The sequence below is a fragment of the Hyperolius riggenbachi genome, chromosome 5 (assembly GCF_040937935.1).
Source record: "Hyperolius riggenbachi isolate aHypRig1 chromosome 5, aHypRig1.pri, whole genome shotgun sequence".
Taxonomy (NCBI): domain Eukaryota; kingdom Metazoa; phylum Chordata; class Amphibia; order Anura; family Hyperoliidae; genus Hyperolius; species Hyperolius riggenbachi.
In genome coordinates, this window is record NC_090650.1 from 129865028 (window position 1) to 130009206 (window position 144179).

Here is a 144179-nt window from a genome sequence, read left to right on the forward strand (position 1 = left end):
TGTGACAGATCTATATATTGAGATATCTGAATATCTGTTTTTTTGTTTTTGTTTTATATGTTTTGTCATTTGTTTTGGATAATTGTTTTGCAATATCATGCGGTATAGTTTATTTAGTATATTGTTATGTTTACAATCCAGCATGTAGTGTTTATTGTTTCAGTCACAACTCACAAGTGCTTTCCTTCATATAGATCATATTGATCTCCTTTAAGACAAAGAACTATCGGAGGGCGATTGAGGCCCATCTTTCCCCATAGTGTATCTCAGTGTTGCTCTCTTTGTTTAAATCAGCCTTAATGTAACGATCGGTGTAACACAGAGAGGATCTGATTACCGGTGATCTGCAGTATCACCGAGAATGCAGATATATACCAGATTATTGATGATCTGCAGTATCACCGATAATCAGATATATCTCTAACCTCTGGACACCTGAGTGATAAGAGTGTTTTTGGTACAACAGTAATACTTTGAGAATCGCACCTGGATAAGAGGTGCAAGAGCAGATAGGAATACTGCTCGGCAACTGGTTCCTTCCGTAGTCTGGACTCTCCACGGGGAGGAGTCAGACTGACAGTGGAAAGGACAGAACGTAAGTGACACCAATGGAGAAGTGTCACTGACAGATCTGCGAGCTACCTCCTAACAGGAGAGATAGTTCTCGAGGTCGGACAAGCCAGGTCGTAAACACATGGACAGATAAGGTACAGAGACAGGAGGCAGGTGCAGAATCCAGAGACTAGCCGAGGTTTGGCAACAGAGTATCAGAATGATAAAGGTACAAAATCAGAGATCAGAAGAATGGTCAGGAAAGCAGAAGGTCATAACAAATAATCAACAATGCCTAAGCTAAGGTTTGAGTTCCTTGGCTGTCAACACCTTGGAAACTGATCTAGAATATAATACAGATAATAACAGACTTCCTAGACTAAGGTGTGAGATCCTTGGCCATCAACACCTTGGAAACTGTCTAATAACACAGATACTGACAAGGTCTGAGTGCTACCACGTAGTGATCGCAACGCCAGACACCAGAGAAATGACCAGCACCCAGTATATATACACCAGCGCTCACTAGCGCCTCCGCTAAGTGCTGGACCAATGGAAGTTGCTGAAATTGTCAGCTGACCGGCTTGGTCAGCTGACTCCCTTCTGACTGTCATAAAGGCCCTGCCTCTCTGCGCGCGCGTCCTCCTGAGCCAGTGTGGACTATCAGTCCCAGCCACACCAGACATGTGTTGTAATGTGTCAGCCTGTTCGAGCGCGGGGGCAGCCGCACCGCCAACCGAGCATGCGGCGGTTTCCCCGCGCTCAGCCACTGTGTCAGTAGTAGGCCTATGCGTACCGACTGCCGCATCGGACGCGGACTCCGCCACCCTGACCGCTGGGCATGCAGCGGTTTCTCCGCGTTCCGTCCCGCTAGTGGATGCGTGCCTAAACACCCCAGATGCCATGCTAGATGCGGAATCAGCCGCCTCACTCTGAGTATTTGCGGCGGCTCTTCCGTGTTTTCTCACACTTTATTAAAGGAAAGACCGCAAGAGCCGATCTGTGATTGGGTTAATCGCTCTAAAACTCGGTCTTGCTGTCACTTTGCGCATAGATGCCCATATGTGGATTCGCAATCTATGAACCGACTAGCCGAGAGGAGCGTTCTGACTCCAAAGGATTCACCACACATATACAATTTCAAATGCCTGCCACCATGTGCGAATCGGCGCACGACTGTAACTATAATAACACACTGAGAACACTGTAGCGTAACCCTTAGCTGTATACAGGGATCGGCGCCAGATCTGTCTATCTGTGCCTGATTCAAGCATACAGGTTGTAGATGCAAAATACTATAAAACACAAGATAATGTTTTCGGAGAAGCAAGTACAATTGTGTATGTTCAGGAGCAGGTCATAACTGTTAAAACGATTTTTAAACGTTTTAGTAACAAAAATGCATTACACACATTTACATCAACTAATTAACATATACCACAAAGCATAAAATAAAAGGGAGTAAAGGAGAAGGTTTTTACTTAGCTGAGCAGTCCTTGTGAGATTTGAATAAAAGATAGTCCAGTTCCAAATGTAGGCATTGATATCAGAGTCCTTGAATCAAAGCATGCGTTCGGTCCTCCCAAGAATGCATGCCTGGAGAAAGTTCTTTGTCGATGGAATTTTGGAAGACAAAATGGTTGCTGAGGGGTCAGACTTTTATAGAATCTGACTTTTGGGGCTGGCCTCCCTTATGAGTAGGTGGGGTAGCTGCCATTTCCGTAGTGTTCATCACAGTCATCAGTACAAAAATGGACAAAACACAAAGTACAGCAGTGTAGCTTTGAGCTTTCTATTAAATTGTCATAGCAAGCCATGCGATGCAGTCACATACAATGCAACAACATGATGCATATATTGCCTATTACTCTTAGAAGGTCAAGTGTAAAATAGTACAGATTGAGTAGCCCAAAAACTTAGACTAATAGAATGTCAAGAAGACCATACATCATAACTCGACTAGATGCTTCTAAATATTCTATCCCTGATTAAGTCAAAGTCTGCCAGACCTGGGGTAGATTTGTGACCTACATTTTTTAAAATGTATGGGGTGCCACTCTATGAGCATGGATTATTTTTTTCTAATTTCAGGTATGTATTCAGCAACAGCCATTCACCTTCAGTAGGAGGTGTCGAATTTTTGCAGAACAGTAATATGAGTTTTCGGGTCTGACATAGTTCATGGTGGACCATAATGTGTGTGTTCTGCCATATCTAAACTAGTAACTAGCTCACAATTCTTGGGACAGATATACCTGTACCTTTGTCCACTGTACCTAGAACAGTGTTTCAGAACCTGTATAGCTTAGGGTAGTGCCACAAGATGAGCAAGACGTTTCTACTACATCTTGCACAAATAGGATCATCTCTGTGGCCCATTACATTGGGGGAAGGCAGTTTCTATACAGGTCAGATGTTATGCTGTAAATGTTTTTGTAAAGCATTTGTGGATATCAAGGGATCATACTGAGGAACATCAACCCACTCTTCTATGGTTAACTCAGCCAGGACCTGCACCCACTTATCATAATACTTTAAAAGAAGCTTGTTTAAAAGCAAACTTAATAATACAGCATAACAAGAGGAAATACAGTCCAATGGACTTCTGTGATGCAGCAGCATAGACATAAATTTATATCTAGAAGGTTTTCCAGCACACAGAAATAGACTGTAGGTCTAACAATTGTTTAAAGCTGAGTAGCCCCTACACACTCCAATGACTTCTGATTCACCAAGAGCTTGCTGGGTAGTCTGTAACTCTGGGTGTTTCAAGTCCTTATCCATAGAGCCACATTAATCCATGCCATGCACTTATGAGGATCTATTTTATTTTGTTACTAGAAAAAGACCTTTGGTAAATATCTTGATTGGTTATAATATCACATTATGTGTTATACAGTAACTGTGCTATAATCTTAGATTGTAAGCCTTTGGCAGGCTACTCCCTTCCCTAGTGTAGTCTATATGATCGTGTGCTCCTTTCCTATGAAAGGCGTGTGTGACGGACGAGCCGTGAGACCAGAAAACGCAATAGCAATCGGTTTCCTGCACCAATTGTCGTTGCGTTGCCAGACCTGGATTGTCTGTCTGTGGCTACCTGCAGTCAAACCTGGGGTCTCTCCTTCTCTCAGCAGAGAAATAGCATTAACTGAGATGCAGGATGCCTGTTGATTTGCTAATGAACTAGGAACAAACGCTTGTGTCCAAGAATTACTTTTAATTACCTGAGGACAAAGGGTCTGCCCTCTGGCAGAACCTCAGATAGGTGTCAATTGCTAACCCCATTTGGTTAGCAATTTTTGAGCCCAGCAAATGGAGCTTCCCTCACAGCGGGAGGCCAGACGGCCTGAATCTGCCAGCAGCAGAGAAAACGAATGCTGCATATGATTTTTTGCTTATTTACGGAATACTGTAAATAGGATAGTTATGAGAGTGGTATCATTGGGTTTGTAGAGTGTTGCTGAATCTTTTAATACCAGTCTAGAGGGGCAAGAGGTCCTCTACAACCAAGTAATTAAACTTCTCAGGAACTGGACCCTCTACCCTAATCAAGTCTGATGTCATAGGAATTGCCATCATCTGAAGAATATTAACTGTTATCAGTGCAAATGTGGCATTTATCGGTTTTGAATTACAGTGCTTCATAAGTTTAAAGCTAAATCTCTCTCAGAGGGAATGAACTGTGATTAATTTCTAATTCAGAGGGGGCAGGCATTACCACACCCCCAAACCAGCTTCATCAAAAGCACATTGCTACCAGGCGGGCCTCATTCCTCCAACTTCCATCTTCTTGGGAGCATGCTGCCGCTTTGAGGAACAGTGGCGGCCATCTTGTCTGAACTTTGCTCCTGAACTGAAACAAAGGAACTTTACGAGTTTTCCCAGAAAGGACATATTTCCACGAACCTAAGTATTTTCTTACATTTTTTATTTCATACTGTGCTATTATTTGTCTCTATAATTGTTGATTTTAACGATTTTCTGTATATATTAATTATTTATATTGCATATTTAATAAACAACGCTAACGTCCTTTATTTGTTCAGCTACCCTATTATTTAGCCGCACAAACTGAACCCTGGTTTCTGAAGAGTCGCTACTATTGTTGATAGCTAGATAAAATAGAGTGTGTTTAACCGTCTTCTATTTACAGGTCTAGAGTCAGTCAGTCAGTAGGATTCCTCTGTCCCATGATAGCAGAGGTGGTGGCAGTTATACCCTAAAATAGTGTGTAATTTGTATTACCGTAACTCACAGGCTCCCTTCTAGTCGGTCTGCTGCCAAAATCCCAGCGATTTCTGTGCACCGATTGCGACCACAGATTGCATGGTCTGTGTGCTGAAACTGATTGGGAGGCATTGTGCGGTCCAGCCACTAGGGGCCCTGTGACAGTGTTTGGCAGCGTTTGGGATCTGCGTTGTGCTGAAAGTCTCTAAGATAGCGCTCTCAAATTAACCCTATCGAGAAACGAACTAATTCGTTGGTTGTAGCTGAATGCAATATATTTTTTATATATACAGAGAGACTGTGTAGCCAGTACCCCTCCCCAAAAGTTTTATTTTATTTGGCATGGAAATGTCCGGGTACTACAAGCTCATGTGCCAAGCAGACCTGGAAAGTCTTTGTGAAGCAAGGGGCATTGACATCCTCCGCAAGAAAAAACAGGACATGGTAACAGACTTGTACAGATGGGATAGCTAGCAACTGAAAGGTGCTGGATGGGTCCACTGAGGAGGACACCGGCCCATCTAATTCAAGTCAGGGGGAACCAGAGACTTAAGATCCTGAGCGTACAGAGGTTGAGCACCCTGCGGGCAATGCTGCAACAGTTACGCAGGAGGCTGTCAGTATGGACCCCGATCTCAGAGCTTATCCAAGTACTCGCCTGGAACCGGCCAGTACTGGACTGTCCATTAATGCTGATTCGCTAATGCAGCAGGCATTACAAAAGCTGATGGACACTGACCTGGAAAAGTACCTGCAGTACATGGCGGAACGCCAGGCTGCTGCTGCTGCTGCAGAAGCGCGTGAGAAGTGCCAGTCTGCAGAAAGCCAAGTGCATGAGGAGCGCCAAGCTGCTGCTACAAAACGGAAGCGCCAATGACAGCATGAACTGAACATGGCCATGGTTCAACAAGCCAGCCGGAGTTCATCGCCCAGCCTCCCTGCTGCAGGAGCCGCATCATCTGTAAGTGCAAAATTTTAATTTGCTACTATTGAAAAAGACACTGACATTGACTTTTTTTTGCGGTCTTTTGAAAAAGCATGCCGTCAGTATCGTCTCTCCCAAGACCAGTGGGCCAGACATCTGACGCCTTTGCTGCACTACAAAGCGCTTGATGCTTTCGCAGAGTTACCTGTGGAAAAGGATAATGATTATGCAGCTATAAAAAACGCTATCATTACTAAATACCAGCTGACGCCAGAAGCCTATCGCAAAAAGTTCAGGTCCTGGCAGAAAAAATCTACTGACTCTTATTGAGATGTGGTCAGCAGTTTACTCACCACACTCCGCCAGTGGACTCTAGGCCTCACCAAAGGGTCTTATGATGTCCTGGAGGACTTGATAGTCCTAGAACAGTTTCTGAACATTTGCCCTGCTGATGTACGACAGTTTGTGCTGGAGCACAAGCCTGCGTCGGCAACTGTCGCTGCAGACCTCGCTAAAACCTTTGCGACTACCCGGGTGCCTGCCACACACAGGACTGCACCATCCAGCTGGAGAGGAGGTTAGCCCAATACCTTGGCAGACTCTCCTGCCCCTGTGAGCCGTCCACCACAGAGGCCACCCAGCGCAGCTGCTGCACCCAGGCCTGCAGCACCTGAGGGGGTCACCTGTCACCACTGCCGCCAGCCCGGGCACATGAAATTCGACTTTCCGGGGCGGAGGCAGACACCACCATCACCTGGATCACCTGTACCACCTGTACCTCGCCCACGGCAGGTGCAACCAGCCAGCGAACCACAGCCTGGATCATCAGATTTTGTTTTATGTGCCCGTGGAAAGGAAATCCGCAACCGAACCGACCAGCAGCAGCCTGTTAGAGTGAACAACGAGATTGTCACTGGATTCCAGTGCAGTAGAAATACACTACTGTGCTGGTAAAGTTTCCCAGCTCTATTATTATTATTATTGCTTTATAAAGCGCCAACATGATCCATGGCGCTGTACAAAGTAAGAAACAAACATGGGGTACAAAATAATACAGACAATGGTATACACCAATACACAAAATACAGAGTTGGTACAGAATACAGAATCGGTACAAAGTACAGAATTGGTAATAAAAGTGACATAATTAATATGAATACCGGTAAATGTGTAACAAAATCCAAAACACAAAAGGGTGAGGTAGCCCTGCCCCTGCAAGCTTACTATCTAAAGGAATAGGGGGGAAACAAGAGGTCAGGGGCGTAACAATAAGGGGATGCGAGCCATGCAGGCGTGGGGGGGGGGGGGGGGAGGGGGGGAGACAGCGTCAGACACTGAGAGAGCGGAACCTCTGGATTACGGTGTATGTTGCTGCCCGCACTGTAATTGATGCTGGAGGGAACTCGCTGAGAGGAGAGCCCAAGGCCAATGCTCTCCCCTCCTGCCGCGACCCCTCCGGCCCCCCAAAACAGCTCTGAGAGGGCACCGGGAGGGGGGTTCTAGCTCAGATTTTTTGTAGGGGGGCCCGAGGATTTCTAGTTACACCCCTGCAAGGGTAGTATATAATATTCACACCTGGAGGCAGTGTGTTAACTGGTTAACTGGTAGGAAGTACAACTTGGCCACAGGACAACAGATGAAGGTGGAGCGCATGCTTGACGGAAAAAGTGAGTTTTGAGGGCACGTTAAAAGATATCAAAGGTTGGGGAGTGACGGATGGCAGAGGATTCGAGAGGAGGGGTGAAGCACGTGCGAAATCTTGTATACCGGAATGTGAGGAGGATAATAGAAAGTCATATGCAGATCTGAGATTGCAGTTGGGTTGGTATCTGGAAACTAGTGAGGAGATGTACACCGGAGAGAGATTGTGGAGAGCTTAGGCCTCAATTCACGGAGCATTATCAAACACTTTATCAAACTTTTGATAATTTACCTCATGGGTAAAATTTCATTTTAAATTCACTAAGGTGTTATATATTTGTTGAACGTTTTATCTGTAAAACATTCGATAAATATATAACACCATAGGCCTCAATTCACGGAGAATTATCAAACGTTTATCAAACACTTTATCAAACGTTTGATAATTTACCTTATGGGTAAAATCTCATTTTGAATTCACTGAGGTGTTATATATTTCTTGAACGTTTTATCGGTAAAACATTCGATAAATATATAACACCTTAGTGAATTTAAAATGAGATTTTACCCATAAGGTAAATTATCAAACGTTTGATAAAGTGTTTGATAAACGTTTGATAATTCTCCGTGAATTGAGGCCTATGGGTAAAATCTCATTTTAAATTCACTAAGGTGTTATATATTTATCGAATGTTTTACCGATAAAACGTTCAAGAAATATATAACACCTCAGTGAATTCAAAATGAGATTTTACCCATAAGGTAAATTATCAAACGTTTGATAAAGTGTTAGATAAACGTTTGATAATGTTCGTGAATTGAGGCCTTAAGTGAGATTTTACCCATGAGGTAAATTATCAAACGTTTGATAAAGTGTTTGATAAACGTTTGATAATGCTCCGTGAATTGAGGCCTAAGTTAAAGAGTTTGAACTGAATCCTCTGGTTAATTGATAGCCAATGAAGAGCTTGACAGAGAGAAGCCGCAGAGGAAGAACGGGAAGAAAGATGAATGAGACGAGCAGTTGAGTTCAGTACAGATTGGAGTGGTGCCATTCTATTAGCTGGTATACCACAAAGTAGTATGTTATAATAGTCCAGATGAGTTATTATAAGAGCATGTATTCACATTTTAGTAGTGTGCTTAGAAAAGGTCGGATGTGAGATATGTTTCTGAGTTGGAGATAACAGGAGCTGGTTAGGGAGTGAATGTGAGGAATAGAGGAATAAAGGAGAGCGATGAGTAAAATATTACGCCTAAACGCCATGCTTTGGGAACTTAAGTTATAGGGGTGTTATTAACATTTATTGTTATATCAGGCAGAGAAGTGGACAGAGATGGTGGAAAAATAATTAAATCTGTGTTACTCATATAAAGTTTTAAGAAGCGAGATGTCATGAAAGAGGATATAGCAGACAAACAGTCAGGGACACGTGTGAGGAGGGAGTTAAGGTCTGGGGCCGGGTGGTACAGTTGTGTATTGTCTGCATATAAGTGATATTGAAACCCAAATGAGTTGATTAAGTTGCCAAGAACATGCATGTGGGTGGAAAAGAGGAGGGGGCCAATGACAGAGCCTTGAGGTACCCCCACAGATAAAGGATGGGAAGATGAAATCTGATCCGAGTAAGAGACTGTGAAAAGACCTTCCAGAGAGATAGGAAGATATCCAGGAGAGAGCGAGGTACTTTATACCTATAGATGTAAGGTGTAGTCAACAGTATCAAACGCTGATGACAGATCAAGAAGGATGAGTATGGAATAATGGCCTTCGATTTAGCAATAATATCATTGGTTACTTCCCCGGTCCCTGGAGAGCAGACATCACAAGGCCCAGAGAGTGTAAGTTGCAGGCAGACTCCACTGTGCTCTGTGCCACCTCTTCCCCCGTGCATCCCTTTGTCTCTGTCACTCTGTTTCCCTTTGCGCCTCCTTTTGTCCCCTTCTGCCTTCTTTAGTCCCTATGCCACTTCTGCCCCTGTGCATCCCTCTGTGTCTCCTTATGTTACATTTTGTGCCTGCTTGCCCTCCTTTGTGCCTCCTTTAGTTCCCTGTGACACATCTGCCCCGTTTTTGTCCCTCTGTGCCTAGTTCTGTCCCCCTGTGCTTCCTTCTGTCTCCATTTGTGACTCCTTCTGTCCCCAGTGCCTACTTCTGTCCCCTTGTGCCTCCATGTGTCCCCCTTGGTGCCTTACGCAGTCACCTTGTGCCAGTGGCGTAGCTACAAACCTCTGGGCCCCGATGCGGAATCTGGATGTGGCCCCCCCCCCCACGGCAACAACAGCCCCCCTCCCCCGGCAACACCCGACGCACACACATATCCGAATCCCTATAGCCAGCTATAGGTCCCCCCAGTATAGGTAGCCAGGCATAGGTACGCCAGTATAGTTGCCCCCGGTATAGGTTAGCCAGGTAGGTGCCTCCAGCATAGGTAGCCAGTATAGTTGCCCCCAGTATAGGTTAGATAGGCAGGCGCCGCCAGTACAGGTTAGCTAGGTGGGTGCCTCTAATATAGGTAGCCAGAATAGTTGCCCCCAGCATAGGTTAGATAGGTAGGTGCCCCCAGTATAGGTTAGTTAGGTAGGTGCCTCCAATATAGGTAGCCAGTATAGTTGCCACCTGTATAGGCTAGCTAGGTGCCCCGAATACAGGTTAGACAATTAAGTGCCCCCAGGTTAGATAGGTAGGTGCCCCCCAGTATAGGTTAGATTAGGTAGCTGCCCCCCAGTATAGGTTAGATGAGGTAGGTGCCCCCCAGGATAGGTTAGGTAGCTGCCCCCCAGGATAGATTAGGTAGCTTTCCCCCAGGATAGGTTAGGTAGGTAGCTGGCCCCCCAGGATAGGTTAGGTAGGTAGCTGGCCCCCCCAGGATAGGTTAGGTAGGTAGCTGGCCCCCCAGGATAGGTTAGGTAGGTAGCTGGCCCCCAGGATAGGTTAGAGTAGGTAGCTGCCCCCCCGGATAGGTTAGAGTAGGTAGCTGCCCCCCAGGATAGGTTAGGTAGGTAGCTGGCCCCCCAGGATAGGTTAGGTAGGTAGCTGGCCCCCCAGGATAGGTTAGGTAGGTAGCTGGCCCCCCAGGATAGGTTAGGTAGGTAGCTGGCCCCCCAGGATAGGTTAGAGTAGGTAGCTGCCCCCCCGGATAGGCACGGAAGCGCTGTAGGCGGAACTCACCTCCGTCCCTGCGCCGCTGGTCTCCTCCCGCTCTGTATAGATGTTGTTACACACTGCTTCCTGTTTAGCCGGAAGCAGTGTGTAACAGCAGATCTATGCAGAGCGGGAGGAGACCAGCGGCGCTTGGAACGCAGGCAGGTGAGTTCTGCCTACAGCGCTTCCGTGCGCTGCGCACTCTGCATCTGAGGGGGAGGGGGGGGCCCGGGGAGAGGTCGGACTGCCCTCCCCACGGCTGCAGCTCCCCCCTCCCAATAACGCACGCAGGGATCCCATCTCCGAGTCCAAACGGACATGGGCCCCCCGGGCCCCTCCCCCGCCTCTTCAGGAGCCGGGCCCGGTCGCCGAGGCGACCGTTGCGACCACAGGCCCTACGCCCCTGCCTTGTGCCTCCTATCTACGTGTGCCTCCTTCTGTCCTGCCTCCATCTGTCCCCTTTTGTGCCTTCTTTTGTCCCCCTGCACCTCCTTCTGTCCCTCTTTTGGCCTCCTTCTGTGCTTCCTCCTGTCCCTCTTTTTGCCTCCTTCTGTCCCCCTTTGTGCCACCTTCTGTCCCCATGTGCCTCCTTCAGTCCCCCTTTGTGCCTTCTTCTTTCCCCCATTGTGACTCCTTATGGTCCCTGTGTTCCCTTCTGTCCCATTGTGCTACCTCTGCCCCCCTATGCATCACTCTATCCCAATGTGCCAATATCTGTCCCTGTCCCCCTCCTATGCTCCTCCAGCCCAGTGTGTAAATAGGGCAGCAGAAGCTGTGCTCTTACCTCCCCACTGGACTCCAGCACTGTGCCTGTGTAGTCATCCTGTCTGTCTCCTGTTCCCTCTAGTACTGGCACTCACCTCATGTAGTGTGTAATCATGCTACCTGCAGTAGAAGATGCTTGGCACTAGGCCGAGCGGTGACGGGACAGGTGGAAGCAGAGCACTGGACTCTGGCTGAGAGGTGAGAGCACAGCTTCTGCTGCACTATACTCTGCATTCACACACTAGGCTGGAAGAGAGCAAGAAGAAAGTGTGCAACGAAATGCGACAGGATCAGTGGGTTGTTCTTATCTCAGGAACTCCCTGTATTATGCATTCACCTTATACGGCACATGGTTTATAAGTGTGTGTGTGTGTGTGTGTGTGTGTGTGTGAGAGCAGAGGTTTTTTCCTTTTCTTGGGGGGGGGGGGGGAGAGTTGACAGTGGACGTCTTGCCTGGAGTGACAGAAAAGGCTAGAAACGGCCCTGGGGAGACATGGACACTGGACTGATGTTATAACTTACAGCAAATGATTAAGTGTGAATGAACTCTTACTGCATGTGTGAAAATGTTAATAAACTCGGAAAAAAAGAGTCAAACACCAAATGTGTTATTTTACCGGCCCTTTATTGTTTGCTGAACATGTCTTAGAGAATTGAAGCCTGGATGGAAATTTATAAACCGCTATCTGAACACTTTTAAGATCTACAAGAAGCAGCTCTGAGAAGATGTATTAACAACAGGAGTTTGTGTAAATATAGTAGCAAGACCATGGGCACAATTCACTAAGATCATACTAGTGATAATACGGCAAGTGAAAAGTTATCGCTACACATCATTTGGCATTTTAAGTGATAATTCACTAAATAAGTTTGCCTTAACTTGTATCGATACATTTTTACAGTGAGAATGTCATCACTCCAGACCTTAAGTTATAACCCCTGTAGTTATTCTTACATGCAGGAGATAGGGAGGAGAGAAGGAAACGCAGGCAGGATGTACTGGTAGTTCTGCCCGTCATGCTGCCTCCTGATGATGATGATGATTATTTACAGCTAGTCCCCAGGGAGATCTTGAGTATGGCAGCCAGGGAATGAGAGAGAGCGTGAGGCTGTGTATGTGTGTATAAACATATGCTAAATGTTTCTTCCTCCGTGTTCCTGCTGTGTGTATTTCTCTCTATACAGAGGCACCTTTTACATAAAATACTATAATGCAGCAGAAAGCTCAGGATCTTCCATTTTACATTACAGTCTCTAATAACAATCTGCCCTGATGTCTGCTGTGGGTGTTTGTGGATACGTCCATCAATAAAAGTTTTGTCCTGTTGACAAGTGAGGACCATCCTTTCCTTTGTTGAACCGTGGACTTGCTATCCAGGTCGAGCACTGCCACAGGATTGTGGAGGTGAGGGGTGTTCACCACACTGCACTCTCTAATAACACTCCACTTAACGACAGCTGAGGTCAGGTGATAATGCCTCACAGTTGTTATCATTTGCATTCCTCTTTGTGAATTAACATCCTGTCTTTAAAGGGAACCAGAGATGAACGATTCACACAAAATAAACATATCAGTTGATAGCTTGTAAAGAATAAATGCTCTACCCGATAATTTTGCCACTCTGGTGTGCCTTTTTGAGTGCCTTTTATCCATTATTGCTCCAGGAAATATCCAATATGGCCGCCGGCTCATATACCTTCTGCTTCCAGGTTATGAGGTGTTCTGGATGTGCTGTCTAGCCTCTATGAGACTATAGACAAGCAGGGCTGTTGCTGCAGCATTTCATCTGTGTGCTTTCAACTTCATATTCTGGTATGCTGTGTGGCTGCCTGTAAGAAGTGTCTCTCATAGTAATGAAACTGCATACAGTAGATAATAATGATGACTGGCTGCACAGACAGAGCACACAGATCACACTTGTTTCAGAGATTTTTCCTGCAGCAGCAGCAGCCCCTCCCATGTCATCAGAGCTCTCAGTATGTAAAGCAGGAAATCTGATCCAGGAGGGGGAAGGCTTGGGCTTGAAAAGACTCCACAAAAGAGTAACTCAGCTATAATGATTCCAGGTCAAACCTCCACTGACTCAGTCAGGGATTCTTATCACAGCTGATTATAGACAGATTAAGCAGAGAAGCCTTAAACTAAAAGCAGGGTGTTAGGAACCTGTTCAGGACTTGATCTACCTGCTGGTGGCAGTGTGTGCGGGACTTATGTACTTTCTATATCCACCACTAGGGGGCTGTGCACTTCATGTCATCAAACTTGCAATCCTCAGTCTTACCTGCAGATGGCATCAGACTCTGGAGTTTCTTGGGACTTCCACCTCCTGCCAGCAGAGGTCAACCTGCTTGGGACTTTGCAGGCCGATCTGCTGACACACCCAATGCTCACCTTACTTAAGACCAGCTCTCATTACAGCAGGTGCCAGAACATCACATAGCTTCCCCTGTGCTTGCTGAACTCTGGTCTCCTGTGTTTCTGGTCCTCTGTATCCCTGGTTCTATTCTGATTATCCGGTATATGATTCATGGCTAGCCTCTGACCTTGCTTCTGTGTTGCGATCTTGTACTGCGATCTGATGTGTAAATATATTGTATGTATTTTGTATATATACCTGTATATTGTTTCTGTGTGTATTCCTCAATTAAGTGTATATATTGTATAGTTGTTTATGACTTCTTAGTTAGACTAGTTAGGGTTTTGGTTGCACTATTCATTGTTTGTATATACACTGTGTGGTTGTGCTTAATAAACACCATTCACTTATTTCCGTGTTCAGCCTCGTTATATCCTGCTGCAAACAGTGATCACCTGTGCTTGCTCTGTGGGGTTTGTAACAGTATGTTCTGGCCATTCTGATCACTGCAGCTTGATATATATCAAAGGGCTGATAAAACTTCCTGTCTGTGAAGTTTATCCACTCAGTCATTCATAATGAACTCCAGTGAGATGTACTATTATATGTTGCTGGCTGATGAGGAGGGAGATCACTGCAGACAGATTTTCTCTGAGTATCCCAAGAATGATCTCCTCCACCTGATCAATCAGCTGCAGGATAATGTGCAGCAAGGTGTGTTCTGCAGACAAGAGGTCCAGCCATTGCTAGAAATCTGGAGCAATCTGTCAGTTTCTGGTTATACTAGCAATGATCTGGATCCACCTTATGATCTGACAATGGTGGAGATGTTACTTGATTTATTGGAGGATGATGAGGATTACTTTTTTGAATATTATTCCAACAAATCTAAAGAGTTCCGTTTGGAATGTTCCAACTCTGTTTTGTGTCTGTCTAACAGGAGGGTTTGTAGTTTTGAAATGATTGCTCCTCTAGTTGGTGCATGGAATAAAATATCTTTCATATGTGACAACCCTGATTTTCACCCTGTCACTACCTCCTCTCCTCTGTTCTCTGACCAGAGTTCACAGCACTTAGTCATGAGTAAACAGCCTGTATACCAGTTACCCATAGCAACCACCTCCAAGGACTTTCATTCATTTGCACCTGTGACTCCAAATATCTCAGCCTTTGCATGTACTCAAATCAGATCCACTACCCAGGCCAAACAGCACTCACCTACAACCAAAGAACCTGCTAACCCGTTGCCCATAGCAACAACCTCCCAGAATACTTATTTACCTGCTCCTGTGATCCGGAAGAGTGCAGCCTCTCTTCAGACCGCAATTAGATCCATGCCTTGGTCTAAGGAGTACCCTGTCACTACGCAAAAGTCCATGTTGCCATCGCTCATAGCAACCACTCCTAAATTCTCTCAGTTGCCTGCATCTGTTACTCAGATTAGATCCTCACCCTGCTTCAAACCTAAAGTGGCATTTAAGAATAAACGCAAATTCTTTCCGACCTCATCAATTAACCACATACAGTCTTCACTGCAATCTGCATCTTCAAAATGCACCCTGCAACCTGAATTACCAGCAGCTTCTCTTCAAATCAATCCTGTAACAGCCCTGCCTCCAGCCACTCCAGTAGCAGAATTTTGCACCTTGTCAGCAGAGACTTTGTTTCAGCCTGCAGAAGGTAATTCTCCTGCAAGTCTTATGGACTATAATCAGCCTGCACAGCCTATAGACTGTATTCCTCCTGCAATGTCTGCAGGTGGTAATCCTCATGCAAATGTTATGGACTGTAATCAGCCTGCACAGCCTATAAACTCTATTCCTCCTGCAATGTCTGCAGGTGGTAATTCTCCTGCAAGTCTTATGGACTGTAATCAGCCTGCACAGCCTATAGACTGTATTCCTCCTGCAATGTCTGCAGGTGGTAATCCTCATGCAAATGTTATGGACTGTAATCAGCCTGCACAGCCTATAAACTCTATTCCTCCTGCAATGTCTGCAGGTGGTAATTCTCCTGCAAGTCTTATGGACTGTAATCAGCCTGCACAGCCTATAGACTGTATTCCTCCTACAATGTCTGCAGACTGCAATATCTCTACAAAGCTTATGACTTGTATTTTTCCTGCCATGCCTGCAGAATGCCATATTTCTACAAAACTTATGGACTGTAATCCACCTGCAAACTGTATTTCTCCTGTAAAAATTATGGACTGTTATCCTCCTGCAGACTGCAATATCTCTGCAACGCCTATGAACTGTAATCTCCCTGCAATGCCTGCAGCCCTCCAGCCGCTGTCAGACCCTGCAGCCCTCCAGCCGCTGTCAGACCCTGCAGCCCTCCAGCCGCTGTCAGACCCTGCAGCCCTCCAGCCGCTGTCAGACCCTGCAGCCCTCCAGCCGCTGTCAGACCCTGCAGCCCTCCAGCCGCTGTCAGACTCTGCAGCCCTCCAGCCGCTGTCAGAATCTGTAAACTTTCAACCACTTGCAGAGTGTGCTCATTCCCAGCCATTTGGTGAACATTCTGATTTCCAGCCTCCAGCACAGTTTGCAGTGTTCCAGCCTCCAGCACAGTTTTTACAGACTTCATCATCTGCCATTCCTACTCCTTCATCTACCATACCTGTACGGCCTCCACAGACTCCTGCTGCCTCTGCCCGGCCTCCACAGACTCCTGCTGCCTCTGCCCGGCCTCCACAGACTGCTGCTGCCTCTGTCCGGCCTCTACAGACTGCCGCTGCTGCTGCCGCCTCTGCCCGGCTTCTACAGACTCCTGCTGTTGCCTCTGCCCGGCCTCTACAGACTCATGTTGCCTCTGCCCGGCCTCTACAGACTCCTGCTGCTGCCTCTGCCCGGCCTCTACAGACTCCTGCTGCTGCTGCCTCTGCCCGGCCTCTACAGACTCCTGCTGCTGCTGCCTCTGCCCGGCCTCTACAGACTCCTGCTGCTGCTGCCTCTGCCCGGCCTCTACAGACTCCTGCTGCTGCTGCCTCTGCCCGGCCTCTACAGACTCCTGCTGCTGCTGCCTCTGCCCGGCCTCTACAGACTCCTGCTGCTGCTGCCTCTGCCCGGCCTCTACAGACTCCTGCTGCTGCCTCTGCCCGGCCTCTACAGACTCCTGCTGCTGCCTCTGCCCGGCCTCTACAGACTCCTGCTGCTGCCTCTGCCCGGCCTCTACAGACTCCTGCTGCTGCCTCTGCCCGGCCTCTACAGACTCCTGCTGCTGCCTCTGCCCGGCCTCTTCAGACTCCTGCTGCTGCCTCTGCCTGGCCTCTACAGACTCCTGCTGCTGCCTCTGCCTGGCCTCTACAGACTCCTGCTGCTGCCTCTGCCTGGCCTCTACAGACTCCTGCTGCTGCCTCTGCCCGGCCTCTACAGACTCCTGCTGCTGCCTCTGCCCGGCCTCTACAGACTCCTGCTGCTGCCTCTGCCCGGCCTCCACAGACTCCTGCTGAACAGCCTGTCGTTGTCCAGTCGGCTGCCCAGCTCATTTTTCCACCTGATGTTCTATGGTCTGTTGCCTGCCAGTCCGCTGCCCTGCCTGCCTTCCTGGTAGGTGATCTTCAGTTTACTGTCCTACCTGATGTTTGCCTGTCTGCTATTGCCTTTTGTTTGGAACTTATGACTACCACTCCCTCCCAGCCTCAACAAGTGCTTCTGAACCAGGTGCCTGCAGTTGCCTCTGTCATCCCAGGATCCTCAACCCCAGGGTTCTCTGTTCCCTTACCAGGGATAAGGCCATTCCTGTTGCTAGCCTTGCCAGCCTTGTTGACAGTTCTGTATAGGAAACCCCAGTTTTTTGTGGCTTGTCTCCAGGCTTCTCCTCACTGTGAGTTCCTACCCTTTGACCTCTGCTGCTCTCCTGAATCCGGTGACCCCTGGAGGAGAGGGAGAGTCCTTGGTTGGCTTCTCTTGCCTTCAGGATGGGTTGCCAGGCCCTTGGGCATTGGTAAGGACTCCATTGGGGTTGCCAGTGCCCTCTGGGAGTTTAAAAACTTTCTTACAGGCAGATGGTATCTGGGTCTAGGTAAAATGTGTTGGTTTCAGAGCCTGTGGATTATGCTTCGGAGTACAGCCATTATTCTGGGTATCCTGCAACCCTGGTTGACGGCATTGGCAGGGGATTATCAGGATGGCTCTGGGGACCCTGGTGGTGGTACTTCCTGTGTGATTCAGACCAACTCTGGCTCTGGAGATTACCGTGGTTGTTGGAGCGTCCTGAGGCCGCTCCTTAAAGGGGGGGTACTGTTAGGAACCTGTTCAGGACTTGATCTACCTGCTGGTGGCAGTGTGTGCGGGACTTATGTACTTTCTATATCCACCACTAGGGGGCTGTGCACTTCATGTCATCAAACTTGCAATCCTCAGTCTTACCTGCAGATGGCATCAGACTCTGGAGTTTCTTGGGACTTCCACCTCCTGCCAGCAGAGGTCAACCTGCTTGGGACTTTGCAGGCCGATCTGCTGACACACCCAATGCTCACCTTACTTAAGACCAGCTCTCATTACAGCAGGTGCCAGAACATCACATAGCTTCCCCTGTGCTTGCTGAACTCTGGTCTCCTGTGTTTCTGGTCCTCTGTATCCCTGGTTCTATTCTGATTATCCGGTATATGATTTATGGCTAGCCTCTGACCTTGCTTCTGTGTTGCGATCTTGTACTGCGATCTGATGTGTAAATATATTGTATGTATTTTGTATATATACCTGTATATTGTTTCTGTGTGTATTCCTCAATTAAGTGTATATATTGTATAGTTGTTTATGACTTCTTAGTTAGACTAGTTAGGGTTTTGGTTGCACTATTCATTGTTTGTATATACACTGTGTGGTTGTGCTTAATAAACACCATTCCCTTATTTCCGTGTTCAGCCTCGTTATATCCTGCTGCAAACAGTGATCACCTGTGCTTGCTCTGTGGGGTTTGTAACACAGGGTAGGTGTTTACTGTCATGTTCCCACTGATAAATGTAATTAAATACATGAGGGTGCTTCGTCTCTGGTTCTCTTTAAGTTTAAGATCCAGTTGTTAATTTAAGGATTCAATCGTTAACTTTAGAAATGTTTTCTTAACTTAACCTCCCTGCCGGTTATCCCGAGCTCAGCTCGGGGTAACCTGCCGCGGAGGATTCCTCAGGCCCTGCTGGGCCGATTTGCATAATTTTTTTTTTGTTACACGCAGCTAGCACTTTGCTAGCTGCGTGTAACTTACGATCGCCGCCGCTCCCCGCCGATTCGCCGCAACCCGCCGCGACAGAGGGTGTCCCCCCCCCCGAGACCCGTGCGCTGCCTGGCCAATCAGTGCCAGGCAGCGTCGAGGGGTGGTTCGGGACTCCCTCTGACGTCACGACGTCGATGACGTCGGTGACGTCATCGCGCCCGTCGCCATGGCGACGGGGGAAGCCCTCCTGGAAATCCCGTTCAGAACGGGATTTCCGGATGGGTATATGCGCCGGCGGCGATCGGCGCATTCGGGGGGACGCCGCAGGGAGGGGGGAAGCATGTAGCTAGCGCTAGGCTAGCTACATGCTAAAAAAAAAAAAATAATGCGAAAAAACACCCTCCCTGCCGTGCGCAGCATTTTTTTATAACGGCAGGGAGGTTAATGAGGAACTCTAAAGTGGAAATGAACTCACCACCAGTGTGAAGCTGGTGACAGGTTTGTCAGGGAAAACCCAGTTCTCAGAGGGGAAAAAGTCCTGCAGCCAATGAAAATCCAGCTGAAAAGGTAAAACCCCTCCCACACTTTAGGCCTGATTAAAATTTGACCTACTGATGCAAAGCCTTATGGGTAGTGACATCACATGCAGCTCATTCCTGATTTGCATATGCTGATATTAAAAGCTTGATATCTTAGCACTCATAGCTCCTACACACTACAAGTTCACAAGATAGCATTGATATACCCCATCTCCTCCCTCACAAGGTCCCTCTTTATCAAGGTTTATAATTCCTTTTGCCTGATTTACTCACTGGTTCCAGCACTAAGGTGTGCGATCTTTATGACCTATCTGACAATGTCATCAGGCTGGGACTCAGTACATGGGAAAGAGGAGGCTGGTTACAGTTCAAGTGTGGGAGCACCACAATCATTGTTGCAATGACGTGAGATACTATTTACCCAGCATGCTTCTTTACCTACAGTAGCACATTCTATTTAAAACTATGATAGATGAAAACTGCAAGCTAATGTGTTTCTATTTTTTCCTTCATTGTTCCTGTAAAATTCACACAAAATAAATTGATTCCTAAAAAACTAGCACCAAAGGAAGTCTAGTTTGTCACAAAAAAATCAATAAACATATTGTTATACATACAGTATATCACTTTGGTGTCATAAGAAGTGAGTTAATGGTAAAATCAATAGGATCATAGCTAAAATGTCACAAATTACATGCCTCGAAGAGTAACTGTAGGGAAAAAAAGTAATGAATAAGATTGCTATTTTTTTTTTTTTACAATATTCATTTATAAATAATTTAATCAGTATTTTCCCATTATAAAATCTTTTCTCACCAATTTACATTCTAAAATGTATCACAGATGCTGACATCTTTTCTTTACTGCTGGTAGGTGCACCATTGAGGAATAATTTGTTTACTCTATATTTCGAAGCTAGGAGAAATAACAACTAGTCTCCCAGAACTCTTGCGTACGAGAGGAATCGGCGCAGGAGACTTGGGCGCAGTATACAGCCGGTATGGCTTATCCTGCTCCTGCACAAATTCCCATTCACGTTAAATACTATTCCCCCTCCAGGCCGCCATGGATGGTGGGAAATGAAATAATTCGGCTTCCAGCAATTGCTAGAGGCCGAATTATAGTGTTTTATAAGTAACTTCAGCTCTGTCTTCTGACAGCGCTGAAGTTACTCACTGCTGCGCCCCAGTCTCCTGCGCTGGAATGAAAGTGTTCGGAACTCTTTGGGCGAAGAATTCCACATACCTTAACAGCCCAAGCATGTGACATCACTAGGAGGACAGGGCTTCATACCAGTATACAGCAATATATAGCTAAAGGAAGTGTTGCTGATGCTGAAACCAGGATATTTAACATAAATGTGGGAATCCTGAATAATTTACTACATGTCACTACGGTGCCTTTTTAAAGGCTATCCTATATAAAAGCTAGCTATACTTACCTGGGACTTCTTCCAGTCCCTAGAAGTCACGTGTGTCCCTGACTGCAGGTCTGGTCTTCTCCCAGGTCTCACTAGCAGACTCTGAAGTATTGCCGACCCGATGGGTCGGTGTCTACTGCACATGCTCAGGCGTGCGCCCACACCACGTACGAACATGCCTACACCATGGCTCCTGCACTTCGCTCTTCATGGCGTGGACAGACGCATGCACGCGCAGAAGACGCCGACCCATAGGTGATAACGGAGCTGCGGCAAGGGACACATGTGACTTCTAGGGGCTGGAAGAAATCCCAGATAAGTAAATCATGAATCTGATTGATTTCAAATGCCAAATTCACAGATTTCAGAAAGCTATTGTGTCTGTGAATATGGCATTTGAAGTCAGTTTCCAATTTTTCACTGGTGTTAATGCAAGATTTTCCCCATTTTCAATATAGAACTAAAAAAAATGAATAAAATATCGGGAACAAGGTGTGTTATCCAAACGAACCATTACGCAGGTTAACAGCTCAGTTGATTCACACCTTCTCATGGTTTAAAAAACACTGGAAATCTCCCTGTGTCTGACATACGAAAAGCAATGACAGATTTGGCTGGTGGCTTCCATTTGTGTTATCTTTTACATGGCTAAGGGCTGGTTCACACTTGTAGTAAAAACTTATCCGTGGCTCCGTTTTTTGGCCCGGATCAAAAACAGAGCCACAGATACCAGTGTTAAATATAGCAGCCATCTTCACTGGAAGATGAATCCGGCTGCGTTCAGGGGGACCCGTTCTCAAAACCTGAACGGACCTTCCGGATTTGCAGTATTTTTACGGACCCCGGATACACGAGGGGTAGTGAAAATGAATGGGAAAACGGACCCCCCGTTTCAGATATATAATAAAACATATTTATTTGTAAACTGAGATGAAACTGAAATTCCAGATGCTAAAATCCACAAAAAAGTTCAGAATCGTTGCGTAGTGCTTCTTTTAACTTATCCATAATGTCATTTGGGCCAGAGTAATTATTAGTTTCCAGTTCCCTTAACATCTTCTGGTACGGAAGTGGTAAATTATTCTGCTTTGCTCCCATGCATAAGACCTGCCAAAAAAAGAAATGTGTAATATCATGGATGCTTTATACAATGCACACACTTATTTTCTATATAGATTATGAGGATGGGCGATAAACTGTCTGCAGTAAAAAAAAAAGAGAAAAAAAGGCAGAGCTCCCACAAAGCCCTAATCAACACATCTTCTAGCTAATCTAGAATCACCCTATAAAATCACTAGTAAGTTCCTCATGTGCCCTCCCACCATGTACTGTACTGAACCCCTAGTCTCTCTATGTAAACTAGGTTCCAGAGCAAAGATGTCAAATGCAAATACAAAGTGAGGCGAAATTGAACACTGGGACCAAGTTGCAGGCCAACCCCAATGTCTAGTAGCCACTTCCCTACCCTATACAGTTTCCTGGTGTCTAGTGCTATTCCCCTCCCTCCACCATATGGCTTCTCTGGTGATCTATGGCTACCTCTCCAATATAGCTTCTCTGGTGGTCTAGAGTTGGCCAAACATAGTGCAGAAGAAATTTGGGGCCGAATTTGATGGCTCTGCAGGCCGGAGTTTGACATGTATGCTCTAGAAAGTCCAGCAGAATCATATGTACCTTGTCTGGGTGCAGTCATAGCTCTTCAGTCTCTGACCCAAAGAGCACAGTAGATATGAAGACTTATGCCAGCACCTGGAATAGGTAAACATGCTCTCCAATGCCTCTGCTGCCTGCAGGAGTTGGGAGGACCCAGGTGGCCATACACTTATAGATTTGCAGCAGATTCGACCATCAGATATATTTCTGTCAGATGCCTGTCAAGTCGCATCTGACAGGAATCTATCCGGTTTGGGCCACACTCTAGGAAAAGATTTTCAATAGATTTCAGAATGACACATGGGGGACACAGAAGGACACAAGGGGGACAAAGGGAGACACAAGAGGTACAAGGGGCATGAGGTACAAAGGGGGCATAATATGCATACACCATGGATGCACCAGGTTTAGTTTGGGTTTTTTTTCCTGGTTTTTGTCCTCTGAACCCAGGTGCGTCTTATGGTCAGGAGCGTCTTATAGTCCGAAAAATACGGTAATCGATCTGACAGTAAATCTTTCAGAAAATTGTATGATGTGTACCTGGCATAACAATTAACCTAATACAGTTTAATTTCGTTATTGTAAACTCAGATATAGTAAAACTTCAGGTATAGTAAACTTAATGTTCTGGTCAAGCCAAGCAACATTATAAGTATATGGATGTAACATCTGGTATAGTAAACCTCGATACAATAGAACTTCTGTTATAATAAACCTGTTTTTTGGCCCCTGCGGTATTCTGTATCGAACTATAGCGGAATGTGGGCAGACACGTGTCTTACGTCATTTGGCGACCCATTAACCATGGTCGCTGGTTGGGCTGGCAGACACTTGTAGCCAGCTCGTTGTCTGCACACTGTATTGTTAAAACATGACTTCCGGTCCGACGCAGAGCAACGCAAGTACGCACGGTAACGTAGTTTTGTGCAAGTGTCGGGGATGCGGTGGAAATGTCACTTCCATCTCATCACGCCGTACTGTGGCTGTATGAAAGTGTTCCTAGACTTTCATTGCCCAGCGGTGGGGTGCGGTAAAAATACTACTCCGCACCTCCCCGCTGAGAAAGGGCCCTTACATTTTCACAGATACTGTTATAATCTGGATCCATTATTCTCAGCTCCAATATATATTACCTGCTTGTACTGGGGAGATGTCAGCCCGTATATACACTGGTTCATCTGGTAACACCGGCACACAAGTTCTCCATTTGGCGTCTGAACGCTTATTTCAATTGGTTGATAGATGCCCCAGGAAACCCCTTCCTGGCTAAAAGGAACACAAAAGAGGACAAAGTATTACTGGTTAAACTCAGGAAAGGATAAGATTTTGAGTGAAACATTTAAAATATCTTCTGTAATACCGTAATTTTGCACTATAAATTTGCTATTATGTATTTCTGTAGTGCTGATGTGTTTTAAAAGTACCCAGTCGTGTCACTGTCCATAAGAAGAGCTCAAAATCTAGTCCATTCAGAATTAAAGACTGAAACTGTATAACAAATGTAAAACCAAAGCCTTGTATACACATAAGAGGTCCGTCGTCCGGTACAGATCGGAACGTGATCCCTCCAGTGAGGGAGGCTGTACAGATGCATTGTTAGCCTGTAGGCTAGCTACATGTTCCGTTGCTGTGGAGATCGGATGAGGACTGGCGGAGTGGTGCACGATGGACCAGAAGGAGTAAGTGATGGAACAATTCCCTCAGTATGCCCTTGGCCGAGTTAATCCACATGGCAGATCACTCGCCAAGGCACTGCTGTACATGCGCTAGATTCATGGCAGAAGTGTCACGGACGCCTTAGCCGAAAACCATGTAGCGTGTGTGGCAACCTAAACAATGTTAAATAAACTGAGTTTATTTAGTCTAGAGAAAAGACGCCTTAGAGGAGATCTAATTAACATGTATAAATACATCAGAGGGCAATATAATAGCTTGGCGGATGAGCTTTTTGTCCCTAGGCCTTCTCAAAGGACCATAGGACATGACCTGCGCATGGAGGAAAAACGTTTTAGCCATTTATTTAGGAAAGGGTTCTTTACAGTAAGAGTGATTAAGATGTGGAATGCATTGCCACAGGAAGTCGTTATGGCAAACTCTTTACCTGCATTTAAAGGGGGCTTAGATGCTTTCCTTGCGTTGAAAGACATCCATGGCTTCAATTACTAGGTAATGCCTAATGATGTTGATCCAGGGATTTTTATCTGATTGCCATCTGGAGTCGGGAAGGAAATTTTCCCTTTTGGGGCTAATTGGACCATGCCTTGTAAGGGTTTTTTCGCCTTCCTCTGGATCAACAGGGATATGTGAGGGAGCAGGCTGGAGTTGTACTTTGTACTGGTTGAACCCGATGGACGTATGTCTTTTTTCAACCATAATAACTAGGTAACTATGTAAATGAATTGCTAAAGATAAGAATTACAAAGTCTTGTGAAAGTATTCTATCCCCATTATGTTTTGTGGCATTAAAATTGATTTTTGGAGGGTCAGCTCCATTTGGTTTACAGAACTGAAATTGCTAAATATTCTTCTTTATTAAACAATAGATAAGATACAAAAACAGAAATTAAGACCTGTCCACTTCCCCCACAGTCAATACTTTGCAGTGCCACTTTTTGCTGCAATTACATCCACAAGTCTGCTGGGATATAACTTGATTAGCTTAGTACAGCTATGCCACACCTGCTGCAACCGCAGACATACAGGATCTAGTAGTCTAGTCTTCCCCAGAGTCCACCATAAAACTTTTGCCTCTACTCCTGCTACTTCCCTATGGAATGCCTTACTAAGGATGGTATATGAGATGCAAACAATTCTGAATTAGTGCAAGATTATGCAAATTTTGTGAGCAATTTCATGCAGCTTGTTAATAGCCAATTTGCATCTCATTGATATGCAAATCTCCTTACCTAACTCAACCAGGATAGTTCTAAACCTGGTGATGTTTACATCTAGATAAACCAACAATATCGATTAGTTAACTCCCCTTCTGACTAGCCAATGAACATGAAGGAAGAGGTTGTGACCATTTACCAATTAATAGGGCAGATACAAAGGGGGCTACATTACAATGATGTGGTGATGCCATGCTCATTCACTGGAGAAGTGTGCTCTGTTTGGGAGACCCCAGAGCATAAAGAGAGGAGGGGAGTCCCCCAGTGTATAGAGACAGGAGAAGGGGAGACCCTCAAAGCATAGGGAGAGGAGGGAGACCCCAGAGCCTAGGGAGAGGAGGGGAGACCCTCAGAGAATAGGAAGAGAAAGGGAAACTCTCAGAGTATAGAGAGAAGAGCGGAGACCCTCAGAGAATAGGGAGAGGAGGGGAGACTCCCAGAGAATAGGAAGAGAAGGGGAGACCCTCACAGTATAGAGAGAGGAGGGGAGACCCTCAGAGAATAGGAAGAGAAATGGAAACTCTCAGAGTATAGAGAGAGGAGGGGAGACCCTCAGAGAATAGGGAGAGAAGGGGAGACCCTCAGAGAATAGGAAGAGAAGGGGAGACACCAAGAGTATAGATCGATGAGGGGGGACCCCAGAGCATAGGGAGAGGGGGGGGGAGACCCCAGAGCATAAGGAGAGGAGGGGAGACCCCAGAGCATAAGGAGAGGAGGGGAGACCCCAGAGCATAGGGAGAGGAGGGGAGACCACCCAGAGCATAGGGAGAGGAGGGGAGACCCCACAGCATAGGTAAAGGAGGGGGAACCCTCAGAGTATACAGAGAGGAAGTGAGAACCCCAGTGTATAGAGCTAGGAGGGGAGACCCCCAGAGTATAGAGCAAGGAGGGGAGACCCCCAGAGTATAGAGCGAGGAGGGGAGACCCCGAGAATATATAGAGAGGAGGGGAGACCCTCAGACTATAGGGAGGGAATCTGTAAAGAGCTTTAAAATGGCAATGCATTTCCGAGACAATTTAGGCTTGTAAAACTGATTAACCAGGTGTGAAAGTGTTGTTGGGTTGTGGTTCCACGGAGTAAGTAAAATGTGTATGGTAGCGTTGGGGGGTGGGTGGGTTTAACCACTTGAGGACCTAGGGCTTTCTACCACTTAAGGACCGGCCACTTTTTTTCCATTCAGACCACTGCAGCTTTCACGGTTTATTGCTCGGTCATACAACCTACCACCTAAAGGAATTTTGGCTCCTTTTCTTGTCACTAATAAAGATTTCTTTTGGTGCTATTTGATTGCTCCTGCGATTTTTACTTTTTATTATATTCATCAAAAAAGACATGAATTTTGGCAAAAAAAATGATTTTTTTAACTTTCTGTGCTGACATTTTTCAAATAAAGTAAAATTTCTGTATACATGCAGCGCGAAAAATGTGGACAAACATGTTTTTGATTAAAAAAAAACCCATTCAGTGTATATTTATTGGTTTGGGTAAAAGTTATAGCGTTTACAAACTATGGTGCAAAAAGTGAATTTTCTCATTTTCAAGCATCTATGACTTTTCTGACCCCCTGTCATGTTTCATGAGGGGCTAGAATTCCAGGATAGTATAAATACCCCCCAAATGACCCCATTTTGGAAAGAAGACTTCCCAAAGTATTCACTGAGAGGCATAGTGAGTTCATAGAAGATATTATTTTTTGTCACAAGTAAGCGGAAAATGACACTTTGTGAGAAAAAAAAAAAAGTTTCCATTTCTTCTAACTTGCGACAAAAAAAAAAATGAAATCTGCCACGGACTCACCATGCCCCTCTCTGAATACCTTGAAGGGTCTACTTTCTAAAATGGGGTCATTTGTGGGGTGTGTTTACTGTCCCTACATTTTGGGGGGTGCTAAATTGTAAGCACCCCTGTAAAGCCTAAAGGTGCTCATTAGACTTTGGACCCCTTAGCGCAGTTAGGCTGCAAAAAAGTGCCACACATGTGGTATTGCCGTACTCAGGAGAAGTAGTATAATGTGTTTTGGGGTGTATTTTTACACATACCCATGCTGGGTGGGAGAAATATCTCTGTAAATGACAATTTGTTAATGTTTTTTACACACAATTGTCCATTTACAGAGATCTTTCTCCCACTCAGCATGGGTATGTGTAAAAATACACCCCAAAACACATTATACTACTTCTCCTGAGTACGGCGATACCACATGTGTGGCGTTTTTTTGCACCCTAACTGCGCTAAAGGGCCCAAAGTCCAATGAGTACCTTTAGGATTTCACAGGTCATTTTGAGAAATTTCGTTTCAAGACTACTCCTCACGGTTTAGGGCCCCTAAAATGCCAGGGCAGTATAGGAACCCCACAAATGACCCCATTTTAGAAAGAAGACACCCCAAGGTATTCCGTTAGGAGTATGGTGAGTTCATAGAAGATTTTATTTTTTGTCACAAGTTAGCGGAAAATGACACTTTGTGAAAAAACACAATTAAAATCAATTTCCGCTAACTTGTGACAAAAAATAAAATCTTCTATGAACTCGCCATACTCCTAACGGAATACCTTGGGGTGTCTTCTTTCTAAAATGGGGTCATTTGTGGGGTTCCTATACTGCCCTGGCATTTTAGGGGCCCTAAACCGTGAGGAGTAGTCTTGAAATGAAATTTCTCAAAAGGACCTGTGAAATCCTAAAGGTACTCATTGGACTTTGGGCCCTTTAGCGCAGTTAGGGTGCAAAAAAGTGCCACACATGTGGTATCGCCATACTCGGGAGAAGTAGTAAAACGTGTTTTGGGGTGTATTTTTACACATACCCATGCTGGGTGGGAGAAATACCTCTGTAAATGACAATCTTTTGATTTTTTTACACACAATTGTCCCATTTACAGCGGTATTTCTCCCACCCAGCATGGGTATGTGTAAAAATACACCCCAAAACACATTGTACTACTTCTCCCGAGTACGGCGATACCACATGTGTGGCACTTTTTTGCACCCTAACTGCGCTAAGGGGCCCAAAGTCCAATGAGTACCTTTAGGATTTCACAGGTCATTTTTGTTTCAAGACTACTCCTCACGGTTTAGGGCCCCTAAAATGCCAGGGCAGTATAGGAACCCCACTAATGACCCCATTTTAGAAAGAAGACACCCCAAGGTATTCCGTTAGGAGTATGGTGAGTTCATAGAAGTTTTTATTTTTTTGTCACAAGTTAGCGGAAATTGATATTAATTGTTTTTTTTCACAAAGTGTCATTTTCCGCTAACTTGGGACAAAAAATAAAATCTTCTATGAACTCACCATACTCCTAACGGAATACCTTTGGGTGTCTTCTTTCTAGAATGGGGTCATTTGTGGGGTTCCTATACTGCCCTGGCATTTTAGGGGCCCTAAACCGTGAGGAGTAGTCTTGAAACCAAATGTTGCAAAATGACCTGTGAAATCCTAAAGGTACTCATTGGACTTTGGGCCCCTTAGCGTACTTAGGGTGCAAAAAAGTGCCACACATGTGGTACCGCCGTACTCAGGAGAAGTAGTATAATGTGTTTTGGGGTGTATTTTTACACATACCCATGCTAAGTGGGAGAAATATCTCTGTAAATGACAATTGTTTGATGTTTTTTACACACAATTGTCCATTTACATAGAAATTTCTCCCATCCAGCATGGGTATGTGTAAAAATACACCCCAAAACACATTATACTACTTTTCCTGAGTACGGCGGTACCACATGTGTGACACTTTTTTGCAGCCTAGGTGCGCTAAGGGGCCCAACGTCCTATTCACAGGTCATTTTGAGGCATTTGTTTTCTAGACTACTCCTCGCGGTTTAGGGCCCCTAAAATGCCAGGGCAGTATAGGAACTCCACAAGTGACCCCATTTTAGAAAGAAGACACCCCAAGGTATTCCGTTAGGTGTATGGCGAGTTCATAAAAGATTTTATTTTTTGTCACAAGTTAGTGAAAAATGACACTTTGTGAAAAAAAACCAATAAAAATCAATTTCCGCTAACTTTTGACAAAAATTAAAATCTTCTATGAACTCGTCATACACCTAACAGAATACCTTGGGGTGTCTTTTTTTCTAAAATGGGGTCACTTGTGGGGTTCCTATACCGCCCTGGCATTTTACGGGCCCAAAACCGTGAGTAGTCTGGAAACCAAATGTCTCAAAATGACTGTTCAGGGGTATAAGCATCTGCAAATTTTGATGACAGGTGGTCTATGAGGGGGCGAATTTTGTGGAACCGGTCATAAGCAGGGTGGCCTTTTAGATGACAGGTTGTATTGGGCCTGATCTGATGGATAGGAGTGCTAGGGGGGTGACAGGAGGTGATTGATGGGTGTCTCAGGGGGTGGTTAGAGGGGAAAATAGATGCAATCAATGCACTGGGGAGGTGATCGGAAGGGGGTCTGAGGGGGATCTGAGGGTTTGGCCGAGTGATCAGGAGCCCACACGGGGCAAATTAGGGCCTGATCTGATGGGTAGGTGTGTTAGGGGGTGACAGGAGGTGATTGATGGGTGTCTCAAGGTGTGATTAGAGGGGGGAATAGATGCAAGCAATGCACTGGCGAGGTGATCAGGGCTGGGGTCTGAGAGCATTCTGAGGGTGTGGGCGGGTGATTGAGTGCCCTAGGGGCAGATAGGGGTCTAATCTGATAGGTAGCAGTGACAGGGGGTGATTGATGGGTAATTAGTGGGTGTTTAGGGTAGAGAACAGATGTAAACACTGCACTTGGGAGGTGATCGGACGTCGGATCTGCGGGCGATCTATTGGTGTGGGTGGGTGATCAGATTGCCCACAAGGGGCAGGTTAGGGGCTGATTGATGGGTGTCAGTGACAGCGGGTGATTGATGGGTGGCACTGACAGGGGGTGATTGATGGGTGGCAGTGACAGGGAGTGATTGATGGGTGGCAGTGACAGGGGGTGATTGATGGGTGATTGATAGGTGATTGACAGGTGATTGACAGGTAATCAGTGGGTTATTACAGGGGAGAACAGATGTAAATATTGCACTGGCGAATTGATAAGGGGGGGTCTGAGGGCAATCTGAGCGTGTAGGCGGGTGATTGGGTGCCCGCAAGGGGCAGATTAGGGTCTGATCTGATGGGTAACAGTGACAGGTGGTGATAGGGGGTGATTGATGGGTAATTAGTGGGTGTTTAGAGGAGAGAAGAGATGTAAACACTGCACTTGGGAGGTGATCTGATGTCGGATCTGCGGGCGATCTATTGGTGTGGGTAGGTGATCAGATTGCCCGCACGGGGCAGGTTAGGAGCTGATTGATGGGTGGCAGTGACAGGGGGTGATTGATGGGTGGCAGTGACAGGGGGTGATTGATGGGTGATTGACAGGTGATCAGTGGGTTATTACAGGGAAGGACAGATGTAAATAATGCCCTGGCGAATTGATAAGGGGGGGTCTGAGGGCAATCTGAGCGTGTAGACGGGTGATTGGGTGCCCGCAAGGGGCAGATTAGGGTCTGATCTGATGGGTAACAGTGACAGGTGGTGATAGGGGGTGATTGATGGGTAATTAGTGGGTGTTTAGAGGAGAGAATAGATGTAAACGCTGCGCTTGGGTGGTGATCTGATGTCGGATCTGCGGGCGATCTATTGGTGTGGGTGGGTGATCAGATTGCCCGCAAGGGGCAGGTTAGGGGCTGATTGATGGGTGGCAGTGACAGGGGGTGATTGATGGGTGATTGACAGGTGATTGACAGGTGATCAGGGGGGATAGATGCATACAGTACATGGGGTGGGGGGGGGTCTGGGGGGGGGGGTCTGGGGAGAATCTGAGGGGTGGGGGGGTGATCAGGAGGGAGCAGGGGGCAGGGGGGGGGATAAAAAAAAAATAGCGTTGACAGATAGTGACAGGGAGTGATTGATGGGTGATTAGGGGGGTGATTGGGTGCAAACAGGGGTCTGGGGAGTGGGAAGGGGGGGGTCTGATGGGTGCTGTGGGCGATCTGGGGCAGGAGGGGGGGGGGGGGAAATCAGTGTGCTTGGTGCAGACTAGGGTGGCTGCAGCCTGCCCTGGTGGTCCCTCGGACACTGGGACCACCAGGGCAGGAGGCAGCCTGTATAATACACTTTGTAAACATTACAAAGTGTATTATACACTTTGTATGCGGCGATCGTCGGGTTAACATCCCGCCGGCGCTTCCGTATGGCCGGCGGGATGTTGCGGCGGGTGTGCGGCGCCAGGCGGAGGATCGCGTCACTGATGACGCGATCGCTCCGCCCATGCCCCTACAAGGACCGCCGCCATTTGTCAATACGGCGGTCCTTGCGGGGTCCACTTCCCGGCGGCCAATTGTATATACGGCGGTCGGGAAGTGGTTAATAGAGTTAAAAAAAATTGTTTTTCTCTTCGAAGAACACAATAAAAAGCTTCATATTTGCCTATACTATTTGTTTATTTAGTCTGTTTAATGTTTTTCTATTGAACAGTGGTGTAATTTATGCTTTCCATTTGGTTGCTGTGTATATATCAACATATGTTGAACTACAACTGTATTTCATTGCTATGTTTGTCTTCCTGATGACAAATAAAAAACATTGAATTAAAAAATGGCAATGCATTTGAGAGAAATGTGAGACATACATACACATCATCTTGTAACGATTGGTGTCAGCACACAGAGAGAATCTGATTGTTGATGATCTGCAGAATCATCAACAATACAGATGTATACTTGATTATGGATGATCTGCAGAATCACCAATAATACAAGTATGACTAACCTCTGGACACCAAATGAGTCAGGTACTAGATGAACTGAAAGCTATCTCCCGAGGAGCGGGAGATATAAATGGCTCGGCCAAGAGCCACCTGAGGGGCAGGTGGCCCTGGGCAGTGCAGAAACTATCTCCTAGATAGCAAAGGCCTGGTAGCTGGGGATCAGATGGTAAACTGTACTGCAGCCAGAGGAAGAGACCACTGGCTGCTAACAGGCCGGGCTCTCCAAGGAGCGGGAGTCCTGTATGCAGCTGACACCTGGTGGAATGGTGTTACTGCTAGTACAGATAGACTGAGCACTCTGGGAGAGTGACAGCTTGAGTGGTCGGGCAGGCCAGGTCGGCAACACAAGAGCAGATTAGGTACAGAGAGAGAGACTGATTCGGTAACCAGGTACAGGCAGGGTCTGGCAACAGGTAGGCAGATATGCACAGGTACCGAATCAGAAGACAAGAGCAAGGTCGACAGAGCAAAGGGTCATAACATATCAGTATAAGAAAATCCTAGACTGAGGTGTGAGTTCCTTGGTCTCGACACCCTGGAACTAGTCTAGAGTATAACACAGTATAGGTACAGTGTTCCTAAACTTGAGTGTGTGGTCCTTGGTCACAACACTCTGGAACTGGTCTAAATGATAACACAGTAATGACACAGTATCCCTAAGCTTGGGTGTGAGGTCCTTGGTCACAACACCCTGGAACTGGTCTAAAGTATAACACAGCAATGACACAGTATCCCTAAGCTTGGGTGTGAGGTCCTTGGTCACAACACCCTGGAACTGGTCTAAAGTATAACACAGCAATGACACAGTATCCCTAAGCTTGGGTGTGAGGTCCTTGGTCACAACACCCTGGAACTAGTCTAAAGTATAACACATCAATGACACAAACGTAATCTGGCTAAGTGTGAATTCCCAGGTCCTCCTGGTTCTAACACATTGTGGGATCTGACTGGTCTGAGTGCTCACACGTTAGTATTCGCAACGGCAGACAACCAGCAACTGACAGGCAAGAAGTATATATAGAGCAGCGCTCCTCAGCGCCGCCCAGCCCCACTCAGCCAATCACCCACGGCGCTGGGATCAGCTGATTGTCCTGATCAGCTGATCCCTCTCCTATTGGCATAAAGGTCCTGCCTCCTAGCGCGCGCGCGCGCGTAGCTCTCCATCTGTGTGCACTACTAGGCTCAGACAAACCAGATGCATGCTGCTGCGCAGAAACCGCCGATCTGAACGCGGAGACAGCCGCCCCGCTGCCAGACCGCGCGGCGGTGTCTCCACAATCCATTACACATCTATTATTTTCACAGACTCATTCTGCAATGCACAAGATATTTTATTTTAATTTTACTTTGACAATTGAAACTATGTTGTTACATAAAAACAAAATGAAAATTTGTTTTAAAGGGATACTGTACGGGGTCGGGGGAAAATGAGCTGAACTTACCCGGGGCTTCTAATGGTCCCCCGCAGACATCCTGTGTTGGCGCAGCCACTCACCGATGCTCCGGCCCCGCCTCCAGTTCACTTCTGGAATTTCTGACTTTAAAGTCAGAAAACCACTGCGCCTGCACGCCCGTGTCCTCGCTCCCGCTGATGTCACCAGGAGTGTACTGCGCAGACACAGACCATACTGGGCCTGCGCTGTGCGCTCTTGATGACATCAGTGGGATCGAGGACACGGGCGTGCAGGCGCAGTGGTTTTCTGACTTTAAAGTCAGAAATTCCAGAAGTGAACTGGAGGCGAGGCCAGAGCATCGGTGAGTGGCTGCGCCAACACAGGATGTCTGCGGGGGACCATTAGAAGCCCCGGGTAAGTTCAACTCATTTTCCCCCGACCCCCCTACAGTATCCCTTTAATTAGAAGTTGTGCTGATGGATGTCAGACATGGGCATTAGGGGACCAGATAGGTCAAATATGCTATACGTGGTTTTTATATGCTTGTATGATTAGAGGACCAGCTAGGTGAAACATGCTATACGCGGTTTTGCTATGCTTGTATGAGTATACCGCTTAAATTAAAAAAAGGCTTAATTGCCTCAGATGTGAGCATGGGAGACAGCGGGTTCCTTACCTAGAAGTCCGTCGGCTTCTATGTGTCTCAATCCACCTCGCATGCGACCTATGGGACACATTCCAAGACTCGCTACCTCAATTCCTCCTTCAAGCCGGAAGGAGGAAGTGCAGTAGTGAGTCCTGCAAGGCGTCCCATAGGTCCCGTGTGAGGTGGATTAAGACGCATAGAAGATGACGGACTTCTGGGTAAGTGACCCCGTCTCCCGTTCTCACACCTGGGGCAAGTTAGCCGCATTTTAATTCCGAATTCAAATGGCTTCCTACTTGAAAGCCCATCTCTGATGTTGGCATTTATTCCATGGCTCCCAACTGTCCGTCTTTTGGAGGGACAGGGCCTATTTGGAAAACCAATCCCCCTGTCCCTCTTTCTTTCTCAATTGTCCCTCTTTCAGCACTCATGCACAGATCAATGTAGATATATGTAATTTATATACTGAAAAGTTTGTTTAATTGATACTAAACTTTATTCTCATCCCTTAAATTTATATATTTCTTCTTTTCAAATGTTAATATGAAGGATAATGGAACAGGATATAAAGGATTAGTGGGGTTTGAATTTTAAAACAACATATTTTTCATATAAAATCTTTATGGTTAGCGTGATTAGGGTTGTGATGGGGGTGTGGTTAGGGGTGTGGCTTAAGTGTCCCTCTTTCTTATCTCAAAGAGTTGGGAGGTATGTTTATTCTTTCACTTTAGTCACAGCACCATTTTTGGTTGATGATTATCACCATTTTCACTCTCCCACCTGCGCAACATCACTCAAACTTGGCCTTAGCATACAGACTATCCACCTCTGACAGGAACTATAAACAAAGAGATAGACTATAGACTGATCCCTGTGACTTTTTTTTTTTCTCTCTTTTTTTATTGACAATCATACCCCTGTAGCTACCTTGACAAGCCCCAGCCTGATCTTTTTCTATCATTGTGCGATCACTCCTTTTTGTATATTCTTTTTTTCTTAGCCTCTACTCCCTTGTTAGCCCTAGAAGGATCCTTTTTGCTCAATTTACATTATCTTGTTATTAGTAAATGCCACTAGATGGCAGCAAAACCTCAGGAACTTGCTTTGTTGAATTTAAGAAGGCGTTTGACTCGGTGTGGCACCCAGGCCTTTTCCTAAAACTCCTAGAGAGTGGAATAGGAGGAAAAACCTATGATGTCATCAAGAGTTCATATACTGGGAACCAATGCAGTGTGAAAGTGGATGGGAAGAGAAGTGCGTTTTTCAAGCAGGGTCGAGGAGTCAGGCAGGGCTGCAGTCTGAGCCCAACGCTCTTTAACATATACATTAACCAACTGGCTGTAGCCCTGGAATCCTCCCCAGCTCCAGGCCTCCTCCTGCATGACCATGAGGTGAAGTTCCTGCTGTATGCAGATGACCTTGTGCTGCTCTCCCTAACAGAGAAAGGGCTACATGATAGCCTGGCAGTATTGGAGAGTTTCTGTACCACATGGGCACTACCCATCAACCCAAAGAAGACAAAAGTGATGGTGTTCCAGAGGAAGAATGGAAATAAATCCCCCACCTCCTCATTTATATTAAATTGCTCCCCACTGGTGTCCACTATTAGCTACCCCTACCTGGGGCTGGAGATCAACCAATCAGGAAGCTTTAAACCAGCAGTACAGGCCCTGAAAGAAAAAGCCTGCAGGACATTCTATGCCATCAGAAGACAGCTTTACCACCTAAAACCACCAGTGAGATAGTGTGGGTAAAGATATTCGACAGCATCATCATCCCAATCCTGCTCTATAGCAGTGAGGTATGGGGCCCAGTCACCTACCCAGACCAATCAAAATGGGACTCCAGCCCAACAGAAATCTTCCATCTAGAGTTCTGCAAGTAGCTCCTCCAAGTCCATCGAAGCACTTCAAACTCAGCTTGCCGGGCAGTGCTAGGCAGGCTCCCACTATGGCTTACTATCCAGCAGAGGGCACTCTCATACTGGCCGCATATACAGAGCAGCAACCCCAGCACTTACCACCATAAAGCCTCACTGAGCCAGGGGGGCGAGGCCATACCACACGCTCTCAAGCAAAGCATCAGCAGCCAGCCCAGCCAAGGCCACCAACACAGGCTAACAAAAGCCCAAATAAAACGGACCATAGAAAGCTGCAAGGAACGATACATAGAGGAATGAAGAAGTGACATAAAGAACTCCAAGAAACTCGCTGTCTACCAATCACTACAGAGGGAGTACACAATGGCTCCATATCTGGAGAGGCTACACCACCACAAAGACAGACAGACCCTGAGTCTGTACCGTCTGAGTGCCCACAGCCTGGAGATAGAGACAGGGCGGCACAGACAGACATGGAAGCCCCGGGAGGAGAGACTGTGCAGACAATCAGCCTGATTCACAAAGCGGTGATAACTCAGTTATCACGCCTAAAAGACTTTAGGCATGATAACCTTTGCACCGCTGAGTTAGCACCGCTTTGTGCTGATTATCGCGCGCAAAGTCCCACGCGCAAAGTTTCGCGCAAAGTCCCATAGGGCTTAATGGGAGCTGCGCGCCTGCGCGCGGAAAATTCGCGCGAGTTTCTTCTTATCATGCCTAAACTGAGTTTAGGCGTGATAAAGGGCTTTTCACTGGCGTGCAAACACTTTGCACTGCTTTGTGAATCAGGCCCAATGTGACCAAGAGGTCTTGGAGGATGAGGCTCACTTCCTGCTACACTGCAGCAAATATGCACCTGTGAGGACCACCCACTTCCAGAGACTCTCCGCCCACATCCAGAATTTTACCTCCACAGATGAGGAGAGGAAACTCTACATCCTACTGGGGGAGGAGGAAACATCCGTGCAACTAGCTGCCCGATATGTCACAGCCTGCCACCAACTGAGAGGAACATGATACCACATGGACTGTATACCCCCAATACTCCCCTATGGAATGTATATCCCAGTCCACCCATGCTGTCCCTTAGATCCTCCACACACCTATGGACTATATACCCCAACCCCCTATATCCTTCCCTTATTCCCACAATCCCCCCTTCCCATGTTAATGTTTTGTTTTGCTTTGGCAATGCTAAATGTATTTGGTCCTGCCAATAAAGCTTTTTTGGATTTGGATTTGGAACTGAATTGTGCTGTGCATCTACTAGGCCTCCAGGGTTCTGCCAACATATGGAGCGTATGCCTATAGCAGAGACTGTGATTTCTAATTAGATTTAGCATGAGCAATTTTGCATTGCTATATAATTAATACTTTTTCATACTATAATTTTTGTTGTTGCTGCATTACTTTGTGTTCTTAAAAAAGAGCATATGCTTAGCAGCAGGATGTTTTCGAAGAAGCACATCAGAGCTATTTGCCATCATCAGTTATTCTTTTCTGCAGTTGGAAGGACTTCAATTCACTGTAAAATAGCCCATCCCTGGTGAGGATTACCCACCCCTGCCTCCTGCTGCACAAGTAGCTGGAGTCCAGCTATACAGTAGTCATATCCCCATAGCCACATTGTGGTCTACAGAGGCACCTAATAAGATGATCGTGATTGTGTGCCCAAATTGACTGTTGCACCTCCTCAGCCCACTCGTTTCATAGCTGCAGGCACATTAATCTATACTGAATGAAATGAAAAAGAACCTAGTTAAAACAAATGAAACAAAAATTACTGTATAAACGCGAATATAAATTGATCTGAGTATAAATCTGGGTACTTTTTTTTCCCTTTAGACGTCAGAAAAATTGTATGACTTGAGTATTAACCTAGGGTAGATACAAAGGCTGCTACTTTCCCCATATAGTGTTCCCTGATGTCTGGTGGTCCACCTCGTCATACAGCGTTCCCTGGTTTCTAGTGATTTATACTCCCCCCCCCCCCCCCCCATATACCATGTTTCCCTGAAAAGAAGACAGTGTCTTATATTATTATTTTCTCTAAAAGATGTGCTAGGGCTTATTTTCAGGGGATGTCTTATATTTCTATCAGGAAGTGTCTCTTAGCAGAACATTTTCTGTTCCTTTGTACTGTGCTGTTCCAGGATTTTAAGGTATGCTGCTGTACTGATCAGGCACTTTCTCTGGCATCCCTGCACACAGCTGATAACCTTGCTGTGTGCTGAGATGACAGGACCAATGCTTGATCAGCACTGCACCACTGTGTCCCTCCCCACTTGTTGGCCGCCTATTCCTCCTCTTTAACCTCTACAAGGGCTTATATTTGGGGTAGGGCTTATATTTCAAGCATGCCCAAAATTCCAGCTAGGGCTTATTTTCAGGGTAGGTCTTATTTTCAGGGAAAGAAGGAGCTTTCCCTACTGTCTTGTGGTCCCCTCCTCCCTCCCTCATAATTGCACACAAAAACAGGAATTAAAGAGCAATGATGGACATATGACTATGGTAGGAATTAGATTGTGAGCCCCTCTGAGGGACAGTTAGTGACATGATTACGCTATGTACTCTGTATTAATAATAATATATTCATACAGTGTGTATTTACTTTTGTGCATTATTGATATATATCTGACTATTATTAAATAGATGATGCTTTGTGACTTTTAACACAGTCACAACATAAAAAATTGAACTAGACATCAAGTTACTGTAACATTTCTGTAGTACCGCTATTACAGGAACTCTTCATGGTAGTTTTTCTTAGTTATCAATCAAGACACACACTGACACTCATTGACTTTCATTTATCTAAGTAAAGACACACAGCATGTCTTTGTGGATGTACGGATGCTAGATACTGTATTAGTTGGTTTGCAAGGGACATAATTAGCTCAGCAAATAAAAACTTGGCAGAGCCTATGTGTGTCGGAGCAAGCTTGGCTCTTTGGTCATAGCTTTGACTGAGGAGCCATGCTTGCTCCGACTCGCATAAGTTACTGTATGCTGGTTGTCCGCATTGTGTACAATAAAGATTGGGCCTTTTACTGCTACCCAGTAAAGCAGAGTTTCCCTTCCTTTGTACATCAAATGGCCTCTGCAGTCTCTGCTCCCATTGTCATGTTGATGGTGGGTCGCAGCAGATCTCTCTCCCTACTCATACTTTTATTTTTTCTTTACATCTAAGTTGTAAGCTTCCTTTTATGGAGGACGACTTTCTTGGTATAATATGTGCACTTTTCAAATGACAAAAATGACCAATCACAACATGACTTTGGTAATGCATTTATTTCAACAAGTTTTCAGATGTGTCTATATCAGGGGCGTAACTAGGAGATTCTGACGTCCGCCCCCCCCCCCTCCCCCCCCGGTGCCCGCTCAGGGCTGTATTGGGGGGCTGGAGGGGACTCGGCATGAGTGGAAAGCCATGGCCACACATCGGCGGGGAGGGGTGACTCCCTCGGGCTCTCCCTTCTGCTCTCCCCTCCAGCATCAATAAGTGTGTGTACAGGCAGTGGGCAGCGACAGATACACATACCTTCCTTGCATTCCACCGCGGATGTTTCTCTCTTTAGTGTCTGTTTATGCAGGAAGTAGCGTCAGACATTAGAGCAAGGAACATCTGCGGTGGAACGCAAGGAAGGTATGTGTATCTGCCGCTGCCCGCCACCTGCACACACACTTATTGATGCTGGAGGGGAGAGCACAAGGTGAGCAAGGGGGGACTGTCTCCCCCTCCCCGCCGGTGTGGCCATGGCTTTCCCCTCATGCTGCGACCCCTCCAGCCCTCCAAAACCGGCCCTGAGTGGGTGCAGGGGTTGCAGCCCCTATTGTTACGACACTAGTCTATATTATTTTTTATTTACCGTATATAGCATTTTGTCTTTTGTAGCGCTGTACATAGTATAAAACAAATATTGGGGAAAATAGATACATGAGAAGTTCAAGACACTGTAAAATTAGAACATCCAGCAATACAAGTACAAATACATACATAGTTGATGTGCGGTTTGAGACATCACCAATATTGGTACACTTTCATATGATTCATTACAGCAAAATAAGAAACAAATGGAGGTCAATTCCTCTGCTTAGCTTACAATCTTGAGGGTAGTGGGGTGGAGACAATAGGGAAGGAGACACAGGAGTTAGAGGATGAGGCAGTGAGCCTCCACTGCGACCTATAGCAAAGTATAGGCTTGTCTTATACAGTGTATGTCTATATCAGGGGGAAAATCGTTCCAGCTGCAACAGATCACATAGAATGCCCTGTTCATAGTCAAGTTCATAACATCTATTTAGGAAATGCCAATGAAGTTTTGATGGATTACATAACAGCATCTATAAGTTTTGCTATATTAACAACCACTTAAGGACCAGGGGTGTTTTGAATGATCTGTGCTGCGTGGGCTCTCCAGCCCGCAGCACAGATCAGGATTGAAGCAGGGCGGCGATCAGACTTCCCCCCTTTTTTCCCCACTAGGAGGATGACCTGCTGGGGGGGTCTGATCGCCGCCGCTCCGTGTGGCCGAGCGGGGGGCTCCTCAAAATCCCCCTCCGCAGCGCGATTCCTACCTCTCTCTCCTTCCCCTTCGCTCCATGGGCGGCACAGGACGGCGATGCGTCCTGCGCCACCTCTGATAGGCTTCAGAGGCCGGGGATCGCCGATCTCCTTTACGGCGCTGCTGCAGGGATTTCTTCCCCGCGTGTTTACAATTAGCCTGTGAGCCGTGATCGGAGGCTCGCAGGCTGTTCACGGAGACACCCTCCGTGAACTGACATGGAACGGCCGCTCAAACGAGCGGGCGTTTCCATGTAAAACCACAAAAGACCAGCCGCCGCCTATCGGCGTTAGCTGGTCGTTAAGTGGTTAAAAAGACATTATTAGCAGTTATTAGGTATATAATATTTCTCAAAGTGTCTTACTATCCAGTTGCCTGACAAACTGCCCAGCAAGTAGTCAGATCTTCACAAATGCCTGATTGACAGATTTAGACATAATCATGCCCAACCAGCAGCTTCAGAAAGCAGACAACTTGTGAAGTGATCTGAAAAAAGTGTTGCAATGAAAAATGGGTGTGAGATATTGCCAATATATCAGTAATTTTACAACAATCCAATTGTTTATCTCATTAGTTTATTTTCATCTCTGGTTCACTTTAAAGGGACTCCGAGCAGTGCAGAAACTATGGAAAGATGCATACCATTTTGAAGCTCTCTTTCTCCTCTTTCCAACGATATATAAACCGCCGCCCTATGCCTTTTAGTTTTCGCTATTTTCGCGATCAAAATTGCGGCCATCGCGATTTCGATTGCGAAAAATATCAAAAACTAAAAGGCATAGGGCGACGGTTTATGTGTCGTTGGAAAGAGGAGAAAGAGAGCTTCAAAATGGTATGCATCTTTCCATTGTTGCTTGTATTACACAGGACGACTTTTCCCCAAAGTCGGCAGCTGAATGGAGCAAACGACTTTGGGGAAAAGTCGTCCTGTGTAATTGCGATTTCGATCGCGAAAATAGCGAAAACTAAAAGGCGTAGGGCGGAGGTTTATTTATTGTTGGAAAGAGGAGAAAGAGAGCTTCAAAATGGTATGCATCTTTCCATAGTTACTGCAGTGCTCGGAGTCCCTTTAACACTAATCTCCCCCACCTCCACGTATCAAGCAAATCACCGCCGGGAGATTTGGGCGCAGGGTACAGCCGATATACAGCTTACCCTCCTTCTGCACAAGTCCCGGCGACGCTAATTACTATTCCCCCTCCAGGTCGACGTGGATGGTGGTGAATAATGTAATTCAGCTGCCAGCAATAGCTGGAAGCTGAATTACAGTGTTTAAAAAAAGTAACTTCAGCTCTGGCTTTCAGCTCTGGCTTCCAACGGCGCAGAAGTTACACTCTGTGCTTCGCTATAGCCGCAATTCCTATTACAGTCTATGGTGGCGCCAGCTGTGCCCAAATCTCCTGTGCTGGATTCCTCGTGTTCGCCACCTACACCTAACACTGACCTCCCTTCATCTATGCCTAACACTAACCTCCAACCTACCTACGCATAACACTATCCTCCATCCATGTATGCTTAAAGAGAACCTGAGCTGTGAAGTATATGGAGGCTGCCATATGTTTTACCTTTTAAACAAAACCAGTTGCCTGGCAGCCCTGCTGAACTACTTGGCTGCAGTAGTGTCTGAATCACACTAGAAACAAGCATGCAGCTAATCTTGTCATATTTGACAAACAATATCAGAAACAAGTGATCTGCTGCATGTTTGTTCAGGGTCTATATCTAAATGTATATAAGAGTCAGAGGATCAGCAGGATAGCCAAGCAACTGGTATTGCTTAAAAGGAAACAAATATGGCAGCCTCCACATCCCTCTCACTTCAGGTGTCCTTTAACACTAACCTTCCCCCATCTACACCTAACAGTAGCTCCCTCCATCTATGCCGAACACTAACCCCCCCCCCCTCACACCTACGTTTAACACTAACCTCCCTCCATGTATGTCTAACACTCTCGCCTCTACTTATGCCTTACACTAACCTCCCTACATCTATGCCAAACACTAACCTCCCCCCATATATGCCTAATGCTAGCCTCCCTCCATCTATGCCTAACACTAACCTCACCCTATCTATGCTTAACACTACCTCCTCCCCACAATCTATGCCTAACACTAACCTCCTCTAATCTATGCCTAACACTAACTTCCCTACTACCTACGCCTAATACTAAACTCCACCATCTATGCCAAACACTAACCTCCCCCCATATATGCCTAATGCTAGCCTCCCTCCATCTATGCCTAACACTAACCTCACCCTATATATGCTTAACACTACCTCCTTCCCACAATCTATGCCTAACACTAACCTCCTCTAATCTATGCCTAACACTAACTTCCCCACTACCTACGCCTAATACTAAACTCCACCATCTATGCCTAACACTATCTCCCCTACCTAAACCTAACATTGCCACCTTTTCTTATTACTTCTGCTACAAAGTAATACAGCTAATACAGCATTTTCCATACTCATCCTTCTTGACCTGGCATCAGCATTTAATACTGTCGACCACACCTTACTCCTACAAATACTTTCAAATGTAGGAATAAAGGGCCTCGCTCTCACATGGTTATCTTCCTACCTCTCTGGAACGTCCTTCACAGTCTCCTACACAGAATAGATCTCTTCTCCTCATGCTTTGTCTGTCGGGGTTCCTCAAGGCTCTGTCTTTGGTCCCTTCCTATTTTCCATCTACATGCACAGTCTTGTTGACTTAATCAACTCATTCGGGTTTCAATACCACCTGTATGCAGATGATACAAAACTGTACCTCTCGGCCCCAGACCTTAAAGAGACTCTGAAGTCTCTAAAAAAAGTATTTTTACTTCACTAATCTGTTTAATATATTAGCCCTAACTAAACCGCCACTATAAACTATCTAAATTCCCCCAAACTTCCCGGGGCACACTACGGGGAGCGCTTCTGTGTGAGGCAGGGCTATGAGCTGCAGCCCTGCCTCACACGCGTCTGTCAGCGGCGGATCGTCGCCTCTCTCCCGCCCCTCTCAGTCTTCCTTCGCTGAGAGGGGTGGGGAAGAGGCAGAGATACACGCTGACAGACGTGTGTCAGGCAGGGCTGCAGCTCATACCTCTGCCTCACACGGAAGCGCTTAGGGCAGCAAAATCCACGACCAAGAAAGTTGTGGATTTTGCAGGGGAGAGGGAGTGGGGAGTTAGGGGGGATTTAGATAGTTTACAGCGGCGGGGATGCAGCGGTTTAGTTAGGGCTAAGATATTAAACATATTTATGAAATAAAAAGAAGTTTTTTTAGAGACTTCAGAGTCTCTTTAACTCCCTCCTCAAACGTGTTCCAGACTGCTTGTCTGCTATATCCTCCTTCATGTCCTCTCGCTTCTTAAAACTTAATAGGAGTAAAAAAGAACTAATCATTTTTCCACCATCTCTGTCCACCTCTCTGCCTGAAGTTACAATAAATGCTAATAACACTCCCATAACTTCAGTTCCCAAAGCACGGTGCTTGGGAGTAGTGTTGGGCGAACAGTGTTCGCCACTGTTCGGGTTCTGCAGAACATCACCCTGTTCGGGTGATGTTCGAGTTCGGCCGAACACCTGATGGTGTTCGGCCTTTTAAGTTCGGGTTCGGCCCGAACTATTGAATGGCCGCCGACAGGGCCGAACAGGGCCCCTGTTCGGCCGAACAGGGCCCTGTTCGCCCGAACATGCCGCAATACGGCCCCCCTATGGGGTCGCAGGCATAAGGGGGGAGCATGCCCCGATCGCGGGGGGGGGGGGGCGGAAATTCCCCCCACCCCCTCCGCTAGCGCTCCCCCCTCTGCCCGCTTCCCCATACAAAAGTTTAAGGAAAGTACCTGCGGCAGTGGATGGCCTGGCAGTGGCACTGTGGAGTGAGGAGGAGGAGTCCGGAGAGTGACGCGTTGAGGGAGGCCGGGCAGCGGGCGTGAGGTCAGAGAAAGGGCGGAAGTACCACAAGGGTACTACCGCTGAACCGCCCGCTGCCCGGCCTCCCTCAACACGTCACTCTCCGGACTCCTCCTCCTCACTCCACAGTGCCACTGCCAGGCCATCCACTACCACAGGTACTTTCCTGAAACTTTTGTATGGGGAAGCGGGCAGAGGGGGGAGCGCTAGCGGAGGGGGTGGGGGGAATTTCCGACCCCCCCCCCCCGCGATCGGGGCATGCTCCCCCCTTATGCCTGCGACCCCATAGGGCCCCCAAAAGCGGGATGTTCGGGAAGTTCGGGGTTCGGCCCGAACATGCCGAACATCTCGGCCATGTTCGGCGAACTTTCCCGAACCCGAACATCCAGGTGTTCGCCCATCACTACTTGGGAGTAATATTTGACTCATCTCTCTCTTTTATTCCTCATGTACACTCCATAACCAGCTCCTGCCATCTTCAACTCAAAAACATATCTCGCATCCGACCTTTTCTCACTCAAGACACAACTAAAATGTTAATACATGCTCTTATAATATCTCGTCTGGTCTAATGCAACATACTACTAATAGTTCCTATATGCACAGCGAGCTGCGCTTTGTGCGATCTTGAGGTAATTTATCTCATAACAATAGTGTACTAATACAGCCATTAGTACACTATCATTCTTAGCTAAATTACCTCAAGACCCCACACAGTGCAGCTCTCTAGTGTGCTGTGCATATAGGAACTATTAGTGGCGAGAAGAGGGGACGTTCCTGATGATGGACAGAGAGGAGGAAGTACTGACACTTCCTCCCCACCCATCATCGATGTTCTTCTCAAGTCGAATATTTCGGCTGAGCAGAGCGAGGGACAGGGCACTAAAGGGGAAGGTGCTGTGATTTATGTCACAGCACAACAAATAAAAAAAAACATTAAAAGTATGTTATTTTAAAGTGAGGTCAGGGGTACTTTAAGCTAAAATACACTAAAATCACCACACACTCAGTCAGGATCCCATTGAGGATTTTGTCATGCTGCAGGATGTCCCAGTATTTCCCATCAATCTTTTATACTTGATTGGACATGTTGGGTGCATCTTCATGCTGAGTGTTGGAGTGTTTACTACCCTAGCCCTTGGGATTAGCAAATCCTCCCTAATGCACCCTCTGACCTCTCCCTAATGCACCCTCTGACCTCTCCCTAATGCACCCTCTGACCTCTTCTTCCACTTTATTCAATTCCTGTACTTTATAATTGCTTTCTTTGAATCCCTCTCTTATAGTCACTACATGCGCATCAAAATCTTGTAGGTCAGACCATTTTTGTCACACCCTAAGACACTGGCTATATGCTATGTTGTCCAACCACTTTAGCATATGGCAGCATTCCAGAAAATTATAACAATTTGTCTCTCACTTGTTTAAAAAAAAAGTCTTGGTTCTGATCTCATCGTCTGCAAAAGGATTCCTGACCAAGTATTGAGTGCATAACTGAACATAATTATTTGAAGGTTGACTTTTTTTGTTTTAAAAACACTTTTCTTTTATTGGTCGGATGAAATATGCTAATTTTTTGAGATAGGAAATTTGGGTTTTCATGAGCTGTATGCCAAAATCATCAATATTAAAACAATAAAAGGCTTGAACTACTTCAGTTGTGTGTAATGAATATAAAATATATGAAAGTCTAATGTTTATCAGTACATTACAGAAAAGAATGAACTTTATCACAATATGCTAATTTTTTGAGAAGATCCTTTATAGCTAAAAGATATGAATAACAGCAAAGCAACTGGCATTTCCTTAAAGAGACTCTGTAACATTAAAAAGATCCCCTGGGGGGTACTCACCTCGGGTGGGGGAAGCCTCCGGATCCTAATGAGGCTTCCCACGCCGTCCTCTGTCCCACGGGGGTCTCGCCGCAGCCCTCCGAACAGCCGGCGACTGTGCCGACTGTCAGTTCAATATTTACCTTTGCTGGCTCCAGCGGGGGCGCTGTGGCGACTTTCTGCACGGAAATAGACGGAAATACCCGATCTCCGTCGGGTCCGCTCTACTGCGCAGGCGACGGAAACTTGCGCCTGCGCAGTAGAGCAGACCCGACGGTGATCGGGTATTTCCGCCTACTTCGGCGCCGAGAGGCATCAGAGCGCCTGCGCAGGAGCCAGGAAGGTAAATATTGCGTCACAACTGTACGGAGGGCTACAGCGAGACCCCCGAGGGACGCAGGACGGCGTGGGAAGCCTCATTAGGATCCTGAGGCTTCCCCCACCCGAGGTGAGTACCCCCCAGGGGCCGTTTTGTCATTACAGTTCCTCTTTAAAGAATAAATATGGTAGACTCCATATTCCTGTACAGGTTTCCTTTTATCATATATGATCTACTGTATAAAAAAAGACTGCGCTCACTTACATGTCCAAGGAGTCCAGGCTGGAGATGTCCATTTTCCATACCACACCCCAGACCTCATCTCCTTGGCTCTCAGTCACTGTTGCCACACCGCCATGCCATCTGGAATTCTGATTACCTTGGGGGAAGCCAAATGCAAGCCTAAAGTCCTAAGATGAAAAGCAAATATGGAATACTTTTCAATACTCAGGGCTGCACAAATCACCTAAGCCAGTAAGCCCACATCCATATAAAATGACAGCACAACAGACTTATATTTTCTGAACCTTTATAGTCAGTTGAGATTGTTACAATGTACTATAACTCTAGTCACAGGAATAGGGCAATTCCAGTTTCAATGCAGCTGACCTCAAATCCTGTAGACTATTCTCTATACATGCAACTGTAGTTCACAAACAGGTATACATAAAATATATCCAATGATATCTGACCCAGTTTCCTAGGTGAATACTTTAAGGAATGTACATGTTAGTGGTGAAAACGCCGCCGAGACCCGTTCTGAGTCTGTCACTTCCGGGTCTCGGCGCTTGTTTCCTGCCGCCAGCCCTGCTGGTGAATCATAGTCCACGCAAGTTGATAGGCGGAGGGCGCGTTCGCAGTATGTCCTCCGCAAGGGGAAACAATAGTCAGCTGACCCGCTCAGCTGATGGGAGCGGTATCAGCTGATCTCTACCTGTCTGAGTCTTGCTGTGTGATTGGTTGTGCGGAAGGTGGCCGGCCACTGATTGGTGAATGATTGCTATTTAAATGTGCAGAGTGCTCCCAGTCATCGCCCATGATAAGCATAGCTCTGGCTAGTTGCTGGGTGCGCACTCTGATTGCTGTTTGATATTCTGGACCTTGACCTCGGCATGTATTTGACTACTCTGTTGTGTTTCACCTCTGCTTGGTTCCTGGATAACCCTTTGTCTGCTGCCTGGATTGACCTCTGCTTGTTTCCTGGATAACCCTTTGCCTGCCGCCTGGACTTAACTCTGCTAGATACTGGACATTCCTTGTTTGCCACCTGGACCGATCTTGGATTGTTACTGGATACTCCCTACATGCCACTTGCTCTGGACGATAAGTATAAAGTCTACTCATCTTATCAGTCAAGTTATCAGTGTGCATATAGACTTGCCTCACTTGTCATACATTATCTGGAACTTCTGTTATCTGTTCACATAACTTTGTATGCAGACTCGCAGGAACTGTGTTCTAAAGCTAATTCACATATCATCTGTTGCTGTCCTGCAGGCAAGTCTGCTGGAATTGTCTCTTAACCTAAAACCAATTAGGCTAGGTTCACATTGCACCTGATCCGGGACGGTTCCGACAAAACAGATCCGTTCTCCGTTTCGTAAGATACGTTTTCATACGTTTTGTTCACGTTTTACAACCATTTCGCATACGTTCTGTTCCGGTACAGTGTGAACGAAAATGTATGGAAAATGGACATAGGGGTAGGGAAAAGGGGTTGGCCAGGGTGGGGTTTGGAGAGGGGGATGGTTTCAGTAGTTGTTTTTATCTATTGAGTTGTAGATCTTTGTTCATTTGGAGACAAGGACCTCAGGAGAGTACATTCCGTACATTCCTCCATTTTGCCATTTTGGTGTGCTGTTCTGTGGAACCATGAGGCCAACGGATCTCTTGTTCCAATTCCACTTTTGGCTCACTGTGGCAACAGTGGTGGTGGCATTGTACTATGCCAGGCGGAGGACCATTATGAGGAGAAGAAGGTGGTGGGTGCATCCACTGCTGATCGAGAGGGAGCAAAAAAGGACAGTTTGCCCTACTGTACTACAATCTATGTAGGCACCCAGACAAGTTCTTCAAGTACTGCCGGATGTCTGTGGCGCTGTAAGTATATCTTTTTGTACCTATGCAACAAGCAGACCACTCAGTATATTGTGCACAGCAATGAATACCCCCTTTTTTCACCCAGGTTTGATCGACTGCTGGCAATCGTGAGGATTGATTTGCAGAAATCCGACACCCAACTGCGTAAGTCCGTGACCACTGAGGAACAGTTGCTGCTAACTCTAAGGTATGCCATATTGTTATTTGCCATACTATATCGTTATGCAAGGAAAGACCATACTGCAATGTCAAAACAATGTTATTTTTATTTAGCTGTACCATACAACTGACAGTTTACAACATAAGCAAGGAATTGGCAACGTCAGACAATAGCACATTGCTTTACAAACCTGCCACCAAGGACCATCAACAGTCCAGGCCTTCCAGGCCGTGGATGTTAAACAGGTGATGACACAGGACCAAAAGACAGTTGCCTTTCGTGTGACATGTGCTTTAATGGTGTCCATCAAGCTGTATAGGCAAGGCAAATGCTTGTGCCTTGGAACTTCATCCATGAAGGGAAGAAGCCCCATTAGAGCAGGGTAGTTTGGACTTAGCTCGTATATTTTGTTTTCCTCCAACTGCTTATGTAACTGTTCCATTTGGTTTTGATGAAATTCTACATGTTTGTGGGACCTGTCAACGAATGTAGGATTACTATCTAAATCTCTTCTCACCAGCTGTTCTTGGGTTCTCACGATGCCCAATAGCCCCTTAACAGCCCCAGCCATTTCTACATCTGACTCACGTCTTGTGTTGATCTTGGGACCTACACCTCTTCCACGTCTACCTCTAGATTGAGATGACGTTACAACTTCCTCTTCCCCTTCCTGTATACTTTCTGTAGGGGTTGTTTGTTGTAGGGGTGGGGTGCTTTCCAGTTCAGAACAAGCGCTGTGTGGAGAGGATGGAGTAACAAATGATGACGATCTTTCTTGCGCTTCCTCTACAGAATCTTCCAGCCTCTGAGATGTGGACTCCTCTGTATCGGCAGATGTACTTGTGTTATCTGTGGGCCTCTCCTCTCTATCCCAAAAATGTCTTCAGTCCTTGTGTAAAATAAGCAAAAGCAATATAATTATCAAATTGGTTACTATTGTGGTCGCTCACACAATTATGCTTACGTACTTTCTGGGCTCAATGTACTTTCGCAGAAAGCTCAATTGGGCCGTGTAGCAATAGGGAACTCTGCGTGAAGAGCCACGTCCACTGCTCTGTTCCTTTTTTTCCCCGCTTTAAGTCCTTTGATGAAATCATCTCTGATGCTTCGCCACTTGGTCTTGTATTTTTCAACTGAAAGATATAAATATAAAAATATATTACGATCTGCAAAAGAAGGACACTAACGTATTTTTCTTTATTCCAATTTCCCAAATTGTATTGGGGCAATCGATGGCAAGCATATCCGGATGTAGAAACAGAGGATGAGTGGCAGCTTCTATTACAATTACAAAAAGTATTTCAGCATCGTACTACTTGCCGTGGCAGATGCTGATTACAAATTTGTATACATCGATGTGGGGTCATACGGCAGCACTCTGCAATCTCTCAAAACTCACGATTGTATAGACAATTGCAGGAAGACAAACTTGACCTCTCTGGTGACAAGCCTTGGCCTGGGACTGCTTCCCCCAGCTACCCTTTCTTTTTTATCGGGGATGAGGCCTTTGTGTTATCCCATGATGTCATGAGGCCCTACGGTCAGAGAGGGCTGAATCACCAGCACTATCTGTTGAGTCGTGCCCGACGTATGGTAGAGTGCACGTTTGGCATCATGGCCTACAAGTGGCGAATATTTCACACACCCATCCAGTTGAAACATTTGGGTGGTCAAGGCCGCGTGCATTCTACACAACTACATCCGGCAGGAGAAAGGTTATAACACCTAGACCAAGACTACCTTCCACGGATTCGCAGATATGCCACCAGGGGTAGTGCACAGGCATTGCACAACCGTGACAAGCTGTCAGAATTCTTCCTGACACGACAGCGACTGGTAGCTTGGCAGGAATGCTTCATTTAGTTTAGTTTCGTGGGTTCATAATGTTACGGGGGGGGGGGGGGGGGGGAGTGGAGGGGGGAAGGGAACTTGGTTGTGGGGTTATGTTTCTATTTTGTTTGCTGTGGTTTTCAATAAATGACTGTTTTTAGTTTTCACATGATTTGAGTGTTTTTTTAACAAGGTGCCCCTTCCACTCCCACACCCGACACATACAGGTACTAAATGGCAAAACTAATTACCTTCGCTGTTCTTCCTGGATGCAGACAATTTGTCGAATTCCGGGCAGTATTGGCGAGCAATTTTCTCCCAAATTTTTCGGGCCTTGTTGTGGTTCTGATAGTCTGGGTGCCCCTTATCATAGAGTTGAGGGTGTTCTTCTACAATCACTATCAGGTCCTCCACACTGAAGTAGCGAGTGGTGTAGCTTCCAGTAGCCATGCTGCAGTGGATGGGTGATGTGGCTTGCAATGGGCCTATATTGCAGTGTGCCTATGCAGCTGACAGACAGCCTGGAACCTGCTGTGTCTGGCGTGGTGTCCATCGATCTGTGCCCCGGAAGTAGAGAAAATCAAAACAGGAAGTGATCTTTTGGTACTATTCAGGTACGTTTTCTAGCTAATGGGATCAGTATTGTCCATTTTCCATTGAGATACATTGCATACGTTCAGCGTTCAGGTCCGTGTCAGTTCCGTGAAAATGGTACAGGACGGGAACGTCCGATCAGTTTAGCGGAACGTAGGAAGCGAATCCGTTTTATAATACCAATGTGAACTTTCCCATTGAAATGTATTGCATCTGTCTACAGCTTCTATGCTCCGCTTAAAGGACTTCCGAGGCCAAATGTTCCCCAAAAAAATAAAAAAAGTTAGATACCTGCATAACTTTGGAGGACACGGAGGACGTCGTCTGCGCCCTCCGTGCCGTTCCGCCGGGTCCCCGCCGCTCATAGCCCCCTCGAACGGCTCACGACCCCACGGCCAGGGTCGGGCTCTCCTGCCTGCATAAACATGGCCGCCGGCGCTGGCCGCGGCTGCGCACTCCACATAGCCGCTAGTGCGGCTGCGCAGCTCTAGGGCCAACCCCCCGATCCACGCTACAGGAAACAGCCTGTTGCGTGGATCGGGGGGTTGGCCCTAGAGCTGAGCAGCCGCACTAGCGGCTATGCGGAGTGCGCAGCCGTGGCCAGCACCGGCGGCCATCTTTATGCAGGCAGGAGAGCCCGACCCTGGGCGTGGGGTCGTGAGCCGTTCGGGGGGCTATGAGCAGCGGGGACCCGGCGGAACGGCACGGAGGGCGCGGACGGCGTCCTCCGTGTCCTCCAAATTTATGCAGGTATCTATAACTTTTTTATTTTTTGGGGGAAAATTTGGCCTCGGAAGTCCTTTAACGCTACGGTTTTTGTGCAATGTGAACCAGGCCTTACTATTGCTGTTGAATAATTTTGCATTATATTTGGATACTCTCTGAACTTTCTGTGTGATACTGCGGAACTGTGTTACTAGCCTCAGTAGTGGCTCCTGGTGGTTTATCTGCCTTCTATTTTAGTTTGTATGCCCTGCTCGCTTAATTCCTATTAGAGACAGCTAGTGGAGTGCCAGGTAGGGATAGCTACAGTCCTGGCCAAAAGTTTTGAGACTGTCAAAAATATTGGAAATTGGAAAAGTTGGTGCTTAAGTTTTTATAATAGCAATTAGCATATACTCCAGAATGTTATGAAGAGGGTTCAGATGAATTGCATAGTCCTTCTTTACCATGAAAATTAACTGAATACCCAAAAAACCTTTCCAGTGCATTTCATTGCTGTCAATAAAGGACCTGCTGAGATCATTTCAGTATTCGTCTTGTTAACTCAGGTAAGAATATTGACGAGCACAAGGCTGGGGATCTTTACGTCAGGCTGATTGGGTTAGAATGGAAGACTTGACATGTTAAAAGGAGGGTGATACTTGAAATCATTGATCTTCCATTGTTAACCAGGGTGACCAGCAAAGAAACACATGCAGCCATCATTGCATTGCATAAAAATGGCTTCACAGGGGGCGCATGCGCGGCGCGCCAGGAGACGGAAGCAAGCTGATGTAGCTCCGTGCTCACCGCTCCTTCTCCGCAACTTTTCGGGGATTTCTCTGCAGCGATTTTGGCACTGATATTCAGCAATCCCTAACGGAGACACTGGTGCATGCCTGGGAAGCGGAATCCAGGCCCGACAAAGCGGCAAACCTCCGTTTCTGATTATCTTTTGAGGCCGCGCGCATCCTCCACCATGTCTCAAGATGGCTGCGGCTCTCCTGCTCCCTCACAAGATTCAGATGCTGGCACGGATTGGACACAGGCAAAGCCAGAGAGAGGTAAGAACCTCACTAAACGCGACTTAGAGGAAAGTCTGGAGGCAATGTATAACAAACTTGCCGGAAAATTTCAGTCGGAGCTCAGAAGAGTAGAGGCTTCACTGACACAGGAGATAGCTTCCCTAGGCAGCAGAACAGACAGGCTAGAAACAAAATATGATGACTTACTAAAAGCTCATAAAGAACTGCGCTCTGAGCATGATTCTCTATGTGATACAGTCCAGTCATTACAATCACAGACTGAGGACTTAGATAACCGGAACCGAAGGAATAATTTAAGGATAAGAGGCTTACCGGAATCTTTTGTTGATTTGCCTGAACATGTCACTAAAATATTTCATCAGATTCTGCCAGAGATCTCAACTGAGGCCTTCTTATGTGACCGGGTTCATAGAGCCCTCAGAGCACAACCTACACCTGATCAGCCTCCTTGTGACATTATTCTGTGCCTTAAAGATTTCCTCATTAAAGAACAGATTTTGAAAGCTTCACGTACCATCTCTGATCTCAAATATGAGGATTATGCAATTCAAATATTTCAAGATATTTCACCTGTGACGCTAGAGAAACGTCGGAAGATGAAGCATATCACCGCCTCATTGGTTAAAGCCCAAATTCGTTATCGTTGGGGCTTTCCCTTTAAACTGATAGTGCTGCACAACGGGGTTACTCATCTGGCAGCAACACCACGGGAAGGGGAAAAGCTGCTGAATAAACTAGGTTTGCGTAACTCTGCTCCTACACCGCAAAAACCCCGAAGACGCTCTCCTTCGCCCATCTGGTCGCAAAAAGGTTCTCCTCGAGCTGGCTCTTCTCCTTAATCACCGGACCACTCATGATTTTTGATACTGACAGGAGGTTTCACTCATCAATCTGTCGCTTCACACTTCTTTGCCATTCTAAAATGCTGTTGTAAGCTTAAGATAACTTGCCACGCTTCTCCTACATGCCTAGTGTTTTATAAGTTTAATATGTTGCGGCTGTTTCCGAGCTGGGCTAAGTGCATTGAACTCCCCCCCAGCTTTCAGGTGCTTTCCTGGGCTGTGGTATTTCAGACATTCGGCTCTCTGATATCGGTTGGACACTTGTCTGAAAGTCTATTGAACAGTGTTTACCCATCATAATGGCTTTCCTATGCGTTCGTTTCATTTCTTGTTATAGATACTTTTTAGTTTTAATTTGCTGTGTGATCGAACCAAAAGTATGCTCTGCTCTTCACCTTATGGTTTATGTCCCCCTTCCATGCTCTTTGACTAATATTCAGTTCAAACTTCAGTATGTAAGTCTTACGTCTTTTGAACAATGCTCCTTTCTCAACTCTAATTCCCAGATAACTTCAATTTTGCAAAACCAGATCTCTAATTATGGCTCTGAACATTATAAGTCATAATGTACAGGGGTTTAATCCCCCCAACAAAAGACGTAAGGCTTTTAAACAATACAAGTTTTTGAAAGCGGATATTCTTCTGCTTCAAGAGACGCATTTCTCCTCTAATACTCCCAAAAGTTTGGACAAGTCTTTTGCTAAGAATTATTACACGGTATTCTCAAATAAAACCAGAGGTGTAGCTATTTTAATTAGAAATGGGATAACCTTTGACCTTAAGAAATCATACAAAGATCCTGAAAGCAGGTATTTGATCCTACAAGGTACTCTGGCGGGAAAGGAAGTAACCTTTTGCAATGTTTATGCCCCACACTCTCAACAAGCTCAATTCTTTAAGGAATCATTCCTACGCCTTGAGAAATATCTATCTAATCATTTAATATTAGGGGGTGATTTTAATTGTGTCAGTAACCCTTTAATCGATAGAAGTAATGCTACGGATAGCAGTAGAACATTTCCTAAGACTCTTCAGAAATCACTTAAAAATTTTCAATTAACAGACATATGGCGGGCTTTCAATATGGGAGATAGGAGTTATACATATTATTCAAACCCGCAAAACTCTTATGCTAGACTTGATTATTTACTCCTCTCTCCCATCTTGATGTCTAATGCACAAGCATCTGCTATCCATGCTTGCGTTTGGTCTGATCATCAGATTATTAATGGGGTTCTGGGGTCAATGGGTATCCCTTTCTCATTCGACAACTGGAGATTAAATGATCTATTACTTCAGGATCCAGTCATATTTAATGATGTGCAACAATCCTTAGAAGAATATTTTATACTGAACAACAATGGGGAAGTCTCTAATGGTACTCTGTGGGCAGCACATAAAACTGTAATTCGTGGAAAGCTTATACAGATGGGGGCTAAAAGAAAAAGGGAAAGATTAGCCTCCATTCTTAAACTTACTTCTGAACTGGAAGATTTATATAAAAAACATAGTTCTTCTTTTGATCAATCTACGCTTATTAGTATTAGAGAAAAAAGACAGGCTTTAGATCAAATCTTATCAGAAGCAGTTGAAAAATCTCTAAAATTTGCAAAGGCTAAATTTTTACTCCATGGAAATGCTCCTAGCACGATGTTTGCAAGAAAACTTTCCCAGTTCCAAAGATCCCCCCACCTGTATAAGCTTCAAAATAAACACGGGACTCTGGAATCCATTCCCCAAAAAGTAATGCATATTTTTGAGGAATACTACACTGGTCTATTTGCTGCTCCTTTTAATCCTCCCTCGACTGAATTGGACGATTGGCTAGATTCTCTACCTATTCCATCTCTGACAGCAGAAAAATTGGAAACTTTAAACTCACCTATCACCTCTCAAGAAATTAGCAATGCAATCTCTTCACTTAAAAACTCCAAAGCCCCAGGCCCAGATGGCTTTACAGGCCTCTATTATAAAAAAAATTGAACAAATATTATTGCCACAGCTAAAGCTGCTTTTAATGACGCATTGCAAGGCACTAAACTTCCTAATGAGTTAACAAATGCTTTTGTTTCTCTTTTACCAAAACCCAATCTAGATCACACGTTGCCACAAAATTATCGACCCATATCATTAATTAATAACGATGTGAAGCTGTTCTCCAAGATTTTAGCCAATCGTCTTTCTCAGGTAATTACAGATCTAATTTCCCCTTCCCAATCAGGGTTTATCCCCCAACGACAAACTACTGATAATACTAGGCTTGTGTGTAATATACTTCAAGATACTCATTTAAACAATCAAAGACTATTAATGTTGGGCCTTGACCTTCATAAGGCATTCGACTCGGTCCTATGGCCTTATCTGCACAAAGTGACTGAAAAAATGGGAATTAAGGGGGCTTTTATGGAAGCGATTTTGGCTCTTATATGATTTACCCCAAGCTAGATTAAGATTACCTGGCCTTCTCTCCAATCCTATACAAATCAGTAGAGGGACTAGACAGGGCTGTCCCCTATCCCCACTTCTATTTTCAATAGCTATGGAACCCTTATCATTGGCTATTCAAACAAACCTTGATATAAAAGGCTATATTAAAGCTGATAAGGAATATAAACTGAGTCTATACGCAGATGATGCATTATTATTTTTATCGCAACCTATTACCTCCATGCCCATATTATTTCAACTTTTGGAACATTTCGGTAAGCTTTCAGGTCTGACTGTCAATATTTCCAAATCACAGGCCTTACCAATCAATCTTCCTCAGAGCCAATTTTGATTTTAAATGGGTTAACTCTTATATCTCTTATCTGGGCATAAAAATACCCCCACTTTTTAGTACTCTTATCAATACGAATTTTATGCCGCTACTCCACACAATCTCGTCCACATTAAAGGATTGGTCACACTGTATTTTCTCAGGGCAATACCCATCAATCCTGGACGTTCTCTTCTGAACAAGTTTCAGAAGATAATTAACAAGTTCGTATGGGGTAATAAGCCAGCTCGCTTTAAAAATAAATACTTGTACAGGGGAATAGTTAGGGGTGGGGTTGCGCAACCTAATTTATGGCTGTACTCCCTAGCTGCCAGATTTACGCAGATGCTCCCCTGGTTCATATGGGATTCTCAAGTTCCATAGGTTCAATTTGAAAGAGATTCGGTTCTCCCTTATAATCTCACCTCAATCCCTTCACTGGTTGGACGCTCTCCAAAATTTCTGAAACCTCTTAACCTAATTGTTTGGGACAATATCTCGCTCTGGTATATACACAGATTTAAGATGAAGCTTTGCTCAGATAAACCTCCCAGATTATCCTTCATAGGCCATCCAGATTTTCCTCCTGCCTTAGTAGACCATTCCCCCTTTCATTGGTGGATTTCTAACTCACTAACCATGTCTAATAATTTTTGGATTGCTGATAAATTCATACCTTTTTCGTTAATTAAGTTTAATAAAAATATCCCCAATGAGGAATATTTTAGATATATCCAGATTAAGAGCTTTTTTCAAAAGCACACGGGCCCTTTCGGTAGACTTATTTGTACATTCTACGAAAACTTTTATTTATCCTGCACTGTGGGCAGTGAATATATTTCTCAAATTGACTCCCATATGTTAGGACTGTCATATGATCAAAAAACTAAATTTATGATGGATTGGGAAGAAGAATTGCAAATCACACTAGACACAGGTGATTGGCTTAGAATAGGCCTTAATATGTCTAACGCTACCAAGACCCCTATGATTAGGGACATTGTCCTAAAACTAATCACACGTTGGTATAGGACTCCAACAAAAATTCACAAAATGTTCCCCTCTGCTTCATCTCTTTGTTTCCGAGGATGTCAAGATGAAGGCTCTTATGTGCACACATTTTGGTCTTGCTCGGTTGTTAAACATATTTGGGATTGGTTTGTGAGGGATCTGAGCAACTTGTCATCCGTTCCTATATTGCTAGAGCCTCAACATGTATTGTTATTAGCTCCTAACAAGAGTGTCCCAAAAGCCTGGAATCGAATCTATTATACTGTTGTATGCTCTATTCTATGGGCTATAGCTAGAAACTGGAAACAACCAGGAATACCAATCGATCAAATTTTACAAAGGGTGGAAACTATACGCACCATGGATTATATTTTCCATTTATCTCAAGACTCTATCCCTAAATATATGCTGGCTTGGCAGAAATGGTCTCTCTCTACTATCTTCTCTACACCTTTTAATGGTCCCTGAGCATGGAGGGGTGGATACTCTCATATACTCTCTTTAGGTTTTCTAGAGCGTTTGGTTCGTCTTCTCAGTATGTTCTAATTTTGGAAGTTCTTAATATCCTTGTTAAAAACTGTTGTATATTTCTGTAGTTCCCATTGGGTTTTTCCGTACTTGTCATTGTATGCAAGAGATTATGGTATATTTTTATATTAATACCATTTGCTATTTTCTTATGCAAATACTGTTTGTACTATTTTTGCCTTTCTTGCAATAAAACCTTAGTGAAAAAAAAATGGCTTCACAGGCAAGGATATTGTGGCTACTAAGATTGCACCGAAATCAACAATTTAGAGGATCATCAAGAACTTAAAGGAAAGATGATCAATTCTTGTTAAGAAGGCTTCAGGGCATCCAAAAAAAGTCCAGCAAGCGCCAGAATCGTCTCCTAAAGAGGATTCAGCTGCGGGATCAGAGTGCAACCAGTACAGAGGTTGCTCAGGAATGGCAGCAGGCAGGTGTGAGCGCATCTGCACGCACAGTGAGGTGAAGACTTTTGTAAAATGGCCTGGTGTCAGCAAAGAAGCCACTTCTCTCCCAAAAAAACATCAGGGACAGATTGATCTTCTGCAGAAAGTATGGTGAATGAACTGCTGAGGACTGGGGCAAAGTCATATTCTCCGATGAAGCCACTTTCCGATTGTTTGCATCTGGAAAAAGGCTTGTCAGGAGAAGAAAAGGTGAGAGCTACCATTAGTCCTGTGTCATGCCAACAGTAAAGCATCCTGAGACCATTCATGTGTGGGGTTGCTTCTCATCCAAGGGAGTGGGATCACTCACAATTTTTCCAAAAAACACAGCCATGAATAAAGAATGGTACTAAAACGCCCTCCAACAGCAACTTCTTCCAACAATCCAACAACAGTTTGGTGAAGAACAATGCATTTTCCAGCATGATGGAGCACTGTGTCATAAGGCAAAAGTGATAACTAAGTGGCGAGGGGACAAAACGTTGAAATTTTGGGTCCATGGCCTGGAAACTCCCCAGATCTTAATCCCATTGAGAACTTGTGGTCAATCCTCAAGAGGCAGGTGGACAAACAAAAACCAACTAATTCCGAGAAACTAAAAGAAGTTATTATGAAAGAATGGGTTGCTATCAGTCAGGATTTGGCCCAGAAGTTGATTGAGAGCATGCCCAGCCAAATTGCAGAGGTCCTGAAAAAGAAGGGCCAACACTGCACATACTTACTCTTTGCATAAATCTCATGTAATTGTCAATAAAAGCCTTTGAAACTTATGAAGTGCTTATAGTTATATTTCAGTACATCACATAAACTGAACAAAGATGTGAAATCAGTTTAGCAGCACACTTTGAGAATACTAATATTTTTGAGAGTCTCAAAACTTTTGGCCAGGACTGTAGGTGAAGAGCGAGATCTACAGCCTGGGCATACACTCTGACTCTGTGAAATATACCACCAAGCCTTACAAATACTTCCTGAAAAGGAACAAGTAAGGTAAACACCCTCACGCTGATGGTGCCATAGGACAGTATTCAGACTCTCTGCCTCTCTTCTTTTCTCTCTCTTCTTTCTCTTTCCCTCTTCACCAGGCACATATGCAAACTGTTATAATTCCTACACCATTCGCCTGATTTGGATGTAAATACCCTCAAATTAAAAGTGAAGCCTTTTCTCCGCCCCATGGCACACACAGAGCCGCTTGAGGTATGCTAAAGCACATTTGGACCAGCCAGTTTCATTTTGGTATAAGGTGCTGTGGACTGATGAAACTAAAATTGAGTTATTTGGGCATAACAAGGGGCGTTATGCATGGAGGAAAAAGAACACAGCATTCCAAGAAAAACACCTGGTACCTACAGTAAAATATGACGGTGGTTCCATCATGCTGTGGGGCTGTGTGGCCATTAGATGGACTAAGAATCTTGTCAAAGTTGAGGGACACATGGATTCCACTCACTATCAGCAGATTCTGGAGACCAAAGTCCAGGAATCAGAGACAAAGCTGAAGCTGTGCCGGGGCTGGATGTTTCAACAAGACAATGACCCTAAACACTGCTCGAAATCCACTAAGGCAACAAGTACAATGTTCTGGAATGGCCATCTCAGTCCCCAGACCTGAGTATAACTGAAAATCTGTGGTGTGAGTTAAAGACAGCTGTCTAAAGCTCGGAGGCCATCAAACCTGAATGAACTAGAGATGTTTTGTAAAGAGGAATGGTCCAAAATACCTTCAACCAGAATCCAGACTCTCATTAGAACCTACAGGAAGCTTTTAGAGGCCGTGATTTCTGCAAAAGTAGGATCTACTAAATATTGATTTAATTTATTTTTGTGTTGCCCAAATTTATACACCTGCCTAATTTTGTTTAAACAATTATTGTACACTTTCTGTAAATCCAATAAACTTTATTTCACTTCTCAAATATTACTGTGTGTGTGTCTCCTATATGATATATTTAACTGACATTTTTTTATCGTAACAACCAATTATTAGAGTAATGCAAGTCCTGGAGTTGAGTAAAGTAGGGAAAGCTCAATGATAACAAATAAAGGGATACTTAACCTGCTGGGCGTTCTGATTCTCGCGGCCACAGGAGGGTTTTTTTCGCACGATTTTTTTTATCATGTAGCTAGCCTAGCGCTAGCTACATAATTTTCCCTTTCTGCTCCCTCCCTCCCACCCTTCCGATCGCCGCCGGCGATCACGCCCATAAGGAAATCCCGTTCTGAACGGGATTTCCTTTAGGGCTTCCCCCGTCGCCATGGCGATGAATGGAGTGACGGCGTCGACGTCATCGATGTCGTGACGTCACAGGGACTCCCGATCCACCCCAAAGCGCAGCCTGGCGGCGATTGGCCAGGCTGCGCACGGTGTCTGCGGGGGGGGGGGCCCTCTTTCACGTCGGGGATCGGCAACAAGCAGCGGCGATCGGAGCAAACTCGCAGCTAGCAAAGTGCTAGCTGCGTGTTTGAAAATTTTTTTTTATCAAAATCGGCCCACCGGGGCGGTGCCCTTTAGCGTCTCTGGACGAGCTCAGCTCGTCCAGAACGCTAGGGAGGTTAAAGTGTATCAGAGCTGTAAATGTAAGAAGACCCAATACTTACCCACTGCTTCCTCCTGCAGCATAAACACGTGTGAGTCCCTCGCCGTTCTCGTGCGGTCTGCCGTTCAGCCTCGATCAGCCCCGGTAATAGGCTCAGTTGGGATCAGTCTGGGCTACTGCGCATAAGCAGTAGCCCAGACTGATCCCGACATAGCTTATTACTGGGGTTGATCGCGGCTGAAAGGCATACCGCATGAGGACAGCGAGTGACTCACACGTGTTTATGCTGCAGGAGGAAGCAGTGGGTAAGTATCGGTTCTTCTTACATTTACAGCTCTGGTTTCCTTTAAAGAGAACCCGAGGTGGGTTTGAAGATTATTATCTGCATACAGAGGCTGGATCTGCCTATACAGCCCAGCCTCTGTTGCTATCCCAAACCCCCCTAAGGTCCCCCTGCACTCTGCAATCCCTCATAAATCACAGCCACGCTGCTGACAAACAGCTTGTCAGAGCTGGCTGTGTTTATCTCTATAGTGTCAGTCTGCTGCTCTCCCCGCCTCCTGCAGAACTCCAGTCCCCGCCTGCATCCCTTCCCTCCCTGCTGATTAGAGGGAAGGGACTGGGGCAGGGACCGGAGGTGGGGGAGCAGCTGAGACTGACACTACAGATGTAAACACAGCCTCACAGCATGGCTGTGATTTATGAGGTATGCAGAGTGCAGGGGGACCTTAGTGGGGTTTGGGATAGCAACAGAGGCTGGGCTGTATAGGCAGATCCAGCCTCTGTATGCAGATAACATTCTTTAAACACACCTCGGGTTCTCTTTAAGCACTGAAAAGGATCAACAACTCTCTCAAACAGAAAACTTTTTTCTTCAAATATGCTTTATCTGCATTGGGTATTACAAGTGAAATATTTTTGTGAGAATTGTAAACATTATTTGTGAAACTACATACGATTTAAACCACAGGTTAAAGGTTCACTGAATCTAGTTTTTGGGTCACTGGTTAACTTATTTAATCTCAATATTCTGTCAATTCCCACTAAGTTATTCACTTATTTGGACCAAATGTTAGCTTCTAGCCTGAACTATGCTCACTTGGTTAATTTGTCATAGAATGTTAAAGAAAACCTGAAACAAGATTTGAAATGAAAATTACATACTTACCTTAGTAGAGGCAAGCCTCTAGATAGGCCAGAGGCTTCCCTCATCATCCTTGATCACACCAACTGGGACCCTATATGCACATCCAACAGAGGATTGTCAGATTTACTTTTGTGGCTGTGCTCCTGTCAGCGTAAGAGCGCAGCCATACTGTGCATGCGTGAGTGAAGTCTGTTCCTTTGGAGAAGCACAAAGCCGTTCCTGCATGGCTTCTGCTAAAGTGCAGACCCAGCCCAAATGACGTCACACACACACCCCATGTCGTATAGGCCAGTAGTCATGTGGAGTGCCAATGGGGAAATACAGCAAGGACACTCGAGGGACAGTGTGACGGCTAAAGTACAGGCACCGGGGGAACATAATACATTTTGAGAGACAACGGCCGGGATTTCCGTCGTGTCTATCGTTCGTGGTTATCGCACGTCGTGATTATTGCACCTGACAAACACATTGGCCCGAGATTTCCCAACATCTCAGATCTATACATTCAACCAATTTCCACCCCAAATTTGTATTCGATTCGATAATATCAAAATGGATGGTCGATCGGCTGTCAAGTCAACAGGTGTATGGCCACTTTAATTCCCCAAAGCTCATTCTTCCCACCCCCTCCCTCCCCCCCACACACACACACACCTATGTCCTCCCCTTCGCCACCATCTCTACTAATCCTTCAAATATGCCCCTCTTCCATCTCGGATATCTCCTCCCCCTTTACCGGACTACCATCTCCCTCAGTCAGGTAACACATCTTCACTGACCTCCCTCCTGGCACTATGATCCTTGCCTCGTTAATTCGAATTTCCGATGTTTTGTTACCCCTCCTTCCATCACTGTTTTAACTCCCCCACCCAACATCCATGCCTTGCTTACCTGATTTTTTATTGGTGGTCAGTGGCAGTGTATCACTGCCTGCCCACGACCCACTTTACTTTAGGCCACATCCATACTCAGTACTGATAGGTGGAAAAGCCATTATGATTCAATCATAGTGAAATATTCTGTCAGTAACAATTGATGCATGTATGGCCAGCTTTAGATTTGGTTTCTAATAACAAGATTGGAGAGAGGAGAGAGAAGGCAAAGCAGGTGGTTTTGGTGCACGGCGCTCAGCACCGGTTACCCAAACCAGAAGTCCCATAGCAGCAATAATATGTTGCACGGGGCGTGTAAGGGAAATTCGGGGCTACGGTGATCACCGTACCAGAAATTACACCTCGCTCCGAGTTGCATTGACTCGGAGGGGGAATAGTATTTAACACCACTGAGCAGTTTAGTGGCAGCAGGAAGAGCTCTCATTTGGCGCTCCTGGCGCCCAACTCACCTTCAGCATAATGTTAGTAATATTTACTAATGTTTTACTACAGTTATTACGAACGTACTTATAATTGTTTTCATTGTTATATACAATATTTTCAGATTTTATTACATTATATGATAAATGAAGGTTATACACAATATTATACAATTATAACGATTATACATACATTATTGTTTTCAGTGTTATAATTATAAACGATATTTTCAGATTTATTACATGAAGAAACAATAAAAGAAGGTTATACACAATATTATACATATATTACTGTTTACAGATTTATTATCAATATTTTCAGATTTCTTTGATTACAAGAAACGAAAAAATATGGTTATTGACAAAATCATTAAATTTTGGCTACACCATACGCCCTTTTTTGATGTATAACCTTCTTTTATCGTTTCTTCATGTAATAAATCTGAAAATATTGTTTATAACACTGAAAACGATAATGTGTGTATAATTATTATAACTGTATAATATTGTGTATAACCTTCATTTATCATTTCTTCATGTAATAAAATCTGAAAATACTGTTTATAATAGTGAAAAAAATATAAGTACGTTCATAATAACTGTAGTAAAACATTAGAAATTACTAACATTTTACTACAACTAAACCAAACCCTACCCTCACACAGAGCCCTCCTTCAACCTATCCCTAACCCTTAGAGCCCCCCCCCCCTAGTGGTGCCTAACCCTAAATCCCCCCTGGTGGTGCCTAACCCTAAACCCCCCTGGTGGTGCCTAACCCTAAGACTCCCCTGTTGGTGCCTAACCCTAAGACCTACCTAGTAGTGCCTAACCCTAAAACTCCCATATCGTTCATAAAATTATTTTTTAAATCCATATATTTAGTTATAAACTCCCCTAGTAGTGCCAAACCCTAAAACTCCCATATCGTTTATCAAATTATTTTTTAAATCCATATATTTACTTATTTAAAGGAAAACGTAAGTCTAAAATAAAAAATGATCTTTACTCACCCGGGACATCCCTCAGCCCCCCGAAGCTGGATGGTGCCCTCACAGTTTTCCGCATTCCCAGCCGCTATATCACCCTCTATGCTGCTATAGCATATATGTCTTACGCTATAGCAGCATAGAGGGTGATATAGCGGCTGGGAACGCGGAAAATCAGCCGCGTTCCCAGCCTGTCGGCGGCTGTCGCCGAACCCGGAAGTTGCCGCCGGTGAGGACAGGACGATCGGAGCGGGCCTGCGAGGGCACCATCCAGCTTCGGGGGGCTGAGGGATGCCCCGGGTGAGTAAAGATCATTTTTTTATTTTAGACTTCAGTATTCCTTTAAAGGGAAGGTTCAGGGAGGGTGGGTAAAAAATAGAAATCAATTTCCACTTACCTGGGGCTTCCTCTAGCCCGTGGCAGGCAGGAGGTGCCCTCGCCGCCGCTCCGCAGGCTCCCGGTGGTCTCCGGTGGCCGACCCGACCTAGCCAGGCCGGCTGCCAGGTCGGGCTCTTCTGCGCTCCAAGGCCCGGAACTTCTGCGTCCCACGCCGGCGCGCTGACGTCATTGGACGTCCTCCGGGCTCTACTGCGCAGGCGCAGTAGTTCTGCGCCTGCGCAGTAGAGCCCGGAGGACGTCCGATGACGTCAGCGCGCCGGCGTGGGACGCAGAAGTTCCGGGCCTTGGAGCGCAGAAGAGCCCAACCTGGCAGGCGGCCTGGCCAGGTCGGGTCGGCCACCGGGAGCCTGCGGAGCGGCGGCGAGGGCACCTCCTGCCTGCCACGGGCTGGAGGAAGCCCCAGGTAAGTGGAAATTGATTTCTATTTTTTACCCACCCTCCCTGAACCTTCCCTTTAAGGAATAGTGTATTTTCTACTACTCCACTAAATATCGTTTAGTGGACGTTATTATATGGTAAGTATGTTTGTAAATGTCATTATTCACCAGGCGCCCATTGAAAACATTATTATTCTCCGGGCGCCTAAATTTCCCGTTGGGTGTCCATCAAACGATATTTAACATGAGAGTCAATGGCGGCGCCCTTTTTGGACTGCCTAAAAAAAGGGCCCAACTTGATAACGAAATGGCGCCGCTTGTTAACAAAATCTGATAATGATAAACATCATTGACAAGCTTGGTTAACGATAAATACCGTTGTTAAAACAGAGGAGAAATAATAATGAAAAGATATTAACATTAAATATCATTACTTAATTCAATAATACAGCTTAACCCAACCCTACCCTCGCACAGAACCCTTTCCTGGTGGTGCCTAAAACTAACCACTCCCCTGGTGTTGCCTAACCCTAACCACTCCTCCTGGTGGTGCCTAACCCTAACCACTCCCTCTGCAGAAACACCCTTTTAAAACATAAAAATGATAATACCTTTGAAAATGTAAAATCTGTACATATATATATATATATATATATATATATTGTATATACATAAACAAAATAATATGACAAAAACTATAACGTTGCAAGCTTCTAAAACTATAACTACTTAAAAAACTATAATGTTCTTATGTTGTTAACAATATTTTTCGCAGCACCCATTTTTTCGCCGTATTAACGATAATTGCATTAAAATCTATGGCGGCGTCTTTTCGTCCACCCTTGTCCTGCGCCCTTATTTCCTGCTACCCCCTTTTTGTCCACTTGCCTCATGCGCCCAAATTTCTTGCTTCCCACAAACGCTAGTTGTCTGTAATATGACTCCTGTCCCTGCCAGTCTCTCGCAGGAGTCAGAAAGCAGCCCCCCTGGAGTCTAGGGATTGTCAAAAACGTTTCAACTTGTTTTAACACCCTATCCACACATGCAGTCACTATAACAATGGGGAGAGACCAGACAGATTTTTGCTCATGGACCCTGCAGGCAAGCTCTGCATCATTCTGTGTATATTATTTACCAGCTTGCCTGCTGTCTACTTGCACTTTTATCAGCTAGCCTAGTGTTTCATATTGCCTTACCACAACAGACCTGAATACATCAGGCACCTGGACCAGCCATAAAACACTGAATGAAAGGCAGCCTGGGGGGAAATCTCCCCCCTTCCCTCCTGGCCAGTAGAGACAGAGACTAGGATTTATTACGATATGGTCCATTTATATTTAAATACAGTTTACAGTATCTTTCAGCACCTTCAGCAAAGCAATGCTATGAAATGAAGCCGATGGATTGTCCAGCAGAATCCGTTCTTTCAGCAGGTTACTTCCATAGGCAAAGTAATAAAAGGATTCTTCCCCAGCATGTACACCGGCTGTGTCCTTCCTCTCCATGTCGCTTCTGGCAGCTGTCATCAAAGCATTGCTATAGTGCGCACACAATCAGCCTCTAGGCTTGTGCTGCCCAGTACGTCATCATCATAGGCATGAGTACAGTGTTCCCCACGCTTCCGCATATCTCCGGCACCCATCAGCTTGTGCTGCATGTAGTTGTACGCACGCGCCTTCCCCAGTCACTGTCATTCAGCCCTGTGAATGGCTTTTACAAACGAATTACTGTATCAGCGCTATCGCAAAACATGCTATGCTGGCAGAGAGAGAAAGGGCACAAATAAAGTGCCATTGTTTTCATTGGAGAGCATGCTTTCTTGCTCCTGTGGACTGTGAACTTCATAAGAATAGGAGCCTGCATGGGGACTTCGGCTCAAGGGGGGGGGGATCTCACAGATGACCTCTGGGGTGGGGCCAGTGGGGGGATATTGTAAGGGCAAGATTTCCCTCCAGGCCACCTTTCATTCAGTAATTTAGGGCTGGTCTGTGCCTGGGGTTTTCAGGTCTGTTGTAAGGCAATGTGAAACACTAGACTAGCTAATAAAGGAGCAATTAGAGGGCAAGCAAGCTGGTATATATAGACCCAGTGCACAACAAAAACCTCTACAGATCTGCAAAACGCTAGAGGTTTTTGAAGCAGATTTCAGAGCGATTCGAGGCATGTAGAGAGGTTTTCTTAACATGCCTAGCGTTTTTGGGAGCGTTTTTGTGCAGCAGATGTCATAAGTTGTTACAGTTAAGCTGTTACTGAACAGCTACTGTAACAAATGCCTGGAAAACCGCTCTGATCTAGCGTTTTTCAGAGCGGTTTTCCACTTTCCTATACTTTAACATTGAGGCAGAAACGCCTCAGAAATCTAAAAAATGCTGCAGCCCCCGAGTTTGCGTTTGTGGAAAAAACGAACCACTCTGGTGTGCACCAGCGCATTCACTTTCATTAGCCAATCGGTTTTCCCCCTGCAAGCGTTTTAAAAAACGCTCCACAACCGCTCTGGTGTGCACCAGCCCATACACAGCATGATGCAGAGCTTGCCTGGAGGGTCCATGAGCAAAAATCTGTCTGGTCTCTCCCCATTGTTATAATCAGGGCTGTGCAGTCCGGACAAAATTCTTCTGACTCCAACTCCGACTCCTCAGTTTATGAAACCAAGACTCCAACTCCGACTCTGGGTACCCAAAATGGCTCCGACTCCTTAGCCTAATACTTAACCTCTTGCCGCCCGCGTCACGCCGATGGGCGTGGCCGCGGCGGCAGCCCCAGGACCACCTAACGGCGATTGGCGTAAAGTCCTGGGGCTCTGTTTTGCAGGAGATCGCGCGCAGGATGCACGTGCATCTCCTGCTTGGGGGGGCGGTGCTCCGCCCCGCCTTCAGTCTCCGAGCGGCTATTGCTGCTCGGGAGACTGTTAGACGGCGTGATCGCTGTCCATTTACACGTACATCGCTGCGATCGGCAGCAGCACTGTACTGGGGACAGCCGTGTCACACGGCTGTCCCCCTGGGGGACAAGAGAGCGATCGGCTTTTATAGGCAGAAGCCTATGACAGCCGTCGCCGTAATTGGCTGGCTGTGGGGAGGGAGGGAGGGTACATAATTAAAGAAACAGGTTTTTTTTTAAAATAAAAACAGCAACAATAATATTTATTAAAAAAAATAAACATGAGGGGAGTGATCAGACCCCACCAACAGAGAACTCTGTTGGTGGGGAGAAAAGGGGGGGGGGAATCACTTCTGTGCTGTGTTGTGCGGCCCTGCAGCTTGGCCTTAAAGCTGCAGTGGCCAATTTTACCAAAAATTGCCTGGTCACTAGGGGGGTTTAGCCCTGCAGTCCTCAAGAGATTAACAGGACTGTGGATTTTTGTACAAAAATCATCTGACTTCTCAGTTTATGAAATCAACGACTCCGACTCCGGGTGCCCAAAATTGCCCCGACTCCACAGCCCTGGTTATAATGACTGCATGTGTGGATGAGGTGTTAAACAAGTTGAAAAGTTTTTGACAGTCCCTAGACTCCAGGAGGGCTGCTTTCTGACTTGTGTGAGAGACTGGTAGGGACAGAGGTCAAATTACAGGCAAGTAGCCTCTGTGGGAAGCAGGAAATTTGAGCGCATGAGGCAAGTGGACAAAAAGGAAGCCACCATTGACTCTTATGTTAAATATTGTTCGATGGGCGCCCAGCGGGAAATTTGGGCGCCCTGTGAATAATAATGTTTTCAATGGGCGCCTGGTGAATAATAACGTTTGCAAACATACTTACCATATAAAAATGTTTACAAACATACTTTCTATAGTTATCGTTTCTATCTACGTAAAGTTTCATAACTAAAACAATATTTAGTGGAGTAGTGGAAAATACACAATTCCTGAAATAACTAATGGAGTGAGGTTGCATTCACAGTGGGACATTATGGTCGCGCGTTATAAAGTCTTATAACGCAGCTTACCACATTGCAATCCTAATCCTATGGGCCGTCCGCAGTGCGACGTTAAAGTCGCCTTAAAAACGTTGCGTTGTGGTAACTCACTGCTTGCAGTGCGTTACCTCTTAAAGAGACACTTAAGCTAAAAAAAAAATATGATATAATGAATTGGTTGTGTACTATGAATAATTACTAGAAGATTAGCAGCAAAGAAAATATTCTCATATTTTTATTTTCAGGTACCGTATATACTCGGCTATAAGTCGAGAAATTTAGGACTGATCTACTTTTGTAAAGTAGGGGGGTCGACTTATACTCGCGTCAGACCTAAATTTCTGACTTGTAGCCGAGTATCAAGCGACTCCTCTGCTCTGCATCTGCTGCATTATGCCCCCCTAATGCTGCCAGCCAGCCAGATTGTGTCCCCCTGCTCTGCTAAAATTCCTAGATGCCACAATGCAGCTTCCCCCTGCAAGCAGGAGAATGAACTGACCCCCGCTCAGCATGTGATGCTTCAACGGCTGCTAATTGGACCCGCAGTAGCTGACACCAGTGCACACTCGAGCACGGGATCTCTGGCTTCTTCCCGATCTTCAAAGGCTTCTCCTCCATCAATATATCTGCCAGCTCGTGCAGTCAGTGAAAAGCCTGTGAAGTCTCTCATGTGACACTCCTCCTCCCCCTCTCTGTATGCACACTTTAGTTTCCATCTCTCCGTGCACAGTCTGCAGTGAGAAGCCCAGCCATACGTACTTTGCAGAGAAGCCTGTGTAAGTCCCGTTCTGCATTCTCTGAATTCCAGCCTGTTATCAGCTGTTCTTCCATGTACAGAGTGTGATAGAAGACTGCAGAGAAAGTTTTGCTAAACGTCCCCTTTCTTGTCAGTCTTTCTGCCTTTTTATATGTGTGTTGATTCTGGATTCCCCCTGCCACCCTGATTAATTCTCCCTCTCTTTCTTTAGAAAGCACACAGCACACTTTTCACACATTTAAAAGACATTTGGCATTAACCCATGCCCAGTTTCACTTAAATAAAAGCACCTTCTAACACTGAAAAACTTTAATGTCATCTAGCCACATAAATACATCCTGAAGCTTACTCGCTTATGTTAAGTAATTCATTTCTTTTAATGATGTATGTCATATTCTGACCATAAAAGAGCAGACAGTGTGAGTAATGGAGGCATGGGAGTACAGTGTACGTTAGAGTAGGTGGGGGCAGCAGGAGTTAGTGTAGGTGGAGGGCTGTGTAGCTTAGATAGAGACAGCTTGAGGGGGAAAGGTCCATAAGATGCCCCTGCCCCACAAACACATCAGGTTTGGGATAAATTCCAGCTTAAGAGGGTCAAAAATTGGGGTCGACTTATACACAAGGTCGACTTATACCCGAGTATATACGGTATATGTTGTTTTTTCTAACATTGCATCATTCTATAATATGTGCAGATTACACAACACTCAGCATTTAAAATGATTCTTTCAGAGCAGTCTGTGAACTAATGACCTCTCCTCTGGCAGAGAAAAAGTAAACAGTTGAGATAATAAAAGTCAGAAGACAGCCCGCTCCACGACTTTTGAAAGTCGTAGAGCTTAATGGCTTTTTTGCATAGAGATAACAACTGGAGTTTCTTACCTCTTCTTGTACTGGAAACAATTAGACTGATGTATCTGATCTTAATGTTTTATTTCTTAGCTGTACTACACATACAAATCATAATATCATAATTTTTTTTCGCTTCAGTGTCTCTTTAATGGTGGCCATACACGGTACAATAAAAACGTTCGATTTTCCCGTTTATTCGATCTAAATGATCGAATGGAATAAAAGTTGAAAATATTTTTTTTTTCGATCAAGAAATTCAAACGATTATCCCGTTTTTTCGGGAAAAATGATCGGACATGCTGGAAAAATCTTTATATTCGATCTAACGGAATAATCGAACTAAATTATCTAATTGAAAAATTGTAACATGTATGGCCACCTTTACGCAGACATGTTGCGACTTTAACGTCGCATGAAAACGCAACATCCCACTGTGAATACAACCTTAAAAAATAATTTGTAAATAAACAAGGCTGCGCTGCCAACTTTTCCTGTCACAATCCGCAATACACCATGCCAATATCCCGAATAGCCCTCCTCAATATATATAGTTATCAGTTTAGATCTGTCAATTTACAGTCCTCAGAGCAGAATTCCTATATCTTAATACTAAGAGTTCCAAAACATATCATTCAGTGCTTCCAGCAGTCAATGTTCACTACAGTTAGTAGTGGGATCGCTGTATCAGGGTTCCAGATGCAGAAACATGTCAAGTAGTTGAAGTGCGCTCTCCACTTTCCTATAAATCAATAGACAGACAGTACATAGCGTAATTCCATAAACATACAGTGTTTCACAGACAGTCAATCACCACTGTGACAAGTGTGCTCGTGCCGCACTCGTGATTCCACTCCCAATTTAGATTGCGCTCACCAAATCACAACCACCTCAGAGCCAGGTGGATCTAGCGTATTTTTCACAAACAAGCTCCAGGCGCTTTAAAATCTTCAGTTCTTAGTTTAATATCACTCTCCGGACTCATAAAATATAAACATATAAAATATCATAGTGTACACTGCATAAAAATTGAAATAGGGTGGAGCTACGGCCGGCGCGTCTGACGTCACTGCACTAGGAAGTGGTAGAGTAACAGCATAGCGTGGAGGACGCGAGCCAGCGCAGACCAGGCGAAAGGGACAGCAGGAGAGAGACGGGACGCCGTTCACCCCATGCCCGGAGGCCAGGACAGATCTCGCTGCCGCCAGTATATTTGATGCACTATATCTCAAGAAGGCATAAGTGAGTGCGCATTCAATTTTTATGCAGTGTACACTATGATATTTTATATGTTTATATTTTATGAGTCCGGAGAGTGATATTAAACTAAGAACTGAAGATTTTAAAGCGCCTGGAGCTTGTTTGTGAAAAATACGCTAGATCCACCTGGCTCTGAGGTGGTTGTGATTTGGTTAGCGCAATCTAAATTGGGAGTGGAATCACGAGTGCGGCACGAGCACACTTGTCACAGTGGTGATTGACTGTCTGTGAAACACTGTATGTTTATGGAATTACGCTATGTACTGTCTGTCTATTGATTTATAGGAAAGTGGAGAGCGCAGTTCAACTACTTGACATATTAAAAAATAATTTGATATACGATATTGGGAGTTTTAGGGTTAGGCACTACTAGGGGAGTTTTTTATTAAGTACATGGATTTAAAAAATAATTTGGTAAACGATATGGGAGTTTTTGGGTTAGGCACTACTAGGGGAGTTTTTAACTAAATATATGGATTTAAAAAATAATTTAATAAACGATACGGGAGTTTTTGGGTTAGGCACTACTGGGGGGACTTAGGGTTAGGTACCACCAGGGGGCATTTAGGGTTAGACACCACCAAGGGGGTCTTAGGGTTAGGCACCACCGGGGGGGGGGGGTCTGAGGGTTAGGGATAGGTACAAGGCGGGTTCTGTGTGAGAGTAGGGTTAGGTTTAGTTGTAGTAAAATGTTAGTAATATTTACTAATGTTTTACTACAGTTATTACGAACGTACTTATAATTTTTTTCATTGTTATAAACAATATTTGCAGATTTTATTACGATATGATAAATGAAGGTTATACACCAGGGGTAGGGAACCTATGGCTCGGGAGCCAGATGTGGCTCTTTTGATGGCTACATCTGGCTCCCAGTTAAGGGTTGATTCTCTAAGCTACACTGCTCAAGCAGCACTACTTGGTGTGACAGCACAAGTAAAATGTTTTACTGGTTCAGCGCCGCAGTGCAGAAAATCTCATGCATCCGAGCAACGTTCACCTCCCATTCATTCGCCTATAACTTTATTGCTACTTATCCCAATGAATTGATCTATATCTTGTTTTTTCCGCCACTAATTAGGCTTTCTTTGGGTACTACATTTTGCTAAGAATTATTTTTTTCTAAATCCATTTTAACAGGAAGATTAAGAAAGAAATGAAAAAAATTCATTATTTCTCAGTTTTTGGCCATTATAGTTTGAAATTAATATATGCTACTGTAATTAAAACCCATGTATTTTATTTGCCCATCTGTCCTGTTAATTACACCATTTAAACGATGTCCCTATCACAATTTATGGTGCCGATATTTCATTTAGAAATAAAGGTGCATTTTTTCAATTTGTGTCCATCACTATTTATAAGCTTATAATTTTAAATAATATAATAACATACTCTCTTGACATGTATATTTAAAAAGTTTAGACCCTTGGGTAACTATTTATGTTGTTGTTGTTTTTTTAATTGTATTTTTTTTTTTTTTTTAATAAAAAATGTATATGGGTAATTTTTGGTGTGGGAGGGAAACTGCTTATTTTACATGTAAAATAAGCAAATTCTTTAATTAAAAATGTATGTGGGTGCAGTTTACTATTTGGCCACAAGATGGCCACAGTAAGAAAAGTCCTGGATGCGAACGATCTCGCATCCAGGAACCAAAATTCAGAGGAGTTGTTTCCTGGGGGCAGAAATACCACGCTCCCATTCACTGATCGGGGGGCTAGCGTGGGGGCGGCGGGCGCGTGCCCGATCGCGCGCACCACGCATTGAAAGCAGCAGTGCCTTTCTGGACGAGAAAGCTCGTCCAGAAAGGCCGAACTGGTTAAAGTATGCACGCTACTGCTGTAGCATGCACTACTAACTTACTCGCACTTCCCCAAAACTAACTGCCGCTCCAATTGTCCCACACTGGATCCTGTCAGGTCCAGTGACTTAGTAGGACGAGATCCACGCACTTTGATTGGCCCAATAGGCTGTCACTTGACAAGCAGCTTATTGGGCCAAAGTGCGGGGATCTCGTCCTACAAAGTGAATCAACCCCTAGTCAGATAGCTAATTGTACAAGTTGTTAGTTGGTCTTTCTCCTGTCTGGCTCTTAGGGAAATTGCTGATGTGACCATGGCCGGCCTTTGACCTGAGCGACCGGAGCGGTCGCTCAGGGCGCCAGCTTACAAGGGCGCACAGTATAGTGTCGCCGCTCTGCCGCCCGCTCTGCCTCTGTCTCTCCCTGCCGTCTGTCTGTAATTAGAGTGGGACTACAACAAAATGGCCGCCGATGTCCACAAATGCGGACATCGGCGGCCATTTTCTTGTAGTCCCGCTCCAATTACAGATAGAGAGGAGGAGGGGAGAAGCAGGGAGAGAAGAGTGACGTCGCCGCTGGAAGTCTGCAACGTGGATGACAGGTGAGTAATTCTCCGCCTGCTATCCACAGACACTATCTGGAGGGGGAGCGCAGAAACTGACTGAGCAGAAACTGGGGGCAACTAATACAATACAAATACTAAATAATAATAACTATACTAGCTACATAGGCTGGCGAAACTACTACCTATTCTGGGGGCAACTATACTAGCTACATCTACTGGGGCAACTATACTATGCTTGGTTACTTATACAAAGGGCACCTACACACTGACTTCCTATACTGGGGGCACCTATAGCTGTTTACCTATACAGAGATCACCTACACCTGACTTCCTGTACTGGGGACATCTATGCCTGGTTACCTATACAGAGGGGACCTACACCTGACTTCATATACTGGGGGCACCTATAGCTGGCTACCTATACTGAGGGCACTCTAACCTGGCTACCTATACTGGGGACACCTATGCCTGGTTACCTATACAGAGGGGACCTACACCTGACTTCATATACTGGGGGCACCTATAGCTGGCTACCTATACTTAGGGCACTTTAACCTGGCTACCTATACTGAGGGCACTTATGCCTGGTTACTTATACAGAGGGGACCTACACCTGACTTCATATACTGGGGGCACCTATAGCTGGCTACCTATACTTAGGGCACTTTAACCTGGCTACCTATACTGAGGGCACTTATGCCTGGTTACTTATACAGAGGGGACCTACACCTGACTTCATATACTGGGGGCACCTATAGCTGGCTACCTATACTTAGGGCACTTTAACCTGGCTACCTATACTGAGGGCACTTATGCCTGGTTACTTATACAGAGGGGACCTACACCTGACTTCATATACTGGGGGCACCTATAGCTGGCTACCTATACTGAGGGCACGTTTGCCTGGTTACCTATACAGAGGGGACCTACACCTGACTTCCTATACTGAGGGGCCTTTCCCTGGCTACATATACTGAGGGCACCTACACCTGGCTACCTATACTGGAGGCACCTACACTTGGCTATCTATGGGGGGGGGGGGGGGTACCTACACCTAACTTCCTATACTGGGGGCATCTATGCTTGGCTACCCATATTTAGGACAACTGTGTGTGTAGGATGACGGGGGGGGGGGGCGCCAAATTCAGGTTTTGCTCAGGGCGCCGTGAAACCTAAGGCCGGCCCTGGATGTGACTGAAACGTAAGAGAAGCTGAAGATGTGTCTGACACTTCTGCTGCCCGGAGGATCAACTGTGTACACATCACCATGGCAACAGGGACAGCCCTCTGCTGCGCATGCGCACAGTCCCAGTTTGAAACATATTGTATGACTCTCACGGAATACATTTTAAAATATGTGGCGTTTATGGCTCTCTCAGCCTAAAAGGTTATACACAATATTATACAATTATAACGATTATACATACATTATCGTTTTCAGTGTTATAAACAATATTTTCAGATTTATTACATGAAGAAATGATAAAAGAAGGTTATACACATTATACAGATTTCTTTTATTATAAGAAACGATAAAATATGGTTATTGACAAAAAAATCATGCACCCTTTTTTGATGTACGCGCCTCTGTGTGATGTGCGACTGCAATACAGATAAGCTCTCTGCTCCATCTCAGGCTATTCTGAATTTCTCTCCACTCCTCCTCTCTCTGGGCTAGTGCACGCCAAAATTGCAATAGCAATCACTAGCAATTTGTGAGTGTGATTTTGTGAAGCAATTTTCAGAGTGATTTTTGAATGAATCGCTCCAAAAAATGCTACAAGCAGTGTGTTTGCGATTTTGAAAAAAATCACAATGCTGCTGTGAGAACATCCTCATAGGGTAACATTAGCTAAAACTCAAAAGGAAGACACGGCACTCAGGAGCTGTATGCAGCAACAAGCTGTATTGAAGCAGGCAGTACACTACATGTTTCGATCGCTGTCGATTTGAAAAATGCTCAGAAGCACTCTTGGTGTGCACCAACCCTCCCTCATTCACCTTTGTTTCCCTCTTCCCCTAGTGCTGGGTGTCTGTGTCTTCTTGTCATACAGGAAAGCTAAATAAAAGTGCAATCCTGTGCTGGAGCTTGGTTACTCGTGGCCTAGGTCACTCGTGCCATTTAATTCCTAAGTGCCATTTATTACAAAGTGCTTCACAACTTACCAAAAATTTACCAAGAATTCACCCAGGAATTCAAACAGGATTCAACAGCCACAGGACTCTGCTGGAAACTACTACTCTGCATCCACAACTTCCTCCAATGCTATTGCTAAAAATGCCACTGCTGGATATATGTTGCACAGCCAAGTAGACTCTGCTTCTTTATTTACACAGGTTTGCTTGCACTAACTGCATACTCATATAAACTGTTTAGTGGTTGGAAACTTCCTGGTTATAATCAGAATGTTTACTGCACTTTTTCTTATGTTCTGCCTGTCTGCAAACATCTACAAGTTGCATTGCAACATGCATCCTCCCAGTGTACCACACTACATATTAATTTCACCTGCTCTGCTTTCCTCACTTTACTCAGCTTCTCATGAACTGTTAGCTCTCCTGAAATCTCTCTCTCCCTCCAGCAGCTCAAAAACCTCACAAACATTTAAATCCCATTAACATTTGCTTACTCGCTGCCTCCTACTCTTACTTGCAGCTGGTGATATATCACCCAATCCTGGGCCACAGCCTGCTGCCAGACAAGCATCCCCTGCTGACCTGCTTCATACAGTTCAAAGCTCTCTGTCCACAAATAACCTCAACACCCATCCTCGCTCCAACCTTATTTCCATCCATCCCACCCACAAACACATGCTCCCCCTACCCTGCGGTCTCTGGAATGCAAGATCCGTCCGCAATAAACTTACAGCAGTCCGCAACCTCTTCCTCTCCAAATCCCTCACCATCCTCGCACTCACTGAGATTAGGCTCACCCCCTCTGACTCTGCCGCAGAGGCTGCCCTCTCCTACGGGGGGCTTCACCTCAGTCACACCCCCAGACCAGACAACAGGACTGGGGGAGGGGTGGGTCTGCTCCTCTCTACATCCTGCACCTTCCGTGTCCTCACCCCACCTACCTCCCTAAAATTCACATCATTCGAGGCCCACACCATCCGCCTCTACCACCCCCTCCCTGCCATTGTTGCGGTCTTATACCGTTCTCCGGGCTCCACCCCACAATTTATCGATGACCTTGCCTCCTGGCTCCCTCGCATCCTCTCCTCTGACCTCCCCACCATCATCCTTGGGGATTTCAATATTTCCATCGATGAAGCCCAGGACTCCGCTGCGACCCGGCTACTCACCATTGCCAACTCACTTGGACTAGTACAACACATCAACACCCCTGTCAGGAACCGGCCCGCGGCACACCTGCGTATACGGTTCCCGACTGCGGGTTTGACCAGATTAAGCGGGGAACAGCCTTATTCAAGCTAAAACAAGGCTGGGACCCCTCAGAACACCTCTCACTGCCACCACTAGCTGTTCGCTAGACACTTCCACTCTGCTGTTGAGTCCTCAGCGCGCACTCCGCGTTTTCGTATTCGGGTCAGCTTTGCGCTTAGGCCAAATACGGGAACGCCACGCACCCACACACACACACAGTTGCAATCTTACACTGTCGTGAAGCGAAAACCCACTAACAGTCGTTCCAAACGATACTGTTAGCCACTCTGCTGTCGCTACTCGCACTGGCGTTGTTCGTACGTTGGGTCAGCTGCGCGCTTAGGCCAACGTATGACAAACGCCCCCACACACAATGCAATTACAATTTCATACGGTAGTGTTGCTCAAACATACAACTAGGCATGAACTTATACACGGTTACACTTCAGTCTCTTCTAGGCTATGAGTGTTAGTTTAGTACAGCAGAAGTCAAGCTTATTAAATAATAATTTAATATTCCAGAAAAACATAGAACAGTGCAGAACTTAATATATACAAAAAGATTACAAAAAACAAAGTAAAAATAGTTACAAGATAAAAGTTACAAAGATAACACACAAAGCGATTTTGCTTACCAAAATAAAGGGGTCCAGATAGAAGAATCGTGGACTTTTGTGTGGACGGACACAGTTCTGGCTAGGCCAGGAGTCCACTAGCTTAGGCCAGGAGACCAGCCGCAGCTACCGTCAGAAGAGAACTGATTTGAGGTAGATGTCCCCTGGTTTTTATAATGAAATATTCGCCTCGAGGCTGTAAGCCTGTGTGGACGGCAGGAAGCTAGATTTAATTACATCCTCAGTCATAATTGGATCTCCAGAGATCTAACATCCACCTGCGAAAAATGTACAATAGCCCACATACATGAAAAGACTTCCAATAGATGTAATTTACAGGGTATAGCTTGCACCTCCAGCAATAATTCAATTTCCTCACAATGAAATAGTGTTTAACACACATGCCAACTTTTGGTGCAGCTACTCTTCCTGACTTAGCCTACAGTTCTTCACTTCCTCAACAGAAGTGTAAATGTTTCAAGTGTCAAGGACTTCAACACACTTCACTTCTGCCATTGTCTTATTACCCCAAGCATTATTCACTGAAGTCCTCTTTAGATGCAAATGTAGGTCTTTGAAGTTCCCTGACTATGTCCTGATTGGTATAATGGGACAATAGGGCTTCTAATTAGCTCCCTGCTCTCCTAGGAACTGAGGGTAATTGTATTCCACACTGTCACACAGACAAGTACAGCTTCCCCCAAAGCCAGATGATGACCCATACATACGCATCTGAAGTACAGTACATAGCAGTCAGACAGGCAAATGAAAATATTATCCTTACATCATAAGCACCCCAGTATATTCCTGACACGCCCCTTCTTCCAAATGGCGCCGGCAGATGATTCTAACGAATCGTCCTGCCAAAGCCGACACTGACGGCCGGGCCTGGGGGGGTAATTCCTTAGCTCCAAGCTACAGGACTGGAAAGCTAGGTCAGGTTGCTGCAATGTTGCTGCAATGTGTCATTGCCCCTGACAACCTGACGTAACCAACCAGGGGAATGAGGGTCAGTGACAACCGTTAATTCGCGACCATAGAGACAGTGCTGCAGCTGGGGGAGGGTTCCAACCGTCGCTGGTGACCTGCTGGCTAGCCCCCTGAGCTCTTCCAGGCTGCTGTCAAATCGAACAGCCCCAGAGAGCTCAGTGCTGCCTGTCACACATTCTAGGAAGGCTGCAGACGGAGAGGCTCCTGGACCCTCAGGGCAAGGTTCCGAATTAGATGTGGCTGACCCAGCAGCATTTGCCACTTCAGTGGACAGTCCACCTGCTGCAGCCCAGCGAGCGCCGCTGGTTACTCCTGCAGCTGACGGAGTGTCCACATGACACACAGCATTATGTAGCACAACACAGGTGACATCAGCATAATCAGCCCTACGTATATGGTCATTTGGGCCCTCACATAAAACATCAACATTATCTGCAGCATTATACACAGTGGTACTCAGCACTTCACCAGTAGCATCAACAGTTCCTGCATCGATCGCATCGATAGTCCGGGCATCATAAATGACATTATCAATTTCTGCATTCTTTGTATCAACATGTCCCACTCCAGGCCTAGGCACTGGAGACTCACTAGGGCTGGCTCCTAGCATACAGTCCGTAGCCCCTGGGGCCTTGCCAGCACTCCCCACTTGCACAGCATTATCAAACAGTACCTTGCAAGAGTCCTGAACTTCTGCTGGGGAGGTGGGCTCCACAGGGTTTGGAGCAGGCTCATACCGGGCCACTAACCGTCCCGGGTCAGTACCCAGCAAAACGTTGGTGGGGATTTTGTCAGTTACCCCAACTTCTTTCAGTCCGCTGCCGGCCCCCCAATCCAGGTGGACCAAGGTGGTGGGTATTGCTGGGGTGACACCCCCAATTCCTCTGACAGCAATCATTTTCCCAGGTATGTACTGCTCCGGGTTCACAAGCTGGGGATGTATGAGAGTCACTTCTGCTCCAGTGTCTCTCAGCCCAGTGGCAACTGTACCCCCAACCGTGACAAGCTGCAGATTCTCTGCATAGCCAGTGGCATTCCTGGTAGCACACAAAGCCGTTGGGACTTCACTGGCGTTTGAGGCCTCACTGGATTTTGGGGCCTCCCTCTTCCTCTCTGGGCAAGTCGTGCTGATATGACCCACCCTGTCACATACAAAGCATTTCCGAGTGTCAGGTTGCTTGAATCCAGGAGACAGCGGTGCTTGCCTCCTCTGGGTGCTGGGTGAAACAGGTTTAGCAATCTGTTCTCCTCTCCAGCTGGGCGTAGTAGTCCTCCGGGACTCAGGTGCTCTATGGGCGGTGTAGGCATCGGCCATTTCCGCAGCCTCATCCACTGTCTTTGGTTCTCGATCCAGCACAAACAGCCGGACCTCAACAGGACAGGTGTGTAGGAACTGGTCTTTTATCATCAGCTCCTGCAGGGCATCCAAGGTTTTAACTGACAGTCCTTTTAGCCACTGCTGGAAGGCAGTGCGCAGGTTGCAAGCATGATCCAGGTAGCTGTCATTAGGACCTCGCTGCACTGTCCTGAAACGTTTGCGATACACCTCTGGCGTGAGGTGGTATCGCGCAATGATGGCTTTCTTAATTGCCTCAAAGTCTGTTTCTTCCTCCTGGGGGAGACTCACAAATGCCTCCAGGGCCTTGCCTCTCAGCCCTGGTGTGAGGTATCTTGCCCACTGCTCACGGGGCACCCCATACTGCCGACAAGTCCTTTCAAACCCATGTAGGAAAGTGTCTATGTCAGAGTCCTTGTCCATAGCGGGGAACTTATCCAGGGGGATTCTGTGGACTCGCTCACCTTCGCGTTCTGCGGGTCCAGCAGACCGGTTCTGCTGCTGAAGTTTAGCCAGCTCCAGCTGGTGTTGCCGTTCAGCACTTTCCCTCTCGGCCTGGAGTCGCTGGGCAGCTTGTTCCCTCTCAGCCTGGAGTCGCTATGCAGCTTGTTCCCTCTGGGCTTGTCGTATTTCCCTTTCTGCTTGCCGATGTTCCAGAATCAGCTTTAGGCGCAGTTCGGGCTCAGCCGAACCTAGTAGCTGTAGGTCGGCTTCCAGAGATGTCATCTCCGTGTTCGGTGGCTCATCCAGGACATCGTCTCCACTCGCATCCTGTGGCGGGAGCGATTCCTCCTCTGGCGTGTCGTGAGCTGCATCCGCTGACGTTGAAGCACGGGCTCGTTCTGCCTCATCATACTCCTCGAGCGCACGAACTAACTGCTCCTTAGTCTGGCCGCTCACCGTCTCGATGCCTTTGTGCTCACACAGGTTGAGTAGTATCTCTTTGTTTTGCCTTGCATAGCTGGATGCTTTCTGAGCCATCGTGTTGCAAAAAAGAAAAAGAAAAAGGGGGAGGGGAAAGCAAACACCAAGTGTGTATCTTTGAACAAAAAAAAAACGTATATAGATTCTGCACTGAGTAGACTTCTGTAGGCTAGTTGCTTCTAGCAAGCTTCCAGCCTTTAGTACTCAGAATAGCAAGCTAAACTGCGTACTAATGTACTAAACGATGCCACCACTGCCAGCCAATTATGTCAGGAACCGGCCCGCGGCACGCCTGCGTATACGGTTCCCGACTGCGGGTTTGACCAGATTAAGCGGGGAACAGCCTTATTCAAGCTAAAACAAGGCTGGGACCCCTCAGAACACCTCTCACTGCCACCACTAGCTGTTCGCTAGACACATCCACTCTGCTGTTGAGTCCTCAGCGCGCACTCCGCGTTTTCGTATTCGGGTCAGCTTTGCGCTTAGGCCAAATACGGGAACGCCACGCACCCACACACACACACAGTTGCAATCTTACACTGTCGTGAAGCGAAAACCCACTAACAGTCGTTCCGAACGATACTGTTAGCCACTCTGCTGTCGCTACTCGCACTGGCGTTGTTCGTACGTTGGGTCAGCTGCGCGCTTAGGCCAACGTATGACAAACGCCCCCACACACAATGCAATTACAATTTCATACGGTAGTGTTGCTCAAACATACAACTAGGCATGAACTTATACACGGTTACACTTCAGTCTCTTCTAGGCTATGAGTGTTAGTTTAGTACGGCAGAAGTCAAGCTTATTAAATAATAATTTAATATTCCAGAAAAACATAGAACAGTACAGAACTTAATATATACAAAAAGATTACAAAAAACAAAGTAAAAATAGTTACAAGATAAAAGTTACAAAGATAACACACAAAGCGATTTTGCTTACCAAAATAAAGGGGTCCAGATAGAAGAATCGTGGACTTTTGTGTGGACGGACACAGTTCTGGCTAGGCCAGGAGTCCACTAGCTTAGGCCAGGAGACCAGCCGTAGCTACCGTCAGAAGAGAACTGATTTGAGGTAGATGTCCCCTGGTTTTTATAATGAAATATTCGCCTCGAGGCTGTAAGCCTGTGTGGACGGGGGGAAGCTAGATTTAATTACATCCTCAGTCATAATTGGATCTCCAAAGATCTAACATCCACCTGCGAAAAATGTACAATAGCCCACATACATGAAAAGACTTCCAATAGATGTAATTTACAGGGTATAGCTTGCACCTCCAGCAATAATTCAATTTCCTCACAATGAAATAGTGTTTAACACACATGCCAACTTTTGGTGCAGCTACTCTTCCTGCCTTAGCCTACAGTTCTTCACTTCCTCAACAGAAGTGTAAATGTTTCAAGTGTCAAGGACTTCAACACACTTCACTTCTGCCATTGTCTTATTACCCCAAGCATTATTCACTGAAGTCCTCTTTAGATGCAAATGTAGGTCTTTGAAGTTCCCTGACTATGTCCTGATTGGTATAATGGGACAATAGGGCTTCTAATTAGCTCCCTGCTCTCCTAGGAACTGAGGGTAATTGTATTCCACACTGTCACACAGACAAGTACAGCTTCCCCCAAAGCCAGATGATGACCCATACATACGCATCTGAAGTACAGTACATAGCAGTCAGACAGGCAAATGAAAATATTATCCTTACATCATAAGCACCCCAGTATATTCCTGACAACCCACACTCACACTGCAGGTCACACTCTCGACCTTATATTCACTAAATTCACCACCATTGCAGACCTTGACATCGCACCCTTTCCACCCTCAGACCATCACCTTCTCACCTTCAACCTCCTCACGGAAGGCACCTCCAAACTACCTGCCCACCCACCTGGTCGATGGCAGCGAGACCTACGCAAGCTCAACCCTAGCGTCCTTGCTGACCCCCTCCATGCCCTCTCCTCCACTCTCCCCACCCTAACCTTTCCTAATCTTGCTGCAGCTCAGTATCGCCAAACTCTCATCAGCCCTAGAGAAAGCTGCTCCACCAATATTTTGCCACAACCGACCCCCTAACCCCCAGCCCTGGCGCACTACTCATACTCGCAACCTCCAGAGGAAAACACGCGCCACTGAACGGAAATGGAGGAAAACTAGACTTAACCAGGATTTCCTACAGTACAAGACCAACCTGCTGCAGTTCCACACTGCCCTTGCTCATCCGAAGCAGGAATACTTTACCAAGCTCATCGGAGCACAAGCTTCCAACCCCCGGCGTCTTTTTGACACTTTCAACTCCCTTCTTAAACCCACCCCTCCACCCTCCGTTTCCTCCCTCTCTGCCACAGATTTAGCCACCCACTTCACCAACAAAATTGTCTCCATCCGCCAGGAAATATCCAATCTCAATCTTCACCTCCCACCCCCTCCCAACCAGCTTCGTCTCCACCCTATCCTCCCCTCACATCCTTCACTCCTACTACCACCGAGGAAGTCATCCACCTACTGCAGACTTCCCATACCACTACTTCCCCCCTTGACCTCATCCCTTCTGATTTACTCCAGCCTCACTTCACGGAATTGGCCCCAGTCCTTACTACCCTGTTCAACCTCTCCCTATCCACAGGCACCTTCCCCTCAGACTTCAAGCAGGCCACTGTACTACCCCTGCTCAAGAAACCCTCCCTCGACCCCTCGCTACCCTCCAACTATCGTCCTATCTTCCTCCTCCCCTTTGCCTCAAAACTCCTTGAGCGTCTGGTTCACAAACGCCTGACCCAGTTCCTCAATGTCCACACTGCTAGACCTACTGCAATCTGGATTTCGGCCTGCCCACTCAACCGAAACTGCTCTCACCAAAGTGGTCAATGACCTTGCCTTAGCCTTGCCATTCTCCTCCTCCTTGACCTTTCAGCAGTTTTTGACACAGTAGATCATCCCCTACTCCTCCAGTCCCTCCAGTCCATGGGCATTCACAATCTTGCCCTGTCCTGGCTTTCATCCTACCTCTCCAACCGCTCCTTCACGACTGCCTTCAATGAGTCCTCGTCCACCCCCAACCACCTCTCGGTGGGAGTCCCCCAAGGTTCAGTCCTTGGCCCCCTACTGTTCACTCTATACACATCCTCCATTGGCAAGGTTATCTCCTCCATGGCTTTTAACTATCATCTGTATGCAAATGACACCCAGATCTACCTCCACACCCCTGACATATCCACCACTACCATGGACAAGGTCTCCTCCTGTCTATCAGCCATCTCCTCTTGGATGTCCGCTAGTTTCCTGAAACTAAACCTAGACAAAACGGAATTTATGATCTTCCCACCGCGGACATCCATAAACCTCACAGATGTGCATGTCACTGTTAACCACACTACCATTCACCCTACCTCTCAAGCCCGCTGTCTGGGTGTCACCCTGGACTCCACACTCTCCTTCACTCCCCACAACCAAAACCTCACAAAGTCCTGCAACTTCCACCTTCGTAACATCTGTAAGATTCGCCCTTTCCAGACCTCTGCCACCACCAAACTCCTCATCCATGCCCTCATAATTTACCGCCTTGACTACTGCAATGCCCTGCTCTCTGGTCTCCCTATGACCCGAACAGCCCCACTGCAGTCCATCATGAATGCGGCAGCCAGAATTATCCACTGCTCCCATCGCTCCAGCACGACGGATCCCCTCCTTGAATCCCTCCACTGGCTTCCTATCCAGTCCAGAATCAGATTCAAGATACTGTGTCTGACCTACCAATCTGTCCACAAAACCTGTCCAACCTACATTTCCGACCTTACTCAGAGGTACACACCTAGCCGCTCACTCCACTCTTACAATGAACTTCGCCTAACGGTCCCCTGAATCACCCAGTCCCATGCACGCCTCCAGGACTTCTCAAGAGCTGCTCCAACACTATGGAACTCCCTACCTCCACCCATTAGGGCAGCCCCCTCCTTCAACATCTTCAAGAAAGCCCTCAAAACTCACCTTTTCACTCTGGCCTACTACCCCTCACAAGTGCTCTAAACCCACAGCTGAACTCTGGTCCCCTACCTTCCGTGTCCTTACCTCTCCCTCTAGATTGTAAGCCTTTGGGCAGGGTCCTCCTCCTTTTGTGTCCTACCTGGTCATGCACCTCCATTACTGTGAACCCATGCTATGCATCTGAGTGAACCTAACTTGCCTAATCTTCATGCTCCCCTCCAGTGACTTACCTTGTACTCATACTGTGCTGCATGATCTGGTCTTTCTTGTATTCAGGTATTGTCATTTTGCTGTATATCACCCCTAAATATTGTCTGTAACCTAATGTCCAGCGCTGCGTAACATGTTGGCGCTTTATAAATACAATAAATAAATAAATCCTGGCTAGGCAAATATCTTCTTCCCTCTCTTTCAGCTTTTCTCTCCTCACCGTTTCTTCCCTTCTCTACATAAGGGCTCAGACTCGGGGTAGTGAAAACAGTGATGGAAGGAGATGTACAGCAATGTCTCAAATTAGCATTAGTGGGGCAGGGATCATAGTGCCAGGACAGGAGGGAGGTCAGTAAAGATGTGTCAGCTGACTGAGGGAGATGGTGGTCTGGTAAAGGGGGAGGAGATATCCAAGATGGAAGAGGAGCATATTTGAGGGATTAGTAGAGATGGTGGTAAAGGGGAGGACATAAGTGTGTGTGGGGGGGGGGGGGGAGGGAGGGGGCGGGAAGAATGAGCTTTGGGGAATTAAAGTGGCCATACACCTGTTGACTTGACAGCTGATCAACTAATCATTTTGATATTATCGCATCGGATACAAATTTTGGGTGGAAATTGGTTGAATGTATCGATCTGAGATGTTGGGAAAACTCGGGCCACTGTGGTTATCAGGTGTGATAATCACGTCATGCGATAACCACGAATGATAGACACGACGGAAACCTCGGCTGTTGTCCCCTGCGCCCTTTTCTCAAGACGCCTTTATTTCATCTATGTGTTTCTAAAGGTGGCCACACACGATACAATAAAGTGATCCGATTTTATGGCAATTCGATAAAAACGATCTGATCTCCCGAAAAAAATCTAAAGCTTTTTTTTCATTCGACTGGAGAATCTGATCGGATTTCCCGTTTTCTTCGATTTTTATCGATCCGGAATGCCAGATATTTTTCTTCAACCTTTTTTAAAGATTGTATGGTGTGTGTTAGATTGTCAATTTATTAATATACACATCCTGGCAATTTTGTCAGAGTTTCCAATCATTTGTATCATAATTGGGGAAAAATTGAACATACTAAAAGATATGAATCCAGATAGTCCTACATGTGCATATGAAAAACTTTATTGGTACACAAGAATTGATAAATCCACAACTAGGTGAACTATATTAAAACCCATTAAAACCACATAAGGAACAGGAGGGAGCGCTCCCTTACAAACTTTCCACTAGTCACCATGCGGTTATTGCACAACACAATCGCCCAGCCTCAGCCTATGCAAATCGTGTCTGCCACCGTCCTGGTCTGACCATGTGTGGACCCGCCACCGACGCACACCTCAGAGGCCTCAAAAAAGCAGCTGCAAGTACTGTGGGTACTCAAAAAATTGTTGTTATACAGCTTGCTGGTAACTTCATTCTGAATAGCTGCAACACTGTTTCCTTAGAAAATCTTCCATATGTAAGACCTACACAAAATGTGACACCAAACTTTCTCTCTATTGAAAAAAACAACAGATTCCGTGTATCAAAACCTGGTAATCCAGGTCATCAGTGTTAAGTGACGTCTCAAAGTCCAGTTAAATATGCATTCTGTTTATGCTGTCAATGGGAGGCTTCTCATAGTGTACATTCACAGTGCTAGGCTGTCATACATTTACTCACGACTCCCACTGATAATGAGACCTCCAGTATCCGGGTGGGTTCCTCCCACTCCAATGTCCGTGAGTAAATGTATGACAGCCTAGCGCTGTGAATGTACACTATGAGAAGCCTCCCATTGACAGCATAAACAGAATGCATATTTAACTGGACTTTGAGACGTCACTTAACACTGATGACCTGGATTACCAGGTTTTGATACACGGAATCTGTTGTTTTTTTCAATAGAGAGAAAGTTTGGTGTCACATTTTGTGTATGTCTTACATATGGAAGATTTTCTAAATAAACAGTGTTGCAGCTATTCAGAATGAAGTTACCAGCAAGCTGTATAACAACAATTTTTTGAGTACCCACAGTACTTGCAGCTGCTTTTTGAGGCCTCTGTGGTGTGCGTCGGTGGCGGGTCCACACATGGTCAGACCAGGACGGTGGCAGACACGATTTGCATAGGCTGAGGCTGGGCGATTGTGTTGTGCAATAACCGCATGGTGACTAGTGGAAAGTTTGTAAGGGAGCGCTCCCTCCTGTTCCTTATGTGGTTTTAATGGGTTTTAATATAGTTCACCTAGTTGTGGATTTATCAATTCTTGTGTACCAATAAAGTTTTTCATATGCACATGTAGGACTATCTGGATTCATATCTTTTAGTATGTTTTCGCTTTCCAGATAAGCCCTCCTCAATTGAGTTGTGCTTTTGTGAAGAGGAATAGCTCGCAACTTTTATTCTTATTATTACGAAAAATTTAACATACGTGTGTGATACATTGGTCATATATTTGAAATGTTACAGTCAGAAAAATTGATTGCAATTCTTAAATTGAACAGATATTTAAAAAACTGTATGGTGTGTGGCCACCTTAACTGTTAAGTATACAGTATCTCCCTTTGCAGAATGTTCGTTACTTCTACGGTGCCCTTTTAAAGGCTATCCTAGGCAATTAATAAAAGCTAGCTATACTTATACTTACTAGACTTCTTCCAGTCCCTAGAAGTCATGTGTGTCCCTGACCGCATGTCCTGTCTTCTCCCAGGTCTCACTAGCAGACTCTGAAGTATTACCGACCCTGATGGGTCGGTGTCTAATGCACATGCTCAGGCGTGCGCCCAAACCATGTACAAACATGCCCACACCACGTATGAACATGGCTCCTGCACTTCGCTCTTCATGGCGTGGACAGACGCATGCACGCGCAGAAGACGCAGACCCATAGGTGATAACGGAGCTTCGGCAAGGGACACATGTGACTTCTAGGGGCTGGAAGAAATCCCAGATAAGTAAATCATGAATCTGATTGACTTGAAATGCCAAATTCACGGACTTCAGAAAGCTATTGTGTCTGTGAATTTGGCATTTGAAGTCAGTTTCCAATTTTTCACTGGTGTTAATGCAAGATTTTCCCTATTTTCAATACAGAACTAAAAAAATATTAATAAAATATTGGGAAAAAGGTGTGTTATCCAAACGAACCATTAAGCAGGTTAACAGCTCCGTTGATTCACACCTTCTCATGCTTTAAAAAACACTGGAAATCTCCCTGTGTCTGAGCGTTGACAGATTTGGCTGGTGGCTTCCATTTGTGTTATCTTTTACATGGCTAAGGGCTGGTTCACACTTGTAGTAAAAACTTATCCGTGGCTCCTTTTTTTGGCCCGGATCAAAAACAGAGCCACGGATAGCAGAGTTAAATATAGCAGCCATCTTCACTGGAAGATGGATCCGGCTGCGTTCAGGGGAACCCGTTTTCAAAACCTGAACGGACCTTCCGGATTTGCAGCATTTTCACGGACCCCGGATACATGGAGGGGTAGTGAAAATGAATGAGAAAATGGATCCCCTTTTCAGAAATATAATAAAACATATTTATTTGTAAACTGAGATGAAACTGAGATTACAGATGCTAAAATTCACAAAAAAGTTCAGAATCGTTGCGTAGCGCTTTTTTTTAACTTATCCATAATGTCATATGGGCCAGAGTAATTATTAGTTTCCAGTTCCCTTAACATCTTCTGGTACGGAAGTGGTAAATTATTCTGCTTTGCTCCCATGCATAAGATCTGCCAAAAAAAAGAAATGTGTAATATCAGGGATGCTTTATACAATGCACACACTTATTTTCTATATAGATTATGAGGATGGGCGATAAACTGTCTGCAGTAAAAAAAATAAAAAATAAAAAAAAGCCCTAATCAATTCAACACATCTTCTAGCTAATCTAGAAATACCCTATGAAATCACTCATGTGCCCTCCCACCATGTACTGAACCCCTAATCTCTCTATGTAAACTAGGTTCCAGAGCAAAGATGTCAAATGCAAATACAAGGTGGGGCGAAATTGAACACTGGAACCAAGTTGCGGGCCAGCCCCAATGTCAAGTAGCCACTTCCCTCCCCTATACAGTTTCCTGGTGTCTAGTGCAATTCCCCTCCCTCCACCATATGGCTTCTCTGGTGATCTATGGCTACCTCTCCAATATAGCTTCTCTGGTGGTGTAGAGTTGACCAAACATAGTGCAGAAGCCATTTGGGGCAAAATTTCATGGCTCTGCAGGCCAGAGTTTGACATGTATGCTCTAAAAAGTCCAACAGAATCGTATGTACCTTGTCTGGGTGCAGTCATAGCTCTTCAGTCTCTGACCCAAAGAGCACAGTAGATATGAAGTCTTATGCCAGCACCTGGAAGAGGTAAACATGCTCTCCAATGCCTCTGCTGCCTGCACGAGTTGGGAGGACCCAGGTGGCCATACACTTATAGATTTGCAGCAGATTCGAGTCGCCTGCCTGTCAAGTCGCATCTGAACGGAATCTATCTGATGTCTGCCACACTCTAGGAACAGATTTTCAATAAATTTCAGAATGACACATGGGGACACAGAAGGACACAAGGGGGACAAAGGGAGACACAAGAAGTACAAGGGGGCATGAGGTACAAAGGGGGCATAATCTGCAAGATGCCCCTACACAATGGATGCACCAGGTTTCTTTTGTTTTTTCCTGGTTTTTGTCCTCTGAACCCAGGTGCGTCTTATAGTCCCGAAAAATACGGCAATCGATCTGACAGTAAATCTTTCAGAAAATTGTATCATGTGTACCTGGCATAACAATTAACCTAATACAGTTTAATTTCGTTATTGTAAACTCAGATATAGTAAAACTTCAGGTATAGTAAACTTAAAGAGAAACTCCGACCAAGAATTGAACTTTATCCCCATCAGTAGCTGATTCCCCCTTTTACATGAGAAATCGAATCCTTGGGGGGCGTGGTCAACATGGCGACCTGAGCGGACGTGCTGTGAGGAGCTCCGCTGCCTGGTTTTATCCTGTACAGCTCTCTTCGCCTGAACTCAACTAATTTGCCTCTCTAACAACAGCACTTTATAGTGTCAGGAACACTTATATTTGCAAACTGGAGGACTGGTCCGCTCCACCGCCGGAGGGCTCAGCGGATATCTTCCCTACTTCCCCCGACCGGGATGCTGCTGCAGGCCCCTCCCGGGACAAACAAGTCTCAGTGCGGTACCATCCCTACGAAGTCTCAGCCATGTCCCAATGAGCTAAACACAACAAGGAGAAGGGAGATAAGCATAAAAATCCACGTCAAAGTCCAAGCCTAACGACGTCAAAGAAGCGGACCCTAATATGGCGGAAGATGAACAGCAGGAGCCACTTCCACTATATGTGAATACCATCATGGACGCTATACACACATGCCAAACTGCTCTCACCTTGAAAATCGACCACCTAGATACAGGCATGGGCAGGGGAGGACTGGGACCTTTTGGCCTGGGGGGACAACACAAACTAGAGGCCCGTTTCACGGCATCCCCAGCCCAAAGCCATATCTTTCTTGTGTGCAAATCTTCAAATTGTGATGACTAACAGCCCCAGACACACACACACACACACACACACAATGTACCTGATGCCTAACCCCATTTCTCCGCACAATTTACCTGTCTGTGTCTGATGCCTAACCTTAAAGGAGTTATCAGGCTTTTTTTTTTTTATGAAAATAAGTGCTACTTACCCAGGGCTTGTCCAGCCCCAAGCTCCCAGCATGTCCCTTGCCGCAGCTCTGCAGTCAGCTGTTCGCTGCCACTGCCTTCCAGCCCCCGGCGATGACATCAGGCCGACTGCGCCTGTGCATCGCCGGGGACTGGGAGGCAGCGGCAGCGAATGGCTGACTGCAGAGCTGCAGCGAGGGACATGCTGGGAGCGTGGGGCTGGAGGAAGCCTGGGTAAGTAGCACTTATTTCATTAAAAATGCCTGATAACTCCTTTAAACAACACACACACACACACACACACACACACACACACACACACACACACACACACACACACACACACACACACACACACACACACACACACACACCTACCTGGTGATGCCTAACCCCACTCCTGCCCACCCACCATACAAACTACTTGTCTGACACCTCCCCCCCTCCAACTACCTGTTTGACAGTGCCTAACTGCCTGCCTCCCCCCTCCCCTGCCGCCAATCACACCACAGGAAGAAAAACGTTCCCCCTCAGGTCAGGGTCAGAATGGGGATGATTATCACACAAAAAAACCCTCAGAGGGCACTGGCCTGGGCAGAGAATTGAATTGGACAGCAGTAACAGGCAGGCAGCAAAGTGTGTGTAAGTCAGTGACAAGAAGGGAGAAGAAGTACAGAAACAAAATTTATAAAAACCACCTTCTCCTCTGGCAACCTGGACCCGACCTCCTCTATCCTCCTGTCTCCTCAGTCCTACACCTCCTCCTCCTCCACAGCAGCAAGCAGCTATAGGTGGCATCTCCGACTCCCAGCTCCCAGAGTGTCCGACTCCTCCAGCCAGGACAGCCAGCCAGCCACTCGTAGCCGCAGCTCCAGGCCCCCAGCCCCCCAGCACAGAAAGCTGAAGAGTGAGACAGCTCACTCCGACAACACCTCAGGCACAGCAGCACAGGGGAGGACTGTGTCCGACTCCTCCAGCCAGCCACTCGTAGCCGCAGCTCCAGGCCCCCAGCACAGAAAGCTAAAGAGTGAGACAGCTCACTCCGATGACAGCGCAGGCACAGCAGCACGTTGCGGGCGGCAATGGCTCCAGGTGGGGGGCGGAGTCAAGCAGGGTCAACCCACCGGGCCGGAGAGGACCTAAGCTATTTGTGTCCTTGTGCCGCTCACATTCACCGCAGGCGCGGCCACGCACAAGGGCACACCATGGCCGGCAGCCTCAGCCCCTTCTCTGATTGGATATTTCAACTTGCCGGGAAATATCACGCGAGGTTGCGATCCCCACTGCGAACCTGTCACCTGTGGTATGTCTGCGGCCGCTGCGTACAGCAGCGGCAGGCCCTAATTACTTAAGATTCGGGCAGCCCGGGGGGCAATTGCCCCCCGTCCCCCTGGGCCAGTCCTCCCCTGGGCATGGGTCTACTGCGACAGGACATGGCCGTTATCCGTGAGAGAGTGAGCGAAGTGGAGAGGCGCACCTCAGGCACAGAGGATACCGTACGAACACATGGCGTCGAAATCCCTGCCATGCAAAGGAGTATCAAAAACCTAGAGGAAAGAGTGGTAGACTCAGAAAATAGAAACCGTTGGAATAATATCCGTCTCCTTGGCCTCCCGGAGGGCAGTGAAGGCAAGGATGTGCCCGAATTTGTGGAGAAACTACTAAGACACCTTCTCCCTGAAGACACTTTCTCTCCACTATTTGTGATCGAGAGGGCCCACAGAGTGACCAACAAACGCAACCCTCCGGGTGCACCACCTCGCGCTCTCATCTTTAAGATCCTCAACTTTAGGGACCGTGTCAATATCCTGGCAGCTGCAAGAACAGCAGGAGACTTGTTCTTTGAAAATCAACGACTTATGTTGTTTCCAGACTTTACCGCCGAAACACAAAAACAACGGAGGTCATTCGCACAGGTCAAGGCCAAGCTACGAGACCGCAGTATATCGTACGCAATGATGTTCCCTGCTAAACTCAGGGTTAAATATGGTGGGGAAACAAAATTTTTTGACCCTCCCGGAGCTGCCCTAACATGGATAGAGACTCTGCCTTCAACCTAATGGTCCTATTTCTTCTATGCTTCTAAACTGTAAGTAGTTTGCCCTTCATGATGCCGACTATCCTGGTCCTAGGGCCTGTGCGCATGATTCCCGAAACACCATATCTCCTGCTCCCCTAAAACGCACTGTTATTGCTTCACGAACATTGGCCTTTTCTTCTATCCCCCTCCCTTTACTAAATGTTGTACAGCCCTCAAGGACGACAGATTAGGATGGACACTACTTCTCTAGCCCGGAGTATAGGTGCAAACTTTCCCATTGTTGTGTGGGCACTAGGTCTGTTTTGTGACTTTGACTTTATCTTTTCATAATAGCCTGTTGGGGCTTTACCCCCCCCCCTTTTTTTTATTGCCTGCCCGCATGCCCGCACTAAGAACATTGGACCTGGACTCCTACATCTGATGTGTGTTTGATACTGTCCATCTCCCGCTCTCCCCTTGCCGCTCCCCTGCTACACAGTAGCCCCTATACAAAATCTCGGTATAACCATGCTAATGGTAATGATGTGTTTTATAGTAACTGTTTAATGTTGTTCTTGTTGCTGCCTTGGAAGTAAGTACTTATACAGAGGTTGCTGCTCTACGGGCATATACATAATTGAATATACAGACTCTTCATTGAGCGGGAACGGCCGTTAACTCCCCTTATTTAAACCTCCCGCCATCAATCATTCGCGCGCGCGCCAAATTAGTGACGGCCTTTCCTCTTCGTCCACAACCTTCCCCCCGAGCCCTAGTCTGCGCTTGCGCCCTTGGCCCCTCGGGTACAGCCTGGGATAGCGTTGGGGGCAGCAACACAATGTACTTTAACTGTGTTAATTTCATGTATGCCGGGTGTTTAAATTCTTAAAGGCAGATATATCATATCTATACCTGAGGTGCGCTGCTGATGCGGAATATACATATTTATCTCTGGCTCGCGGGTATAACAGATCTTTAGCAACTGAGTAGGGGAGGTATGGGCCTTGTTACAATGCTTAATCCTGATAAGATACAATCCGACTACACAATTTAGGCATAATATTATATTTCCTTTGAGAAAGGTTTACGGTGTCAATGCAATGTATTGGTATTGCGTCCCCCCCCCCCTAATGAGTCACGTTATAGTGAAGAATGTGCCACTGCCAGCAACAGCAATCGTATAATACAGCCCACTGTGGATATCAGTATAATGTTGCCACTCTGATGCTGCGGTTTATATCAACCATTTAATGTCGTTTCTACTGCAGCATTCGGAGATCAATAGCTGCGCACATGCTGCTCCGGGCTGCCGCCCCGCGGGCCTCTATACAATTGTCTCTTAGTCTGCGCCTGCGCCTCTGGTCTCCGGGGTGCGGCCTGGAGTAGCGTTGTCAGTAATAACACACTATACTTTAACTGTGTCAGTTTCCACTTATACTGGGGGCTAGGCTGTTATGGTCAGCTGTGTCATAAACGCACATGGGAAGAGGGGATGCTGCGTAATGTACATGTCCTTACCTTGCTCTCATATGAAGCAGACCCTCAGCAACTCAGAGAGGGAGATATGTGCCCTGCTCACAATCTATGACCCCGACAATATGTGGTTCAACTATACACCATAATCATACTATTATAATTCCTATGGGGAAAGAACTATGGTGTCAATACAGTGTATTGGTATTGCCCCCCAAATGTATCACGTTAAAGTGAGGTATGTGCTACTATCAGCAAAGTATACCCTACAATCCATCATATTACGGATATCAGTAACTAACGTCACCTTAAGGCAAGAATGACATGTACTATGGTTATATGTTAATGCAATGCACCAAAATGCCCCCTGGCTTTACGGAAATAATATAGGCTGTTTTTATACCTAAGGGCCATAGGTACTCATAACACACATCCCACGGGAACCAAAATCAATATTTTAATACATCTGACTACGTCTGGGTAGGACGGGAGGAGCGTACATTCTTATTTGTATGATGAGAGGCTGCACTGGCTAATTGCGACCAGCGGGGGTCACTGTGTACAAACTTATAGATATACTATACTACCTACTAAGCTGTGCATTACACTCAACAGAAGGAATTATATGTTCTGTATATCTTTAATACTGCCTGTCTATTAGCATTTCCTCAATCGCCCCTAGAGGCTAGATGGACACATCTTACACATGTATTAGTGCAAATAGCTACATATCCTTATATATGCATAGACTCCATTTAGGGCCTGCGTCTTAATGCTTTCAGGCTCCCGGATTGCTAAAAGCCCTACCCCTCTTACTGCCCACAGTCAGGTGTGCCTATTGTCTGGATGCGCCGATGTGGTCTCTCATCTCATCTCCTGGCTTTGCAGCCTTAGGATAGATAAACGCTAGTTAAAGTGGTCTAACACCCAGCATTTCAACTTTGCTTTAAAAGATTGCTTACAGTTTATAAACTATTATGCCAGATTTTTTTTTTTTAGCAGAAATTCACTGAATGGATTAAACATGACATTTTAGTGCTGCATTTAGCTAGAAATCCTCCTCCGTGCTTGCTTGTTTAGTTACAAATGTATCTATCTACAATGTAACAAACAAACACTGCTTTGAGAGAACAAAGAGGGCTTCCCCGGCAGGCTTTTCAAAGGTCTATTTGTATTCCAAATAAAGATACATTTGTAACTAAAAGATAAGAACGGATGCGGATTCCTAGTTGAATCCAACACTAAAATGTCATGTTTAACCCATTCAGTGAATTTCTGCTTAAAAAAAAATCTGGCATAATAGTTTGTAAGCTGTAAGCAATCTTTTAAAGCAAAGTTGTAATGCTGGGTGTTAAACCGCTTTAAGGGAGTAACGTGACTGGGAGCTAGCACTTCTGGGTTACGGGCATGGGGGTGGGTTATGTTTGGTTAACAACAGGCTTTTTTGGTAACTATCGTTCAGGTGTTTCTAAGGAATGTGCCCCCGTCTCTGGTGAGACGGGTGTCCGGGTAGCGGTCCTCCTCGTCTAGTCCGCTTCCCCTCAGAGGTGAACCTTATAGCTCCATAGAGACTCTGTTGTTCTCTGGCTAGTTTACCTCTGCAACTGTAGGTGTTTGTTAGGGTGCAGACATACTCTTCCTGATGGTTACGGTAAGAGGTGTAGGGTGGGGGGTTCTTGGGGGTTGATTTATACTCTTCTTTCTGATCTCTACCTTCTCTGACTCTGGGCTTCTCCCCTGGGTGGGGCACAACTATCTTTGGTTCGGATTACAGGATATGCCTACAAGTGAAAACCTGCAACAATTATTATTACTAATACTATCAAATGGATACTCTTAAATGTATTTGTTGGAATACTAGAGGATTAGGCTCCAAAATCAAAAGATCCCTAGTTTTTAATTATTTGAAAAGGTATAATCCGCATATATGTATCCTTCTAGAAACACACCTAATAGGAAATAAGACACTAGCACTCAGGCGTAACTGGGTATCGCAGCATTACCACTCCACATATTCCTCTTATTCTAGAGGAGTCTCTATACTAATTCATAAATCTGTTCCACTGCGAACCCTAGACTCGTGCTGCGATGACCAAGGACGATTTGTTTTACTTAATTTTGAACTTTATGGTCTTGAGTATACTCTTGCAGGCCTTTATGTACCTCCGCCAGTCAATAAACAACTTCTCTATGATGTCATTGCTAAGTCCTCCAGGTGGCATGGTGACAGACTTATCGTACTGGGCGATTTCAACCTTACTATGGACCCCCTGTTGGATAGAACTAGTGGCTCTACCAGAGATGGCAAGGACCTTAAAGACTGGGCTGATGGGAATCATTTACAAGACCTGTGGAGGTGGAAACACCCCACTACTAAAGCATATACATGCTTCTCCTCAGCACACCGCTCTATGTCTCGTATAGACTTAGCTTTGCCACTCCCCCCGTACTATCCCAAATACAGGATGTAGAGATACTTCCCTCAGGAATATCCGACCATGGTCCCATCTCCCTTACGCTAGTAATCTCCACTAAACCTAAAGATAGACTATGGAGAATCTCTCGCTTTTACATTAATGAACCACATATTCAGCCGCAAATTTCTCATACTCTACGCAACTACTGGGAGGACAATAAAGGGTCCACTTCGGACGATATCGTCTGGGATGCGGGCAAGGCGGTTGTCAGAGGACAATATATGACTGAACTCAAAGTATTTAAAGCTAACGCTAGAGCACACACCCTCAGCCTCGAGAACCAAGCTAAAGATGCTGAAAATACTTTTGTTCAGGCCAATACCCCAGAAAACTGGAGATCATGGCAACAATTAATTAGGCAGTGGAGACTTGCCCAAGTATCCCTAACTAAAAACACCCTTTTACACCAAACTCAGCGTATATTTGAATACGGGGATAAAAATAGCAAGTTACTTGCTTGGCTCTCTAAAGACCTGAATGTCCCTATAGCCATCCCTAACATTCTCGATCGCAATAACTCACTGCTGGCAGACCCAGAACAAATTAACGACACTTTCAAAACTTTTTATGAAACTTTATACTCCACGAGAGCCCACTACAATACTGTGGATCTGGCAAATTACTTAGACAATATAGACATCCCAACCTTATCTGATGAAAATAAACTAGCCCTAGACCAACCTATCTCTATTGAAGAGATCTCTTTGTTCAATGCAGTGCAAGAGGGACACCCTTTACCAGCATCATTCTCAGAAGCAATTATAATCCTCATTCTTAAGCCTGGAAAAGATCCGACACAATGTGGGTCATATAGACCAATCTCTTAACACTGACGCAAAAATATTGGCTAAGGTTTTAGCTAGCAGAATTAAATTAAGTATAACATCGTTAATACATAGTGACCAATCCGGATTTATGCCCAAAAAAGGCACGGATATTAACTTGCGTAGACTTTTTACAAACATCTCCTTAGCCTCCTCGGTGTGCAGTCGTAAGGTGGTTGCCTCGCTGGACACCGAGAAGGCATTGGATTCTGTTGAGTGGCCCTATTTGTGGGAGATCCTGAACAGGTTTGGCTTTGGCACTAAATACATCAAATGGATCCAGGCCCTATATCAAGCCCCTAAGGCTAGAATTCGTACGGGCAATACCATCTCAGAACCCCTTCAACTATATCGTGGTACTCGTCAGGGATGCCCTCTCTCCCCGTATCTCTTTGCTTTAGCAATAGAACCCATGGCAATTCTTATTCGGGATTCTATTCAAATCCGGGGTATTCAAGTGGGCAGTATAGAAGAAAGGATCTTGCTATACGCCGATGATACTTTGTTATACTTAAACGATCCAGAAAAGTCCTTAACAGCAGCTCTAGATATCATCACACGATTTGGTTCATTCTCTGGTCTCAAGGTCAACCAGGATAAGTCTGTCATCATGTCCCTGGATAGCTCTCAACCCAACATCTCACCATGCCCACTACAAAGGGTTTCACAATTTAAGTATCTGGGGATTTGGGTTACAAGCTGTGTTCTTGATTACTTCAACCTCAATGTTAAGCCAGTTGTAGATGCCTTTCGTAGAAGGTCTCAGGCTTGGAGGCCACTACCGCTCTCGCTTATTGGAAGAATAAACATATTTAAAATGATCTTTTTGCCAAAGTTTCTATACGTATTACGTAATTCACCAACCATAATTCCCCCCAAAATTTTTTAAAATCCTTCACTCTTTGATATCCGCGTTTATTTGGATGGGCCAGATCCCCAAAATTGCCCTTAACACTTTACAATTAGCCACGGATCAAGGTGGCTTGGCCCTGCCTAATATGCAATTGTATTACTACGCGGCATTACTGGTAACTTCCCGCTGGTGGTTTTCCCAAGATAAATACAATCCATCGGTCGTGGTGGAGGCGGCTTGCCTGGGATCCTACGAAAGGCTTACATTGTTACCATATAGAGGTACCTCAAACGATGAACGTTGCACAACACCGATGCATACAGTCTGTAAAGTTTGGTCAGAGGCAAATAAATACTTAGATAATAGGGAGCTAATCTCTCCATATACCCCTTTATGGGAAAATCCCAGCTTGCCCCATTTTACCCACATCCCGGATCCTAGAATATGGGCCCAAGCAGGAATTAAAAACCTGCAGCATATTACTCGTAATGGATTACTGCTGTCATTCAATGACCTGAAGCAAACATACCCCATTACGAATAAAATGTTTTTCCGATACTTGCAGCTTCGGCATGCCTTTTCGGCACAGTTTCCTGTTGGGGCTCCGGAACTAGTGGTCAATGACCTGGAATATACTTTGCTAACGCAACAACTTGAGAAGCCCTTATCAGTTATTTACTCAGCTCTAATGGCCAAAAACAACGAAAAAATTCTTAGTTGCCAAGAGAAATGGAATATTGACATTATGGGTTTAGATAACTCGGACTGGGAGGATATATTGGAGGATTTCGTCAAAACTCCTATCTCAGCAAGAGATAGATTAATACAGGTCAAATTTCTTCATAGAACCTACCTTACCCCAGTGCGGATGCATAATATATGTGAGACCAATAGTGCAACTTGTCAAAAATGCTCCTCTGACAATGGGACTTTCCTACATATGTTCTGGAGTTGTAATAAAATACAATCCTTCTGGACCAATATCTTTGCTATTATTAATGAAATTCTGGAATGTCACTTTCAGAAAACTCCGGCTTTGGGGTTATTGGGTTTATTTGAGGATCAAACATGCATTAAACATACACAATATTTAATCCGTATATTATGCTTCTATGCACGCAAAGAAATTCTACGGGTATGGAAAGGGGCTATGCCACCATCCATTAATCACTGGAAACGAACCATCAATACTGCCCTTCCTTTATATCAAATGACATATAAAAATCGTAACTGCCCACAACGCTTTCACAAGATATGGGCACCATGGTACAATAACGCCATGACAGCAGGTTCTAATTTAGAACTTTAATCTCTTCTGTCTTTATACAGATCTAATAGATCCTAGGGATGGGTGTGCTGTCTAGCCAGGGTGTAGGTGAGCCTAGAGTCTCCTTTCCTTTCTTCCTCTCTATTTCCCTTTTCTTTTCCTCTTTACTTACCCTTCATTCTTAACTCGTTCCCCCCTTCTCACAGTGTTGTTCTCCTGCATTATACATATATTATTACTACTAGCACTAATAACCAGATACTTGGTCCTTTCATAGGTGTTAAGCTTGGAGGTGTAATCTCCACAGTCAGCATGCAACACATAAGCTGACGTGAAGGAGGTACACACACCAGCACAAGGAATCAGGATATCCCCAGTTTAGCGGAGGAGAGGACTGACTCCAATAGGAGATTGTGGTGCACAGAGCCGGTGCAGATCCGAACAGCCACAAACAACACTTTCGTCATAACGTCTCAGCGCAAAGTAGCGCTGAGCGCATAAACCAGGACTGAGGAGATCAGGACAGGTAGACAGAATGAACGCTTGCTTAACTAGCCACTACTTAGTGACAGCAAGCGTCCACAATAAAACAGACTGGAATGAGGTAGCCAATGCGTTTGCAGCAATGGCGTGCCTCACAAAGACAGGACAGGATAGTCAGGAAATAGCAGGATCAAGATAGATGAACGTAACACAGATAAATATACAATAAGTATGATTTCCTAGCGTATTACAATTACAGCTATCAATGAAACTATTTGTAACGTCTGACTAACATATGTATATATCGGCAATGGACCGATATATGACATAAGCAGGAACTCTGACTAAGGCTGGAGTAATACAGGGAACAGGACTCAGAAGGATTCGCTATCTCTTCGCAGAGATGAACGCAATCCACAAACAGGACCAGGAACAGGATAACTAGCTCAGCGTGCTGGAACGCTGACTAACGGAACATAGGATATAAACAGTTCGTGTACGTATATATCAGCGACACTGATGTATCAACGTAACACGAATACAAGGAAAATAATAAAATGCGCAAGTATGCGTATATATTGGCGATGAACCAATATATAACACAAGACAAGCAGAGTAACAACTTCTAGAACAAGAGCAGAACTAGGAGGACTCGCTGACCCCTTCGCAGGAGTCAGCGCAGTCCACACGGACTAGGAACGAGGTGGGGCACGGGCAGAGTAACAGACAGAATCTGAGACTATGGTAGCCCATCAAGCATTGCAGGAAGCAGTTCTTTATACTGAGGTCATCCAATGGGAGCAGACCTGCAGATTCCCACACAAGTGAATGGTAATTAATCACAGGCTGACAGCAGGAAAAGGCAGACAATGATATGCAGCCTGCAGGAAAGGGATTGCCCCTCCATTGCAGCAGACAATGTTTGTTTACACAAAAGCATATTAAACTGTCATTAACTTCAGAGCGACTGCAGATGGAATCAGCAACTAGTTTAAGTGCAAACCAAACTATGCAAGAAAATGCATGTAATGACATCAGAACTGCTTGGGTTACAATACCACTGCAGCCAGCAGTAAACGCTGCAGACATGATCATAACAATAGGTGTTCCAATCAATCGTACAATCCACATAGGACTCGACCCTCCATGGATGATTCAACTGGTATTTATTGCATTCATTAGCGGTGATATAGCACACTGAAAGCACATACTATTGCACATAACAATAGGTGTCTCATGTACATAATTTGCCTATAAATGCAACTGTTACTTTACTGTGATTCTGTACCAAGTCATGCTACTTCCTATTATTGATCCTTGTTGTCAAGCTATGTTATTAATATTATACTGTAGGTTGGATGTATCCTCCTGACTGTAGGTGAATAATGCTGTTCTTTTTGTACTGCCTTTTTCTGTGTTTTCAAAATAAAAATTGATTTGTTAAAAAAAAAGAAATCAAATCCTTTTCACAAACAGACCATCAGGGGGCGCTGTATGGCTGATATTGTGGTGAAATCCCTCACACAAAGAAATTCTGAGTACGTACTCTTGGCAGTTTCCTGTTTGTGAACCCTGTTGCATTGTGGGAAATAGCTGTTTACAGCTGTTTCCAACTGCCAAAACAGCAAGCAGCAGCTACATCACTTGCCAGCAGTAAAAATGTCACCATGTGATAAATGTCAGAATATAAATCAGGGATTTTAAATATTTTGCAATGGGCAAACACTGACTAAATCATTTATACATAATTATTGTAAAAACTTTGAACAATTGTATTGTAAAAAAAAATTGTGAACACTTTTTGTATTACATTATTTTCACTGGATTTCCGCTTTAATGTTCTGGTCAAGCCAAGCACCATAATAAGTATATGGATGTAACATCTGGTATAGTAAACCTCGATACAATAGAACTTCTGTTATAATGAACTTGTTTTTTGCCCCTGCGGTATTCTGTATCCAGCTATAGCGGAAAGTGGGCAGACACGTGTCTTACGTCATTTGGCTAGCCATGGACGCTGGTTGGGCTGGCAGCCACTTGTAGCCAGCTTGTTGTCTGCACACTACTCTAGGCATGCGTGGATTACCTCAAAAACACCAGCCAGTGACACCTATGCTTCCTGTGTAAGCTGCTGCCTAATTACTGAGGGAATTGCTTGTTATTTGTGATTTGCTCCTGCATGGCTGCAATGCTACAATATAATCTAGGCTGCACAGAAAGGTGGACAGGAGTGCACACTATAAGTACTGTATCTACATTGACTGGTGAGACCTATGCTTCCTGTGCAAGCTTTTGTTTGATTATTGCATGCAAATCCTTGCATATTAAGCACTGTGCATTTTGATCTAGCTTAGATACTGTCTTAGCTCAAGGTAAGTAGCCTGGATTCTGTGTTTTTTTTCTCTGAGATACTGCCTGTGCTCGCTTGCTGAAGAATTAAAAAAAATGACTCCCAATTACTGACTGAATTAAGATACAGTACTATTTATATACTACTTTATGTACTTGAGTATGACAATTTTTGATATAGTAAACTATTTTGCCCGATCATTTAAAGTTTACTATAAAGGGATTCTACTGTATAGGGTGTGCTTGTTGGTGTCCAGCATGACTATCAAACAGGAATACCACTCAAATGAATATACTGTACCATACTGGTAAATAACAGAGCATATAGAGCAACACCTTTATTTTCTATTATCACAGCTTCCATAGGCCTCCTGTATAAAAGTGTATACCGAGACCAACTTTTGTCTATGCCATTAGCAATCAGTATGATGATCTCCTTCAATTTTCACCTGCAGTTCAGGAATTTTTTTGTGTGTAAACTGGCAGCAGCAATACCGTGGGGGTTGCACCCGCCCCACCGCCAGAAACAGGCCTTCAGATAACATTAGTATGCAGAGTTCCCTGGCTGGCCACCAGCCAAGCAGGAAGTGACGTGAAACTGTATAACAAATGTAAAACCAAAGCCTCGTATACACATAAGAGGTCCGTCGTCTGGTACAGAACGGAACGTGATCCCTCCAGTGAGAGAGGCTGTACAGATGCATTGTTACCCTGTAGGCTAGCTACATGTAACGTTGCTATGGAGATCGGAGGAGGACTGGAGGAGTGGTGCACGATAGACTAAACGGAGTAAGTGAGGGAACGATGCCCTCAGTATGCCCATGGTTGAGTTAATCCACCTGGCAGATCGCTCGCCAAGGCACTGCTGTACATGCGCGAGATTCATGGCAGAAGTGTCTCCGACGCCTTAGCTGAAAACCATGTAGAGTGTGGCAACCTAAACAATGTGTTAAATGAATTACTAAAGATAAGAATTACAAAGTCTTGTTAAAGTATTCTATCCCCATTATGTTTTGTGGCATTAAAATTGATTTTTGGAGGGCCAGCTCCATGGTTTACAGAACTGAAATTGCAAAATATTATTTTTTACTAAACAATAGATAAGATACAAAAACAGTAATCAAGAGTGTGTGCTGGATTTTACCCACCCCACCTGTCCACTTCCCCCACAGTCAATACTTTGCAGTGCCACTTTTTGCTGCAATTACATCCACAAGTCTGCTGGGATATAGCTTTATTAGCTTAGTACAGCTATGCCTCACCTGCTGCAACCGCAGACCTACAGGATCTACTCCTGCTACTTCCCTATGGAATGCCTTACTAAGGATGGTATATGAGATGCAAACAATTCTGAGTTAGTGCAAGATTATGCAAATTTTGTGAGCAATTTTAGGCAGCTTGTTAATAGCTAATTTGCATCTCATTGCTATGCAAATCTCCTTACCTAACTCAACCAGGATAGTTCTAAACCTGGTGATGTTTATATCTAGAGAAACCAACAATATAGATTAGTTAACTCTCCTTCTGACTAGCCAATGAACATGAAGGAAGAGGTTGTGACCATTTACCAATTAACCTCTCGAGGACCGCAGTGCTAAACCCTCCTAGTGACCAGGCCATTTTTCGTAAAATAGGCCACTGCAGCTTTAAGGCTAAGCTGCAGGGCCGCACAACAGCACACAAGTGATTCCACCCCCCCCCCCCCTTTTCTCCCCACCAACAGAGCTCTCTGTTGGTGGGGTCTGATCGCTCCACCCATGTTTATTTATTTTTTTTAATAAATATTATTATTGTTTTTTTTTAATAAAAAAAAAACTGTTTCTTTAAAAATCTTCCCTCCCTCCCCACCCCCCTCCCCACAGCCAGCCAATTATGGTGATCGGCTGTCATAGGCTTCTGCCTATGAGAGCCGATTGCTCTCTTGTCCCCCAGGGGACCAGTACAGCGCTGCTGCCGATCGCAGGACTGTACATGTAAATAGACGGCGATCACGCCATCTAACAGTCTCCCGAGTGGCAATAGAGACTGAAGGCGGGATGGAGCTCCGCCCCCCAAGCAGGAGATGCGCGCACAGCCTGTGCGCGATCTCCTGCAAATCCCAGCCCCAGGACTTTATGCCGATCGGCGTTAGGCGGTCCTGGGACTGCCACCGCGGCCACGCCCATCGGCGTGATGCGATCGGCAAGAGGTTAATAGGGCAGATACAAAGGGGGCTACATTACAATAATGTGGTGATGCGATGGTCGTTCGTTCACTGGAGAAGTGTGCTCTGTTTGGGAGACCCCAGAGCATAAAGAGAGGAGGGGAGTCCTCCACTGTATAGAGACTTCCAAACAGACGTTGCACCTGAATTGACTACCTGCACAAGTATGCAGAGCTCGTATAACGGCAGATTACACACCTTGCATTCAAGACAGGTACAGTAAAGGGGGGCGTTAACTTCAGCATAAGTTGTGCAACTTGCAGCCTGTGAGCGCTGCCCATTGCTTGCTGTCTTTTGAACAAAAGTGTATAGAGACAGGAGAAGGGGAGACCCTCAGAGCATAGGGAGCGGAGGGAGACCCCAGAGCCTAGGGAGAGGAGGGGAGACCCTCAGAGAATAGGAAGAGAAGGGGAGACTCTCAGAGAATAAGGAGAGAGGGGAGACACCAAGAGTATAAAAATATGAGGGGAGCTTTAAAATGGCAATGCATTTGCGAGACAATTTAGGCTTGTAAAACTGATTAACTAGGTGTGAAAGTGTTGTTGGGTTGTGGTTCCACGGAGTAAGTAAGATGTGGATGGTAGAGTTGGGGGGAGGGGGTGGGTAGGTTTAATAGAGTAAAAAAAATGTGTTTTTATCTGCGAAGAAGACAATAAAAAGCTTCACATATGCCTATACTATTTGTTTATTTAGTCTGTTTAATGTTTTTCTATTGAACAGTGGTGTAATTTATGCTTTCCATTTGGTTGCTGTGTATATATCAACATATGTTGAACTGTAGTTCATTGCTATGTTTGTCTTCCTGGTGACAAATAAAAAACATTGAATTAAAAAATGGCAATGCATTTGAGACAAATGTGAGACATACATACACATCATCTATTATTTTCACAGACTCATTCTGCAATGCACAAGATATTTTATTTTAATTTTACTTTGACAATTGAAACTATGTTGTTACATAAAAACAAAATGAAAATTTGTTTTAATTAGAAGTTGTGCTGATGGATGTCACACATGGGCATTAGGGGACCAGCTAGGTCAAATATGCTATACGTGGTTTCGATATGCTTGTATGATTAGAGGACTAGCTAGGTGAAACATGCTATACACGGTTTTGATATGCTTGTATGAGTATACCGCTGTAATGATGTGGGGTCGATTTCCACAGTCATCGCACACCAAGTGCGCTGAAGCAGATGGGAATCCCCACAATCATAGAAGCAGAGTACTTAGTATATGAAAATATATTTGTAGAGGGGAATTCCAACCAGCAGGTGGAGCTGTGAAGTACAGAGGAACAAGTCCTCTGTACAACCAAAGATGCCAGATTAAAATTGCACGACGTGAAGCAGCACTGGGCAATATAAACAAGGTAGCAACTCAAAAGAGAGCAAGAACAGAGACAGACGATATGAATGTCTACCAATCTAGTCACCACTGACTAACAAATGATCACGGAAAACAAAGACAAACAGATAGCGGGAACGCTTGCTAATCGGGTGCCTAACACCAGACAACAGCAAGCGTTCGTTCCAGACAATACAGACTGAAGGAGTAACCAGTAGCAACCGCTGCCAAGGTAATACTCCAAGACAAGGGAGATCCACCACCTCTAGAGCTAGGGCGAATGCGATCAAGGAACAGAACTGAACGATTCACTATCAGCTACCGCTGGAGATAGTGCAATCGCAAGGACAGGACAAGACAAGACTAGGCAGTACAAATACACAAAAACTGACTGCACTAGTAGGAGTGCAAAATGCACTCCCCAAGAATTAACTACACTAGGATATTATAGCAACAATATACAAAGAGGCTGAGGCTCTAAGGTCAGTCTCACAAAACAGAACCTATGACGAGCAAGGAATTCTGGGAGGAAGTGACATTTATACTGAAAACCTTCAAGGGAAGCAGAAATGCAAATTGCAAGTTAAGTGGATGCAAATCAGTCACCACAGCAGAAAGCCTCCTGAATCTTGCAAGCTGACAAAAAGGCCTCTTTTCCCTGGACTGAACTATGCAGCCTGCATAGAAAACCAACAAACTGTCCAGAGAATCAAGACCAGCAGAGCGGATTCTGACAACCGCTTAAATTAAAATAAGGCTTAATTGCCTCAGATGTGAGCATGGGAGACTGGGGATTCCTTACCTAGAAGTCCGTCGGCTTCTATGTGTCGCAATCCACCTCGCATGCGACCTATGTGACGCATTCCAAGACTCGCAACCGCACTTCCTCCTTCAAACCGGAAGGAGGAAGTGCAGTAGTGAGTCCTGCAAGACGTCCCATAGGTCCCATGCGAGGTGGATTAAGACGCATAGAAGCCGACGGACTTCTGGGTAAGTGACCCCCTGTCTCCCGTTCTCACACCTGGGGCAATTTAGCTGCATTTTAATTCCGAATTCAAATGGCTTCCTACTCGAAAGCCCATCTCTGATGTTGGCATTTATTCCATGGCTCTCAACTGTCCCTCTTTTGGAGGGACAGGGCCTATTTGGAAAACCAATGCCCCTCTCCCTCTTTCTTTCTCAATTGTCCCTCTTTCAGCACTCATGCACAGATCAATGTAGATATATGTAATTTATCTATAGAAAAGTGTGTTTAATTGATACTAAACTGTATTCTCATCCCTTAAAGCGGAATATAACCCTGCATTTCAACTTTGCTCTAAAACATTATTTACAGCATATTATATGCAAAAAGCATTTTTTTTTTACTAGACCGGCATTGGAAGGGTTAAACACAGAGGTTTTAAGTTCCGTGCAGACGTTCAGATAGTTACATTCTATTTAGTTATATGTATATATTTAGAAATGTTACACACTCTTTGGCTGTCCTCCAACTCCTTCTCAGTGAGAGAGATGAGTCACAATAAACACTTAGATACATTTATGTAAACAAAAAGTATCTAACTCAAGTTCGGATGCGTCTGCAGAAATCTCCAGGGACTTTAAAGCCCTGTGTAACCCTTCCAATGCTGGTCTAGTAAAAAAAAAAATGCTGGTTGCATATAACATACTGTAAATAATGTTTTAGAGCAAAGTTGAAATGCAGGGTTATATTCCGCTTTAAATTGATATATTTCTTCTTTTCAAATGTTAATATGAAGGATAATGGAACAGGATAGAAAGGACCAGTGTGGTTTGAATTTTAAAACATATTTTTCATATAAAATCTTTATGGCTAGCATGATTAGGGGTGTGATGGGGGTGTGGTTAGGGGTGTGGCTTGAGTGTCCCTCTTTCTTATCTCAAAGAGTTGGGAGGTATGTTTATTCTTTCACTTTAGTCACAGCACCATTTTTGGTTGATGACCATCACCATTTTCACTCTCCCACCTGCGCAACATCACTCAAACTTGTCCTTAGCATACAGACTATCCACCTCTGACAGGATCTATAAACAAAGAGATAGACTATAGACTGATCCCTGTGACTTTTGGTTTTTTTTTTCTCTCTTTTTGTATTGACAATCATACCCCTGTAGCTACCTTGACAAGCCCCAGCCTGATCTTATTATATCATTGTGCGATCACTCCTTTTTGTATATTCTTTTTTTCTTAAGGCTCATACACACGCCGTACTAAAGGCAACGACGGGTCCGTCGTCACCTCCCGCTGGGCGGGTTTTCAACAGACAGTACAGCGTGTGTACAGTCTGTCGGCGGACTGATAAGGCTGTTTCTGAACGATCCGCCCGGCGGATCATTACTGAATTGTGCTGTGCATCTACTAGGCCTCCAGGGTTCTGCCAACATATGGAGCGTATGCCTATAGCAGAAACTGTGATTTCTAATTAGATTTAGCATGAGCAATTTTGCATTGCTATATAATTAATACTTTTTCATACTATAATACTGTTTTTATTGTTGATGCTGCATTATTCTGTGTTCTTAAAAAAAAAGCATATGCTTAGCAGCAGGATGTTTTTCAAAGAAGCACATCAGAGCTATTTGCCATCATCAGTTATTCTTTTCTGCAGTTGGAAGGACTTCAATTCACTGTAAAATAGCCCATCCCTGGTGAGGATTACCCACCCCTGCCTCCTGCTGCACAAGTAGCTGGAGTCCAGGTGTATAGTAGTCATATCCCCATAGCCACATTGTGGTCTACAGAGGCACCTAATGAGATGATTGTGATTGTGTGCCCAAATTGACTGTTGCACCTCCTCATGCCACTCACTTGTTTCTTAGCTGCAGGCACATGAATCCATACTGAATGAAATGAAAAAGAACCTAGTTAAAACAAATGAAACAAAAGTTACTGTATAAACTTGAATAACAATTGATCTGAGTATAAACCTGGGTACTTTTTTTTTTCCTTCAGACGTCAGAAAAATTGTATGACTTGAGTATTAACCTATGGTAGATACACAGGCTGCTACTTTCCCCTATATAGTGTTCCCTGATGTCTGTTGGTCCACCTCATCATACAGCGTTCCCTGGCGTCTAGTGATCCCTACCCCCCCATATACCATGTTTCCCTGAATAGAAGATAGTGCCTTATACTATTTTTTTCTCTAAAAGATGTGCTAGGGCTTATTTTCAGGGGGTGTCTTATATTTCTATCAGGAAGTGTCTTTCAGCAGAACATTTCCTATTCCTTTGTACTGTGCTGTTCCAGGATTTTAAAGCGGAATATAAAGTGTTGAATGTGACTCACTCTCTCTGACTGAGCTGGAGGACAGCCAAAGTGTGTAACATTCAACACTTAGATACATTTATGTAAACAAAATGTATCTATCTGAGCTTCCGATGCGTCTGCAGTTCTTTCCAGGAACTTTAAAACTCTGTGTAACCCTTCCAATGCTGGTCTAGTAAAAAAAAAAAAAAATGCTGGTTGCATATAATATACTGTAAATAATGTTTTAGAGCAAAGTTGAAATGCAGGGTTATATTCCGCTTTAAGGTATGCTGCTGTACTGATCAGGCACCTTCTCTGGCATCCCTGCACACAGCTGATAACCTTGCTTTGTGCTGGGATGACAGGACCGGTGCTTGATCAGCACTGCACCGCTGTGTCCCTCCCCACTTGTTGGCCGCCTCTTCCTCCTCTTTAACCTCTGCTAAGGCTTATTATTGGGGTAGGGCTTATATTTAAAGCATGCCCAAAATTCCAGCTAGAGCTTATTTTCAGGGTAGGTCTTATTTTCAGGGAAAGAAGTAGCTTTCCCTACAGTCTTGTGGTCCCCCCCTCCCTCCCTCCCTCATAATTGCACACAAAAACAGGAAATAAAGAGCAATGATGGACATATGACTATGGTAGGAATTCGATTGTGAGCCCCTCTGAGGGCCCTTTTCCACTAGCAATCGCAAATCACAAACGCCAGCGATTGCGATTTTTCATTAATTCTGTTATGCGATTGCGATTTGTGATTTTCATTTGCATTGCATTATCATTGTTAAAATCGCTCCAAATCGAATCACTGTAGTGGAAAATACTACTCGTGATTTCTATGATAAAATAACAACTTTAGCGATTTAAAAATCACTAGCGATTTGCGATTTTGCGATTCAGCCATCACAATCGCTCTAGTGGAAAAGGGCCCCGAGGGACAGTTAGTGACATGATTACGTTATGTACTCTCTATTAATAATAATAATATATTCATACAGTATGTATTTACTTTTGTGCATTATTGATATATATCTGACTATTATTAAATAGATGATGCTTTGTGACTTTTAACACATTCACAACATAAATAATTGAACTAGACATCAAGTTACTGTAACATTTCTGTAGTACCGCTATTACAGGAACTCTTCATGGTAGTTTTTCTTAGTTATCAATCAAGACACACACTGACACTCACTGACTTTCATTTATCTAAGTAAAGACACACAGCTTGTCTTTGTGGATGTACGGATGCTAGATATTAGTTGGTTTGCAAGGGACATAATTAGCTCAGCAAATAAAAACTTGGCAGAGCCTGTGTGTGTCGGAGCAAGCGTGGCTCTTTGGTCATAGCTTTGACTGAGGAGTCATGCTTGCTCCGACTCGCGTAAGCTACTGTATGTTGGTTGTCCGCATTGTGTGCAATAAAGATTGGACCTTTCACTGCTACCCAGTAAAGCAGAGTTTCCCTTCCTTTGTACATCAAATGGCTTCTGCAGTCTCTGCTCCCATTGTCATGTTGATGGTGGGTCGCAGCAGATCTCTCTCCCTACTCATACTTTTATGCTTTCTTTACATCTAAGTTGTAAGCTTCCTTTTATGGAGGACAACTTTCTTGGTATAATATATGCCCTTTTCAAATGACAAAAATGACCCATCACAACATGACTTTGGTAATGCATTTTTTTCAATACGTTTTCAGATGTGTCTATATCAGGGGCGTAACTAGGAGATTCTGATTTTGTCTTTTGTAGCGCTGTACATAGTATAAAACAAATATTGGGGAACATAAATACATGAGAAGTTCAAGACACTGTAAAATTAGAACATCCAGCAATACAAGTACAAATACATACATAGTTGATGTGTGGTTTGAGACATCACCAATATTGGTACACTTTCATATGATTCATTATAGCAAAATAAGAAACAAATGGAGGTCAATTCCTCTGCGAGCTTACAATCTTGAGGGTAGAGTGGTGGAGACAATAGGGAAGGAGACACAGGAGTTAGAGGATGAGGCAGTGAGCCTCCACTGCGACCTATAGCAAAGTATAGGCTTGTCTTATACAGTGTATGTCTATATCAGGGGGAAAATCGTTCCAGCTGCAACAGATCACATAGAATGCCCTGTTCATAGTCAAGTTCATAACATCTATTTAGGAAATGCCAATGAAGTTTTGATGGATTATATAACAGCATCTATAAGTTTTGCTATATTAAAAAAAAAAAACATTATTAGCAGTCATTAGGTATATAATATTTCTCAAAGTGTCTTACTATCCAGTTGCCTGACAAACTGCCCAGCAAGTAGTCAGATCTTCACAAATCCCTGACTGACAGATTTAGACATAATCATGCAGCTTCAGAAAACAGACAACTTGTGAAGTTTGTCTAGGGACTACCTCAAACTTTAGAAGCGAAAAACACCTATCTAAAAAAAAGTGTTGCAATGAAAAATGGGTGCAAGATTTTGCCAATATATCAAGTAATGCCCAGGGTTGTCACCTCCCAGGGCAGCATGTCAGCGTGCTTGCCCCTTGGTGAGGAAATTGGGGATGTGGGTAGAGGTTTTTCTCCTTTAAGGAAGGGGGGGGGCTAAAGTGAAAATGCGGCCTAACAAGGGGGGGTAGTGGGTCATAGGATATGACGCAGAGTCACTTTCGCGGCCTCTGAAGAGCAGGAAAGTCCATCCGACTCTCCTGTGCACCCCCGACGATTTGTGGCGCAGACTGCAAGATGCAGCAGCGACCCGAGGAGAAGCCTGGCTGTAAAGCCTAGTGGACCAAATACCCCCTTACCCTGCTCCGGCTCCTGGTCCTGCTCCCCAGGCTGCTGCGTTGGCGGACCGCCCGCAGAGGACTCGCCGGGCGACTGAGGCTTTCTCCCACTCCACCTCGCAGGTCTCCCAGAATGGTGAGTGCCGCTACCACTGCCTCCGGCGGGCGGGTCCGCTCAGCAGTCCGGATCCCTCTCACCATCCTCCGTCTGAGGGCCATCGCTGCCGCATGGCGGCCATGTGACGCAGGCCCCTCTCCCTCCGTGTGACATGCAGCAGGGGAGGACTGGGACCTTTTGGCCTGGGGGGAAAACACAAACTATCTAACATCTCAGGTTGATACATTAAACTAATTTCCACCCAAAATTTTCATCCAATTCGATAATATCGAAACGATTGGTCAATCGACTGTCAAGTGAACAGATGTATGGCAACTTTCATTCCCCAAAGCTCATTCCTCCCCCCCCCCCCCACTTATGTCCTCCCCTTCACCACCATCTCTACTAATCCCTCAAATATGCCACTCTTCCACCTTGGATATCCCCCCCCCCCTTACCAGACCGCCATCTCCCACAGTCAGGTAACACATCTTTACTGACCTCCCTCCTGGCACCATGATCCCTGCCTCGCTAATGCTAATTTCCAAAGTTTCGGTGGTTTTGGTGTAAGGCGCTCAGCACCGGTTACCCAAACCAGGAGCCCCATAGCAGCAATAATAAGCTGTGCAGGGCGCGTAAGGTAATTCGAGGCTCATGTGATCGCCATACCCCAAATTAAACCTTCCTCCGAGTTGCAACGACTCGGAAGGGGGATGTGACGGAACCGCTTGCTAGACCCTGACCCGGGCCGCTCCGTCAAGTCAATGCTTCCAGAACCTTAGGAACCAACTCAGCTGCAGGGCGGTATTGGAATAAACCCATGCATTGGGCAGAATCAATGTCGCTAAGGGCCTTTTTCCACTAGCCTGCGATTTGCTTCTGATCGCAAATCGCAAGGTACATTAAACTAATGGAAACTGCAGCAGCAATTTCCATTAGTGCGATCCGATTGCGATGCGATTTTGGTCAAAGTGCAATCGTCGTCCTGCCGCGTTTTGTATGCGATAATGAGTATAGTAGCTCAATCGCAATCGCATGGTGGAAATTGAAACGCAATTGTGATCGCGATCGGAATCGCGATCGGTATCGCGATCGCATTTCATAGTGGAAAAGAGCCCTAAGCAAGCCTGCACAGAAGCAAGAGACAGCACTCTGAACTTCTGTGTTTCCAAAATAGTAACTCACTTTATTAATACAAACAGGACAATGTATACACTTAACAACACCAGAGCCCCCACCTTTGGGAAGGATTGCCCATCCTAACCATGTGGTACTCACTATACAAGGTTAAACAGTTTATCTTATTTACATAACACAATTAGGTCCAGCACCTGAAATACATTGCTGTACACATTACAATGGCTCCCCATAGAGATAATTAAATCAGGTGATATTCCTGGACCCTTAAGGTCCGTATTTGTAGCTTTAGAAGAGGACTATATAGACTGATGCAATCTCAAAAGACGGCAAAAATATTCTGAAAAATATTTATTAACACATGTAAAAAAACATCAAAAGAACATGGTTCTTCAGTATCACAGTGATTGGTCTTAGGAATGCATAAAGATTATTTAATTCGACAAGTGGTTGCAGCTTGGCAGGTATTGAACTTTAAGGCAACGACACATGTTCGTTTCGGGCTTTTATAAAAAATTGTATGCGCCCTTCATCAGGCCGTAATACCAGATTCTAAAAAATAAAGATATATAGCATCAAAAGAACATGGTTCTTCAGTATCACAGTGATTGGTCTTAGGAATGCATAAAGATTATTTAATTCGACAAGTGGTTGCAGCTTGGCAGGTATTGAACTTTAAGGCAACGACACATGTTCGTTTCGGGCTTTTATAAAAAATTGTATGCGCCCTTCATCAGGCCGTAATACCAGATTCTAAAAAATAAAGATATATAGCAACACGTTAAAAACACAAAATACAATTCATCAAGTGCAACAAAGAAACTGTCGCACAAGAGAGGCCACCACCAAGAGGGATTTGTGATACCTATCCCAAATTTAGTTCCAGAGCCTACATACGTAGATAAGACCAAAGATTCGTGGAGAAAATTGAAGAGAGATGTGTGGAGATGAAGACAAGGTAACGTAAAAAGAAAGGAGTCAGAGCCTCTTTTGCGGCCCCTCTTTTTTCACCCTAGGTCCTTATTCTGAGGCTCTGACTCCTTTCCTTTCTTTTTACGTTACCTTGTCTTCATCTCCACACATCTCTCTTCAATTTTCTCCACGAATCTTTGGTCTTATCTACGTATGTAGGCTCTGGAACTAAATTTGGGATAGGTATCACAAATCCCTCTTGGTGGTGGCCTCTCTTGTGCGACAGTTTCTTTGTTGCACTTGATGAATTGTATTTTGTGTTTTTAACGTGTTGCTATATATCTTTATTTTTTAGAATCTGGTATTACGGCCTGATGAAGGGCGCATACAATTTTTTATAAAAGCCCGAAACGAACATGTGTCGTTGCCTTAAAGTTCAATACCTGCCAAGCTGCAACCACTTGTCGAATTAAATAATCTTTATGCATTCCTAAGACCAATCACTGTGATACTGAAGAACCATGTTCTTTTGATGTTTTTTTACATGTGTTAATAAATATTTTTCAGAATATTTTTGCCGTCTTTTGAGATTGCATCAGTCTATATAGTCCTCTTCTAAAGCTACAAATAAGTGTTGGTGGGTAAAGTGGATTACCCTGAAAAAGGACTGTGTTTTTGATCCTTCACAATACAAAGGACCGTACCTCTAGATTATTTGACAAAAACCCTTAAGGTCCGTACACACGCTGGACTGGAGGCAACGACGGGTCCGTCGTTACCTCCCGCTGGGTGGGCGTGCCAACGACAGTCCGGCGTGTGTACGCACTGTCGGTGGACTGATACGGCTGTTTCTGAGCGATCCACCGTTGCCTCCAGTCCGGCGTGTGTACGGACCTATAGTCTTTTGAAGACACCTTGTCTCTCAAGGTGGTAAATGTCTCCAGCCATGTCGGCCCCATTAGATTAGGACCAGGTGTTAAACAGGTTACCTCACCTTCCATGTGCCTATGACTTCACAGGGCTGGAGCCAGTGTTTAAGTGAGGACACAGTGTATAATACAGTCTGTAATGTAGAAGCCTGCTTCTTTCCAACCCATGCATGCTTCTCAAATGCATTGGCTGGCCGGTGCATCAGAGGAACGCTGTATATTTTGGGGACCCCCAAATGTCCCCCAATCCATTTGGTCATGGCTCACGTGACATTTCTCCCCCCCCCCCAACACATAGACTACCTGGGTCACAGACCTCCAATAGGTCTAGACCCGTGGTAGTCGGTAACCTACCTCTTCCCGAAATTGTCATAAGTCCAAAGTCTATGGAACAGTGGGGAGGCGATTCTCCAGACTCTATACTTGGGAATGCAAGGGTGGGCATCGGTGCTGGGCAGAGGTCAGCGACATTCTGCCCTGTGGCAAGCTCTTCCGCTTGTTTGGCCATCAAGTCCACCATTTCCTCAGGATCCTTCTGGGGACTCTTGAGTGCCTCAACAACAGCTGGGTTGGGTGGGCAGAGGCCGACAAAACTCTGTCCCTGTACTCCTGCTGGTGGCACCAAAGAGATGGATTTATCTGGCACATTGACTGAGTGCTCCAAGAGGTGTACATCTTTAGGGAACACCATAAGACCAGCAGTGTTTTCAGTCCCTGGACTGAGGACAGCAAAGTTCTCTAATGCTCCTGGGAGCACTGTGACTGCAGTCTCACCTGACAGAGGGCAGTCCGGAATGTTCCTTCAGGGACGGATCTAGACCAAGTCGCCCCAAGTTGCGTCTGGGGCAAGGTCAGGTTTTGGCGCCTAAACTGCCATTCCCCATTCAAATTTTGCCGCCTTTTTAACAATTCAACTAACTGCGCCTGGGGCAAGAGACCCGCTTGCCCCCCCCCCCCCCCCCCCAGATCCGTCCTTCCTGTAGCCAGCTCTTCTACTGGGGCTGCTGAAATGTAGTGGCAACTCCCAGAAACACTTTGCCCCTCTTCCAATGAATCTGTTAGTGGCTCAACTGTTGGTACCTCCTCAGGAAAGTCCACAACATTCACCATTTCCAGTATAACTTCCCTTGCCATGCCAATGCCATTCTGCCTGGTTGCTGGATTATCACGCAGAGGTGTAAGGGTTGGCACCTCTGGTGTAAAGTTAATCAAGTCGTGGCTTTCTGGAACAGCAGTAGGTGTGTGACAACAGAAAACAGTACATGGCTCAGTGGCATGCTCCCCTCCTGGATGTTCTAGCCCAGATATAACCACACCTTCCTCCTCAGGCTCCAAGGCGCCTTACAGGTGGGGGTAAGCCAACACAGCGTCATGTTCAAGAGACTGCAATTCAGGTGCTGGTGCCAAGTCCACTTTAAGATGTCCACTGTGATGATGCTGCTGCACTGTTTCAAACAGCCTCTGGTACTTATGTATAAGTTTTCATTTTTGGTCATCTGCTCCCACTTAGCAGCCTTGCTTTTGGTGTATATGCAAAGCTACTGTTTGGGTTCAAGGTACGTTTGCAGTTTCTGGGGGGGCTCAGCACACCTGCACTCAGCGGCCTGGTGATGCGCTGATCCACCTTTTGCGCAATTTTCAATTTCACTTGGTAGCGCACCCAGGCTATGCATATGCATAGGTTAGGATTTAGTTAGTGTTAGGTCCCCACCCTTAGGGGGATGACTTCTCAGCAGTGGGAGGGATGAGTACTTAACAAGTTGCATGCAAGCTGTTACAGGAAAGCAACATCCTCCAGTGATAGACATGTTATGTGTATGCTAGGTGTGTATTTTATCCCACAAGTGGGGCTTGCACTCTCTTGCAGGTAGGCACTTATCTGTTTTTAAGTAGCGCTGTTCATTTCTTTGCTATGTACTAATTTAATTCATTTTTGGTCAGCTGCTCCCACTTAGCAGCCTTGCTTTTGGTGTATATGCAGAGCTTCTGTTTGGGTTCAAGGTGCGTTTGCAGTTTCTGGGGTGCTCAGCGCACCTCTGATTGTAGGCCATTCGGAGGCGGCCTGGTGATGTGCTGATCCACCTTTTGCGCAACTTCTGTATAAATTCCCATTCCTTAGCAGTCAGGAACCCCAAATCAAGCTGAACATCGGACAACAGCTCCAACAGATCTTCCCTTTCCTCCTGAACATCACACCGGGTAAGTTCCTCATTCTCAATAAAGAACTCGAAACCCTCCAATCGCTCCCATAACAATCCTGGACCAACAAACTCGTATCCCTCCGGGGGACAATTGTTTTCCCCAGAAAAATAGTCCTGGTAAACCTGCCACTGCAAGGCGCGGTACTTGTCGTCCACCTCAGCCTGGACCAACCTCTTCAAATCCGAAATCCATTTCTCCTGGGGCTTCTTCTTCAAACACGGTATGCTCAGCTCCAACTGGACTGCGACTCTTTCCTCTGTAGTTGGGATATATCTTCCCGTTATAAAGTGATCCAGCATCAGAGCTTTCACCCAGAGGAATTTACGGATCTCGTCTCTCAGATCCAGCCTTTCTTCCTCGGTAACTGGTCGGTTGAGATTTACCAGTAACTCTCGCAGGTTATCCTGAAACTCAGATCCCATGGCTCCACCATCAGGTAATCTCTTCGTTGATTCCTGTAGTCCTAGATCAGAAAGCACATCGGACCACTTGCCACCACTGTGACGGAACCGCTTGCTAGACTCCGACCCGGGCCGGTCCGTCAAGTCAATGCTTCCAGAACCTCAGGAACCAACTCAGCTGCAGGGCGGTATTGGAATAAACCCATGCATTGGGCATGCATAGAGTCTGTCCTCAGCTCCACCATCACGGTTTGGTACTCAGGGGCGAGCGAAAAAGACAAGCACAAACTCCAGTGAGTAATAAAAGCCGCTGAGAGGATTATCAGGTCACCCTTGACCACCCCCCCCCCCCTGGACCTCCTCCACACATCCAGAATGAGGTCCAGGGCCAACAAGATCACACAGGACCCCTCCCACCCTGGTTGCCGTTTCTTTAACCTCCTTCCCTCAGGACACCGCTACAAGGCCATTCACATAAAAACCACCAGACACATAAACACCTGTTTCCCCCAAGCAGTCTTCTTCCTCAACTAGCTCTCTCCAACGACATCATGCAGTCTCCACCAGCCACGCAAGGAAGACATGTCTGCATGTTTGAACTCTAGCCACGGCATCGAACCACATCCCATGACTAGCCGCTAGCATTACATGTTTACAATTTGCATTCTCGCGTGTTGTCATTGCACTACGTAGTTGTTGCTGCTGTTGCTGCTGTTGTTGTTCACACTACTGTTGTTATTGCACTTAGCCAAATGCCGTTTGTTACCACAAATAATTCTGGTTGCGGTACCTGCCGCACTTGGCGAATAAAGCTTATTCTATTCTATTATTCTAGAATCAATGTCGCTAAGCAAGCCTGCACAGAAGCAAGAGACAGCACTCTGAACTTCTGTGTTTCCAAAACAGTAAGGGCTCTTTTCCAATATGAAATGATTCCGATCGTGTTTCAATTTCCACCATGCGATTGCGATTGAGCTACTATACTCATAGTACAGCTCAATCGCATACAAAACGCGGCAGGACGATTGACATTTGACCAGAATCGCATCGCAATCGGATCGCACTAATGGAAATTGCTGCTGCAGTTTCCATTAGTTTTAATGTACCTTGCGATTTGCGATCAGAATCAAATCGCAAATCGCAGGCTAGTGGAAAAAGGCCCTAACTCACTTTATTAATTCAAACAGGACAATGTATACACTCAACAACACCAGAGCCCCCACCTTTGGGAAGGATTGCCCATCCAAACAATGTGGTACTCACTATACAAGGTTAGGCCCAGTGCACACCGAGCAGTTTTTGGAGCGATCCGCCGGCCGCATCCGCCTGGAAAAACGCTTGGCTAATGTATTGCAATGGGATGGTGCACACCGGCGGTTTGAGGTTCTGGCCAAGCCGCAAACGCGCCTCCTGCTGCGCGTTTGCAGTTTTCGGAAGCGTTTCGTCCTCAATGTAAAGTATAGGAAAAACGCAAACCGCTCTGAAAAACGCTACTTCAGAGCGGTTTGCCAGGCATTTTTGTTACAGAAGCTGTTCAGTAACAGCTTTTACTGTAACAATATGTGTAATCTGCTACCCAAAAACGCACCCAAAAACCGCTAGGTATGTTTAGAAAACCTCTCTAAACATACCTAGAATCGCTCTGAAATCAGCTCCCAAAACCGCTAGCGTATTGCGGATCTGCTAGCGGTTTTGGTGTGCACTGGGCCTTAAACAGTTTATCTTATTTACATAACACAATTAGGTCCAGCACCTGGAATACACTGCTGTACACATTACAATGGCTCCCCACAGAGATAATAAATCAGGTGATGATATTCCTGGACCGATAAGGCCCATACACACGTCAGATTTTTTTAAACGACTGATCGTTTGGACGTCCTGTCGTTCAGTCCAGGGCCGCCATCAGAAATTTTTGGGCCCCTCACACATCATCAAGCCTGGGCCCCCCCCAGGCCCACCCACTGGCCACCCCACACCAGCCAGTAAGTGCTTTCACGTGATAGGATTAAGGATACCTTAGTGGAAAATAAAATGAAAAAAGCGACCCCTGAACTTATTTCCAGGTTGGGGTGGTCGTAACTTACAGTGCAGGCGCTTCCCAGTGAAGCATATCCTTGTACAGGTTCACCTGGCCAGGAGCGCTGTGCGCAGGCACACTATGTAGTTGTGAAGTCACAACTACGTAGTGTGCCTGCGCAGAGCGCTCCCTCTCGGCTGCGTGAACGGATAGGATACACTTCCTCGGGCAGCGCATGCGCAGTAAGCCGCGACCACCCCAACCTGGAAGTAAGTTCGGGGGTCGATACTGACTAACAGAGGGGAATGGGGGGGGGGGAGCAGTGGGCATGAGGAGAGCCCACTAAACATGCCTGCCCCCATTTTTCAATTTATTTTCCACTAAGGTATCCTTTAATGCCAGTGCGTTGGCAAGGCCAAATTTGTACTTTTTACCGCACAAAGCCCAGTACCTCCAGCCACCCCATGAAAACAGCTGGACTATGATTGGATTATGGGACAAAGGAAAAGGAGGGACAATAGAGATACTAATGGATCAGGGTACAGTATTGAAAATGGAGGTTAGGAGAGATTAAAGGCTAGGCCTTTTGGCAATTTAAGGTAAGGTTTAGAATTTGATAATAAGATTATGGGAAAAGGGATAACATTATCAAGTTAAGGTTACGGATTACGAGATAAGAGTGATTAAATTGATTAAAGAGTGACTGAAAACAGTCAGTGACAGGACTATGTACTCTGTAATGCGCTGCAGGAGATGCCAGTGCTATATAAATACATAATAATATGGTACGACAGACTATGGTAGGTAGGATTAAGGTCCGTACACACGCCGGTCTGGAGGTAACGATGGGTCCGTCGTTGCCTCCCGCTGGGTGGGCGTGCCAACGACAGTCCGGCGTGTGTACGCACTGTCGGCGGACTGATACGGCTGTTTCTGAGCGATCCGCCAGGGAGCCATAGTAGCTCAATCGCATGGTGGAATTTGAAACGCGATTGCGATTGGAATCGCGATCTCATTTCATAGTGGAAAAGAGCCCTTAGAGCCGGCTCGTTCACGAACGACCCATCACTACTGTGCACTGCGTGTATGCAGGAGAGATTGTGGAGGACAGTGGTAGCTGGAGCAGACAACTGATCTGCTGCAAGTGTGACACCCGCCCAGCCGCCTCAGCTCTTCTGCCGCACACAGGTGCCCTGTGCAGAAATACGGCCATGATGGGGAGGGGGGGCCGGGCCCCCTGAGAGCACCTGGGGGCTTGGGGCCCCTCACTGGAGTCCTTGCTGTCCCCCCCTGATGTCCCACTGGAGTCCTTGCTGTCCCTCCCTGATGGCGACTCTGGTTCAGTCGTCCGGACGTCAAATCGGGCGTGTGTACAGTCCGTTGTTCAGCTGATAAGGCGGATCGCTCAAAACCAGTCTTATCAGCTGAACGACGGACTGTACACACGCCCGATTTGACGTCCGGACGACGGGATGTCCAAACGACCCGTCGTTTAAAAAAATCCGACGTGTGTATGGGCCTATAGTCTTTTGAAGACACACTGTCTCTCAAGGTGGTAAATGTTTCCAGCCATGTTGGCCCCTTTAGATTAGGACCAGGTGTTAAACCGGTTACCTCACCTTCCATGTGCCTATGACAACACAGGGCTAAGCAAGTCTGAGACAGCCCGGAGCCAGTGTTTAAGTGAGGACACAGTCTATAATACAGTCTGTAATGTAGAAGCCTGCTTCTTTCCAACCCATGCATGCTTCTCAAATGCATGGGCTGGCCGGTGCATCAGAGGAACGCTGTATACTTTGGGGACCCCCAAATGTCCCCTAATCCAGAGGTCCCCAACCTGGGGGTCGCGGCCCCCTGGTGGTCCGTGGGCAAATTTCTGGGGACCGCGGCGGATCTGGCCTCTTTCCCCCGCGGCCGCCGCTCCTGTTAGCTTATGAGCGGACGGCCACTTCCTCCCTTATATTCCCCAATCCCATAGCGACTAGCCCCTCTCCTCTTTGCAGCATTACAGCAGCGCTTTCCGCGGGGGCGGGGGGGGGGGGGGGGGGGGGTTGGAGAGGGCACCTCTCCTACCTACACTGGGGCAGTTTTACTGGGGTAACTACTGGCTACACTGGGCTAACTGTACTAGCTATACTGGGGAAACTATACTTGCTATACTGGGCTAACTGTACTTGCTATACTGGGCTAACTGTACTTGCTATACTGGGCTAACTGTACTTGCTATACTGGGCTAACTGTACTTGCTATACTGGGCTAACTGTATTTGCTATACTGGGCTAACTGTATTTGGTATACTGGCTTACTGTACTAGCTATACTGGGCTAACTGTACTTGCTATACTGGGCTAACTGTACTTGTTATACTGTGGTAACTGTACTTGCTACACTGGGCTAACTGTACTTGCTATACTGGGCTAACTGTACTTGCTATACAGGGGTAACTATACTTGCTATACTGTGGTCACTATACTTGCTATACTGGGCTAACTGCCGCCGCCACTGGCCACGCCCCTCCAAACACTTCCTTCCTTATATTCCCCAATTCCATAGCGGCTAGCCCCTCTCCTCTTTGCAGCATTACAGCAGCGCTTTCTGTGCGGCTGCTGTAAGGTGATCGCCGCTACAGGAAGCCGCTGCCCTGCTTCCTTCTCTTCCTTACAGCAGCCGTGCGGGAATCGCTGCTGTATTACGAGATGCTGCAACCGAGGACAAGAGCGCCCGGGGGAATATAAGGAAGAAAGCGACCGCCCGCTCATAAGGTAACAGGAGCGCGGGCGCGGGGGGAGGGGAGGGCACCTCTCCTACTCACACTGGGGCAGTTTTACTGGGGTAACTACTGGCTACACTGGGCTAACTGTACTAGCTATACTGGGGTAACTATACTTGCTATACTGGGCTAACTGTACTTGCTATACTGGGCTAACTGTATTTGCTATACTGGGCTAACTGTACTTGCTATACTGGGCTAACTGTACTTGCTATACTGGGCTAACTGTACTTGCTATACTGGGCTAACTGTATTTGCTATACTGGACTAACTGTATTTGCTACACTGGGCTAAATGTACTAGCTACACTGGGCTAACTGTACTAGCTACACTGGGCTAACTGTACTTGCTATACTGGGCTAACTGTATTTGCTATACTGGGCTCACTGTACTAGCTACACTGGGCTAACTGTACTAGCTACGCTGGGCTAACTGTACTAGCTACACTGGGCTAACTGTACTTGCTATACTGGGCTAACTGTATTTGCTATACTGGGCTAACTGTACTTGCTATACTGGGCTAACTGTATTTGCTATACTGGGCTCACTGTACTAGCTATACTGGGCTAACTGTATTTGCTATACTGGGCTAACTGTATTTGCTATACTGGGCTAACTGTATTTGGTATACTGGGCTCACTGTACTAGCTATACTGGGCTAACTGTACTTGCTATACTGGGCTAACTGTATTTGGTATACTGGGCTCACTGTACTAGCTATACTGGGCTAACTGTATTTGCTATACTGGGCTAACTGTATTTGGTATACTGGGCTCACTGTACTTGCTATACTGGGCTAACTGTACTTGCTAGACAGGGGTAACTATACTTGCTATACTGTGGTAACTATACTTGCTATACTGGGCTAACTGCCGCCGCCACTAGCCACGCCCCATCCGCCGCGGGGGGGGGGGGGGGGGTCGGAGAAAATTTTGGTCGGTATAGTGGGCCCCGGGCTTAAAAAGGTTGGGGACCCCTGCCCTAATCCATTTTGTCATGGCTCACGTGACAGGGGATTAGTATTTAACACAGCCTTGTAGTTTAGTGTAGAGATGCGAAGTTCGGATCTTTTCAATGATTCGGATGATTCGAATCGAATCATTGAAGAGATCCGGATCTTTGATCCGAATCTCGGATCATTTTACTAGGGAAGCATTCGGGGGGGGGGGGGGGGGAGGGGAGGGGGTGAAATGACTAGCAGGACAGGACTTTCCCTGCAGTAGTGTGAGTGTGTTGCTCTTGACTTCCAGGAGGGGTCTCTTCAAGCTGCTTTTCAAGCTGATTTTGGAGCCTTCTTTCTGGGCACTGTTGGACCTGAAGTCCCTGCTCCGGGCCTTGCCGGGCAGGGGCTTTCCTGCTCTAACTGGCCGCTCCAGGCATGGAGCGGCCAGCTTATACCCCCCCTATTTCCACACCTTACCAGGAGGATAACAGCCCTCCATCCGAGGGGTCCTTAGCAGACAATGTAATCCTGTGGCTGCGTGAAGTCAAAGACTGCACCGAAACCCTGCAAGAGCTGAAAAGAAATGTCAAACTTATCAAGCATAGGTTTGGCATAAGCTGGAGGCCGGAGTTTGTGCGGACAAATGAAGAGCTGGTTGCCCTAAGGGGTGAAATCTGGGTCCAGAAGACCAGACTTGCTGGCCTGGAAAGAATAGGGGGCCCTCTCGCAGAGCAGCCGGGCCACAAAAGGCATTTTGCACGCATGTTGCGACCTGGCATAGACTCTGACTCGGAGGATGAGGAGTGTACCATCGTGGAGGAGCAGAGCACCCCCAGGGGAATCCCTACCTGGGTCAAGGATGAGGACGACGATACCTCCCCAGCACCATCGCAGCCGATAACACCAGGGCAAGGTGAGGTGTTTGGGAGTGATGGAGGAAGAGGGAGTGAGGGTCTGATGGCCCTGAAGGATGATGGAGTGGCTGTGAGGGGAGTACCTGACTCTGCGGTGGGTGCCCGGGAAAGTGCAGGTGGTGCCTGTGCTGCTGTCATTGCTGCTGGGGGTCTGGGTAGCATTCCTGCTGCTGGGGCCTCTGGTGAGGAAGTGGATGGCGGTGTGGGTACTGCTGGTGCTGAGGCCTTGCTGGCCGTGCCCCCCTCTATAGCACCTAAAGGTCGGGTTGATGGGGCTGTGATGGCCTCCCCGGGTGCCTGCACTGACCTCCCCCCGGATGGAGCTTTGAATCCTGCTATGGTGCCCTTGTCTGGGTCCCTGGTGGGGTCTGGGGCAAAGTCGGGGAGTAAAAAGTGCACCCAGAGGTCTGGGGAAAGCCTACCTGATGCTGTGGATGTCTCCCAAGATGGCGCCGGGTCTGCTGAGAATGCCAGGACCACGCTGAAGCCACTTCCGGTTTGCCGACAGGAAGTGATGTCATTGCCGCCGCCGCGACCGGAAGTGACGTTATTAGCGGCCCCGAAACTGGAAGTTGCCGCTAATGCGGCCAGGGAGGCGAAAGAAATGCAAATGGAGGAGGTGGTGGCTACAGAAGGTGGGCAGGAAGCCCTAGGACCTGCTGCTGAGGCTGGAGAGCCAAAGAAAGCTGGAGAGGAAGGTCAAGAGGCCCAGGAACTGTGCCCAGACAGCGAGCAGGATCTGTTTGCTAAGGGTGGCCAGCCGTCTGAAAGGGAAGACGAACATGGACCTAACCAAAGGGTGAAGATGGGTGAGACCAAACCTAATTTACCTAAACTTAAAGAGGAACTCCAGTGAAAATAATGTAATAAAAAAAGTGCTTCATTTTTACAATAATTATGTATAAATGATTTAGTCAGTGTTTGCTCATTGTAAAATCTTTCCTCTCCCAGATTATCATTCTGACATTTATTACATGGAGACATTGTTACTGTGGGCAGGTTATTTAGCTGTTTCTAGCTGTTCTGTCTGTTACAGACAGCTAATAACAGCTATTTCCTGTCTGTGAATATTGTTACATTGTGGCAGTTTGCCAGCAGTACCGCGGTATTCAGAGGTTCTCGTGGGAGGGGTTTCAGCACAAAATCAGTCACACAGCGCCCCCTGATGGTCTGTTTGTGAAAATCATTGTATTTCTCATGTAAAATGGGGTATCAGCTACTGATTGGGATAAAGTTCAATTCTTGGTTGGAGTTTCTCTTTAAGAAACTTAAGAAAAAGGGAAAGAATAAATCTAGCAAAGTTACTAAGGTTGTGGTGGGAGGGTTTGTGAGAAAGGGTAAGACAAGCAAGGGGAAGAAAAACCTTCCTATCTCTCAAGTGGAAGAGACTGAACTTTCCTCAATGGAGGAGGATGGGAGGGAGGAAAATTTAAATATGGGCGGTGGCCAAGATGTGACATGTTTGTCTGGTACAAAGATTGTGGAAACATTGCCTGCAGAGAAGTGTGGTAATGAAGCTGGTGAGAAGGAGGATCTGTCTGGGGGCGGAGCAGAGAATGCAGATCTAATTCCCTCCAGTCTTCCTAGTAGAAAGGTCGCACAAGGTGGTGTGGGAGGGAAGGAAAGTGTGTCTTCTCCACAGGGTGGTGTGGGAGGGAAGGAAAGTGTGTCTTCTTCGAATGAGGAGGGGAGGGTTAAAGAATCTTTCTCCCTCCATCAGGCGGAGGATGGTGCGATAGTGATGGTTGAGAAACAGAAAGAGGAAGAGATTCCAAAGAGGTCTAGGAAGAGTGCTCTAGACCTTATGTTTGAAAGGAACTTTTACTCAGACTTTGAGTCTGATGATGAAAGTAAAAAGAAAAAAAAAGAAAAAGAAACATCTGGAGCCTCCTCCAGTAGTGAAGGAGGATATAATTACTGAATTCAAGACAGCAAATCTCACCTATAGGTTGGAAAAAACTAGATTGATTATTCTCGATGATCATACTAACGAAACTCTTATTTGTATGGTGGAGCCGGGGGGTAATTTTGATGGCCTTCATCTGGTGGGCATGGGTGACCCAAATTGTGGCCCTCAGATGGAATTCCGGGCTGATGGTAGAAAAATCGTGGTGGAAAACGAATTAATTAAACCGTTTTCCTTCGAAGGGAAGCAAACCTTTATGGAGACCATCTTTGGGCTGGGCCCAAATGCCCCCAGGTACAAGGCTCCCAGGTCCCCTGCTCCACCAGCGGATATTGTTGTTGAAGCCAGTGAGAGTCCTGCGGTGGAGGTTGCCAATGGGGGTGCTACCGAGCCGGAAGTGCCAGAGCTGGTGAGCGTAGTGAGGGTGGGCTTTCCCGCCCTGGGTCCAGCTTCCAACCCGGGGGCCCTTGCTCAACTGGCAGGTTCAGCTCGGGGTGCACCTCAGGTGCAGCCCATGTCTTATTCTAGGGCAGCTCGGGCTGCTAACCCTGGGAGGAGAGTCCAAGCTCCTCTGGAGACAGAATCGGAGGCTTACACCCCAGGTCGGCGGAACGTGGTTCGTCTCAAGTGGGAACATAGCTCTACAATACCCACTAAAAGGGAGTTTGTAAAATATCTGCTCGACCTGGGGTTCAAGCCTTGTGATCTTTTTGCGATCCTGGCTCCAGGGGACCCTCCGCAGTACTACGATGTGAGCTTTCTCTCACAGCATGGGATGGAGAGTTTCCTGGAGGAGAGGCTGAAAGACTCGGTGAATAATTTGTGGCGCGGGTTCACAGTCCTCCCTCTTTCCAGACAGTCTGTCGAGAAGAGAGCTCACATCGTAGTGCAAAATGAGAGCATCCCGGTTCGTGATTTGATGGCCTGGGTCCAGCACTACGCAGATGTGATGTCCCCGCCGCACCGGGTTCTGGACGACCTGGGTATCTGGTGGGGGGAGTATGAGGTGGCGATCAAGCTCCACGCTAAGGAGGGGCTCGTCACCCATATTCCCCGGTCCGCCCTGATAGGACGTGATAAGATCATTGTCTACTACCCAGGTCAGCCCAGAACATGCAACCGGTGCGGCAAGAGGAGACATCTGGCTAGTAATTGCCCCAATCCCAGATGTGGTAGGTGCCAGGAGTTCGGGCATTCCTCAGGGAGTTGCAAAAAGATCAAATGTAATTTTTGTTTTGAATTTGGCCACCCCTACACGGAGTGCCCGACCTCCTGGAACGCCATGCCTGTGGACCTCAGGAAGGCCATGCTGGTTCGTATGGACGAGGAGAACCAGTCTGTCCCATTGTCAGCCCCCAGTGTTCCCGTCCAGTCTGTTCCAGCTCCTAATGTATCCAAGTCTGTTGTTAACCTGTCCTCTGTAGCCCCTTCCTCTGGTTCTCCTCAAGCCAGCATGGCCCCTGTGGGGCAGCCTGGGCCCAGGTCATCGGCTTTTCTCCGGGATGCTGCGCATGGTGGTGGTGACTCTCCCCCCGGGGAGCAGCAACCTAGGCCTGAAAGAAATAGGAAGGGTGGGGGTCTGAGACCTCTCCCCCCTGTTCTTGTAACAAACCCTCCTGCCCCTCAACCTGCGCCCAGGAGGAGCAAACCTCCTGTGTCCGTCCCCCCTGCCACTATCCCTCCCCCTCCTGCTCCTGTTTTGCCACCTCCCGCCCCTGGCCCTCCTGATTTAGTTTTACCCGCTCCCACTCCTGCCTTGTCCCCCCCCACCCCTGGCCCTCCTGCTCCTGTTTTGCCCCCTCCCGCCCCTCCTGACCCTCCTTCCCCCCCCTCCCTCTGGCAGTGGGACTGCCACTCCCGCTGTTAGCCCGGTTCCTGTGGCCTTTGCCTTTTCAGCCCCCAGCTCAACGAGGGCTGCTTTTTTCCCGTGGAAGCGGGAGCATCTGTCAGCAGAGGAATTGGTATACCTCGAGCAGCGCTTTAAAATAAAGAAGAAAAGGGGTAGTAGCGCTAAGTCCCTGTTCAGGGCCCCCCCTGAGGAAAAGAGGGAGGCCAAAAGATAGGCCATCACACAGAGGAGGCAAAAGGACAAAGTGGACCTTAGCCTGTCCAACAGGTTCCAAGTCCTGACTACCTCTCCCCTCGCTTCAGAGGAGGAGGAGATGGCGGTTGGGAGTTTTGATGCAGGTGAGGGGGCATTGTAGCTTCGTGTTTATGTTTTTTTCCTTTATTGCATATGTAGAATATGGTTTGTACTTATAGAACTGTTTGCTGCATTGTAATTTGGAACAGATTTGTTCCTTGGTTATTTTTGTCCCTAGTTGTGTTGCATACTTCTTAATTTTATTTATCACATCGTATGCTGTATGGTATTATCTCTGATTTATGAGCATACTTTTTACCTTATTTATTTCCTGTATGCCTTAAGTTTTTGATTAAAAAAAAATTTCCCTGCAGTGCACAGACAAAGAAGGGGAGGGGGGTGGACAGACAGAGAAGGGGAGGGTGGACAGACGGACAGAGAAGGGGAGGGGGTGGACAGATAGAGAAGGGGGGATGGTGGACAGAGACGGGCAGGGAGTGAACAGAAGGGAGGAGGTGAACGAAGAGGGGTGGGCAGAGAGCAGAAATGTTTTTTTGCACACAATACCCAATTGCAATCATATGCTTTACATATATTTCACCTATATGTTCATCTGTATACTCTGAATGCAAACGTCTCACAGTGAAAGAAAGCATTCCCCTTTTCTTGCCTGGAACACATCATAAATTTAGGGAGAAGATAAGTGCAGCTGTTTAGAGCAGTGCAGGAGGATCATATTGCACAGCAATCACAGTGCCTGTGTTCCAAGCTGTCTGCAGAGTTACTGAGCTGTGCTTCTCAGCCAAAAGTTTCCCATTTGTTCACAACTACAACAGACAGCCTATAATCAGCAGCACAATACAGCCAGTATGTGTGCTCCACACATATCTGGCAGTGGCACCCATGTCCCCTCTCCCAACTACCTGTCCCTGCAAGGCTGGCTCCCCTCGAACAGAGCAATCCATCTCGCTGAGAGAGGGGGGCGTGCCGCTCCTGGCTCCACCCCTTTTGATCCGAATCTGTTCATTTTGATGATCCGGGTGATTTGACTCACAAAAGAGATTCGGATCAAAGATCCGAATCGTTCATGATCCGGACAACACTAGTTTAGTGGCAGCAGGAAGAGCCATCATTCAGCACTCAACTCACCTGCAGTGTACAAATACTAAGGGCTCAGACACACTATTAGTGCTTTTATGAGTGCTTTTTAGCCATCAGATAAAAAGAGGAGAGGGGCGCGCTAAGTCCTTTGAGTGATACTGCTGTAATACAATAGGACAGGTCTCACCTGTTTAAAAAGCGGCCGGCACAGCGTGCACACAGCCCGGATACGCTTTGTCCCTCTTAGCCGAGCCGGGGACTGAGCTCAGGCGCAGGGCGGAGGTGACGTCATACACTCCAGGAAGTGGAAAGTCCGTTGCCCAGTAACGCCAGAACGCTCTGTACAGAGTCGCTGGCGCTCCGTGTCACTGGATGTTAATGCTGCAAAGCTCCATCGGGAGGCAAGGAGGAAGCACATATACTATAAAAGTATAAAGTTTTTAATAAAAACAACGCGTTTTGCGGAGATACAGTCTCCGCTTTATCAAGTTAATGCATATTTGAATAAGGGACTGCATAGACATATATACCCTCCTCGATCAACAAACAAGAAAAGGAGCCCAATCACATCAATAAGGTAATATAGAGTGCTTGAAACTGTCTCAATGTATCAATTAATATTTATTAGGGACTTATCCATACATCACAAAATTGGTAAAAACAATGATTAAAACCCCTGTCCTAATCCAAAAGTAATTGGAAATCCCCGTAGCAGCAATTGAAAGTGACTAGTGCTATATGATAATTGTGCAAGAGCAGGTGCTCTATTTGATCCTGATATATCAAAAATATATAATGTGCAATATGCCAGTAGAAAAATACAAAATTGCCCACACAATCTAAAAATCATCAAGAAAAACTAACAATAAATAGTGCAAAAGAATATTATGTGTTAAATACAACAGATCTAGGTAAAACAGTGTCCTGTGAAACTGGAGAAAACCACACAACCAGAAAATACTACAGTATTGATATCAACACATTGGTGTTAAATTAGAATCCAAAAAGTGCAAAGTGCTTACCATTGATGTGGAAGTTGCTGCATGCGGAGAGACTGGGGGACTGCGCAGTCCCCCAGTCTCTCCGCATGCAGCAACTTCCACATCAATGGTAAGCACTTTGCACTTTTTGGATCCTAATTTAACACCAATGTGTTGATATCAATACTGTAGTATTTTCTGGTTGTGTGGTTTTCTCCAGTTTCACAGGACACTGTTTTACCTAGATCTGTTGTATTTAACACATAATATTCTTTTGCACTATTTATTGTTAGTTTTTCTTGATGATTTTTAGATTGTGTGGGCAATTTTGTATTTTTCTACTGGCATATTGCACATTATATATTTTTGATATATCAGGATCAAATAGAGCACCTGCTCTTGCACAATTATCATATAGCACTAGTCACTTTTAATTGCTGCTACGGTGATTTCCAATTACCTTTGAAATAGGACAGGGGTTTTAATCATTGTTTTTACCAATTTTGTGATGTATGGATAAGTCCCTAATAAATATTAATTGATACATTGAGACAGTTTCAAGCACTCTATATTACCTTATTGATGTGATTGGGCTCCTTTTCTTGTTTGTTGATCATTATGTTGTTCAGCCCAATTGGACATTGCTGTCCATAATATTTGACACACAGCTCTAATATTGTGTTGCAGATATATACCCTCCTCCTCATACACATGTCTCTAATTGACCAATCTGCAGTGCATGGGTGGGGCCCAAAAGATCACATTCCCTCTAATACAGGGAAAAAGGCCATACAATTGCTAATAGAGGGGAAATGGCAACAAAAAATGTGTAAATAGAAAAAGACAGGACTCCACTGACATACAATGCCCATCGGTCTCACATAAGATCTCAGCCAATATTAATAAGGAGTAACAACATCTGCATAGATACACACACACATACACATATACATATATATACACATGCACATGTACACATCCCTCACTGGACAATGGGTTGGAGGTGGCTCATCTCCTCCAAACACTTATTTAAACCCCCCGGTTCCAGAGTCCCCAATTTAAGAATCCAAAAGGATTCTCGTTTATATAATGTGTGATACCTCTCATATTTATTGGGATTGGATATTTGTTCAATTATAGTAGCCCTAAGTAGTTTGGAGTTCCTATTATGATTTAAAAGAAAATGCTTTGAAACCCCGTGTTTCTGCTCCCCTTTATGAATATTGGACCTGTGCTTGTTCAGTCTAGTCTGAAATTTTTGGGTGGTACGTCCCACATAATACAGCTCACACGGGCAGCTTAGCAAATAGATGACATATGTGCTTTGGCAAGTAACATGGCTCTTTATAGGGTACATGGCTGATAAACTAGTCTGGAATGTATGTGTAACTGTCCTCAGGGTCTTACAAGAAAGACATCTTTTAGACCCACAAGGGAAGCACCCCAATTCTCCATTGGTGACCCTCTGCTTGGAGGGTGCCATTTTGCCTTCCACTATGGGTAACCTGCTGGGTGCAATATGGCCCCTAATCGATTTGCCCCTTCTAAAGACCATCTGGGGTCTCGGGGCTAAGGACTGTTTCAAGATGGGGTCGCTAAGTAAAATGGGCCAATATCTAGAAAAAATGTCTCTACACTCTTCAGCCTGTCCAGAAAAATTCAAAACAATCGATGTCTTTTTGGCCTGGGGTTTCTCTTTCTCGGAATTGGCTCTATTGGGCAATAAACACTCAGACTGGGACAAAGTAGCGGCCCGATCCCTTGCTGCTTCGACTAGGGGGTCTGGGTAATGTTTCTCTAAAAATCTGGACCTCAATACTTCCGATTGTCTAGTATAGTCCACTAGATTGGTACAATTGCGACGTAGTCGCTTAAATTGGCCAAATGGAACATTCCGTAGCCAAGGCTTATGATGAGCACTGTGGTAGTCTAAATAGCCATTCCTATCTGTAGGCTTAAAGTAATTAGTGGTCCTGATAGACGCATTAAGAGGATCTACCTCTATATCCAGATCCAAAAAGTGTGTCCTATAGGGATCTGTCTCCATGGTAAAGGACAAACCCAGTTGGTTCCCATTCAGATAACTAACATACCCCTGTAACTCCTCCATAGATCCCCTCCATACACATAATATATCGTCAATGAAACGGCGATGGAGGACGAGGTTCGCCCGATATGGGTTGGCATCAGACCAAATTATTTGCTCTTCAAACCAGCCCATATAAAGATTTGCGAAGGCCGGAGCGAACCTCGTCCCCATCGCCGTCCCCCGTAGCTGCAGATAAAACACATCCAAAAAGGTAAAATAATTAGTCTGAAGTATAAGTTCAATAGAGTCTAAAATGAACTGTTTCTGACTCTCTGGCATTAAGGGATCTCCCCCCAAATAATGTCTGATGGATTGTAGGCCCAAATCGTGTGGTATATTTGTATATAGGGCACTCACATCTAGAGTTGCCCATCTATACAATTCTGGTACCCACTCAACATTCCTGAGTGTCTGTAATGTGTGAGTGGTGTCCTTAAGATAAGCAGGTAATTGGCACACAAATTTCTGCAAGTGTAAATCTACATAGTGGGAAAGGGCACTGGTAATAGATCCGATTCCCGCAATGATGGGTCTCCCGGGGGATCTATTGTGCACTTGTGCACTTTAGGGAGATGGTAAAAGAAGGGTATTTTAGGTGCATCAAGGTTCAAATAATTATATTCCTCTATCTTCAAAACTCCATCTCTGTGTGCTTGTCCGATTAAATCTCTATATCTCCTCAAGAACAGAGCAGTAAAAAATGAATAATCGTTATAAACTGTTTCCTTTAATGTACCCCCAGCCTCATTTTTTGATTAAATGTTTTTAATGCTTTTTTTGTTTGCTGTGCTGTGACATGAGTCACAGCACCATACTCCCCCTTTAGCCTGTCCCCCTCTCTGCTCAACTGTAGTGCAGAGCTTGAGTGTCAGTACTTCCTCCTCTCTGCCCATCACCAGGAAAGTCCCCTCCACTGACCGCTAATAGTTCCTATATGCACAGCGCGCTGGGGAGCTGTGCTTTGTGCGATCTTGAGGTAATTTAGCTCATAACGATCGTGTACTAATACAGCCATTAGTACACTATTGTTCTTAGCTAAATTACCTCAAGACCCCACACAGTGCATCTCCCTAGTGTGCTATGCATATAGGAACTATATAGTGGCGAGTAGAGGGGACGTTTCTGATGACGGGCAGAGAGGAGGAAGTACTGACACTTCTTCCCCACCCATCATCGATGTTCTTCTCAAGTTGAATATTTCGGCTGAGCAGAGCGAGGGACGGGGCGCTAAAGGGGAAGGTGCTGTGATTTATGTCACAGCACAGCAAATTAAAAAAAACAAAACATTAAAAGTGTTATTTTAAAGTGAGGTCAGGGGTACTTTAAGCTAAAATACACTAAAATCACTGCACACTCAGTCAGGATCCCATTGAGGGTCACATGGAGGCGTAAGTCATGATTTGAGATTTGCGATCTTGGAGAAAGTCGAAGCCCCCAGGAGAGGGGGAGATAGGGAGAAATTACTCCTTAGAAGAGAGACATGTATAATATTACGTACGGAAGCCATGGGACCAGCAGGCCTGAATGAGAAAATAGAACTGGCATGCATGCTGGATCCATGATGGAGATTAATGAGGACTTGGACTCACTTCCATTTAGGTTATGATATTAATTCAGACCATTGTCTCCCATAGGAGACTTCTTCTATTGTATACTGTGTTTCTAAAATATGCGGTTGATGCGATGGAATTGGGGATCCATTTATGTGGCATCTGGCAGTATTCCTCTATTTTCAGTCCCAGGCCCCCATATATATAATAATGTTACAATTATCCATAGATCCGCTCAGGAAAGAATTTAATGTAATTCTAGTAGTGGTGTACTGTAGTCTAAACAGTTTCGTGACTGCAGTAGTGTCTGAGTCTCCCCAGGTCTTGTGTGTTTTTAAACGTTTGTGCTTATTATTATTTTTTCACAGAGTAACAGTAAATGTCACTTTTGTCACCGAACACACATTATTGAGAGGTGTGCTGATCCAGGATGTTCTTTGAGTTTCAATGGGGATAGTTGTAAAATATGCAATGTATCCTTATTATACTACATTCTGTACCATAGGCCCTGCTAAAATATACGCAGGTTGCCTGAGCCAATGCGCATTGGATAGATTCGGCGGTGTATACCGCGGTCTATTGGTTGAAAGAGACTGGGCGGAGATTCACCGCCCTCGCCTCGTATTTCACCACGCACAGGCACATGGGTATTGTAGTATTTCCGACTGAAAGATGCACATCCTGTGTGAAACAGCTTCTCTCATTGGTCTTCACACATTGGCATACGCGTCACCCGGAAGGGGCGGGCTTACCGCCGCATATACCGGATGCCTGCGTATTGCCACAGTAACTGGAGCACAGCGTGACCAAGCGTCTAGCGAGACGCAAAACGGCCGTCGCAAGCCCCAACTGATGCCCGGCATCCCCACCTCCACCTCACAGCCACCATATTGACCACCCGTGGAATGCACCTGTGGTATGTAACCCTAACGAATGTGGACATTGCACAATAAATTTACGGACGGAAGGTGCCCGGATGTCTCTTTTCCTCTTTGTATCCTCAGCTTCACGCCACTCTCTGTGGCCTCTTTCATCCTTCACAGCCGGTGTAATGTCTGATCATCGGTAGAAGAAATCCAAGATGGCCGCGACCCGGAAGTACTTCCTGGATCACGGCTTAGCGCTGATTGTAGAAAGCTGCTGGAGGCGGGGAAGTGAGGCGAGTAATGGCTGGAAGGGGCAAAAGGGGGACAATCTGATTGTCGCTAGCTTTGAGCGGGGACAGCAGAGCCCAGAGGGGATTGACAGCAGCACCAGAAGGATACACAGGCATGTGATTCAGCAGAGAACATGACTCTGTGTCTTGTAACCTATATAACTATCCGCCTTGGGTACACTTTAAGGATCGAGTTGATGCAAGTTTTGCAAGTTGGGAAGTGACCAGATCAAATGCAACAGCTGATTACTTTGGTGCAGTGCTGGGTTGCATACATTTGCATCAACATGAAGCTTGTTACTGACCATCCCTAGTGTATACACTTAGCCAGTTAGTGGTATTTAGCATTTCTATGATGCCAGTGTCCTACCCGGCACGTATTATGTTTAGATGAGGCCTCTGGACAGGACATTTGTGCTTATATAGAGATTGTGGAAGAGATGCTAAGGGCCCCTTTACACGCAATGAGGTGCAGCGCGATTTGGATAATAGCACCGTTGCGAAGCTAAAAAAAAAAAAAAAGTAACATGGAACTTCCGGTGCACTTCCGGGATTACTACGGAAGTCGCACGGTAACGCTTTGCAGCTTCTGCGTTATCAGGAGCATTCCTGTCACAGCGCAGCCTGTGTGTCGTGTCCCATTGCCACGTGCTGCTGTAAGATAGAGTACTGAATGCAGCAAGTGTGAAAGGGCCCTTAAACGTCTGCTTGCATGAAAACTGTACAGAGCTTGGAACTGGACCAATCAGATGCCTTTCCTGTCAATTTGAGATGACCCCACATCAGCCAGAATTTTGAGCATGTTATTGACTGTCTCTTCTGTCCTTACTCCCGCTGGAATCTGCTAATGACTATAGTCAGAGCAGGATCATCCACAAGGCAAACCTAGGCAGTTGCCTAGGACCTGGAGAGAGTCTAGGGGCCTGGAGGACACTAGCCCCCACCAGATCTTACTAATAAATGCAGGTGATCATTAGCGGTAGGCAAAAACTGTCATCTTGCCTAGGGCACTATTATATCTTAATCCTTTGGTATGCTATTATTATTGAGTATTTATATAGCACTGACATCTTCTGCAGTGCTGCACAGAGTATATTATCTTGTCACTGACTGTCCCTCAGATGGGCTCACAATCTAGTCCCTACCATAGTCATATGTCTATGCCTGTAGTGTGTATTGTGTGTATCAAAGTCGAGGGCCAATTTTTTAGGGGAAGCCAATTAACGTATCTGTATGTTTTTGGGATGTGGGAGGAAACTTGCGCAGACACAAGGAGAACATACAAACTCCATGCAGATAGTGCCCTAGCTGGTATTTGAACCGCGCGCTGGTATTTGAACCACTACGCCACTGTGCTGCCCATAGCAGAAGCAAGCTGCTATAGCAGAAGCAAGGAATTGTGGCAGTGTTTTTAGCCATGCATAGAAAATTATAACTAACATCTGATACGCATCTAAGTAACTGAAACTGAAACTCGCACTGGTAACTAAAGCCTTGTACACATGTAAGATTAAACTTGGTAAAAACGACCGCCTCTGCTGAGTATTTAGCCTGTGTACAGCAGCGGCCCCCTGATACTCAGCCAAGCACTGGCCAAGGGTAATGTTCTCCCGACTCTACCCGCCTATTCTGCACTGCTCCATCAGAACTTCTCCCTCCCCGACACAGCAACAGAACCAGGCTACCGATGCCTCTGTACAGCCTCAGCCATTCACTGGCACCTGAAAAATGGAGACCCGAAACTGACAGGCAACAGCCCCAAAGAAAACCTAAAGCAAATAGAAAAAAAACCCTTTCACTTACCCAGGGCTTCTACCAGCTCCTGCAGCCGCCGTGTGCCCACGCCGTCACTCAATGATCTCCCGCAGCAGCTACGTTTTCTCGGAAATCTCGTACTGCGCCTGCACAGGATGCCCCGGCGACGGGAGTGTGATCAAGGTGCAGTGGCCAGTCAGTGAAAAACGAAACTTACAGTGGGTTGCAAAAGTATTCGGCCCCCTTGAAGTTTTCCACATTTTGTCACATTACTGCCACAAACATGCATCAATTTTATTGGAATTCCATATGAAAGACCAATACAAAGTGGTGTACCTGTGAGAAGTGAATCGAAAATCATACATGATTCCATTTTTTTTTACAAATAAATAACTGCAAAGTGGGGTGTGCGTAATTATTCAGCCCCCCCCCCCTCTTCCCGAGTCAATACTTTGTAGAACCACCTTTTGCTGCAATTACAGCTGCCAGTCTTTTAGGGTATGTCTCTACCAGCTTTGCACATCTAGAGACTGAAATCCTTGCCCATTCTTCTTTGCAAAACAGCTCCAACTCAGTCAGATTAGATGGACAGCGTTTGTGAACAGAAGTTTTCAGATCTTGCCACAAATTCTCGATTAGATTTAGATCTGGACTTTGACTGGGCCATTCTAACACATAGATTTGTTTTGTTTTAAACCATTCCATTGTGGCCCTGGATTTTTGTTTAGGGTCATTGTCCTGCTGGAAGGTGAACCTCCGCCTCAGTCTCAACTCTTTTGCAGTCTCCAAGAGGTTTTCTTCCAAGTTTGCCCTGTATTTGGCTCCATCCATCTTCCCATCAACTCTGACCAGCTTCGCTGTCCCTGCTGAAGAGATGAACCCCCCGAGCATGATGCTGCCACCACCATATTTGACAGTGGGGATGGTGTGTTCAGAGTGATGTGCAGTGTTAGTTTTCTGCCACACATAGCGTTTTGCATTTTGGCCAAAAAGTTCCATTTTGGTCTCATCTGACCAGAGCACCTTCTTCCACATGGTTGCTGTGTCCCCCACATGGCTTGTGGCAAACTGCAAACGGGACTTCTTATGCTTTCTGTTAACAATGCCTTTCTTCTTGCCACTCTTCCATAAAGGCCAACTTTGTACAGTGCATGACTAATAGTTGTCCTATGGACAGAGTCTCCCACCTGAGCTGTAGATCTCTGCAGCTCGTCCAGAGTCACCATGGGCCTCTTGACTGCATTTCTGATCAGCGCTCTCCTTGTTCGGCCTGTGAGTTTAGGTGGATGGCCTTGTCTTGGTAGGTTTACAGTTGTGCCATACTCCTTCCATTTCTGAATGATTGCTTGAACAGTGCTCCGTGGAATGTTCAAGGCTTTGGAAATCTTCTTGTAGCCTAAGCCTGCTTTAAATTTCTCAATAACTTTATTATTATTATTATTATAATTATTATTATAACTTGATCCCTGACCTGTCTTGGACCTGTCTTGTGTGTTCTTTGGACTTCACGGTGTTGTTGCTCCCAATATTCTCTTAGACAACCTCTGAGGCCCTCACAGAGCAGCTGTATTTGTACTAACATTAGATTACACACAGGTGCACTCTATTTAGTCATTAGTACTCCTCAGGCAATGTCTATAGGCAACTGACTGCACTCAGATCAAAGGGGGCCGAATAATTATGCACACACCACTTTGCAGTTATTTATTTGTAAAAAATGTTTGGAATCATGTATGATTTTCGTTATACTTCTCATGTGTACACCATTTTGTGTTGGTCTTTCACGTGGAATTCCAATAAAATTGATTCATGTTTGTGGCAGTAATATGACAAAATGTGGAAAACTTCAAGGGGGCCGAATACTTTTGCAACCCACTGTAGCCACTGCGGGGGACAGGAGGATCGTTGAGTGACGGCGTGGGCACAGGGCGGCTGCAGGGGGCTGGTAGAAGCCCCAAGTAAGTGAAACTTTTTTTTTTTTTTTAGTTTGCTTTAGGTTTACTTTGAACAGAATATACTCTTTACAGTTCTCTCAGCTGAATGGATCATTTGTGATTGTTTAGTGTGGCAGTTTAGGGATGGTTACCGTTTCATTTTCATTCTTTTTTTTAACCAAGAAAGAAAACCCAGAAGAGGCTCATGTACAAGGCTAATAACCGCAGGGATCTGGATGGTGAAGAGGTCCTGTCTGAAGAGCAGAGCAATGTCAGGTTGGTATATCTGTTGAATCTCCATTTAGCTTTATGTGAATTTTTGCTGCTTGGAATTAGGGCAGTCAACCAGCATCAGCAAATCCAATTTGCATGACAGTAGCATCAACTTGAAGTTATTAGCTTCTCATTTGCCCACCTTATTAGATGCACATTCCTCTTCCTGATGTACTGATGGGACACCTGAACTGAGAGGGATATGGAGGTTGCCATATTTACTTTCTTTTAAAGTGAACCAAGCACCATTTTTTTAGCACCAAGGGCATCTCAATAGTACTTTAAATATGCAAGCTACCGTGACTCATTGATTAAAAAAAAAATCAATTTTATGTTTTCTTTTTACATTTAAAAATTTAGCAGAGGCTTTTTACTCTACTTCCGAGGCTTGCTGGACCGCAGATAAAGACTGATGCAATTATTTTATTGCACACATTAGCACAGAGCAAACAAAAAGCTTTCATCAGCAGGGGGGGTGGAGAGATAGGACACTGTGCTTCAAAGAGTTTACATAAGTGACAGATGCTATCTTCACACCACCTTCCCCGCCTGGATAAATATTGGGCTGCTGGAAGGGGAGGGGGAACATGGCAGTTCATATAGCTATTAGAAACCAGGAAACAAAAAGTGGTGCTTGGTTCCCTTTAAACAATTGAGATTGCCTGGCTGTTCTATGACACACTCTGTTTCATGCTCTGCAGGGAGGACCTAGATATAAAACTGAGGCTACTGAGCTGAAGTTATTTTCAGCAGCACGGGTGAAGGTGATTACAAGGGATGATTGATGACCTGCTAATAATTTCTCCTTGCATTAAAATGTCATGTAAATTATATTGGAACTTGGAATTGAAATACTGAAAAACTCCCTGTCAATTTCTATTGGTCCAACGTGAAGCTGCATAACATTTACATGAAATGTTGGGGTTGTGGAGAGATGAAGACCAAATGGGATGCACTGGCTTTTCCACCAAATCTCTCTAGGGCTACTTGCACACCAAGACGTTGCTTTAGGTGCTACGTTAAGGTCGCATAACGTGCACCTAACGCAGCGCCTGGTGCTCTCTAATGTGGACGTCAGAGTGAGCCGCGTTGTGCAGCTCACTCTGGCGTCCGTGATGCCGTGATGCGTACTCTTGGACGCATCGCGGCATCACGTGGTCTCGCCGGCCAATCGCCGCACAGAGCGGCCGCACCAGGAAGTAAACACTGCATGTCACAACGTGCAGTGAATATTAATTAGCCATGTGCCTGGCCGCTCTCCGCTCCTCCCCAACCTGACTGAGCATGTGCAAGCAGTCTAACGCGGCTTAAGCCGCTGTAACGCCGTAGCATGCTGCACTTTCGGGAGAACGTGCAGCGTTACATGTAACGCAACGTAGGCAGTGTGAACAGCCCACTTGTGTTACATTGCTGTGCGTTGGGGGAGCGTTACAGGCTGCACTAACGTGCGCCTGTAACGTCCCTGTGTGTAAGCAGCCTAAGGGATGGGACCCACTAGCGCGTTTTTGGCAGTGTTTTGTAATCGCTGGAGATTCCCAAAACAGCTTTGCCATTGATAGTGAGTGGCAGAGAACTTACAAATGCGATTGAGATTAGGGGCAATTGCAGGACTTGTAGGACGCGCTGCAAAATTGCATTTGCAAAACTTTATTATACTCGCCAGGTGTCCGGATTCCCTTTTTCTGTACGTAGCCCTGCCCCCTAAGGGAAGAGGTCACAGGCATTTCTCTGATTGGTCCTAGAGAAGCACCTATAACCTTTAGGGGTGGGGCAACATTCAGAAGTCAGACACCTGGTAAGTATAATAAAGTTAAAAAAACAACCCCAAACCCCCCCCCCCCCCCCCCAAAAAAAAACAAAAACATGTGACTTGCTAATCAACTGTTTACTGTACAGCGCTTCTCAGCATCGGGGAATCACTGCATACTAGGAATCACTGCACACAGCGCTGCAGCAATTCTTAGTGGGTTCCAGGCCTATAGCCAGGACCTCTCCATAGAGAAGCATTGCACACAAGATGCTGCTCAGCTGGGTGTGCTTGCCTGTACAGAGAATGCTTGTCACACTGTCACCTACAATGATCACAGCTGATGAAATGTATGTTTGTCTGCTCAAGCTGTAGCCTCTGCCACTCGCAGGGAATTGCAGCAGCACAAGTCACTGAGAGGTGCCTTGCTGTATTGCAGGTGACGATTCCCATGGACATCAGTGTGAAGATGATGCTTGAGCAGTTCCATAAGCAGAAGGCCGCTATACAGGAGTTCCTGCACACGCGTACATCAAAAAAGGGCGTCGGGAAAAAAGGGCGCGTGGTGTAAACGATAAACAGTATTATCGTTTATAGAAATATTGTGTAGAATTTCGTTTAGAAATAGTGTTTTATGAATTTATAAATCACTAAATAATGTGTATGAGATCGGCAATTCTTAAAACGTTAATCTTCCCTGTTTGTAAAGTGAAACTTATATTTATGTTTGTTAAAAACCCTCCCTGTACCTATCCCTAACCCCTAGACCCCCTGTTGGTGCCTAAACCTAAGACCCCCCAGTTGGTGCCTAAACCTAAGACCCCCCTATTGGTGCCTAAACCTAAGACCCCCCTGTTGGTGCCTAAACCTAAGACCCCCCAGTTGGTGCCTAAACCTAAGACCCCCCTATTGGTGCCTAAACCTAAGACCCCCCCTGTTGGTGCCTAAACCTAAGACCCCCCTATTGGTGCCTAAACCTAAGACCCCCCTGTTGGTGCCTAAACCTAAGACCCCCCAGTTGGTGCCTAAACCTAAGACCCCCCAGTTGGTGCCTAAACCTAAGACCCCCCTGTTGGTGCCTAAACCTAAGACCCCCCTGGTGGTGCCTAAACCTAAGACCCCCCTATGGATAATAATGTTTTTACAGACATTAATAAATAAAAAATGTAAATAAAAAAATGTAAATAATTTTTTTGGGTGGATAATAATGTTTTAGAAATGTTTTAGAAATAGTGATTTAGTATCTTTATAAACGTTATTCGTCACGGGCTCATTTTGTAAAGTTAAATCATCACAAACATAGTTATAAATCCTTAAAAATCTCCGGGCGCCGTTTGTTAAAACGTTAATAATCTCCAGCGCCTTTGTTAAAACGTTAATAATCTCCAGCGCCTTTTTTTCCCTGTTCGGCGCCCATTAAACAATATTTATAATGGGAGTGAATGGGGCGCCCTTTTTGTCCACTTGTCTCATGCGCCCAAATCTGCTGCTTCCCCTGCACACACTCTTCTCTCCAGGCCAATCACAAGGTAACTATACTACATGCATGGAGTACCTGGTAGACTGAGTACATCTGCCTGATCTCTCTGTTATAGTAACACCATACCACCCAACATTTGGAGCCAGGAAAGAGGGACACTTAACCACTTGACGACCAGGGGATTATTGCCTGATCTGTGCTGCGTGGGCTCTCCAGCCCGCAGCACAGATCAGGATTATGCCAGGGCGATCGGACTTCCCCCCTTTTTTCCCCACTAGGGGGATGTCCTGCTGGGGGGGTCTGATCGCCGCTTGCTTGCTGCGTTTGCGTCTTCAAAGCCCCCCTCCGCAGCGTTTTTGGCGCTCCCTTCCTCTCCCTCCCTCCATCTCCTTCCGTGGGCTGCGCAGGACGGATATCCGTCCTGCGCATTGTAGGATAGGCTTCAGCCTATCATATGCCGGCGATCCCCGGCCAATCAGAGGCCGGGGATCGCCGATCTGCCTTACGGCGCTGCTGCGTAGCAGCGCCGTATGATGTTTACATTTTGCCGGCGAGCCGCGATCGGCGGCTCTCCGGCTGTTCACGGAGACACCCTCCGTGAACGGACATGGAAAGGCCACTCGATCAAGCGGCCGTTTCCATGGAAACCCGCAGACGACCAGTTTACGCCAATCGGCGTTAGCTGGTCGTCAAGAGGTTAAACCCGCCCCTGCCACGCCCCCAAATTTACATGCATCGCGTGCCCACCTCCCTCCCCTGTACAGTTCCCTGGCGTATAGTGACCCACCTTTGATTTTAAACAGAGGTAGCTTTAGAGATTTACTTTAAAAACGTATTTTAAAACTTTGTAGAGGCATGTCACAAAATCAGCTAA

At 45.8% G+C, this 144179-nt stretch overlaps 1 protein-coding gene across 1 annotated transcript; it reads right to left on the reverse strand.

Moving 5' to 3' along the window:
• Positions 1-21617: 21617 nt before the first annotated feature.
• Positions 21618-66965, reverse strand: GGCT (gamma-glutamylcyclotransferase). The gene is made up of 4 exons (XM_068236256.1): positions 66692-66965; positions 46811-46956; positions 23514-23646; positions 21618-21834 (listed from the first exon to the last, which is right to left on the reverse strand). Exons 1-4 carry the CDS (start codon positions 66848-66850, stop codon positions 21679-21681), a joined length of 594 nt encoding a protein of 197 aa, XP_068092357.1. The 5' UTR covers positions 66851-66965; the 3' UTR covers positions 21618-21678.
• Positions 66966-144179: the final 77214 nt, after the last annotated feature.

Coding starts and splice junctions, on each gene's coding strand:
- GGCT (XM_068236256.1), bottom strand. CDS start 66,850: ATGACAGCTGCCAGAAGCGACATGGAGAGGAAGGACACAGCCGGTGTA. Junction 46,957..66,691: donor ATAGCATTGCTTTGCTGAAG/GTGCTGAAAGAT, acceptor TTTTCATCTTAG/GACTTTAGGCTTGCATTTGG. Junction 21,835..23,513: donor CATCTCCCCAGTACAAGCAG/GTAATATATATT, acceptor TTTTTTTGGCAG/GTCTTATGCATGGGAGCAAA.